Genomic DNA, 144,179 nt, shown 5'->3' with positions numbered 1-144,179 from the left:
TGGCCTACTCCTGCTCCTACTTCTTATGTTCTTATTACTTGCCTTTCTCCATGTGTTGCTGTGCAAGGGTGTGGCTACAGCTGTTGCTAAGCTACAGAGACGCTTGCAACTTGTGGCCATTGTTTTGAACCTGTAGGGTTTGTTGCTTTATACAGAGCTCTCAGCTCCGTATCTTTTACTATAGCTTTCGGTTATCCGGAATTTTTGATGAACCGGCACCACGCCGGTCCCGTCCGTGCCGGATAAAAGAAAGTTTCCTGTATCTTGTTTGCAAATGAGCTAGCACTGTTACAAGTAAAAGAGCTGTTTGGAAATTGGCTATAAATTCCCCAGCAAGGGAATGTGTGGGAAGGGGACTAAAAGAAATAAGGTTAGTTGAAGTGTACTGTTTGAACCATAGATTACTATGAACGTCCCAATTCATGTTGCTTGGAGATTTAATCGAAGAATGTTTTTGTGTATCTCTTGCAAGTTCAGCGTTGACATTTGTAGGGATAAATTGTCTGACTAACAGAACCATTCTCACCGGTGGAAATGATGCAATTGTAATTTCGATAACTGCCTGCCAGAGTTTGAGGCCATAAAGTGCTTTTGCACAAACTCTGTAAGAGCTTCATTAACAAGGTCAATTCTATCTAAGTTGAATATAAAGTGCTCTTTGTGTGATTTATCATCCTTTACAATGGGATTGTGCAATGCACTCAACACATCACATGGAGTGGACATGAAGGGAAACTCTGGGGGAGATTTTCAACTCACTGCCCAGACATAGAAACAGCGTTGTGGGTTGGTGCTGCCCGATTTTCATCTCCATTAAAAGGAGCTCTTAAAGGGACAGGAAGCTCTTTTGTGGGATTTTTATGCTAACTTTGTATTTTTTGGGGGTTTGGAGCGAAGCATATAGAAAATATTAGTATTAACACAAAATCACCAAAAAGCCAACTGTACAAGAGTTCAGCAAAATTGTCAAAGAGGGGATCAGAAAACCGTTCTTCTAATACAAACTTTCACTTCAGCTCAAGAAGTGACAAGACATCTAACTGCAATTTGCAGCGCTCATACCAGTTGGCAACTTAATTTAAAATTAATGATGGAAGATGGCTTATAAAGTGCTCCAATCATCATATTTAATGACTGAGGTACTACACAATGAAGGATGGCATGTCAGAGAGAAAATTAGCAGAAGAGCCAACAACTGTACCTGGCAATGACCATGAAGAACTGCCTCGACAATTTCTGGTCAGCTGGAAAGCAGTTACTAAGCTGTGTGATTTGCTGCAAGGACAACTGCAGCCTACCTGCAACATACGAATGCCACTGGCAGCCAAGGTCACTACCAGTCTCAGCTCTACAGTTTTCTAGCTCTTTCTAGGGTAGCCTAGGGATCATTTACAGTATCAGCCAAGTTGCTGCTCACAGATGTATTGAACAAGTGACTGATGCATTGGTGAGCACGACAAAACACTTTCAGCTTCTTTCCCACTTTGATGGAGACCTGGAAGAGCAGTCTGACAACGCTGCCAATGGCCCAGAAGAAGCCAGCACCTCACAGCATTCTGCGTCCCTCTCACCAATATTTGCAAGTATGAGCACAGTTATACTCACGAGCACAGTTGGTGAGCTTGAGGAGGTAGCACCAGGTGAATCACAGTGTACAGGTGAGGAGAAGCAAATGGTGGTTCCAGAGAGAGAGCAAAAATCTGCTGGTCAGATGGCCATATGGATGCCATCAATGTCCCCCTGTACTTCGGGAAATGCAGCAGTGCTTTGAAATTGATCATTGATGTCCCGCTGCTGTTGTTATTTAGAAAAATAAGCAATGTTTGAATGTTGATTCATAGACATACCTTCAGAAAGAGTTTACTTTTTAAGCTACTGTATGTGATGTTTTCATGGTTTTGTGTATGCTGATGGGTCCAGACAGATGGGTCCAGACAGAACAGGAGCAGGATAGTCCTAGCCTTGAGCTTGTTGGAGGCATCCAGCTTCACCTTCCTCTACTCACTCAATGCTCTTGTAGGCAGGATGTCCAAGGTGGTCTCCTCTAAAGAAGTCAAGGGATTGTTATTTCAAGTCCTTTCTCCAGTTTGGGTCTATTCCCTTCTACAGTATTAGGTACCAAATGTTCTGCCAGTGGAGAAGTAGTCTTGGGCTGTTGGGACTTAAAGAGCAAATACAGTACCAAATCTGTGCCCAACCTGCAGCCCATCATGAGAGTCAGTAACTGATTATGCAGCTAGGTTGTGTTATAATAATTTACAGTTAAGACTTTTTAATCTATCAGTGTGGTAAGTGTTTTAGTTAAAGTTCCAGCTTAAGGTTGTGCCCTGTTGGGCTATGGCATACATGGTAAGCAATGAAAGAGCTGTAAGGCTGTGTGAGGGCTTTGCATGAGCCATCAGTAAATGTATAGCAGGTTGACAGGCAACACATTGTGGCATACATACTTGGGCCAACATACTTGGTCCATCCAGCTGCTAATAGTACTGTTGGGTGGCTGTACCTTGGCGACTTTGTTAAGGCCTGCTACCTTCTTTAGCATCTATTCCCAGCACCTGCAGGTACGGTACACAGTGCTGACCCTGGCCACCACCTGCTTTCAGGAGATGAAGAGGGTGCCTTGGACTACTCCTTTGTACCCACTTTGTACAGCAGCACTTCCAATTCACTATCCATCAAATAGCCTTGCTCCAAATTTTTTTCTACCAGCTGCTTCTTTTTCTGTTGACTTTTCCCAGCTGACAATGTTTTGGCCGCCACCACCATTTTGCTGCCTTTCATTTTTGCCCCACAGTGACTTTGGGCAGCTTGAAAAGTTTTAGCTATTAAGTGGCCGTATCCCTTCACTGGCTGCAGCAACCCTGGATCTGTTGTCCCCCCGCCCGCCCCCCCCCCCCGGTTGTGCAAGTTGTCAGCAGGGTGCCTTGAATGTGTAATTAAGGCTGGCCCTAGACGTTGAAGTGGGGCCAGTCGAGTGCAGGACGTGACGATGCAAAGCTCCTACCACAACACTTACTCAAAAGGGGCATCAACTTTGGAAAATTAGCCCCATAAATTGCAGCCATTTGTTTCAAAGAACTAAACAAAAATAGCATTCCACAGATTTAAAATTGAGTCGAGTGGGATGGTATTTTCAGGCACTGCACACGGAGTTCTTTTCAACAGTTTTTTTAAAAATGTCAGTGCTAGATTTCGTGATAGAGAGAAAATTGAAGGGTGAGTAAACTTAAATTACTGTTGTGTGTCTCCCAGCAGCTGGTTATTAATCACCATTGGCAGAAGCCTGGAAATTGTTCCTGAGCCTCTCCCCACTCACCCACCGTGCCCGTGGTGTGCGTTGTGGGGTAAGGAGGAATTTAAAAAAGCAACGCATTGAAAAAAAATTAAAAATATATTAAAAGTGCAAACAGTTCAAATAAATCCTGAAAGAAAAAACATTCAAATTATTCAACAAAAATTAATATATAAAAAAGATTTGTATCTTTTAAAAGTTCTACAATATAACAGCAGAACACTTGTGCAGTGGGAGTGACATCCTACACCACAGGATGGCGCTATTGTACACTCCAACACTATTATCCCCCATTCTTTTGATATTCTTGTTTGCAATTTATTTTTATATAAGAACAGCAGCATTGCTCTATATTCATGGTGTTGTTGTATAGCAGCCACAGTGGAATCAAAGATGTGTTCTTGATGACTTGAAGACCCCCATCTGCTAAATTCTAATCTCAACTGTGTCACCATAAAGAGACAACAAGCATAAGGCAATAGGCACATTTCAAAAGACTGATTGAACCAGAGGGAATATTAAACTGAGCATTGGCAAAGGCATTAGTCATGACCAGTGGTTAAATAAAAAGATCTTTCTACACCGGATGCAGCTTTTTGAAGTCAGCATTTAAAAACATTTTTTTTTTAATTCATTTTTTATGGGATGTGGGCGTCGCTGGCAATGCCAGCATTTATTGCCCATCCCTAGTTGCCCTTGAGAATGGTGATGGTGAGTCGCCTTCTTGAACCGCTGCAGTCTGTGTGGTGAAGGTACTCCCACAGTGCTGTTAGGGAGGGAGTTTCAGGATTTTGACCCAGCGACGATGAAGGATTGGCGACATACTTCTAAGTCAGGATGGTGTGTGACTTGGAGGTGGTGGTGTTCCCATGCGCCTGCGGCCCTTGTCCTTCTAGGTGGAAGAGGTTACGGGTTTGGGAGGTCCTGCCGAAGAAGCCTTGGCGAGTTGCTGCAGTGCATCTTGTAGATGGTACACGCTGCATAAATAGTGTAAATCAAATATGCTATATAAGGTATTACCAAACTCAAGACAACCGAAGACCATCATGGGAACAGTCATATTTAAAATGTGAAAAAAAATGTGTGACCACGTGGTTTTGCCCAGAAAATTGTCTAATGACCTCCCCCCACTTGCGTACTCACTTTACCCCTGACATGCAGAAAATGAATGAAGGAAACATGAGCTGGGAATTTCCTCGGAGCAACTCCTGCTCAGCTGTCGTAACTTTGCCAGATGCTTGTAAATGGGCACCTCGATATTAACCCTCCACACCGATGGGCAGGAGAGTGTTGGGGGTTAAAATATTGGAAACAGGTCAGGCAGCATCTGTGGAGAGAACAGATGAGTTCATTTGGTGAGCGTGGGCACTTCAGCAAAACACAACTTTACTTTGGTGTGGATGCGAGCTGTATAAGACCCATGTGTCAGGAGGCACTAGCCTTTTCATAGCACAAGAGCAAAATCTAAAAATATAATGATTTCCCTCCTCCCAACCCCTCCCACATGGCAAGTTTTTATTTTCAGTCATGCTGACTGGAGGTGGTAACAAATGGGAACTGAGGCTGCGATTTTGCCGGCGCTCAGAGGACGGGTTTGGAGGCGGACCGTGAGTAAAAATCCAAATGATTGATGGCAGGTTGGCAACCCGCCGCCATCCCACCCCCACACAACTTTGCAAAGTGTCGGGTCTGCGAGTCCTGATCAGACCTGACACTGAACGGCGGGAGAGGCACTTAAGGCAGTTAACAGCTTGTTAACTGTCGAGATAATCCTATTTTAACTGGCTCGTCCCATTTTAAGAAATTTTCAGCTGATTGTGTCGGGTTCAGCAACTCGCTGAATTATTGACAGCTGCTCCTGCAGCATAAAAGCGGACGTGCTACATGGCTGACTTTCAGATGACTGAACTTTGTGCTTTGAGGTTTTGGAACACATTTTGCAGATCTATTGAGCTTGTGTTTAAGCTGAGCTCCATATGCACTGTGACCTCCTTGGAATACCTTCTGGTCACATTGACTGAGCACTTATAACATCTCTTCCTCAACTGAGATATATACCAGCGGGATGGGAATAATTTATACCCTCTCATCCTGGTCCTCAGAATCGGAGGAAGAGCAGTCGCAGCAGCAGCAGCAGCAGAACCAGGTACAACAGCAGCACCAACAACCTCCTGCTCAGCCACCTGATGCTGCACAGGGCAGAGGGCGTCAGCGCAGGGCTGCACCTCGCAGCAGGAGATACCCCCAACACAGGGTTTACAGGCAGAGGATGAGCTTCCTCAACATGACTGAGCAGCAGTGCTAAAGGAGGCTGAGACTTTCACGAGAGATAGTCGCTGACATCTGCACAATGCTGAACCCAAGACCTGGAGCCCAGCGGAGTGGGTGGACATTCCATACCAGTGGCTGTTAAAGTCATCACCGCCCTCAACTTCTTTGCTTCGGGCTCCTTCCAGGGATCAGCAGCAGACATCAGCGGCATCTCCCAGTCAGCCGCACACACTTGCATCACGCAGGTAACCGATGCCCTCTTTGCAAAGGCGCACAATTACATGCACTTCTCCACGGATGAAGCAAGTGTAACCACGCGTGCGGTTGGCTTTTTGAATATGGCAGGCTTGCCAAAGGTGCAGGGCGTCGTAGACTGCACACATGTGGCCATTAGGGCACCTCATCACAACCCAGCTGTATTTGTCAACCGCAAGGCCTTCCATTCCCTTAACGTCCAGCCGGTGTGTAACCACAGGAAGATCATCATGCATGTTTGCGCCAAGTTCCCTGGCAGTTGCCATGACTCGTTCATCCTGCGCCAGTCTGCTGTGCCTCAGCTCTTCAATCCGCCAACCCAACTTTCCGGATGGCTACTTGGCGACAAGGGCTATCCCCTGAAAAAGTGGCTAATGACACCGATGAGGAGGCCATCAAACGAAGCTGAGGAGTGCTACAATGTGAGTCACATTTCCACCAGAAGCATAAAGGAGCAAGCCATCGGCGATTCAGATGCCTCGACAGATCTGGTGGAGCCCTGCAGTACGTACCTGCCAGGGTCTCCAGAATCATCGTGGTCTGCTGTGCCCTGCACAACATCGCACAGTGGCGTGGTTTAGCGATGCCTGAGGAACAAGTGGTTCAGCGCACAGCCTCTTCGGAAGAGGAGGAGGAGGAGGTGGAGGAGGCAGCAGATGAGGGACGCCCTGCGGAGGCAGATGTGCCAATTCCACCAGCACGCGAGCACATTGCTGGCCGTGAGGCAAGGGATGCACTTATCCATGCCAGATTCACGTAATTTTACGCATCAACCACATAGAGTCAAAGGGCAGGATTTTCATTGGGCCGTGGAGGCGGGATTGGAGGTGTGTGGGGGGTTAAAATCTCGAAATCGGGGGGGGCACAAACCCATCCTGCCCCCAACCCGCCTCCATGCCAGTTTCAAAGGAGGCGGATACCCGACCTGTGCTGGGACCCGCCTCCCCGAGGCGGGAAGGGGATTAGTGCCAATTCATTGCCTGTTAACAGGTGGTTAACAGGCAGTTTTTAGCCTAATCCCTATTTTTATTGCTGAAGTGTGGGATTCCCGACGGCTCCAAACCACGCCAAGTTAGCGAGGCCGGCCGTCGGGCTGAAGCGCTTGGAGGGTTCGAGATGTCCGGTGTTCAGGTGAGTGATGGGTGCATGAGTGCAGAGGTAAGTGTGTTTGGTATGTGTAAAGTGTTTAAAGAAGTTTTACTTACATTTACTTACCTCTACAGCCTTCCTTCCTTCAGGTCTTGGAAGTCCCTCACCTCACCGGCACAGAAAGCAGAATGGCCGCGAGCTGTCAAAAGTTGCAGCATTCAGCTTTCTGTTCTGGAGAGATCTCTAAATCAGCCTGAGAGGAAGCAATTAACTTGGAGTACAGATTGTCAGTGTTTGACAGCTTCAAACAGCTGTCAAACGTTGATATTTCATCTGTCAAAAGTTTTTGACAGATGAAATGTCAATCTGTGATGTCACCTGTTGCCGGGTGGCCCTTAATTGGCCTGCTGAGCCCGCTGGGCGGGCTCAACAAGGTCAATCAAGTGAAAATCGCGTGGGTTAGCCACAACTCGATGGAGATGGACTACAACCCCGAAAGTTGTAGTCCTGACTCCTACACGCCTCCTCAATGAAAATCCAGCCCATAGAGTCATAGGCCTAGAAATTCGGCGGGCTACGCCACCAGTTAGCACCTAAAGAGGGCACTCAGTGGCTTTAGCGCCACTGGCCACGCCTCCCGTGATATTTAGCGGGGCGCTAATGGCGGCGTTAGCCTGTAGCGCTGCACCCCACCGATGACGTCATCGGTGTGCACAGTGCCCCGCTACCGCCCCGATCGCGATATTTGGTCGCGCCTGCCTCTGTAACGCCGGTCGCAAATCGCGCCCGGTTCATAGGGCCTACCTGTGGCGGTAGTAGCGCAAATTAAGGTGGAGGTGCGGGGCGGCCATTTTTTTCGGTGGTCGTCTGCCAGCACCTCCGTCCCCGGCCTCCTGATTTCCCCCCCCCAGGCAGTGCCGGCTGTGTCCCGAGAGCCCGGCACTTCTCCTCGGTGCCGGGCTCTTTTGCCGGCACTCGCGATCGGTCATCGCGCTGGTGCAGGCCCCTCCCCCTTAAGAAGGGGAGGAAAGCCTGCAGTACCGCAGCACGCCGTGCCGCAGCGTGTGGCGCTGCAGCACGTTGCGCTGTGATATTCAGTTTCAGCGCCCCAAGAGGGACGCGGGGCGCCTTGAGCAGCGCCTTGCGTCCCTCTTGGGGCGCTCAAACTGAATTTCTGGTGGGCGCAACGGCTCCAATCGCAGTGGTAATTCCAGCGCCCAGGCGAGCGGGGCGCCACCGAATTTCTAGGCCATAGAGTTATACAGCACAGAAAGAGGCCCATCGGCCCATCGTGTCCGCGCCGGCCATCAAGCCCTGTCTATTCTAACCCAATGTTCCAGCACTTGGTCCGTAGCCTTGTATGCTATGGCGTTTCAAGTGCTCATCGAAATGCTTCTTGAATGTTGTGAGGGTTCCTGCCTCTACCACCCTTTCAGGCAGTGAGTTCCAGATTCCAACCACCCTCCTGGGTGAAAAAGTTTTTCCTCAAATCCCCTCTAAACTTCCTGACCCTTACCTTGAAACTGTGCCTCCTGGTTATTGACCCCTCTACTAAGGGGAAAAGTTCCTTTCTATCTACCCTATCTATGCCCCTCATAATTTTGTACACCTCCATCAGGTCCCCCCTCAGCCTTCTCTGCTCCAAGGAAAACAACCCCAGCCTGTCCAGTCTCTCCTCATAGATGAAGCGCTCCAGCCCAGGTAACATCCTGGTGAATCTCCTCTGCACCCTCTCCAATGCAATCACATCCTTCCTATAGTGTGGTGACCAGTGCTGCACACAGTATTCCAGCTGTGGCCTAACTAGCATTTTGTACAGCTCCATCATAACCTCCCTACTCTTATATTCTATGCCTTGGCTAATGAAGGCAAGTATCCCATATGCCTTTTTAGCCACCTTATCTACCTGTCCTGCTGCCTTCAGGGATCTATGTGCATGCACACCAAGGTTCCTCTGATCCTCTGTCCTTTCTAGGGTCCTACCATTCATTGTGTATTCCCTTGCCTTGTTAGTCCTCCCAAAATGCATCACCTCACACTTTTCAGGGTTAAATTCATTTGCCACTGTTCTGCCCATCTGACCAACCCGTCTATATTGTCCTGTAGCCTGAGGCTTCCCTCCTCGCTATTTACCACTCCACCAATTTTCGTGTCATCTGCGAACTTACTGATCATACCTCCTACATTCATATTTAAATCATTAATGTACACTACAAACAGCAAAGGACCCAGCACCGATCCCTGCGGTACACCACTGGACACAGGCTTCCAGTCACAAAAACAACCTTCAACCATATAGCTGGCACATGGAAATGAATGTCTGGCCGACCTTATTAACACACCATACAGCATCTGTACAATAAACTGTGGTTTTCTATCAGTCTCACCACCATCATTACAGATGAAAGGCACCCTGACCCCTCACTGTGCAACTTCCATTTCTGAGCACACATAGGCCAACTCTTTGAATCTTTGCCATCGCTTTTCTTTAATACATTTATAATCACGATGACAAACGTTTGTATCAGATGAAAGCACCCAAGTGACTACCCTTGTGACTATTTGTGTGTTAACTTTCTCTTACGTGTGCTTCTACGTGGTGCATCCCCTGTGGCTTCAGCAGATGTAGAGGCACCTTGCTCACTTCTATGCTGCGTCTGCTTTGACGCCTTTGGTGGGTGTCCTCTGGGTTTGGGAGCCTGGGAGGGCTCTGCATCAGTCTGCTCCTCCTGCGGCTGTGCAGGGGCTGAGACGGCCATTTCAGTTGGGTGAGGAATCTGGGGCTCTGACCGAGGGCTCCGCTGTGGCATGGTAGTGTGAATGCTTGGAGAGGAGCCCACACTTCCTTCTTGTTGACCACCAACATCCCTCTCATGGATCACCCACACTTCACTGCTAGCAAGTGGCTGGAGAGCACCTTGCTGCACATCAGTGGGGCCATGAGGACCCGTCTCTGTACTGACAGTCCTCATAATGGGGATGTCCATGTACCTCTAGTTCCTCTCCTCAATAGATGCCCTTCTATCCTCCATATCAGACCATCTATTTAGAAGAGTCACCATGCTCATTTGAGTCTGGCGATTTATGTCCTCCATGGAGGTTGCCATCCTTTCCATGGCGGCACCTACATTCACCATTGAGTGCACCACGGCATTGCTCATGTTTGAGATGGACTCCTCCATTCTCTGCACACTCGCAGTTACTGTGGATGCAAACCCAGTCAGAGTCTCCTGCACTTGTTCCTGGAGTTCCAGCACCACTCTCTTTCAGGCATAGCATCTACAGGCAGCAGAGCCAAGCTGGGAGAGTCCTGCGACCTCCAACAAAGACTCTCCACTGCTGTCCCTGTCTCCACTATCTGCTGATGCTCACTTGTGAGTTGTGATACACCAGGTGACAACACTACTCTATCTCGCGAAGGTCCCATGGAGGTGTGCGTTTCTGCGTTGGTGCTGGGTGCGCTGATTTCTGGTGACGCTGCTCCCTCAGAGGCTGCAGGTTCCTCTGAGGAGTCATCTGGCTCTTCCTCCTGGACAATGGGGAAGGGGGCTCTTGATGGTCCTGTGGGGGAGTAAAGGCATGAGTTAGACATGTGATATTTAAGTAGCAGACACATCCTATTGTGCAGATGATCAGAAGTCAATCTGTATGAGCATCAGATGCCATATCAGTCACTCATGAAATTGAAATAAGAGGGTTGCAAATCTATTCTGTCACCAGCTTGCTCTACTGCGCCCGTCTCTCCACTTCCAGCTCCTCTGAACCTCCGACCCTGTCGAGAGCAGCCTCCTCAGCATTTGTTAATGTCGCCAGGGATGGTGGGCCTCCTCCTGTCCTCCCTCTCTCCGTCTTATTGAGGGCTCTCTTTTCCTGCAATGAGGTACACAAGTGGAGTTTCAGCGAGATTGATGGAGTGAGTGTAAAGATTCCATAACGTAGAAGCTTAGAGCGAGACAAAGTTGGAGTGAGGTGCCAATCAAGCTGCCTCCCTGTGCATTGTTAGCTGTTGTCATTGCATAATAAGCGGCGGCAGCGGCGGACCTGCAAGGAACCAGGCGGTGGCGAGTTTAAGAGGCAGCGGCAGAGACCAGGTAGGCTTACCAATCTCCGAGCTCAGAGGGAGGGAGAGAAGTAAAAAGTAATCGAAGTGTGACATCACCAGAAAGCAGGTAAGTGATTGGTTGGTGAGTATTTCTCTCTTTTTAAACTTAAACTCTGTGGTTTATAGTTTCTAAGCTCTCTGTGGTGTAGCAGGGACTGTTGGTAAACCAAGGCCCTTAAGTATATCATTTAACTGTAGTGTAATTGGTGGGATTGATTTGAATTAATTTAATTTCGACTAATTAAAGGGTAAGTCATGGCAGGAGAGTTCGGCCCCGTGGTATGCTCCTCCTGCGCTATGTGGGAACTCGGGGACACTTCCTGTGTCCCTGACAACCATGTGTGCAGGAAGTGTGTCCAGCTGCAGCTACTGGCAGACCGCATTGCGGCGCTGGAGCTGCAATTGGATACATACTGGACCATTTGCGATGCTGAGGACGTCGTGGATATCACGTTTAAGCAGTTGGTCACACCGCAGGCAAAGGTTGCACAGGCAGAAAGGGAAGGGGTGACCAACAGACAGAGTAGTAGGCGCAGGCAGGTACTGCAGGAGTCACCTGTGGACATCCCCCTCTCAAACAGATATACCACTTTGAATACTGTTGAGGGGGATGGCTTATCAGAGGAAGGCAGCAGCAGCCAACTTCCTGGCACCAGGAGTGGCTCTGCTGCACAGGATGGGAGGAAAAAGAGGGGTAGAGCTATAGCAATAGGGGATTCTATTGTAAGGGGAACAGATAGGCGTTTCTGCGGCCGCAAACGGAACTCCAGGATGGTGTGTTGCCTCCCTGGCGCAAGGGTCAAGGATGTCTCAGAGCGGCTGCAGAACATTTTGGAAGGGGAGGGTGAACAGCCAGTTGTCGTGGTGCATATAGGTACCAACAATATAGGTAAAAAATGGGATGAGGTCCTAAAAGCTGAATATAGGGAGTTAGGAGGTAAATTAAAAATAGGACCTCAAAGGTAGTAATCTCAGGATTGCTACCAGTGCCACGTGCTAGTCAGAGTAGAAATAGAAGGATATTTCAGATGAATACGTGGCTAGAGGAATGGTGCAAGGGGGAGGGATTCAAATTCTTGGGACATTGGAACCGGTTCTGGGGGAGGTGGGACCAGTACAAACCGGACGGTCTGCACCTGGGCAGGGCTGGAACCGATGTCCTAGGGGAAGTGTTTGCTAGTGCTCTGGGGGAGGGTTTAAACTAAAATGGCAGGGGGTTGGGAACCTGAGCAGGGAGACAGAGGAAAGGGAAACAAGGATAAAAGCAAAAGATAGGAAGGAGAAAAGCAAAAGTGGCAGTCAGAGAAATCAACGGTTTAAATCAAACATGCCCACAGTAAATAATAATCCTTTGGGTCGGAGCGATCATAATATGATAGAATTCTTCATTAAGATGGAGAGTGAAGTAGTTGACTCAGAGACTAGGGTCCTGAATTTAGATAAAGGAAACTACGATGGTATGAGGCGCGAGTTGGGTAGGATTGATTGGGGAATGTCACTCAAAGGGTTGACAGTGGATAGGCAATGGCAAACATTCAAAGACCGCATGGATGAACTACAGAAGTTCTTCATCCCAGTTTGGCATAAAAATAAAACAAAAAAGGTGACCCAACCGTGGCTAACAAGGGAAATTAGGGATAGCATAAGATCCAAGGAGAGGACATATAAATTGGCCAGAAAAAGCAGTAAACCTGAGGATTGGGAGCAGTTTAGGATTCAACAAAGGAGGACAAAGAGATTAATTAAGAAGGGGAAAATAGAATATGAGAGTAAGCTTTCAGGGAACATAAAAACTGACTGTAAAAGCTTTTATAGATATGTGAAGAGAAAAAGATTGGTGAAGTCAAGCGTAGGTCCCTTGCAATCAGAATCAGGGGGATTTATAATGGGGAACAAAGAAATGGCTGACCAATTAAATACATATTTTGGTTCTGTCTTCACAAAGGAGGACACAAATAACCTCCCAGAGATGTCGGGGAACATAGGGTCTGATGAAAGGGAGGAACTGAATGAAATCAGTATTTGTAATGAAATGGTGTTAAGGAAATTGACAGGATTGAAAGCCGATAAATCCCCAGGGCCTGATAATCTACATCCTAGGGTACTTAAGGAAGTGGCCCTAGAAATAGTAGATGCATTGCTGATCATCTTCCAACATTCGATGGAATCTGGAACAGTACCCATGGATTGGAGGGTAGCTAATGTTACCACACTATTCAAAAAAGGTGGTAGAGAGAAAACGGGGAATTACAGACCGGTAAGCCTGATATCGGTAGTGGGGAAAATGCTAGAGTCCATTATCAAAGATGTAATAGCAGAGCACTTGGAAAACAGTGACAGGATCGGACAAAGTCAACATGGCTTTACAAAAGGTAAATCGTGCTTGATTAATCTACTGGAATTTTTTGAGGATGTAACTGGTAAAATAGATAAGGGAGAACCAGTGGATGTGGTGTATTTGGACTTTCAAAAGGCTTTCGATAAGGTCCCGCATAAGAGATTAGCATGTAAAGTTAAGGCACATGGGATTGGGGGCAAGGTATTGACTTGGATAGAGAATTGGTTGGCAGACAGAAAGCAAAGAGTTGGAATAAACGGGTCTTTTTCCGAGTGGCAGGCAGTGACTAGTGGGGTACCGCAGGAATTGGACCTTGGATCCCAGCTATTCACAATATATATTAATGATCTAGACAAGGGAACTAGATGTAATATCTCCAAGTTTGCAGATGACACAAAGCTGGGTGATCGTGTGTGCTGTGAGCAGGATGCCGAGAAACTCCAGTATGATTTGGATAGGTTGGGTGATTGGGCAGAAGCATGGCAGATGCAATATAACATGGATAAATGCGAGGTTATCCACTTTGGTGTCAAAAACAGGATGTAGGGGGGCATCCTTTACCTGGTTTACGGTAATTTACCTGGTCAGGCAGCCTTTTGCCACTGCACTGTGACCAATTCCAATCAGCGGTTTCGAATCGCTAAACCCGCCCTTTAGTTCTGACTGGGGGAACTTATAATTGATGATATATTAAAACGGACAAATGGTCTGGATGCAAGAAAGTCAAACTTTATTAACTAAAGAAACTACACCACACGATTAAAGTAACCACGGTAAAATTGCTTAAATAGGGGAGGAAAAATGGACACAACGAGGGAAATTGACTAAAACCACAATTCTAACGAAATTTCCACTTTACTCTCACCCCTATGCCTATCCTAAGTTGCCTTGTGGAAGGCCAGAAAAATATATGCTCACCACTGCAATGCCAGCTCCATTCCCTGTGAACTTAGATCTTCATTGCCCCGAAGTAAAGAAACACCTCAGTGTTTTAAAAGTAAACTGCTGGTGTTTTACTTCTTCAGACAGACTCCCACGCTGTAGAGGCACACAGAGGCAAGGCCAGAGAGAGAGATGCTTCTGAGAAGCTATCTCTTATACCCCAATTTTGGGGCCGAAATGTTCCCGCCCAGATCCGGAGGTTTCTGGGCTAAAACAAAAGGGATCCAACTGTCACCATTGTCCAGTAATGGGTGATTCATCCAAACCCATTCATTTTAAACTGTTCCTTCCCTCAGTCCAAATGTCTCCTTTCAAATGTCTGTGCTGAGCTTTGAATGTAAAGCTGCAGTTTAAATGTGTCTTCATTCATCCTGATGGGTTTTGAATGGAGCTGTATTACTATGTAAACAGCTTGGGAGAAGTGTAAACAGAAACCCATTGTCTTGTGGTCGGCTGAAACCGCAGTCAAGTGGTTTAATCCCTTGTGCAAACATCCTTGTAGCAGTTTCTGTAAACAAATCGATTATCTCTGCAGGAAGGGAACTTCCCGAACTGCCTTTGATTGGCAGATTCAAACGGGCTACTCCCCAGTGTAAACAAGCAGCTTGTAGGTTACCGGACCCGCCCAATACCACAGGGTGACTGACAGCTCGGGCTCCATTCATATGCTAACAGCCTGTCTGTCCTTTTCTGCTGCCTTTTAACATTCTGTTTCCATGAGGTCTGTTCAGCCATTTTTATGCCCTGGGCAATTTAAACAGTCCAAAACTCAAGAGTACATCTTTTAATAAAATGTACAATCTTAAAGTGTGCGATTTTCACAAAGTTCTTTGATTCCAGTGTCCAAGTGCTGCCTAGCTTACGAGCTTTTTAACGCAGCCTTTTGCGGTTCTGACAATGTTTTAAAACATTGTCCAACCCAGAGACAATTTAAATCACACAAGTCTTCGTCCACGATGTGGATTAATATTTCCCAATCTTCAGGGGCTGAGGGGATTTTGCGACCCCCTACAAGGAAGGCAGATTATTATCTGAATGTCAATAGATTGGGAGAAGGGGAAGTGCAACGAGACTTGGGTGTCCTTGTGCACCAGTCGCTGAAGGTAAGCATGCAGGTGCAGCAGGTAGTTAAGAAGGCAAATGGTATGTTGGCCTTCGTAGTGAGAGGGTTTGAGTACAGGAACAAGGATGTCTTGCTGCAGTTGTACAGGGCCTTGGTGAGACCACACCTTGAGTATTGTGTGCAGTTTTGGTCGCCTTATCTGAGGAAGGATGTTCTTGTCATGGAAGGAGTTCAGCGAATATTCACCAGGCTGATACCTGGGATGGCAGGAATGGCGTATGAGGAGAGATTGGGTCGATTGGGCTTATACTCACTGGAGTTTAGAAGAATGAGAGGGGATCTCATTGAAACTTATAAAATTCTGACACGACTGGATAGACTAGATGCAGGAAGGATGTTCCCGATGGCGGGGGAGTCCAGAACCAGGGGTCACAGTCTAAAGATCAGGGGTAAGCCATTTAGGAAAGAAATGAGGAGGAATTTCTTCACCCAGAGAGTGGTGAACCTGTGGAATTTTCTACCACAGAAGACAGTGGAGGCCAATTCATTAAATATATTCAAGAAGGAGTTGGATATATTTCTCAAGGCTAAAGGGATCAAGGGATATCGGGAGAAGGCAGGGACAGGGTACTGAATTTGGATGATCAGCCATGATCGCATTGAATAGCGGAGCAGGCTCGAGGGGCCGAATGGCCTACTCCTGCTCCTATCTTCTATGTTTCTATGTAACAGTGAGAGCAAGTGCGAGGGGTGCATAATAGGATGGTGAAGTGATTCTGTACATAGAGAGAGAGGGATGGTTAAGGGTGCAAGGGATGTAAGGGTAATTCAGGATGTGGAGGAATAGGTTGACCATGCAGAGTGCTGGTGATGAGAGGAGATGGGAAGCAGATTGAAGGTAAGTGTGATGTGATACTCACTTTTGCTGAGCTTGGCAGATCATTGAACCTTTTTTGGCACTGCACCCAGGTGCAGCCAGGCTGCCTTTGTCTGCTGCGGAGGCTTCCTCCAGTCATCAGGAGGGAACAGAACATCCCTGCGCCCTCTTATTTCCTCCACAAGAGCTTGGAGGGAGTCATCATCAAATCAAGGCGTGGCCTTCGATCTTGCAGCAGTCATGTTCAAAAGACTCATTTTCAGGAGCAGCATAAAGCAAATGAAATCCAAAGCCTACATGGGCCCCTTAACAGCTCTTGAATGGAAGACGTCAGCAGAGGCGAGCAGCACACCCGAACCCACTGATTGGACCGGGTAGCGCGCATGGCGGGCTTAATAAGCTCAGTTAAACTAAAATTGTGATTTCGGAGCGGCTGAAACCGGCAGCGAGACCGGAATCCGCCGACCAGTCAACCCGACTCCAACCCGCCGCCGCTGGGAAAATTACGGCCTGATAGCTTCCCACACAGTGGAAAGAATGGAGAGAAGATCTGAGGTAAGTAACCTGGACTACTCTCACATGCCTTTGAGCAGCCAATTAAATACTAGAATTAGCAGATGTCTGGGAGTAGATTATCTGGTACTTCCCTCCTCCTAGGCAGTCCCTCGGAACCGAGGATGACTTGCTTCCACATTAAAAATGAGTTCTCAGGTGACTGTTGAGTCAAATGCACGACCGACAGTCTCTGTCACAGGTGGGGCAGACAGTGGTTGAGGGGATGGGAGGGTGAGGGGATGGGAGGGTGGGGTGCTTGGGTTGACGTGCGCTCCTTGTGCTGCCTGTGCTTGGCTGCCGCTTGCTCCTGGCGAAGAGACTCGAGGTGTTCGGCGCCTTCCCGGATGCCTCCACTTTGTGCGGTCTTGGGCCAGGGATTCCCAGGTGTCGGTGGGGATGTTACACTTTTTCAAGGAGGCTTTGAGGCTGTCCTTGAAGTGTTTCCTCTGCCCACCTGTGGCTCTCTTGCCGTGCCGGAGCTCCGAGTAGAGCGCTTGTTTTGGGAGTCCCGTATCGGGCATGCGGACAACGTGACCCGTCCATCAGAGCTGATCGAGCGTGGTCAAAGCTTCGATACTGAGGATGTTGGCCTGAGCGAGAACACTGACGTTGGTGCGTCTATTCTGCCAATGGATTTGCAGGATCTTGCGGAGGCAGCGTTGGTGGTACCTCTCCAGTGCTTTGAGGTGCCTGATGTACATGGTCCATGTCTCTGAGGCATACAACAGGGTGGGTATCACTGCTGCTCTGTAGACCATGAGCTTAGTGCCGGGTTTGACGTTCTGGTCTTCAAACACTCTCTTCCTCAGGCGACCGAAGGCTGCACTGGCACACTGAAGGCGGTGTTGGACTTCGTCATCGACGTCTGCCCTTGTTGACAGTAGGCTCCCGAGTTATGGAAAGTGGTCTACGTTGTCCAAGGCCTTGTCGTGGATTTTGATAATCACGGGGCAGTACTGTGTGGCGGGGCAGGTTGGTAGAGGACCTTTGTCTTACGGATGTTTAGTGTAAGGCCCATGCTCTCGTATGCTTCGGTGAAAGTGTTGACGATAGTTTGGAGTTCGACCTCCGAGTGAGCGCAGACGCCAGCATCGTCTGCATACTGTAATTCGACGACAGAGGATTGGACGACCTTGGATCTGGACTGGAGGTGATGCAGGTTGAACAGTTTCCTGTTTGTTCTGTAAATTAGCTCCACTCCAGTGGGGAGCTTACTGAGGGTGAGATGGAGCATTGCAGCAAGGAAGATCGAGAAGAGCGTTGGTGCGATAACACAGCCTTGCTTGACCCCGGTTCGTACATGAATTGGGTCTGTAGTGGAACCGTTGGTCAGGATCACGGCTTGCATGTCATCATGAAGTAGGTGGAGGATGGTGACAAACTTTTGAGGGCAGCCGAATTTGAGGAGGATACTCTATAATCCGTCGCAGTTGACAGTGTCGAAGGCCTTTGTGAGATCAAAGAACGCCATATACAGCGGTTGGTGCTGTTCCCTGCATTTCTCTTGTAATTGATGTGCGCTGAAGATCATGTCCATTGTGCCCCTTAGTGGGCGGAATCCGCATTGCGACTCTGGGAGGAGCTCTTCAGCCACTGGGAGAAGGTGATTGAGGAGGATTCTTGCGAAGACTTTCCCTGTGACAGACAGCAGGGAAACTCCTCTGTAATTACTGCAATCGGACTTGTCACCTTTCTTGAAGATGGTCACAATTACGGCGTCTCTGAGATCCCCTGGCATGCTCTCCTCCTTCCAGATAAGAGAAAAGAGAAACTTCCCTCAGGGAAATGATCGAGTGTAGGAATGGAGGGGGAGGGATTCTTGAGGAGAAAAAAACAGAGAAAATAAAAATTGGAGAAGACAAAAGTTTAAATGTTACCTATTAGGCAGATCCTATTTGAGGCAGTGTGCTTGCAGTGTATATGGTTGTCACAGTGATATCCTGGGGGCATTCCCAACAGCAGGAATTGCTGTCAGCACTGTCAAAATAATCTTATGCCTGGAATTAAAAGGATGGTGTAATACATCTTTTAGCACAAAATGCTTTGCTGACTGTAATAGCCTAACAGTAATTAAACCTTTCTGTAAATCACAAAGGTTTATTGTGATGGTAATAGGGTGTATTTTGCTCGCAGGCAAATGTTAATTGTTACTGGTGATGCTTGAAGGTATTTGAATAGATTTATTAAGTCTGGAGAAACCTGTTTTCATGTCCTGGGTATCTTTAATCTGCAATACAAGCAAGAGAATCCATTTAATAGTTTTATCTTCATAGGGGGATTTACAATTTGTTGTCTATGGTCTGTCACCGAGAAACACATTTCTATTACAAAAATGTCTCCTATGTTTGACAAGATGTTTATTATTGTCCACATATTCATTGTTTATATGCAGAATTAGTGTTACTGTACATTGGAAATGGAACATTTCACTCTACATCTAGCCCTAGGGATGAGCTGAGAAGCAATGCAATTATCCAGATTTGTGTAACATCATTAAGCTTATCCCTGCATCTCCAATCTTCTACCTAGTAATTCTGTCTCTGCTGCTCTGCTGTATCTGATTGTTTGCACTCTGCTACCACTCTCACCGTTACCAAGAATTGGTTTCTCCTCTGGGCTAAGATATCTTTTATTGGTTTTTTTTTTAACATTGATTTTGTCTGGTTAAAGTTAAAGAAACTATTTTTGGCTAGTTAAAAAGTTAATTCAGGAAAGTTAAATAAAATTTATGATCAGCAAGTGGCAAACAACATTAAAAAAAATCAGAAATAACAACAGAAAATGCTGGAAACACTCAGCAGGGCAGGCAGCATCTGTGGAGAGATAAATAATCAGTATTGGTGAATTGGCAAGGAAGTAATTTTGGGGTGAAATGTAAATGATTTATTTGTAGGTGGGATGTGATGATGCTGCCAACGCTGCATTTATGACCGTCCCAAAGCCCTGAGAAAGTGGTGGTGGTCCTTCTCCTTCGACTGCTGCAGTCCCTCTACTGAAGGTGCTCCCCATGAGGATGGTAGGTAGGGAATTCCAGGATTGTGGCCTAGCAACAATCAGTGAATGGCAGTATGTGTGCGAGTCAGGATAATGTGTGACTTGAAGAGGAACCTGGAGGTGATATGTTCCCACGACATTGCTGCTCTTGTCCTTCTTGGTGGCAGAGGTGATGGGGCTGCGAGGTGCTGTCAAAGTAAGTTTGCTGAGTTGCTGTCGTACAGATATAAAGGGCGAACTTCACCCAGGCTGCTAGCAGCAGTGCCTGGGAAATTCATGTCCCATTCCAGGAGACGGCTGGGCAATCCGGTAGGGTTGGCAACCCTAATAATGCAGCTTCTGGCACGCACTTGTACACTTCCCATTGAACAAGGGTTGGTTGCTCAGTTTGATGGTAATGGAGGAGTAACGAATGTGCTGGGCCATGAGGTTACAGATTGTGGTGGTGTAGAGTCCTGCTGCTACCAATGGCCTACAACGTCTCATGGATACCAATGTTTGGGCTGCTGGATCCATCACACAATACAATGGAGAGTATCCTCATTGGTGTAATTATGATGCACCTAATCATACATTGAGGAACATTTTTATACAGTATAGGGGCATGTAGATTCACAGATTTTGGTTCAGTGTCTCCCCCTCTTGCCATTCCTTCAAAGGTTTTAATAAGATTTTGCTTGAACCATGTGATAGAAACCTTATTTCATACTTAATATCAAAAATTATTCACATCAATATTTTCATTGCTGGACTTAGCATTGCATTGTGTTTAAGGACCCTATTAATGGGATGTTGCCATAATGTAACTATAAGATGTAGCTGAACACCTCCAATATACTTTCTCTGAGCTTACTGCCTATTTTGACATTGTCATGGATGAGCCAAAACTTTCACTAGTTGAATGCTGGGAAACCAAAACCACCACTTTCAGCTTACAACAATATTTGCATAGCTTTGCTCCTGTCTCTTTTGTTCTTCCTGAGTACTCACTCAGGCTAAACCAGGCTGTGTGCAACCTCTATGTCCCATTTGACCCTGAGCTGAGTTTTAAACCCATTTCCTATCTACCACCAAGACAGTATACTTCCATTTCTGGAGCATTGTCTATCTTCACCCCCTTTTATCCCTCTGCTGCTAAAACCCTTAGTCATCTTTTTGTTACCTCAAAACTTGACTTCTTGAATGCTTCCTCGTCAGCCTCCTGAACTCCTCAATATATAAACTCCAATTTATCTAAAGCTTTGCAGACTGCATTCTATCCTGCACTAGATCTTGGTCATCTGTCATCCCGCTGCTCGCTGACCTCCACTAACTCCTTGTCCCTCAGTGTGCCAAATTCAAATTCTATGTTCTCATTTGCAAATCCCTCCATGGCCTTGCCCGATCCTACCAGCCAATGCCATCATCTCCACCATGGTCTTCTGGCTCTGAGGTCCTGTGCATTTCTCACTTGGTGGTAGAGCTTTTGTCAGTCATCTTGGCCCTGCCCTCTGGAACTCCCTCCCTAAAGCTCTTCACCTTGCTACTCCCCTCCCATCCTTTAAAAGCCTTCTCAAAACCTATTATTTCAACTGTGCCTTTGGCCAATTCTCTTAAAACCTCCATTGCTTGATCCGTCTTTCTTCTACATGAAATGTCATTGGCTATTGTTATTGCATTAAAGGCAATATACAAATGCAAATTGTTTTCTGGTAGCATAAAGGATCTGAGGCACATAGAATTGTGCCTCTCTGTTCTTCTGAATTCTTTAAAGTACAAGTTTTATCCCAGCATATAAATCTTGCACATCGTATAAATCCTGCAGCCTGGAGTTATACCAATACTGAAGCTCATCTGTGAAGACTGGGTTTCATAGCTGTATGACTTTGTGCTGGAAAAATGTCTATGAGGGCATGAGTTCCATTTGAATTCTCCTTCAAACTACATTGTGTGTTCTTGGACAACACTGGATGCCACCATTCTGCCATCTGTTCTGTGCACTTGCATGAGTCGATTCTATTGATGCATCACCAATTTCAGTAATCCCTCTTGTAGCAATAGTCCTGTGATAACACGCATGGCGAACCAGGTCATTGGAGGGAGGTGTCCAATAGAGGGACAGATACTACCCCCCCCCCCCCCCCGGCCCTGGGAGGGAGTAATATTCAAAGATACCTGTCCATGGACCACCCTTGTGGTAGTCACCCTGAAAGTGCTATTTAGAGGCCTGAGTGAAAATTGTATGCTCTCTGTCTCAGTCAAAGAATGACGCATCTTATGGAGAAGACTTAAAAGATAGGAGACGGGAATTAAGGAGGGGAGAAGTGGAAGCGATTGGAATTTTCTTTTATTTTTGTTTTTTTTATCTTTAAGAAATATGTCCATGAATGATCTGTGCTTGTCGTTGGCAATTGCTTTCACCCAGACCAATGGCTTCTATCTTGCAACTGAGAAGGAGACTTTCCCAGAAAGTAGAAAAATAGTTCTTCAGAATAAGAAGACTAAGAGATTTACTGAAGATTTTTCAGGGTCTTATCCTAATGGTAAGTAATAGTCACAAGTCAACATTTGCCTATAGAAAGAAAAGAAAGACTTGCATTTATATAGCACCTTTCACGACCATCGGATGTCTCAAATCGCTTTACAGCCAATGAAGTACTTTTTGGAGTGTAGTCACTGTTGTAATGTGGAAAACGCGGCAGGCAATTTATGCACAGCAAGCTCCCACAAACAGCAATGTGATAATGATCAGATACACTGTTTTTGTTGTGTTGTACAGTATATTGTATATAGTACACTTGTGCCTGGGGAGAAAAATGAAACCTGCACCTTAAAGGAGTTGCAGGATAACATGGAATATGCTTAATTTCATTATTTTCCACTTCTCATTCAGACAGTAACATATTATTGTATCATGATGTGTACATAATTTAGTTTCCGCCTGGAAAGTGCTTCATTTATTCTTTCTGTATTTCCTAATCGGACAGATTAAAAAGGGCTCCAACTTATACTTGCAACGAATGCAGATTTCTAAGTTAGCCAGTCACTTTTCAAAAGGGAGCATGTTATACTATTACGTAGGTACAGTGCAGTGACTTGTACAATACTTTCGTGGAAGATTTCTTTTGACAGTTTCACTTAGCAACATATACGTAACATATTGTCTGGAAGTGTACAGCGGACCTCACCGTAAACTTTGAAAGTCAGACACTGATATCTGCTCACTCTCACTGGATGGAAGATCAAGGGAATTGCCAAGGGCTCAATGGCCTGTGCCATTTTCCAATATTCACTCCCAGTGGACGAAGTACTATACCAGGAGTGCAGAATCAGAAAGGTTACCCTTATGTCCTTTTAATTGAGATTTGCATCTTAACCTTCACCCCCAGGGTGCTGATCATGTTTACCTGGAACCACAGCAAATAAAGTACTTGGGATTTTTATTCTACAGGCATAGCTTGCGAGCATCCTGAGAGCGGACAGCATGTGCCTTTCCAATGGCACTACTGCGATTCGCACGGGGCTATGCCTCAGCACTCCCGCTGCTCTGTGCGAGAGATCAGAATGTACTAGTCATGTTTGGAAGCCCCTATCCATGCTTTCCTTTCCTTCACACTTAGCAAGTTGGAGGAGATGGTGGGACCCAAAGCTTGAATGGCAGCAGCCTGAACCTGTACTGATAGCTCTAATGAATCATAGAATCATAGAAATTTATGGCACAGAAGGAGACCATTCGGCCCCCGGCACAGACACGATGGGTCGAATGGCCTCCTTCTGTGCCATAAATTTCTATGATTCTATGATTCATTAAAGCTGTCAGTACAAGCTCCATGAATGAGGACCCGCTGTAGTGTACGTAGAGGTGAATTCATGCTCCATAGTTCACTGGATTGATTCAATGCTATGCGCAATGACCCCACACAAGTTGGAGGTGAACTCCTCCACACTGTCCGACACTATGTACAGAATCCCTGGCAGGCAGTCCAATGCATCGAGCAGTTGGCGGTGCACAGATACCAATCTTCTTTTATAGGCTGGGCCCTGGAAGTCTTCATCTGTGCCCTCTGCAGCAGAGCTAGGATGTGAGTACACCCCTCTGTCGAGCTCGTTCCTGGGCCATCCTTTCCACCTGTCCTTACTCCTGCTTACCTGTGTTGTGATGAATAGCCCAGTACAGACTCCTCAAACTGACTCTCTGAAGTACGCATGGTGCCAATTCCTGAACTGGTGCTTACAAGGGTAAGACTGAGTTACGGTGCATCTTCAAAAGGACTGTCCCCCTCTTCCTCCTCTTCTACTGGGCCCATGATTTGCGCTGAAACTGTAAAGAGAAGAGAGGCATAAGGGTTAGGACTTAGTGACAAGGGTTAGCAGAAACAGATGAGTTGCAGCTCAAAGCAGCATCATGTTGTCATACAAAGTGTGTGGGGGAGAGAATTCAGTCAGAAGAGCAAAGGGGGGCAATGTGGCCATAAACCCTGTGGAATTTATCCTCCGACCTTGCCACTTGCTGTGCATCTTGCCCACCATCTGCCCACTACATGAATGATGGCTTCCTCTATTGAGGACACTACTTGAAATGATGATGGTCCTCATCCTGTTCACATCTGCTCCCTCTTGTGGCCAGCTTGTCTTGCAGAAAGAAAGGGAATGTGTTAGTGTACAGCCTGCAGAATTATTGTGAGGATGTACATGTTAGGGTAAAATAGTTTGGATGGTGTGTGAAACATGCCATGGGTGTGAAGGAATAATTGTAAGGACAGTAGCAGGTGCAGAATGTGCAATTAACAGCAGCAGGAGGTACAGTGAAATGTGCTGCTTTGATTGGAGGACATTGACGGGAAGTGAGGGAAGGTAGGCTTGTGAGTGCTGGGGCCACAGGTGGTGCAAGGTTGCTTTGTCATTGGGCCGCAATTTACTGAAAAAATGATGGTATGCGAACGACATACACCATTATTAATGTGCAAATCAGCCAGCAACTTGTGGCGAGGATGAGATACTCCATGAACAACAACAACTTGTATTTATATAGCACCTTTATCATAGTAAAATGTCCCAATGCGTTTCACTGGAGTGTTATAAAACAAAGTTTGACACTGAGCCACATAAGAAGAAATATGGGCAGATGCTTGGTCAAAGAGGTAGGTTTTAAGGAGCGTCTTAAAGGAGGAAAGAGAGATAGAGTGGTGGAGAGGTTTAGGGAGGGAATTTCAGAGCTTAGGGCCTAGGCAGCTGAAGGCACGGCCACCAATGGTTGAGCAATTAAAATCAGGGATGCTCAAGAGGCCAGAATTAGAGGAGAGTGTATATCTTGGGGGGCTGTGGGGCTGAAGGAGATTACAGAGATAGGGAGGGGTGAGGCCATGGAGGGATTTGAAAACAAGGATGAGAATTTTAAAATAGAGGAGTTGCTTAATCGGGCGCCAATGCAAGTCAGCGAGCACAGGGGTGATGGGTGAATGGAACTTAGTGCGAGTTAGCACATGGGAGCATTGGATGACCTCAAGTTTGCGTAGGGTAGAACATGAGAGGCCAGCCAAGAGTGCATTGGAATAGTCAAGTCTAGAGGTATTAACGTCATGGATGAGGGTTTCAGCAGGAGATAAGCTGAGGCGGGGCGGAAATGGGTGATGGTTATGGAGGTGGAAATAGGCAGTCTTAGTTATGGCGTGGATATATGGTCGGAAGCTCATTTCAGGGTCAGTGGCTAGGGAACGGAGTTTGTGGCGGGGACCGAAGACAATGGCTTCGGTCTTCCCAATATTTAATTAGAGAAAATTTCTGCTCATCCAGAACTGGATGTTGGACAAGCAGTCTGACAATTTAGAGACCGTGGAGGGGTCGAGAGAAGTGGTGGTGATGTAGAGCTGGGTGTCGTCAGTGTACATGTGGAAACCGACGCTGTGATTTCGAATGATGTCGCCAAGGGGCAGCATGTAGATGAGAAATAGGAGGGGGCCAAGGATAGATCCTTAGGGGACACCAGAGGTAATGATGCGGGAGCATGAAGAGAAGCCATTGCAGTTGATTCTCTGGCTATGATTAGATAGATAAGAGTGGAACCAGGCGAGTGCAATCCCACCCAGCTGGACGACGCTGGAGAGGCTTTGAAGGAGGATGGAGTGGTCGACCATGTCAAAGGCTGCAGACAGGTTGAGAAGGACGAGGAGGGATAGTTTACCTTTGTACAGTCACAAAGAATTGCGAATCACCACAAGTTGTTGGATGATTTGCGCCACTCCACTGTTAGCTTCACAAAAACGGCATTCTGCCCTCAATCTCTCCGTGATCTTCATGAAGTTGCTGCATTTGTGCATTAATTGTCTATTAAACTCACCACGGAAAGTTACGTCTAGTAATTAATAAGTTAAGTATCCTTTTAACAACATCAAAATTGTTAATGACAGCCAATCAACCTCTCTGACCCAGAAAGGGAACAATTAAAAGAGTGGCGTCTCATTCCTTTAGGGAGTGAATTGTTGTTGGAGATTTAAAATTCCCTTTCTGCCGTTTTTGTTTCTCTCTCTAAATCCAATCTGTCTTTCCTTCTCTTTATTTCTCCGGTATCTGATTTGACATTGAATTAACCCACTCTAATTCACCCTCCTTCTCAGTTTTTCCTCTGTTTATTTCTCAATCCTTAAATCTCATTGGTCAAGGAGATGCACTGTTGCTCCCGTCATTCACCAAGGTCCCAGATTCCCCATTGCCCTCGCCGTGCCGTCAACAGCTCACACTTCTAGCAACTTACAGGGCAAAAACATTTTGAACCGATGGGTGCAGGAAAAAGTCGCCATGAGATGCTCTGCTGCAGCAAATTCATATTATTTATTGTTTTTCATGTATTTAGAAAAGTTAAAAATATATTTGTTTTGAAATTGTGTAAGAATTCTATGAAAAGAATAGATATATACAGTGGCTTACTTTCATTGTGTTTTTGTACTCAGTATCAGTTCGAAAGATCTTGAAACTTTCATTAACTGGTGTAGTTGAGATTGACCCAAATGCTTATCCAGAATATCATGTAAGTACTGTATTGAGTTAAATTCCTCATTTTTTTGTTGAGTATTAATTTTGTCATACTACATGGACTAAAGTGCATTTTGTTTTGCTGACAGTTATTTTTTGAAATTAAAGCAAGAAATAAGAAACTGAAGATGAACATGTGGTAAGTGCAGTAACAATGCTGGCAGTCATTTGTATCCCAATCTTGTATTACAATTGAGATAAAACTTTCAAAGTGTGTTCTTACATCAATATTATTTTCTTTAAAACATAGGATAATAGATGTTATGTAGTTACTAACCACTTTAATCAAAGTAAAGGATGTTGGTGCTGAGGAGTGATATAGTTTTTCCACTTTTGTCATTATGTCTTACCTCCAGCCTCCGACTGTAGCACTCTAAATCCTCCACTTTGCAAACCAGCAATCCTTATGTCTTCACTGGGTTAGATTCCTAATTTTGTCAAATTTTTGTGCTGTGCCCGTATTGACTAGGAATTGGGTTGAGATTTCCTAAATTACTTTCACATGGAGCCTTCACAACAAACAGAGAGAAGAGACTTCTATCCCCTCATTCTAGGCTGGATTTAATCCTAAAAGGCAAAAGCCCAGTGTCTCACCTACTGCACCACCCATGTTGTTTCTAATGATGCATATATGAGGCTTCTCCAGTTTAATATAGTGCAGAGCGCACCTGACCTCCTATCTTGGAATGTGATACATAGGGAATGGTAATTATTACAAGATGGGGAAAGCCAGGGACATTTGCCTCCATAAATAACAACAGAAAATGCTGTAAACACTCAGCAGGTCGGGCAGCATCCATGGAGAGAGGAAAAACAGTTAACGTTTTAGGTCGATGACCCTTTTGCTATTACATTTTCCTCCATGTTCTTTGGCAGTGATTGAAAAATTCTCCCTTTTGGGGAGTTTATGGCCACCATTTTATATACAACAAAAATATAAGTTGCTCTGAACTAAAATTTGTTTATTGGCATTGGATCAGGCATAATGACTCTGAATGCTGCGTGGAATATTATATTATCTACCATTACTTAATGACTTACTGCCCTTTGACTATGAATGAGTGGTAGAAGAGTGGTGAGTCCCTGAAAATAACACATGAATTGCAGGGTCTGCAGGGGTTGGGATTACATCATAAAGTTTCAAAAAGATTAATAGTGTTGAATTCCTGTAATGAGAGAAAGATAGGCTGAATGGCCATTTTCTGTGCTGTAAAAATGTATGAAAACATTTCCCAAGGTTACCAGATAATTATAAATAGAAGGCCATTCAGCCCATCTTTGTTTATCCAGCCAGAAAGATGCTGTAGTCCTCTCATTGTGGCATCTAATCATTTCTTAAGTAATTTCAGGGTTTTCATTTCCTCAACTTTCCTTTGAAATCATTTAGAAACATAGAAGATAGGAGCAGGAGTAGGCCATTCGGCCCCTCGAGCCTGCTCCGCCATTCAATGCGATCATGGCTGATCATCCAAATTCAGTACCTGGTCCCTGCTTTCTCCTCATACCCCTTGATCCCTTTAGCCTTGAGAGATATATCCAACTCCTTCTTGAATATATTTAATGAATTGGCCTCTACTGCCTTCTGTGGTAGAGAATTCCACAGGTTCACCACTCTCTGGGTGAAGAAATTCCTCCTCATCTCTGTCCTAAATGGCCTACCCCTTATCCTTAGACTGCGACCCCTGGTTCTGGACTCCCCGACCGTCGGGAACATCCTTCCAGCATCTAGTCTGTCTAGTCCTGTTAGAATTTTCTAAGTTTCGATGAGATCACCTCTCATCCTTCTAAACTCCAGCAAATACAAGCCCAATCGATCCAATCTCTCATATGTCATTCCTGCCATCTCAGGTATCAGCCTGGTGAATCTTCGCTGAACTCCTTCCATGGCAAGAACATCCTTCCTCAGATAAGGCGACCAAAACTGCACACAATACTCAAGATGTAGTCTCACCAAGGCCCTGTACAACTGCAGCAAGACATACTTGTTCCTGTACTCAAACCCTCTAGCTACGAAGGCCAACATACCATTTGCCTTCTTAACCACCTGCTGCACCTGCATGCTTACCTTCAGCGATTGGTGCACAAGGACACCCAGGTCTCGTTGCACTTCCCCTTCTCCCAATCTATTGCCATTCAGATAATAATCTGCCTTCCTGCTTTTGCTACCAAAGTGGATAACCTCACATTTATCCACGTTATATTGCATCTGCCATGCTTCTGCCCAATCATCCAACCTGTCCAAATCATCCTGGAGTTTCTCGGCATCCTCCTCACAGCACACACGCCCACCCAGCTTTGTGTCATCTGCAAATTTGGAGATATTACATCTAGTTCCCTTGTCTAGATCATTAATATATATTGTGTATAGCTGGGGTCCAAGGACCGATCCCTGCTTTACCCCACTAGTTACTGCCTGCCACTCGGAAAAATACCCGTTTATTCCAACTCTTTGCTTTCTGTCTGCCAACCAGTTCTCTATCCAAATCAGTACCTTGCCCCCAATCCCATGTGCCTTAACTTTACATGCTAATCTCTTATGCGGGACCTTAACGAAAGCCTTCTGAAAGTCCAAATACACCACATTCACTGGTTCTCCCTTATCTATTTTACCAGTTACATCCTCAAAAAATTCCAGTAGATTAGTCGAGCACGATTTACCCTTTGTAAATCCATGTTGACTTTGTCCGATCCTGTCACTGTTTTCCAAGTGCTCTGCTATTACATCTTTTATAATGGACTCTAGCATTTTCCCCACTACCGATGTCAGGCTTACCGGTCTGTAATTCCCCGTTTTCTCTCTACCACCTTTTTTTAATAGTGGGGTAACATTAGCTACCCTCCAATCCATGGGTACTGTTCCAGATTCCATTGAATGTTGGAAGATGATCAGCAATGCATCTACTATTTCTAGGGCCACTTCCTTAAGTACTCTAGGATGTAGATTATCAGGCCCTGGGGATTTATTGGCCTTCAATCCCATCAATTTCCTTAACACCATTTCCCTACAAATACTGATTTCTTTCAGTTCCTCCCTTTCATCAGACCCTATGTTCCCCGACATCTCTGGGAGGTTATTTGTGTCCTCCTTTGTGAAGACAGAACCAAAATATATATTTAATTGGTCTTCCATTTCTTTGTTCCCCATTATAAATTCCCCTGATTCTGACTGCAAGGGACCTACGCTTGACTTCACCAATCTTTTTCTCTTCACATATCTATAAAAGCTTTTACAGTCAGTTTTTATGTTCCCTGAAAGCTTACTCTCATATTCTATTTTCCCCTTCTTAATTAATCCCTTTGTCCTCCTTTGTTGAATCCTAAACTGCTCCCAATCCTCAGGTTTACTGCTTTTTCTGGCCAATTTATATGTCCTCTCCTTGGATCTTATGCTATCCCTAATTTCCCTTGTTAGCCACGGTTGAGTCACCTTTTTTGTTTTATTTTTATGCCAAACTGGGATGAACAAATTCTGTAGTTCATCCAGGCGGTCTTTGAATGTTTGCCATTGCCTATCCACCGTCAACCCTTTGAGTGCCATTCCCCAATCAATCCTACCCAATGCGCGCCTCAGACCATCGTAGTTTCCTTTATTTAAATTCAGGACCCTAGTCTCTGCGTCAACAACTTCATTCTCCATCTTAATGAAGAATTCTATCATATTATGATCGCTCTGACACAAGGGGCCTCGTACAACAAGATTGTTAATTAACCCTTTTGTCGTTACATAACACCCAGCCTAAGATGGCCTGATCTGTGGTTGGTTCCTCGACATATTGGTCCAGGAAACCATCCCGTAAACACTCCAGGAATTCCTCCTCCACAATATTATTACTAATTTGGTTAGCCCAATTTATATGTAGATTAAAGTCACCCATGATGACTGCTGTGCCCTTATTGCACACTTCTCTAATTTCCCTTTTAATGCCATCCCCAACCTCCGCATTACTGTTTGGAGGTCTATATACCACTCCCACTAATGTTTTCTGCCCCTTGGCATTTCTCAGTTCTACCCATACAGATTCCACATCATCAGAGCTAATATCCTTCCTTACAATTGTGTTAATCCCTTCTTTAGCCAGCAATGCTATCCCACCTCCCTTTCCTTTTTGCCTGTCTTTCCTGAATATTGAATACCCCTGGATGTTGAGTTCCCAGCCTTGGCCACCCTGGAGCCATTTTTCCGTAATCCCAATCAAATCATAATCGTTTACCTCTATTTGCACAGCTAATTCATCCACCTTATTGTGAATGCTCCTCGCATTAAGACACAAAGCCTTCAGGCTTGTTTTTTTAATGCTCTTAGACCTATTCGAATTATTATTTACTGTGGCCATGTTTGATTTAAACTGTTGATTTCTCTGACTGCCACTTTTGTTTTTCTCCTTCCTATCTTTTTCTTTTATCCTTGTTTCCCTTTCCCCTGTCCCTCTGCTCATGTTCCCAACCCCCTGCCATTTTAGTTTAAACCCTCCCCCAGAGCACTAGCAAACACTCCCCCTAGGACATCAGTCCCGGCCCTGACCAGGTGCAAACTGTCCGGTTTGAACTGGTCCCACCTCCCCCAGAACCGGTTCCAATGTCCCAGGAATTTGAATCCCTCCCCCTCACACCATTCCTCTAGCCACGTATTCATCTGAAATATCCTTCTATTTCTACTCTGACTAGCACATGGCACTGGTAGCAATCCAGAGATTACTACCTTTGAGGTCCTATTTTTTAATTTACCTCCTAACTCCCTATATTCAGCTTTTAGGACCTCATCCCGTTTTTTACCTATATCGTTGGTACCTATATGCACCACGACAACTGGCTGTTCACCCTCCCCTTCCAAAATGTTCTGCAGCCGCTCTGAGACATCCTTGACCCTTGCACCAGGGAGGCAACACACCATCCTGGAGTCTCGTTTGCGGACGCAGAAACGCCTATCTATTCCCCTTACAATAGAATCCCCTATTACTATAGCTCTACCCCTCTTTTTCCTCCCGTCCTGTGCAGCAGAACCACCCCTGGTGCCAGGAAGTTGGCTGCTGCTGCCTTCCCCCCCAACAGTACTCAAAGTGGTGTATTTGTTTGAGAGGGGGATGTCTACAGAGAACCCCTGCACTACCTGCCTGTGCCGAGTACTCTGTCTGTTGGTCACCCATTCCCTTTCTGCCTGTCCAACCTTTGCCTGCGGTGTGACCAACTGATCAAACGTGCTATTCACGACGTCCTCAGCATTGCGAATGGTCCAGTGTGAATCCAATCGTAGCTCCAGCGCCGCAATGTGGTCTGCCAGTAGCTGCAGCTGGACACACTTTCTGCACACATAGTGGTCAGGGACACAGGAAGTGTCCCTGAGTTCCCACATATCGCAGGAGGAGCATACCACAGCACCGGGCTGTCCTGCCATGACTTACCCTTTAGTTAATTGCAATTAAATTAAATCAAATCAATCCCACCAATTTCACAACAGTTAAATGTTATATTTAAGGGTCCTGGTTTACAAACAGTTCCCGCTACACCACAGAGAGCTTAGAAACTATAAACCACAGAGTTAAAGTTTAAAAAGAGAGAAATACTCAGCAACCAATCACTTACCTGCTTTCTGGTGACCTCACACTTCGATTACTTTTCCCTGTGTTGATCACTCTTTGTGTGAAGACAGGCTTCCTAAAATCAGTTCTAAAATTGTTGGCCCTGAAATTCCACAGGGCTTTTCCCAAAGTAACAACGGGAGATTGGCAGAACCCCTAGAGAAATAGCGTCAGTGGCTGTTTTTGGCCGTTTCTGCTATTTCTCTGTTTCTGTTTCTCTGTGGATTCACTAATCTCTCGCGTATGTTATGGTGGGAAGCCAGGAGAACCCCTGTGAAATTTTTGGACTGTCTTTCACTAGTTTGAATATGTATTCTCTTGCCCTACTCCTGCAATTTAGTTTGAAATAATTTTACATTTTCCTTGCTGTTTACTATCTTTATACCTCTAAAAGACCACCTCATATTCATCTTCGATCAAGGCTGAAAATTCCAGGTTCCTCCAGCCTTTCCTCATACCTCAGAACTCTGGAACTCACAATCAGCTTAGTCAAGCACACTCAATTGGATTTATTTTTGTTTCTCTCCCTTTGATTTTCTTTTCTTACCCCTCCACTCCTGAAGATAATGATTTCTATAAGGGCTGGTTTAACAGGGCATGTGAGAACCTGGAGAGAGATTGGCTATTTTACTGTGGGACCATTGCAACCTAGCCCAGCCCTGCCCTCATCCAGCATTATACATATTCAACTTACTGGGTAGTGCCTAGGAGTAGGAAACCTGGCTAGTTCATCCACCCCATCCTTAATCTGAAGATATTAAAGAGAATGGAAGTGCTCCTCAGATTGAATAGGGGACCTTTCTGTTTTTATGGCTCAGCGCCATACTATGAGTGCATTTTTTCAATGAGTTATTGGGAATCCTGGCTGGATTTTTCTATCTATTCTTTGAAAGGACTGGAAATATATTAACTGGGTAGGGATAGATGAATATGTTACTACGTGGATCTGTGCATCAGATGCATAATTTATGTACACTCTATGGTATTGAGATGGATTTGAAGTTCATCCAATACCTTTATTAAAAAATTGTGTCCTTATGAAAAAATTAAAGGACATTCTTTAATAACATTTTTCTAACAGCTTTTTGTACCAAGTGTTTCCTGGTAACCCTGGCCACTGGCAGCGAACTTTCTTCCAAGCTGTGAAAAATGGTGACTTCCACGTTGTGAAAAATATGGTTCAGTTTTTCAAGGAGTCATGTCTTGATGTTATCCATTCAAAAGAATCAGCCTCTGGCAATGGATCTCTGCACTTAGCATGTCGGAAGGGCTATTTTGTAAGTATTGGTATAATGTTTCCATTCATCTACATTTTATATCCATTTAAAAAATAACTTTTTAAATAGTTTTTTCCATGGTGTCTTTCCACCAGTATTTTTTTATTTTTTATTCATTGATGGGATGTTGGCGTCGCTGGCTGGCGAGGCCTGCATTTAGTGCCCATCCCTAATTGCCCTTGAGAAGATGGTGGTGAGCCACCTTCTTGAACCGCTGCAGTCCATATGGTGTAGGTACACCCACAATGCTGTTAGGAAGGGAGTTCCAGGAATTTGGCCCAGCGACAGTGAAGGAACGGCGATACAGGTCCAAGTCAGGATGGTGTGTGGCTTGGAGGGGAACTTATAGGTGGTGATGTTCCCATGCGTCTGCTGCCCTTGTCCTTCTAAGTGGTAGAGGTCGCGGGTTTGGAAAGTGCTGTTGAAGGAGCTTTGGCGAGTTGCTGCAGTGCATCTTGTAGATGGTACACACTGCAGCCACAGTGCGCCGGTGGTGGAGGGAGTGAATGTTGAAGGTGGTGGATGGAGTGCCAATCAAGCGGGCTGCTTTATCCTGAATGGTGTCGAGCTTCTTGAGTGTTGTTGGAGCTGCACTCATCCAGGCAAGTGGAGAGTATTCCATCACACTCCTGACTTGTGCCTTGTAGATGGTGGAAAGGCTTTGGGGAGTCAGGAGGTGAGACACTCGCCGCAGAATTCCCAGCCTCTGGCCTGCTCTTGTAGCCACAGTATTTATATGGCTGGTCCAGTTCAGTTTCTGATCAATGGTAACCCCCAGGATGTTGATAGTGGGGGATTCAGCGATGGTAATGCCATTGAATGTCAAGGGGAGATGGTTAGAGTCTCGCTTGTTGGAGATGGTCATTGCCTGGCACTTGTGTGGTGCGAATGTTACTTGCCACTTGTCAGCCCAAGTCTGAATGTTGTCCAGGTCTTGTTGCATATGGACACGGACTGCGTCAGTATCTGACGAGTCTCGAATGGTGCTGAACAGTGTGCAATCATCAGCGAACATCCCCACTTCTGACCTTATGATGGAGGGAAGGTCATTGATGAAACAGCTGAAGATGGTTGGGCCTAGGACACTGCCCTGAGGAACTCCTGCAGTGATGTCATGTGATTGAGATGAATGACCTCCAACAACCACAGCCAACTTCCTTTGTGCTAGGTATGATTTCAACCAATGGAGAGTTTTCCCCTTGATTCCCATTGACTTCAGTTTTGCTGGGGCTCCTTGATGCCACACTCGATCAAATGCTGCCTTGATGTCAAGGGCAGTCACTCTCACCTCACCTCTTGAGTTCAGCTCTTTTGTCCATGTTTGGACCAAGGCTGTAATGAGGTCAGGAGCTGAGTGGCCCTGGCGGAACCCAAACTGGGCGTCAGTTAGCAGGTTATTGCTGAGTAAGTGCCGCTTGATAGCACTGTCGACGACACCTTCCATCACTTTGCTGATGATTGAGAGTAGACTGATGGGACGGTAACTGGCCGGGTCGGATTTGTCCTGCCTTTTGTAGACAGGACATACTTGGGCAATTTTCCACATTGCTGGGTAGATGCCAGTGTTGTAGCTGTACTGGAACAGCTTGGCTAGGGGCGCAGCCAGTTCTGGAGCACAAGTCTTCAGTACTATTGCCGGAATGTTGTCGGGGCCCATAGCCTTTGCAGTATCCAGTGTCTTCAGCCATTTCTTGACATCACGTGGAGTGAATTGAATGGCTGAAGACTGGCATCTGTGATGCTGGGGACCTCAGGAGGAGGCCGAGATGGATCATCCACTCGGCACTTCTGGCTGAAGATAGTTGCAAATGCTTCAGCCTTGTCTTTTGCACTCACGTGCTGGGCTCCACCATCATTGAGGATGGGGATATTTTTGGAGCCTCCTCCTCCTGTTAACTGTTTAATTGTCCACCACCACTCACGACTGGATGTGGCAGGACTGCAGAGTTTTGATTTGATCCGATGGTTGTGAGATCGCTTAGCTCTGTCTATCGCATGTTGCTTCCGTTGTTTGGCATGCAAGTAGTCCTGTGTTGTAGCCGCACCAGGTTGACACCTCATTTTTCGGTATGCCTGGTGCTGTTCCTGGCATGCTCTCCTGCACTCTTCGTTAAACCAGGGTTGATCTCCCGGCTTGGTGGTAATGGTAGAGTGAGGGATATGCCGGGCCATGAGGTTACAGATTGTGGTTGAATACAATTCTGCTGCTGCTGTTGGCCCACAGCGCCTCATGGATGCCCAGTTTTGAGTTGCCAGATCTGTTCGAAATCTGTCCCATTTAGCACAGTGGTAGTGCCACACAACACGGTATATTTCCATTTATGCCCAGCACAGACAGTTTGTTAAGAGGAGCAAACAGGTTGTGCATTCCTCCTTTGTTTTTGAAAGCTATGATCTTCTGCAATTGGCTAGCGGAAGATATATAATGGCCCAGTAATTCCGGTCCCAACGCGTGAGTACGGACGGGGTACTCACGCGTGGGCCCGTTGGAAGTGCCGGATTTCAGCATGCACAGCGCATGCGCAGGAAACCGGCATTTCCTCCAAGGGGTTTAGAGGTCCAACGCGTGCGCGCAGGACTCTGCGCGCATGCGTTGAACTTCCTTCTTTTTGACAGGTTTGCCCGTGTGTAAGGGCCTCAACTTTTTAGAAATGTAAAAAGGAGACGTAAGGACTTGATTCTTTAAGGTAAGTGGTCTATTATTTAAAATTATAACATTTTTCCCACAGCTTTATTGTTTTTAAGGACTTTACAGTAAGGTAAGTGTATTTTTAGACCCGATTTCTTAAAAAATTATTTTTTTCAAAAATTTGATTAATTGTTTAAAATAGTTTTTTAAAGTTATTTATAGTTCATTTAATTAGTGGGATGTTTTTTTATAATTTTATTTAAAGTTTAAGTAGTGTTTTGGGCGCCCGTAGTTTTCATGAATTTGACAGTTCTTACTATCAAACTCATGAATGAAGTTTTCCCTCCCCTGATTGGCTGCCCAGTGCTCACCTGGTCCCAGCCGGCACATCAAACTAACTACGCCGCTGGATCAGGCAAGCACAGCGCGCCGACAGCTGAACCGGGCCAGTGACAGGAATTCCAAGCAGGCCCAGGCTTCAGCTGTCGGCGCGCCGGGTAAGTGCACATCGGGGGCTTGCACGCGCGGCAAGCCCCCGAACCTAATTTCTGGGCCATTGTACTTTAGAGACATAGTATTATTACTATCTCTACATAGTGGGAGTATCTTTCTATTTACCAGTTGACTGGTAACTAAGCCCATCAAATGTCATAAGGATTGAACTTTATTAATGTATTTATAATGTTACCACACATGACAACCAGAGGAATTCTTTCATATCATGGAAATGTGTAAGGGCTGCATTCAGCCACCTCTCTACCCTCCCAATCACCCCTTTCCTTCCTCCTATCACCCCCTCCATCTTGATCGCTTCCCCCTGCCCAGGAACTATCTGAGGACCTGAAATTTACATTTGCTTCAACAGTGAGCTGCCTGGGACATGCAAAATGATTCCGTCAATATCGAGTGTGCCATTGGCCTACCCGTTCCAGGGCAGGAAGTGTTCTCTGTCCACTTTGTGTCGGTATACTAATAACAAACTAAAAATATGTAAATATTAAAAAGTAAAAGCAGTGTTTGAGACTGTGCTACATAACATAAAGACTGTGATTGTGATCTTTTATTCATGGGAACAAATTTTACTACCTTGTTTTGAGTTGCCATTCTGTAGCAAACCCCTAGTGCTATTTTGGCTCCCCTTTTATTGGAAACATCCAGGGATCTACTTGTTTTACCTCCGAATTGTCGCTGACATATAAAGCTACACCATCTCCCTTCCTAATTGTTGTAATGGTCCTGAACACTCTCCTCTGACTGCCGGAAAGTGTACTTGCTTTGACATTGAGTGAAAACCTACCATCACCAACCAAATAAAATAGCTTAGGGTGTGATTGCTGAGAAAAATCAGAGTCAAAAATACAATAATGATTTCTATTTTGTATTTAAATGTTTTGAGGGATAATGTTTGTCATTTTTAAACGATTTCTTCAGTAGATTTATGTGCATGTCATGTTTGGCTGACAGGACATAGCTCAGGAGCTGTTGGAGAATGGAGTGTCTCTCGATGCAAGGAATTCCAATGGCTTAACTCCATTCTTCTTTGCAGCGGAGAGACAGCATCGTAAAATATGCCAGGTGGGTTACATTTTATAACTGTACAACATGGTTCTGATAACATATATTACAGAAAGTGGTGCTTATAAAAAGGAAATATAATTCTCTTCAATTAAAAGTATTATAAATTTAATAACTGTTTTTATTGATTCTTGTAAGCTAAGAAAGCATTCTATTTGACCAATATGCCAGTCATGAGCATTAGATTTACCCCTCTCAAAAGAAATAGCCTCATTTTCAGTGAGATCTGCTATTCTATAAAGCACCAATCATGACTTCTGAAAATACACGCCGCAGTGACAAGAACAGAGTGTGCCAATGTTAAAGAACTAAATATTAATATATAGATCTAAAATTAATTTTTGGTTAAGCGTGATGAGACACTTGAAGACTGAGATGCAGTGGCTAGTGCTTAGAGTACAATAATATGCTTTTACATTTGATTATAATTATCTGTCATACTAAGATGCCTAACTTTAAGGTTGACAAGATAACTATACAGGAAGGACAATAATTCCTATGTTGTCTGCTTAAGGTTGACTTTTATAGATATGGGAGAGGTTGTTCAATTTTATTAAGAAAGAAGCATAATTGGTTAACATTGCATAATAGGTCAACATCCAAAAATGTGGGTCGACTGAGATTATAAAATATTTCTGTTACAAGTGGCATGCTCAGAGGATATTGATGTGCATAGAATGATATAAAACTTACCATGGCTTGTTTAAAATGGGGCCTTAGTTCACATAAACTAAAGAACCATTACATTTTTAATTGCTAATTTAAAATCTGCAGTCTAAAAATAAACCCAGTGACAGCTTGCTGAGAGAATACAATTAAAAATATCACTGAGAAAAAACCCCACAGTAATTAGAGAAATGCTCTCATCACATGCTTCATGTTTTGCCATTAATTTAAATGGAATAAATGCATCTAATTTCATACAAGTAAAATGACTTTAAAAAACGAATACCTTGAAATTACACTATGAGATCAAAGTATACAACACCTGCTACTTCAGTGGAGATGCCATTACAATTATTTTACATTTAGACCAATGCATCAAGCTTTTGTATGTTGTTATCCCACAACCTAAGGATTGTGTCCAATATAATAAATTCTAGGGCGAGAAATTGGGCTTGATAGTGCCAGTTTTGTGGGCACTATGAGTGCCATTAGGGATCCAAAATGGCGTCCGTGGCACACACGCACACTTCTGTGAAGTGTACCGGACGCCACCTTGGTAAAGGCGTTAGCGCATACACAATTAACGTCTGACGGAAGAATGCAGAGCAGGCGGATCATGATATCAATCAGCGTGCAACGTTGATTTGATGCCAGCGCTGCCCCTTTGGAGCACCATGCTCTAGCCGATGCCCTCTCTTAAAATTGCATAGCTGAACATGTGTTAAGCAGCAGGAAGAACCCCCCACCAGAGCTATATAAAGGGATCATCAAGTACTTATAGGTTAGTTGCTGGTTGATTTCTCTGGTTGTTGCTACAATTCTACATGTTGTTGGTGCTTTTGATAGTTGTTTCAAGTTTCAAAAGTCTACAGAGGGTGGTGTGGCAGGTGCTGAAGTACTTTTTGCTGACTTCAAGGCTTCTGCACAAACCAATTGCTCCCAGACATGGGTACACTAGTAGGCCTTCCTCTTGGAATCGAGCATGACTGGAAGAATGAGCAGAGGCCACACAGAGCAGGACAAGATGCTAGAAGAGGGAGGGGGAGAAGGGCTCTCAGCAGGAGGCCATATCTGCCCAGTGTGTTCAGGGAGTAATTCTCCTACCTGAACATCAGCGACGATCAATGTTTGCGATGTCTGAGCTTCACTAAGGAGGTCATTACTGAAATCTGCCAACTACTGCAGCCACAACTCCAACCTCTGAGCAGGGCAAGGATCGTGTTGCTAGTGGTTGTGTCGGTGACCGTGGCTATGAACTTTTATGCGTTTGGCTCCTTCCAGACTGGTGCTGGAGATATTAGCAACATCTCAGTTTGCCGTCCACTGTTGCATAAGGGAAATCACTGAGGCTTTCTATCCAAAGAGAGAGAACTTTATTTCATTCCCTTTTCTTGAGACAAGCAGACGGAGCAAGCACAAGGGTTTGCAAGGTTTGCAGGCTCCTCTATGGTGCAGGGTGCCATTGACTGTATGCATATCACTTTGCGGATGCCACGTGTCAACTCTGCCATGTACCAGAACCAAAAGGGATTCCACATTCCACTCCCTCAACATCCAGCTGGTGTGTGACCATAGTCAACGCATCATGCCTGGTATCCTGGCAGCAGTAATGATGTCTTCCTTCTGCGGCAGTCCGCTGTGCCAGCTGTATCTCAACCACCACGGCAAACCAAAGCATGGCTACTGGGTGACAAAACCTATCCACTGATGACATGGCTCATGCCTCCCGTTCGCAACCCATGTACACATGCACAGCCTGCATACACATGAAATGTGACAGAGCTGACCATTGGCATGCTGAAGCAATGATTCCGCAGCTTGGACTGCTCTGGAGGAGCCCTGCAGTGCTCGGCTGAGCAGGTCTCAAAATTTGTGGTGGTATGCTGCACAACCTTGTCATCATGAGGGGACAGCCCTTGCCACCACCTATCAGGTAAGAAGCTGGGGAGCAGGATCATGAGGATGTGGAAGAGGAGGATGTGGAAGAGGAGGAGGCGGAAGAGGAGGAGGCGGAAGAGGAGGAAGAGAAAGGGAGACTGCAGCCTTGTCAGCCCCTTTCTGCCCAGGCTGTACGTGAAGAACTAATTCTGCAATACCAGTAACCTCAACCCCAATTCCCCAGTCACCGACCATCACATTGTCCTATTTGTCTTATGCAAAAATAAAAGCTAACACAATATAAACATTCCAAACCAAATTTATCAATAAAATCATGCCATATTGCATACAAACTAAAACTAATTACCCTTGTGCATTCCCTTAGTGCCTGTCTTCCGTGTGCCTTTGCCTGTCCTAATGCTCCTACGCAGTGCTAGCCCAGTGGCTGCAGCATGGCTGGTGGAAGGCTGCTGACTTGCAGTAGAGAAGACTGTAGATTGGCTTGGAGGATGAACTTGAGCAGCTCTGGGCTTAGAAGGCCCAGCTTCAGACTGCACCATCTCGGCATGGTTGGCAGCAGTCTAGGCTGGCTCACTGACAGGCAACAGCAAGGGCACAGGTGGAGTGGTGGGGTGTGAGCATGAATGCTGTCATCCTGAGAAGACAGCAGGCTCGTGCTTCACGGAGCCACTGCTACTCCCCTGGGGTGTTGCCTCAGCCCGGGGTGGGGGGGGGGGAAAAAGCGCCTCCCGTGAAATTCAGCGGGGCGTTGCTGAGGTGCTACCCGATAGTGCTGCAGCCCCAGTGGTAGCACCGCGTGCTGCTGCACCTCTGGCGATGATGTCATCACCATACGCGGTGACCCCTTCGCGCCCTACCGCATCCCCTTAGCGTCCCGCAGCAGAAAATCGGCTGCGCCCCTTGAGGCAGCCGCGGGCGGTGTCGGCGCCAGCCTCACGGGTCACAAGCTGGGCCAACCTTCATTTGTGGGGCGGGGTAGTTAAAGTGGAGGTGCGGCCGTGACCGACGCCGCCATTTTCTATTTTGGCCGACCTCCAGGTCGGCCCTCCATGGTGTACCGTGGCGTGATCCTGGCTGTCATTGCACAGCCCGGCACAGGGTCTTGGCACCAGGCTGCTGCCACGGCACCACGCCGCCCTGGTGGCTTAGTTGGGGCCATTGGAGGCCCTGCATAGTACGCAGTGGCCCTCCCCTTGAACTGAAGGGGCTTTATTTAAGTTTAAGACTCTAATTTCGAACTTAGGCAAGTCACTCTCAAAATTAATGTGAAATTCTATCATATTATGATCACTCAGCCCCAGAAGATCCTTTACTATGAGATTGCTAATTAACCCTGTCATAAGAACATAAGAAATAGAAGCAGGCATAGGCTCCTCGAGCCTGCTCCGCTATTCAATAAGATCATGGCTGATCTTGGGCTCAAAGCCACTTCCCTGCCCACTCCCTATAACCCTTCACTCCCTTATCTTGCAAAAATGTGTCTATCTCCACTTTAAATGTATTTAATGACCCAGCCTCCACAGCTCTCTGGGGCAGAGAATTCCACAGATTTACAACCCTCTGTGAGAAGAAATTCCTCCTCACTTCAGTTCTAAAAGGGCGACCCTTTATTCTGAGACTGTGCCCCCGAGTTCTAGATTTCCCCATGAGGGGAAACATCCTCTCTGTATCTACCCTGTTGAGCCCCCTCAGTGTCTTATATGTTTAGATAATATCACCTCTCATTCTTCTAAATTCCAATGAGTATAGGCCCAGCCTGCTCAACTTTTCCTCATAAGTCATAATTCATCTCTGGAATTAACCTAGTGAATCGTCTCTGAACTGCCTCCAATGCAAGTATATCCTTCCTTAAATAAGGAGACCAAAACTGTACGCAGTGCTCAAGGTGTGGTCTCACCAGTACCCTGTACAGTTGTAGCAGGACTTCCCTGCTTTTATACTCCAACCCCATTGAAGTAAAGGCCAACATTCCATTTGCCTTTTTGATTACTTGCTGTACCTACATGCTAACTTTTTGTATTTCATGCACAAGGACCCCCAGGTCCCTCTGAACTGTAGCATTTTGTAATCTCTCTCCATTTAAATAATAGTTTGCTTTTTTACTTTTCCTGCCAAAGTGGATAACCTCGCACTTATACTCCATCTGCCAAATGTTTGCCCACTCACCTAGCCTGTCTATATCCCTTTGCAGATTCTTTGAGTCCACTGCACAACTTGCTTTCCCACCCATCTTTGTATCATCTGCAAACTTGGCTACATTACACTCGATCCCTTCATCCAAGTCATTAATGTAGATGTAAATAGTTGGGGCCCCAGCACCAATCCTTGTGGCACCCCACTAGTTACCGTTTGCCAACCAGAAAATTACCCATTTATCCTGACTCTGCTTTCTGTTAGTTAGCCAATTCTCTATCCATGCTAATATATTACCCCCAACTCCATGAGCACTTATCTGATGCAGTAACCTTTTATGTGGCACCTTATCGAATGCCTTCTGGAAATCCAAATACACCACATCCACTGGCAACCATGCTGACTCTGTTTGACTGCAGTATGTTTTTCTAAATGCCCTGCTACTGCTTCCTTAATGAAGGGCTCCAGCATTTTCCCAACGACAAATGTTAGGCTAACTGGTCTATAGTTTCCTGCTTTCTGTCTTCCCCCTTTCTTAAATAGGGATGTTACATTAGCGGTTTTCCAATCCGCTGGGACCTGTCCAGAGTCCAGGGAATTTTGGTATATTGCAACCAATGCATCCACTATCTCTGCAGCCACTTCTTTTAAGACCCTGGGATGCAGGCCATCTGGTCCAGGGGGCTTGTCGTCTTTTAGTCTCATTATTTTACCGAGTACTATTTCCTTAGTGATAGTGATTGTCTTTAGTTCCCCACTCCCTGTGGCCCCTTGATTATCCAGTGAAGACAGATGCAAAATATTTGTTCAGAGTCTCTGCCATTTCCCCGTTCCCCATGATTAATTCCCCAGTCTCATCCTCTAAGGGACCAACATTTACTTTCACTACCCTCTTCCTTTTTATATACCTGTAGAAGCTCTTACTATCTGTTTTAATGTTTCTTGCCAGCTTACTCTCATAATTCATCTTCTCTCTCCTTATTTTTTTTTAGTCATCCTTTGCTGGTTTTTAAAAATTTCCCAATCCTCTGGTCTCCCACCAATCTTGGCAACATTGTATGCCTTCGTTTTCAATTTGATACCATCCGTTACTTCCTTAGTTAGCCACGGATGGTGCTCCCTTCTCTTAAAATCTTTCTTTCTCACTGAAATATATTTTTGTTGCAAGTTATGAAATATCTCCTTAAATGTCCGCCACTGCATTTCAACTTTCCTACCCTTTAATTTGCTTTTCCAGCCCACTTTAGCCAGTTCTGCCCTCATGCCATTATAATTGTTTTTCTTTAAGATCAGGACACTGGTTTGGGATACAACTTTCTCACCCTCCAACTGAATTTGAAATTCAACCATGCTATGATAACTCTTTCCTAGAGGATCCTTTACTATAAGATCATTTATTAATTATGTCTCATTACACAGTACCAGATCCAAGATAGCCTGCTCCCTGGTTGGTTCCATTACATACTGTTGTAAGAAAAAATCCCGGATGCACTCTATGAACTCCTCTTCCAGGCTACCATGGCCAATTTGATTTGTCGAATCAATATGGAAATTAAAATCACCCATGATTATTACCGTACCTTTTTTACAGGCCTCCATTATTTGTTGATTTATACTCTGTCTAACAGCATTGCTACTGTTCAGGGATCTGTAGACTACGCCCACCAGAGACTTTTTCCCCTTATTATTTTTTATCTCCACCCAAACCGATTCTACATCTTGATCTTCTGAGCAATATCACTTCTCACCACTGCACTGATCCCATCTTTTACCAACAAAGCCACCCCACCTCCCTTTCCTTTTTTTCTATCCTTCCGAATTATCATATACCCTGGAATATTCAGTTCCCAGCCCCGGTCGCCTTGCAAACACACCTCTGTAATGGCGATCAGATCATACCCATTGTATCTATTTGTGCCGTCAACTCATTTATCTTGTTATGAATGCTGTGTGCATTCAGATATAAAGCTTTTAACTTTGTCTTTTTACCATTTTTCCTTGTTTTGGCCTTTTTTCTGTTACACTCTTATTTTTAAACTTTCTGTCCCTTCCTGTCACACTCTGGTTATTATTTCCCCCATCTCTAGCCTGCTCTATTGCTTTCTCATTTCTCATTGACTTTTTATTTTCCCACTCACCTGGATCCTCCCCCCCACTATTTAGTTTAAAGTCCTCTCTACAGCCCTAGTTATTCGATTTGCCAGGACTCTAGCCCCAGCATGGTTCAAGTGAAGCCCGTCCAAACAGAACAGCTCCCTCTTATCCCAGTACTGGTGCCAGTGCCCCACAAATCGAAACCCATTTCTCCCACACCAGTCTTTGAGCCATTCGTTCATTTCTCCGATCTTATTTACCCTATGCAAATTCGCTCATGGCTCAGGTGGTAATCCAGAGATTATTACCTTTGTGCTTCTGCTTTTTAATTTAGCCCCTAGCTGCTCATACTCTCTCAGCAGAACCGCTTTCTATGTCCTACCTATGTCATTGGTACCTACGTAGACCATGACCCTCCCACTCCAAGTTTCTCTCCAGCCCAGAGGAGATGTCCTTAACCCTGGCAGGCAACACAGCCTTTGGGACTCACGCTCTCAGCTGCAGAGAACAGTATCTATCCCCATCACTATACTGCCCCCAATCACTACAACATTTCTTTTTGCTCCCCCACTTGAATGGCTCCATGTACCACGGTGCTGTGGTCAGTTTGCTCATCCTCCCTGCAGTCCCTGGCCTCGTCCACACAGGGAGGAAGAATCTCGTATCTGTTGGACAAGGCCAAGGGCTGAGGCTCCTGACCATGGGCCAAATTGAAAGTAATTATTCTTGTGGGTGTGACTGCCTCTTGGAACATAGTGTCCAGGTAACGCTCCCCCTCCCGAATGTGTCGCAGTGTCTGAAGCTCGGACTCCAGCTCATCAACTCTGAGCTGAAGTTCCTCGAGCAGCCAACATTTGCTGCAGATGTGGTCGCCCTGGACCTCAATGGTGTCCACGAGCTCCCGCATGCAACAACAACAACACATTGCCTGGTCTCCCATCTCAATTAATTAATTAGTTTTAAAATTTGGAACACTTATTGTGATAAAAATGCTAACTTCCGGGAAGTTATGTCATCACTTCCTGTGAACTATGAACTGTGAACTATGAACTGTGTACATACCTCACTTCCTGTCATATGTCACTTCCTGTTGGACTGGTATAAATACTGGTCTGTTCAGTATTGTAAGAGGCTTCTACCAGAGGCATGGTAAAGACCTCTCTTGTATATAGTGTGTTTATAAGTTACTTAAAGCTTACTTTAAAGTTACTTGATGGTAAGTCTCCTTTTTCTTACATCAATTTAAGTAACTTAGTATTTACACTGACAAATACTAGACCTTCAGACAAACTCGGAAGTTAAGGATCCAGGGAACCACCCATCATGGAGAAAATCCTTAGACCTATTCGTCTGGACTTGGACCCGAATACACCAGCAGCTGGCAGGGTATGGAAGCATTGGTATCGTACTTTTGAGAATTTTCTGGATGAATGTAAAGTGGATGCTCCTGCTAAATTGAAGATACTTGTCAATTATGTGACCCCAAAAGTGTTCGAATATGTTGATGACTGGGATAATTACGAAGAGGTGATTCGGGCACTTAAGAAACTGTATGCGAAGACCCCAAATGAGGTCTATGCTAGACATCTACTGGCCACAGCCCGACAAGGGCCAGGGGAATCAATTGACGAATTCCTGCAAGAACTTCGCAGGCTCAGCGTAGATTGTAACTTTCAGGCAGCCTCAGCTGAGCTGTACCGCCAAGAAATGATTCGTGATGCTTTCATCTGCGGGATTGCCTCTCCATTTATACGCCAGCGTCTACTAGAAAGTGAAACACTTGAGCTACAAAAAGCTTTTGACCTAGCTTGTTCACTGGATTTGGCAAAGAGAAATGCAGACCTCTATCAGCTGCCCAGATCTCGATCTGCTGCTGTAGCTGCAACCAGACAATTCAAGCGGTCTCAGGTGAACCCTATCATGGGGGAATCTAATTCTGATAATTCTGATGAAGAAGAGGAGGACGACCCCACTTTAGCAGCCTCTTGGCAATCTAGGAAGGAATGCTTCTTTTGTGGAGGTGCTTTTCACCCTAGGAAAACCTGCCCTGCTCGCAATGCAATCTGCAGTTATTGCGGGAAAAAAGGACACTTTGCTAAAGTTTGCCTATCAAGGGCCTCTACGAGGGCCAATCCAGCTAAGACCTACCGAACTGCCCCAATTAGGGCCTATCAAGATGCTCCAGCTAGGACCTATCAAGCTTCCTCTCGAGCTCTCTCCCGAAGAAGCACACCGAGAGTTTTAGCCACTCTCTGTGCAACGACACCAATTACAGCTGCTTGCCCACAGAACCTGTCTCAGGCAGCCACAAAAATTTCAATTAAAGGGCATACCTTAGATGCCTTAATTGACTCAGGAAGTACTGATAGTTTCATTAAGGAACAGATTGTTGCGAAATTGAAACTACATGTCTTCCCATCGGACCAGGCAATTGCGATGGCCCAGTCATCACTTAATACCAGAATCTCCGGCTTTTGTGTTGTTGATATGACACTTCATGGTCGTATGTATCCCTCCACCCGACTTTCGGTGCTCAAAGACTTATGTAGTGATCTCCTCTTAGGGCTGGACTTCCAAAAACAGCATAAGAAACTCACCATTGAGTTTGGTGGATCCAAACCCGGACTTACTATTTCTAATATACCATCTAAATTACCTTTTTGTGCATTATCAGCAGCTTCACTTGATGAACCCTCATTATTTGCCAGTATTCCGCCTCAATGCCAACCGATAATAACGAAATCGCGGCGCTTTAATCAGGAAGACCAATCTTTTATTGCGGCTGAAATCTCTCGACTTCTAGCAGAGGATATCATTGAACCATGTTCGTCGCCCTGGCGGGCTCAAGTCGTCATTGTCAAGAACCCTCTAAAACCTCACAAACAGCGACTATGCATCGATTATTCGCAAACCATCAATCAATATACCGACTTGGACGCCTACCCATTGCCACGCATTGATGATATGGTTAATAAACTGGCCGAATACAAAGTGTTCTCAACTTACGATTTAAAAAGTGCCTATCATCAGTTACCCTTGAAGGTCTCAGATAAGCAGTACACAGCCTTTGAGGCTAATGGACGGCTGTACCAATTTCGTCGCCTCCCATTCGGGGTTACTAATGGAGTGGCTGCCTTTCAACGGGCAATGGATGGCCTGGTTAAGCAGGAAAACCTAAGGGACACTTTTCCCTATCTTGATAACATTACCATTGCAGGTCACGATCAACAGGAACACGACTCCAACCTCCAAAAATTTCGGGATGCCCTCCATCGCCGTAATTTGACCCTGAATGAATCCAAATCTGTTGAGTCGCAACCGACCATCAACATCCTTGGCTACTGCGTAGGCAATGGTATCATTAAGCCAGACCCAGAAAGACTTCGCCCGCTCCAAGAGCTCCCGTCACCTAAGAATCCGGCTTCTTTACGTCGGGCTCTCGGTCTGTTTGCATACTACGCTAAATGGATTCCTAATTTTTCGGACAAAATCCAACCCTTGTTGCATGCTAGATCATTTCCACTGGGAACAGCGGCTGTTGCAGCCTTTAACCTTCTCAAAAAACAGTTGGAGAAAGCGGCTCTTCACTCCATCGATGAGAATCTCCCTTTCGTGGTTGAATGTGATGCCTCGGAGGTGGCGATCTCGGCTACTCTGAATCAGGAAGGTCGTCCTGTAGCATTTATGTCCAGGACCTTACAAGGTGCCGAGCTACATTATCCTCCGGTTGAGAAAGAAGCCACAGCCATCATAGAGGCAGTACGGAAGTGGAACCATTTTCTAGCTCGCCAGCACTTTACATTGATCACGGACCAACGATCAGTCGCCTTCATGCTCGATAATCGAAAACGAACCAAAATTAAGAATAATAAAATACAACTTTGGAGGATGGAACTGGCCTCTTTTGGTTATACCATTCTCTATCGGCCTGGCAAGGAGAATGTGGCCCCGGACACCCTCACACGGGCATTCTGCTCCACTATGTCATCCTCCACTCTCATGGATGTCCACAATGGTTTGTGTCATCCTGGCGTTACGCGCATGCTACATTTCGTACGATCACGGAATCTCCCTTTTTCCACTGGAGATGTAAAGAAAATATGCTCAGAATGCCGGCTTTGTGCGGAATTAAAACCTCAGTTCTTCCGCCCCTCAGCTGGTATACTCATACATGCAACCCAACCGATGCAACGACTTAGCATCGATTTTAAGGGCCCAGTGCCCTCTTCAACTCGGAACACATATTTGCTCACCATGATCGACGAATATTCACGTTTTCCGTTTGCCTTCCCCTGCTCCAATATGCTGGCGTCCACAGTAATCTGCTGCCTTGAGCAGGTATTTTCTCTCTGTGGCATGCCGGCTTATATTCACTCAGATCGGGGTCCATCCTTTATGTCAAGGGAACTCAAGGACTACCTCTCAGAACGGGGAATTGCTACAAGCAAAACAACACCATACCATCCCATCGGAAATGGGCAGGTAGAGAGGTATAACGGTATCATCTGGAATTCCGTACGTCTCGCTTTAAGATCTCGGGGCCTACCAGACCAGCAATGGGAAACAGTGCTTCCGGATGCATTGCACTCTATACGGTCCCTGCTTTCTACAGCCACAAATACTACACCTCATGAGCGGTTCTTTGGATTCCAGCGTCGCTCATCTCATGGGACATCACTCCCGTCATGGCTAACTACTCCTGGACCTGTATTACTCCGAAGATACGTTCGGACGTCTAAAAATGACCCTCTCGTAGACGAGGTTGAACTAACCGATGCCAACCCCACCTATGCAAACATACGATATTCCGACGGCCGAGAATCTACCGTATCATTACGGGATCTGGCTCCCTGCCCACCAGGACCTAGTGGGACATCGGGTGATGGCATTTCACCAGGAAACTCTTGGGACCTATCGGGTACCCCTCTCCAGGATCCTGATCGGACACCAACTAGCTTGGTGCCGGTAGAACCCCGTGCTCAAGGTTGCGACCCTCCCAGTACCGCGCATGAAAGTACTGATCCGCCACAGACCAGCTCTGCACCTCCCTCTGAACAGAGGCAGTCCGACTTTGAACCTATTGGGGCTCGTACTCGAAGCCATGATCTCCCCGACCCTTCACAGGGCAATCCAGGCCACACAGACTCTGACCAATGGCCAACCGCATGTAAGCGGACCAGCGACCCTCTACGACGGGAATCCAAACGGGTGCGACTCTTCCTTGTTCGGCGGCTGCGGACCAAAAGGTAGACCACAGCCTTCTAATCCTGCAGGAGGGAAGAATGTGATAAAAATGCTAACTTCCGGGAAGTTATGTCATCACTTCCTGTGAACTATGAACTGTGAACTATGAACTGTGTACATACCTCACTTCCTGTCATATGTCACTTCCTGTTGGACTGGTATAAATACTGGTCTGTTCAGTATTGTAAGAGGCTTCTACCAGAGGCATGGTAAAGACCTCTCTTGTATATAGTGTGTTTATAAGTTACTTAAAGCTTACTTTAAAGTTACTTGATGGTAAGTCTCCTTTTTCTTACATCACTTATATCTTTTAATCTACACCAAGGCACTTAAATTTAGACCTTCAAGTTTGGAAAAAAAGCGAGAAAGAGAAATACTCACCAGCAATCACTTACCTGCTTTCTGCTGACGTCACACTTCGATTACTTTTTACTTCTTTACACTCACCGGTCCTTTGTATCTCAGCGCCTCCCGCTGCTCCCGATGCTTCTGAACTCTCCTGGGTTTTGGCGCTCTCGCTCTGCTCCCGATGCGTTTGAACTCTCCCGGGTTTTGGTGCTCCCGCTCTGCTCTCACTCTGCTCCCGCTGCTTTTGAACTCTCCCGGGTTTTGGTGTTCTCGCTCTGCTCCCGCTGCTTTTGAACTCTCCCAGATTTTGGCGCTCTCGCTCTGCTCCCGCTGCTTCTGAACTCTCCCGGGTTTTGGTGCTCTCGCTCTGCTCCTGCTGCTTTTGAACTCTCCCGGGTTTTGGCGCTCTCGCACTGCTCCCACTGCTTTTGAACTGTCCCACATGCATTCCATGAACTTGTCCTCCAGACTACCTTTGCCAATTTGATTTGTCCAGCCTATATGAAGATTAAAGTCACCCAAGATTATTGCATTACCTTTGTTGCAAGCTCCTACTATTTCTAGATTAATATTCTGTCCAACGGCCCCCTAATCTTTTTAAAGTGTTCCAAAAGCCACTATCTGAACTGTAATAAAAGTTTTTAAAAAATATTTCAACTTGCAATGCCTGGTAAATTAAAAAGCTTCAGGAACAGAATCACCAATTTAGCTGATATATGAGTATGCTCATTGTATTTATGATAAATGTTATAGCTTGGATATCATGAAGCCTTAATTATTTGCTACGCCTGCACATAATGAAGCCATTACAAAATGCCTAAATGTTCTCCCTCAATGTATATGTTCTACATTGATGGACAGTTTGTTTTTCAGTTGCATTTTATTTATTGAATGCCCTTGCATTTCAATAGTAAATTTGATTTTCTTTATGGTTCGACTTAACAGCTTTTAATTGAATGGGGATGTGATGTGCATGCAAAGGACTTGAAAAATCACATAGCATTTGATGGCATTCGAAGTGAAGAATTCAGAAAGTTCTTGCTGAGTAAGGTGACATACTTTTATGTAGTTAGTCATTGTTTTTCTTTCACACAGGACCTTTGTCTTGGTGCATATGTCTGGAATATGTATTCATTTTAGGAAGGAAATGCATAATTTCCAAAATGACTTCCAAGGTCAAAGATACATTCAGGGAAATGTTTAAATTGTCTAGAATTTCTTCTGAAAAATAATATCTGAAACAGTCACTTCATTTTGTCTGCTTATTTTCAAATGCTTGGGGTCATTATTTTGCAACTGTACAAAAAGCCATTGTACAAAAAGCAGAACAAATCTAACCCAGTCAATTACCACCCTATCAGCCTCCCCACTCCCCCACCAATGATCAGAAAAGTGATGGAAGGAGTCATCAATAATCTGCTCTGCTCATGCTCAGTTTGGGTTCTGCCAGAATTACTCGGCTCCAGACCTCGTTACAGCCTTGATCTGGACGTGGACACAAGAGCTGAATGCCAGAGAAGATATGAACATAACTGCTCTTGACATCAAGGCAGCATTCGATCATGTATGACACCAAGGAACCCTAGCAAAACTGAGGTCAAGGGAAAATCCCTTCAGTGGCTGGAGTCATGCATGACACAAAGGGCAATGGTCGTGGTTGTCCAAAACCAGTCCCAGGACATCGCTGCCACAGTTCTTCCAGATAGTGTTCTTGGCCCAGCCATTTACAACTCTTCTGGTAATGAAGTTGCCCAAGTCAGCTTACAGTAGGACCTGGACAACATCCAGGCTTGGACAGACAAGTGACAGGTAGCATTCGCAGTGAGGCCAGGCCTCTGGAATATTTTTAAAAGAGAAGCCATTGTTGGACCTTTTGTTAAGTTTTCTTTTGTCCTTATAACTTGAAAGTCTGCAGATAGTGTAAATATACAATTCTACACAAGGCATTTTATATTTCTGCGCAACAGGTTAACGCCGCCATTAGCGCCCCAGCTAAATATGAGTGCCCTCTTTAGGCGCTAACTGGTGGCGCAGCCCACCGAATTTCTAGGCCAAAGCCATTATCTATCATAATTGTCTCATCAGTGAGTGTCCTGTTAAGAAAAGTAGTCTCAACCTGTGACATGAAAGGCTATTTTTGGTAGAAAGACCTGAAAATTGCTGCTGATCTTAAATTCACCATTCTAAACCTCATATCCAAGTCACTGTAGCAAGACAGAATTCCTTGAAACTTGAAGCTCTTTTAAGACAATTATGAGAACGGTGGATAATGTTTTATTATCTCCGAAAATGGTTTAAAGTATCAGCAAAAATCAATGGTTTCAATACAAATTTAGTCTTACCCTAAATTTTAATTCAGTTTTAGCATGAGCTAACATGGACTGCCAGTGTGCTGCTTTTTAATTTCTGCTGGCTCTGTGTAAGTTTGTGGAAATGTTTGCAGCTTTCTAAAGTTGTTTAAAATTGGTGAGGTGACAGGGAGTGATGCTGCAAGTGGAGAAGGCCTTGCTTCTGATTTCAAGGGTTCTGGTCAGACCACTTGCTCCCAGTCATGGGTGCTCTAGTTGTCATCCCCTTTGGCCTGCAGAATGACAGGGAGATGGAGCAGAGGCAGCAAAGAAGAGGACAAACTGCTCGCAGAGGGAGGAGGAGGGGGAGAGGGGCTCTCAGCGGGAGGCCTTACCCACCTAGGGTCTTCCGAGAGCAATTCTTTTACATCAACCTGAGGTGCCTGCACTTTATGAAGGAGGTGCTCACAGAACTCTGCCACCTCTTGCGACCAGATCTGCAGCCTCACTCCAGGGCAAGGGCAGTGCTGTGAAGGTGACTGTGGCCCTGAATTTCTTCACGTCGGGATCCTTCCAGTCTGTAACATCTCCCAGTTCGCCATCCACTGCTGAATAAGAGAGGTGACAGAAGCTCTTTATGCCAGGACAGGGAACATCATTGTCTTCTCTTTGACTAGCGAGAAGGAGGTGGAGCATGCACATGGCTTTGCCAGGATGGCGGACTTCCCCATGGTGGAGGGCGCCATCGACTGCACCCATGTGGCTTTACAGGCACTGTGTCTAAATGCTGAGATGTACCGCAACTGCAAAGATTACACTCGCTGAATGCGACCATGCTTAGCACATCATGGTGGTGAATGCCCAGTATCCTGGCAGCAGTCATGATGTTATTATTCTACGCCAGTCCGTTGTTTCCTCAGACTTTGAGTCACCAGAGGGTGGCTACTGGGCGGCAAGGGCTATCCGTTAACCACCTGGCTCATGAATCCGCTCCGCAACCCAACCACACATGGCCAGCATTTGTACAATGAGAGTCATGCTGCCACACAAAACATCACAGAGCAGACCATTGGGGTGCTGAAGCAATGGTTCCGCTGCCTGGAGCGCTCTGGAGGAGCCCTACAGTACTTACCGGAGCATGTGCCCAACTTGTGGTTGTCTGCTGTATCTTCCACAACCTGGCCATCATGACGGTACAGCCCTTGCCACCAGGGATACGGCCACCATCTCAGAAGCAAGAGGAAGAGGAGGAAGCGGAAGAGGAAGAGGAGGAGGGAGAAGCGGAAGGAAGGAGGCAACCCTATCTGGCTGGGATATCCGGGTTCAAATCATTCGCCTGCGATACCAGTGACCACAACCCCAATTCCCCATTCAACATTAGTCCCACACCTTACCGTCCCTCCGTTACTGAACATCACAGCATCAGCCACAATGCTGAATTAAAAGCCACACAAAGCAAACATTCCAAACCAACTTTATACATCTATCCTTCCAATATTACAGCAAAAAAACCAATTAATCACCCTTGTGCATTCCTATAGTAATCTGGGATGTAATGTTTAAGTTATCCACCAGATGGAGCCAAATATTAAGGGTTCACATTCACCAGTATTTAAGGTAATGGGTCATGTATTCAATGTCCTGGTACACCAGTTAATACGGTAATGTGGCATTGCATTATGGGTATGACTCAGAGGTGAATCCTCCATCTTGGTGCTCGTGCAGTAAGAATTGTGTGCCTTGCCTCCAGCTGTTAAGAGATGTTTCTCTGGTACACCGTGTAAATAAACAGTTGGGTTTTGTTCCTAATATCTCGCTTCGATCAGTTTCTGACCTTACCACTCGGATATCACATATTGGCGACGAGGATCAAACGGTCACATCGTAACGGAGAAAAAAAATAAAAGAGCACTGAATAATGGATCATGGCCGCTACGGTAGGAAAGATATCTGCTTTTGATGTTCAGACGCAGACCTGGGATGAATACTGCGAGGTGTTGATGCATTTCTTTGAAGCAAATGGATTTAATGATGTCGGAAAACGGAGAGCAATTTTGCTCACTTCTGTGGGAAGTCAGACGTATAGTTTAATGAGAAACTTATACAGTCCTGCAAAGCCTGGAGACAGATCATTTGCTGACTTAGTGGCCTTGCTAAAGGACCATTTCAATCCCAGACCGAGTGAGATTGTACAGCATTTCAAGTTTAATTCACGGAATAGAAAACCGGGAGAGACTGTATTGGATTATGTAGCGGTGTTGAGAAAATTGGCACATGATTGCAATTACGGCAACAACCTGAAAGACATGCTGAGAGATAGGCTAGTTTGCGGGATAATGGATGATCGAATGCAGCGGCGATTATTGTCCGAGACTGGGCTTACATATGAAAAAGCGTTGGAACTTGCTCAAGCCATAGAGACAGCGAACTGAGATGTAAAAGAAATACAAGGTTCAGACTGGACTACTACAAAGCAAGTTGGAGGTCAGGTTATTGTGCACAAGTTAAACATGCGTCAGAAACCACAAAGGGAGCAGGTAAAGGCTTGTTATAGATGCAATGGTGATCACCTGGCGAGTGAATGCAGGTTTCTGGAGGAAAAGTGCCACAAGTGTGGGAAACAAGGACATATAAAACATGCATGCAGGGCAAAAGCAACCGTGGAGGAATACAAACCAAAAGGGGGAGGAAAGCAAAACCTAGGAAGAGAAGTGAAAAAACAGGGAGCACATCACATCAGCGGAGAAGCTGAGAAAGAAGACGACATGTTCATAATGCATAGTATGGTAGAGAACATTCCAAAAGTCGATCCTATCACTTTGCAACTGACAGTAAATGACTATAAGGTCAACTTTGAAGTGGATACAGGATGCGGTGTAACCATAATGAACAGGGAGGAGTACTCAAAATTGTGGAACCGTGCAAAAGTTCCAGAGTTAAAGTCTTGCTCTATGCAGCTTAAAACATATACCGGTGAACGAGTGGCGACATTGGGTACAGCTACTGTAACTGTGCAACACAGGGACACCGTGGAACAGCTACCTGTAGTTGTAGTGTCGGGTTCCGGACCAAACCTGTTAGGTCGGGGCTGGATACAAGAACTTAAATTAGATTAGGGAGCAATAAATCAAATAGAGGGAGGCAAACAGTTGTCTTTGCAAGAAGTGTTGATTGAACAAGAGAACGTGTTCAAGGAAGAACTTGGCACATTTAATGGCCCCCCAGCTAAGATTTATGTAGACAAGGAGGCACTGCCAAGGTTTTTTAAACAACGACCTGTGCTGTATGCCATGAAACCGAAGATAGAGGTTGAGCTTGATCGTCTTTTGAGAGAGAACATACTGGAACCCGTGAAATGTTCAGAATGGGCAGCTCCCATTGTACCTGTTTTAAAACCGAACAATTCGGTAAGACTCTGGAGATTATAAATTGACAGTAAATAGGGTGTCTAAACTAGAACAGTATCCTATTCCCAAAACAGAGGATCTCTTTGCAAACCTGGCTGGAGGGAAGAAATTCACGAAGCTGGATATGAGTCATGCATACTTGCAGATTACACTAGATGAGGAATCCAAGAAGTATGTAACCATAAATACACACAAGGGTTTGTTTACCTATAACTGCTTACCATTCGGTGTCTCATCTAGTCCAGCTATTTTCCAGAGGACTATCGAGGGTGTACTGCAAGGGATCCCACATGTTTCAATCTATCTGGATGACATTCTGGTGACGGGAAGAACCGACCAGGAGCATCTGAGCACTCTGAGAGAGGTACTACAAAGATTGGATAAGGCTGGGTTACGGCTCAAGAGGAGTAAGTGCACTTTCCTGGGGAATGAGGCCGTGTTCCTGGGACACAGAGTGGACGCCACCGGGCTCCATCCAATCAAGGAGAAGGTACAAGCACTGCAGGAGGCCCCAGCTCCTACCAATGTGACTGAGTTAAAAGCTTACCTGGGACTGCTAAACTATTATAACAGATTTTTACCAAACTTGGCAACAGTGTTAGCACCTCTTCACAAACTTCTGCGCAAGGAGACACAGTGGCAGTGGGAAGAGGAACAGAGGGTTTCATTTGAACAGTCCAAGAAACTGATGCTGTCCTCAGATGTGCTGGTTCACTACAATGCAGAGAAAGACATCATTCTCTCTTGTGATGCTTCACCTTACGGGGTGGGGCGGTTCTTTCACACAGCTTGGAAGATGGAACAGAAAGACTAATAGGGTTTATGTCTCGAACTCTGACACCAGCGGAAAAAAACTATTCCCAGTTAGATAAAGAGGGGTTAGCAGTAATGTTTGGGTTACAGAGGTTTCACAAGTACATATATGGCAGGAAATTCACCATATGCACCGATCATAAACCTCTTCTATCTCTTTTTAATGAGCTGAAAGCAGTACCACAGATGGTGTCACCCCGGATCCAGAGGTGGGCAGTGACGTTGAGGGCATATGAGTATGTCATCGTTTACAAGGTGGGCAAGTACCATGGGAACGCAGATGCCTTGAGCCGTCTTCCACTGCCAGGTACACCTATCCGTGCAGCTCCAGAGGACAGAGTTTTGATGTTGGAGGACACGGACACGGCAATTGTGACCGCAGAACAAGTAAGGACATGGACCAGTAAAGATCCAGTACTGTCTAGAGTCCGAGCATATGTGATGAGGGGTTGGCCACAGCATCCGGAAGGGACTGATTTCACACCTTAGTGTCAGGCAGACAGAGCTGGGTGTGCAGGATGGTTGCGTGTTGTGGGGAGCACGAGTGATTATTCCACAGCCAGCATGACAGTCTATCCTAGGGCAACTACATCAGTGTCATCCTGGAGTTTCGTGTATGAAAGCCTTGGCAAGGAGTTACTTGTGGTGGCCAAAGCTAGATGAGGAGATAGAAAATCTAGTCAAGACATGCAGCACTTGTCAAGTACACAGGAAGGCACCAGCAGCGGCTCCTCTCCACCCCTGGGAGTGGCCGGATAAACCATGGAGAAGATTACATGTAGATTATGCGGGTCCATTCATGGGAAAGATGTTCCTCATAATCATTGATGCCCATTCCAAATGGATGGATGTTTATCCTGTAAATTCTGCTTCATCTACTGTTACTATAGACTGCCTGCGTAGGAGTTTTAGTAATCAAGGGCTACCGGAGATCATAGTAAGTGACAATGCCACGTGTTTTGTGAGTGCAGAAACAAAAGAGTTCATTAGAAACAGTGCATGTGACCTCAGCTCCATATCGTCCGTCTTCAAATGGACTTGCGGAGAGAGCCGTACAAACATTTAAGGAGATGATGAAAAAAAGTGCGGAAGGGAGTTTGGCAGCCAAGGTGTCACGAGTTCTGTTCAGCTACAGAATAACACCTCAATCTACCACAGGACTCTCTTCTGCTGAGCTGTTGTTAGGACGTCGACTACGCTCCACTCTTGACCTGGTTCACCCAGACCTAAAAAGGAAGGTGGAAAACCGACAAATCAAACAAAAGGAGAACCATGACAGAAGGACAAAGAGCCGCAGTTTTGGAGAAGGAGATGCGGTCCTTACCAGGAATTTCAGTTATGGTCCAAATTGGATTCCAGGCATCATAGACTCAATGACCGGTCCAGTATCATATACGGTCATGGTGGGAACTGGTCAGGTAGTACGCAGACATGTAGATCAGATACTGACCAGACAAGGGGAAATCAAAATGGAGGTTCCAGAGGAGATGTCAGAGGACAAGTTGGCCCCCAGTTATCCAAATGCATCGGTAGTACCACCACCACGAACAGAGCCAGTTCTACCTGGACCCCTTCATCAAGAGGAAACCATCGTAGCAGAGTCAGATACTCTGAGTACTGCTCAGGAGCAGCAGGTGGCTCTACCACAACCAAGCAGGGACTTGACTATAAGACATTCACCAAGGACTCACAAGCCGCCAGAGAGATTGATAACGACCTGCTAGATTCGTTCAGTATGGACTATCGTTAAAGGAGTTTCCTTATGGGACTTTTTAAGAATGTTGTTAAGAAATTAATGTTCAACTTAAGAGGGGAGGGATATAGTAATCTGGGATGTAATGTTTAAGTTATCCACCAGATAGAGCCAAATATTAAGGGTTCACATTCACCAGTATTTAAGATAATGGGTCATGTATTCAATGTCCTGGTACACCAGTTAATACGGTAATGTGGCATTGCATTATGGGTATGACTCAGAGGTGAATCCTCCATCTTGGTGCTTGTGCAGTAAGAATTGTGTGCCTTGCCTCTAGCTGGTAAGAGATGTTTCTCTGCTACACCGTGTAAATAAACAGTTGGGTTTTGTTCCTAATATCTCGCTTCTCTCAGTTTCTGACCTTACCACTCGGATATCACAATTCCCTTGGTGACTGTCTTGCGTGTGCCTTGGCCTATCCTAGTGCTCTTACGCAGTGTTATTCCAGTGGCTGCAGCATGGCTGGTGGACGGCTGCTGACTTTCAGTGGGGGAGACTGTAGATGGCCTTGCAGGGTGACCTCGAAGAGCTCTGGGCCTTGTAGGCCTGGCTTTAGATTGCACCACCTTGGCATGGGTGGCAGCAGTCTGGGCTGGCTGGCTGGCTGGTAAGCGGGTGAGGTAAAGCTATGAATGTGAGGTGTGAGTCGTGATTGCTAGCAATTGTTGTTAGGTGAGTGATGGGGGTGTAGTGCATTGAGCATTGTGTGAGGCTAGTGGTGCAGATGATGGGATATGGCATTTGAAGATGAATTCACTGACCTTGACCACTCGTGTGAGGTCATTAAACTTCTTCCCACACTGAATCCAGGTCCTCGGGGCAGCACTACTGGCATTTATCACAGTGGGTATCTGCTCCCACTGCACTCTGGTCTGTTGCCTGGAAGATCTTCTGGCTCCCTATGGAAAGAGGACCTCTCTCCTGGAGTTGACCTCCCTGGACCAAGGTCTTCAGTGCTGCATCAGAGAACCTAGGTGCATGCTCTCTCCCCTTTTGTGCCAGCATTAGAACTTTCTTCTCAGCCACTTCAATCACTTGTTGCAGACAGAAGGCACCTCCCCTTTAAGAGGTGCAGACTGCCTTTAAGTAGTGCAGGCTAGATTTAATTGGAGCTAGCCTCATATGAACATGGGCCCCCTGCTGAGCATTCAGCCACTCAGCAGTGCACTCAGCACTGGGCTGAATGCTACAATCATGCTAATCCAACAGAAAGTTTGCATACTGCCTGCAATCCTCTGAACAGGTGCGAGTTTATCGCGCAGCACGATCCCCACGCCCATTTCTGGGCTTCATCCAAGTTCTAGGTCTTTATGTTTTAAGGCTTTCTTTTCAGAACATGTTTTTATCTGTACCCAGATTACTATGCATATTGGTCATCAGCAATCCCGATTATCATCCATGGTGATACAGACGTTCTTCAAGATATAGTTCACAATCGCTTAAACAAGATGAGCTTCATGAGCAGTCCAAGAAGCAGGTAGATTTTCTTGCACATTTATTATGGACATCTTGTACATTATGCACATTGTGAAATTTGAGTGATTGAATGCAAACATGCCCAGGACCCTTAGACAAACAACAACTTGCATCCATATTGGAACCTTCATAGAAACATAGAAACATAGAAGTTGGGGGCAGGAGTAGGCCATTCGGCCCCTCGAGCCTGTTCCACCATTTAATGAGATCATGGCTGATCATCCAAACTCAGTACCCTGTCCCTGCTTTCTCCCCATATCCCTTGATCCCTTTAGCCTTAAGAAATATATCTAACTCCTTCTTGAATATATTTAATGAATTGGCCTCTACTGCCTTGTGTGGTAGAGAATCCCACAGGTTCACCACTCTCTGGGTGAAGAAATTCCTCCTCATCTCAGTCCTAAATGGCTTACCCCTTATCCTTAGACTGTGACCCCTGGTTCTGGACTCCCCCGCCATCGGGAACATCCTTCCTGCATCTAGTCTGTCCAGTCCTGTTAGTCCTGTTTCAATGTTGAAAATGTCGCAAAGAGTTTCTCAGAGGAGAAACAAATCATAAGCATTAGTGTGTGATTTAGGAGAGCTGACTGAAATCTCAGCTGAAAGGATGGCTCCCAGATGGCTGCAGGAACCTCCAGCACTGACCCCGGCAGAGTATGTCGGGTAAGGGGGAAGGCTCCCTCATTTAAATAACCTTTCGTGACACCTGTGCCACTGGGGCCACAGTTTGGGCACCCACCAGTCAGCAAAATCAGCTCCAGGAAACATGACCTCGGTGATCCACCTTAATAGGGTGGGCGGGGCTGAAAATTGCTCCTAAAATGGTAAAAATCTTCAGAAGTTCACGCCACAGCTCAGCACCACATATGCCAGCTGGAAGCAAGTATGCCTACTTGCATTGGCTGCACCAGCCTGCAATATATACATAGTCCAGGGACAAAAGACATTTGTGGACTGGAAATCCCCTTCCCCCAGCCACACCCCTTCGGACATTTAGGGTTCCCAACTCTGGTTGGACATATTCTTGTAGGTTTCATCACATGACCTCCCACCTCCAACCCGCCCTGGCCCATGCCCCCATCACCCCACACATCCATCCTCACAGGGCACCGTATTCCTGCACCAATTGTGAAACAAACAGGCTTCATTACTCCAAAAGCAAAATACTGCAGATGCTGGAAATCTGAAACAAAAACAGAAAATGCTGGAAATACTCAGCAGGTCAGGCAGCATCTGTGGAGAGAGAAACAGAGTTAACGTTTCAGGTTGATGACCTTTCATCAGAACTGGAAAAAGTTAGAGATGTAACAGATTTTAAGCAAGTGCAGGGGCAGGGAAAGGGGGGAGGGGAGGAAAGAACAAAAGGGAACGTCTGTGATAGGGTGAAAGGCAGGAGAGATTAAATGACAAAAGGGATGATGGTGCAAGGCAAAAGGAGATGGTAATGAGACAAGTAAAGAAACAAAAGATGGGTCTATAGGAGGTGAAAATGGAAATAGCAGAATTATTACTAACAGCTGCTGCCTAAAAATATAGGAGCAGTGTTTATGGTCTGAAATTGTTGAACTCAATGTTGAGTCCGGTAGGCTGTAAAGTGCCTAATGGAAAGATCAGGTGCTGTTCCTCAAGCTTACGTTGAGCTTCATTAGAACAGTGTAGCAGGCCGAGGACAGAGAGGTCAGAGTGGGATTGGTCCGAAGGATTAAAATGACAGCCGACCGGAAGCTTGGGGTCATGCTTGCGAACTGAACGTAGGTGTTCCTTAATACGATCACCTAAAAATATGTTTGGTCTCCCCAGTGGAGAGGAGACCACATCATGAGCAGCGAATACAGTATACTAAATTGCAAGAAGTACAAGTAAATTGCTGTTTCACCTGGAAAGAGTGTTTTGGGCCTTGGACGGTTAGAAGGGAGGAGGTAAAGGGCGGGTGTTGTATCTCCTGTGCATGAAAGGTGAGGACAAGGGGAATCCTATTGTGGTTCTGGGAGGGAGTGGAAGGGGTGAGAGCAGAAGTGCGGGAAATGAGACGGACATGGTCGAGGGCCGTGTCAACCATGGTGGAGGGGAATCCTCGGTGGAGAAAAAAGGAAGACATATCGGAAGCACTAGTATGGAAGCTGGCATCGTCAGAACAGATGCGACGGAGACGGAGAAACTGGGAGAATGGAATAGAGTCCTTATAGGGAGCAGGGTGGGAGGAACTGTAGTCCAGGTAGCTGTGGAAGTCAGTGGATGTTTGTCGATAGCCTAACCCCAGAACTGGAGATAAAGAAGTTGAGGAAGGGAAGGGAAGAGTTAGTGATGGACCATGTGAAGGCAAGGTGAGGGTGGAAATTGGAAGCAAAGTTGATGAAATGTTCCAGTTGGGGTGAGAACAGGAAATGGCACTGTACCAGAAAAAGAGGTGGGGGAGGGGACCCAAGTAGGACTGGAACAAAGAATGTTCCACATATCCCACGAAAAGGCAGGCATAGCTAGGACCCATACGAGTTCCCATAGCAACACTTCATTACTCGATTGGATGATGTTTGACTGTTAGTCAAGCAGCCTTTTTATCCATCCCCAATATTTTTATAACTAATAAACAAAAGTGTTGCATGAAAATGAAAAAAATCCCACAGGTTTTAATGGCCCCTATGATTTTTAACGTGGGTTGCTTGCGACAGGGTCCTGGAGATTAATCTTTAATTCCTGGAGACTCCAGGACAATCCTGAAGTGTTGCCAACCCTATTGACATTAGTGACCTTGTTCGGGGCGTGCAGAGGCTCTACCCCGAACCAAGGCCCTGCAGAGATTGGTGGAGAAGGCTAACACCCAGCATATTCTGGTCCTGACTTAATTTCCAGCCCTTCAACCAAAGTCTTGTCAGATTTACGGCACAAGCACATCCAAATGGCTGTGAAGTTTGGCCCCGATATGCTTTGAGCAGGCTTTTAAAGCCAGCGTGAAAGGTAATGGATGCTGAGGGACTTAGAGAGGGGTGAAGTAGCTGAAGACTGTGCTGCCAAAGGTGAAACGGAGGGCAGGCAGTTTCAGCAGAAGACCCCTTTGGAGGGAGAAGGTCGAGTAGTGAACACCATTCCCTCCCCTCAGGCCTGCAAAATTAACCTGGTTTTAGGCCTCGGCCCAGCAAGTGACCCACATTTTCCTGTTGGCATCCACCTTGATGGTGGGATCCTGCTGGGAGCACACCCGGCATACTTAATGACCCCCAACCCAGGAAACTGGGCCAGGGTTGGGGTGGTGGGCTGCAGCGGATAGGGAGAAATCCAGCCCAAGCAATCGGACAAACAAGAGGTGGTCATGGGGTTGAGGGAGGTGCTGGAGAGATCAAGAGGTGGTCATGGGGTTGAGGGAGGTGCTGGAGAGATATAACTGGATGTCATCAGCATACATATGGAAACTGACCTGCTGTCAATAGACAATGTTGCCGAGGGGCAACTTTTCTTTAAGGAAAAGCAGGTGCTTTTGGATGAAACCAAGAGGTACACAAAAAGTGACTGTGTGGGGGCAGGTCAAGAGGTGAAACCATTGCTGGAGTTGTGCTTGCTACTCTGGGACAAGTAGGAACAGAATTATGTGAGGACGGTCCTGTGGTGTTGTACTATGGAAGCGAGATGGTGGATAGAATGGGGCACAGCTCGGGAGAGGATGGTGCCCCTCAGTCATGGTCGGAATTGTTTTAGGTAGGGAAAAGGGATGGTGAATTTATTGCTAGTTTTTCTAATATTTTCTGTTTTTTAGATTAGCGAGATTGTGACCTGGACAGGATGGTCCCAGGGAATGGGGAATAGAGCAGGCAGGAAGCGTACTTCAGGAGAGCCAGCAACAGGTGCTGCAGTGGGAGTGGTGAAATAAGGGAGGAGCAGAGTGAAACTGTTGGCTTGTCTAGGAGGGACACATGCTTGGAATGGTCACAGGGGATCATGTCAGTTGAGAAGTAACATTGATTAAGAAGGGGAATGTAGAAGAGCATTTTGTTGGAAAGGGAGGGGTTGGAAGCGGTATGGGAGTCTGAAGCTAGGAGAGCTGGAAGAGGCAAAGATAACAAAGCCAGAAGTTGGCTGAAATGGGGGATCTGGGGAGCTCAGGTCTGAAGCAGCAACTAATATGTGTACACAAATGGACACGGAGGGAGACCTTGAATGCCTGTGCCCCGAACAGGGAGCTAGACATAGTAAAGAAGCTCTTGCAATGGGGGCTAGAAGAGAGCAGGGGAGGTTACCAATCTAGTGGTCAAAGAATCCAGTTTGTCTTGAGAGTAGAGTATCAGGGTTAGAGTGGTAATCAGAGGCCAGGTTTATTTAATGCCTGAGGGTTAAAAGACAGTCTGGAACCTGTGATGTGAGGCTGTTTACTGGTTGGAATTGCAGGTTGTTAGTCAGCCATCAGGCCAGAGGGATGGCGCATGCAAGCCAACTGGTTTAAAGCCAGAAAGGTCGATAATCCGGTGTTATCAGGCACTGGTGTTAGAGGTTCAGAAGGGAGCGATGATCAGAATAGATTGGTGGTTACCAGGATCCTGGGGTAGCTTGGTCCATCCAGTCAGCATCATCTGTCTTGAGCTTGCAGAATCTTTTGTTTCTTGTAGAGTTTGGGGTGCTCTCCTTGGCACCAGGACTATCAACCCCTGGTGTCCTTGTTACATGATGTGGAGCCTACCTGTTTCCTTTGTGGGTTGGTTTCCCTGCTCAGCCAGTATATTGATGATCATGGTGCTACCTAGGCACTTGCTGGTTAGGGAGTGGACCATTGTATCACGCACAGATGGCAGGTGCCTGGATTTGAGCAATGGTACCAATTTTGGGAGGTTGGCACATGAGGTTGCACCATTTAACAGATGGGGGTGTATTTTCCAGCTGCCAGCATTCCTATGTGAGCATATCTTTGGTACATTTGTTGATTTGTTTACTTTCAGCAGGTTGGTGCCCACATTGAGAGTATGTTGGAGGTTTGGAGCAAGTGTGTTTGTCATTCATATGGTGGTGATGCTGGTTGAAAAATATAACCCAGGGCGGGACTTGAAGCACCTGATGGTCTTTTCTTGAATGCTTTCATGTTTGTCTGTTTAAGATTCATTCAATAGGTGATTTTAAGTTTAAGGCTGTATTTCAGTCTAGGAGGTTCTGTGAACATTTATAATTCCCACCAAAGTGAAGTTCTTAAGAATTACACACTTCTAACTTGCTGCCAGCTAAGGCCAAAGGATTGAGGAGGGGGTTCAAAGTCCAGATTTGGCACAATGCCGCATTGCCATTCGTGTCGGACTCAAAACCACGACATGATCGTGATTGGGAATTTAAAAGTTGTGAGTAAATTATTTGCAGTCAGTATTGGCTGAGTCCTGACATATAAAATAGGCCAACCTCGAAGCGATTTGAGAGGATCATGACCCCGCCCCCCGCCATCCTCCTTCCTGCCCCCCACTGGCCATCTGTAATCCTATGAGTAATGTTGAAGAGCTTTAAGAAGGCAGTGTTAGTATCCCTGCTCAATTAAGTGTTTAGTGGCTTTATTAACAAATCCAGGCAATCACATGGAATGTTCAGGCTTTCCCTAACTTAAAAGTTTGTTCATTTTATGTTTTAACAACCCCATAGTTGATTTTTCAAATGGTTAAAAGCACAGGATGGAAAAGGGAAAAAAATGGTCAAACATGTTTTTTTGAGCAAAAAGGGACCTTTAAATACCAGCACATAAAAAAAATCCCTGAGGCACCCTGGGTGTAATAAAACAAGGGGGTTAGTTTGGTGTAAGGGTGAAAACAGGCACTAAATGGGTGCTGTGCTAATAAGATACGCCTGTTTGAAAGTCTGGTTTTAGCCTGCAATTTTGGGTCTAATTGATCATTACCATGATTTAAACTTGCCTGGAGGTGCTAAAACTGACACCTGCCGGTTTCGCACTCAAGCGCTGATTAGAAGGTGTGGAGTGGGCTGGCTGACACACAATGGAACATTTCAAGATGGCTCAGGGACTGAGGGAGAAGGCAGGTCAGAGGACGCGGCACTGGAGGTCCAGGCTCTGCCTGGCCTCATGTCCTCTTCCTCCCCCCATTCATCCTCCAGACCAAGTGGACCCCTAGTAAGACGTCAATGACCAAGCACTCCCTTTCTCCTTGTGACTCCTGTAAGGTAGAGTAGCACAGCGCTCACTCGCTATGAGTGAAGTCCTCAGAGAATTTCTGGAATAAATGTTGATAGTGTTGGTGAAGTCTCCCGATGTGTTTCAAAAGTCCTCTTCAAATCTCCAGCAGCAAGTGAACAGTGAAAGCTGAGTATAGCTTTGATTAGCGCTTGAAATCCTCAGCAATCACTTCTTTACTCCTGTTCAGCTGGTCGCTGTTAGGAGAGGTCGTTAATATTTAAGCATTTGCTTCTGGGTCAGATGTGTTACCTCTAGTTTGGCTATAGGCATTACAGTGTTGGTTAACTGGACCCTGAAAATCTTTGATTGACTGTGTGCAAGTAGTGTATAAATTGTTCACCAGCTGCCACCTATTCTACTTATATTGAATTTTGCATCAAAATGTTGCAGTTAATTAGTGTGTAGGTTTTGAATCAATGAAGGGTCACAGACCTGAAACGTTAACTCTGTTTCTTTCTCCACGGATGCTGCCTGGCCTGCTGAGTGTTTCCAGCATTTTCTGTTTGTTATTTCAGATTTCCAACATCCACAGTATTTTGCTAATTTATTTGTGTAGCTTTTATTTAGTTAGATTGTGACTATTTCCCTACGATGTACGTGGATTCTTTAGTGCAGTCAAGACCATCTGCAGCCCAAGCACCCAAGGTCCTACCCCACTGTGGGACAAGAACGGAGAGATACTCATCAAGGACAGAGAGGCAGTCAGTGCTCGCTGAAAGGAGCACTTCGAAGATCTCCTTAACCGAGACTCTGTCTTCAATGCGAGTGTCCTCAACTCCATCCCGCAGCACGCTACCCGCCACCCGCCACCATCTCAGCACAACACCAGCCAGGCATGAGGATGAAAAGGCCATCCGACAACTGAAGAACAACAAGGCCATGATCTTATTGAATGGCGGAGCAGGCTCAAAGGGCCGAGTGGCCTACCGTTGCTCCTAATTAGTATGTTCGTATGTAAGGCCTCAGGAGCAGATGGAATCCCTGCCGAGGCACTAAAGCATGGTGAAGAAGCACTACTAGCGCGAATTCATGAACTCATTTCTCTTATCTGTAAGGAGGACAGCATGCCAGGGGATCTCAGAGATGCCGTAATTGTGACTATCTTCAAGAAAGGTGACAAGTCTGATTGCGGTAATTACAGAAGAGTTTCCCTGCTGTCTGCCACAGGGAAAGTCATCGCAAGAATCCTCCTCAATCGCCTTCTCCCAGTGGCCGAAGAGCTCCTCCCAGAGTTGCAATGTGGATTCCGCCCACTAAGGGGCACAATGGACATGATCTTCTCTGCACGTCAATTACAAGAGAAATGCAGGGAACAGCACCAACCGCTGTACATGGCCTTCTTTGATCTCACAAAGGCCTTCGACACTGTCAACCATGAGGGATTATGGAGTATCCTCCTCAAATTCAGCTGTCCTCAAAAGTTTGTCACCATCCTCCGCCTGGTTCACGATGACATGCAAGCCATAACCCTGACCAATGGTTCCATCACAGACCCAATTCACGTATGGACCGGGGTCAAGCAAGGCTGTGTCATCGCACCAACGCTCTTCTCGATCTTCCTTGCTGCAATGCTCCATCTCACCCTCAGTAAGCTCCCTGCTGGAGTGGAGCTAATTTACAGAACAAATGGGAAACTGTTCAACCTCCATCGCCTCCAGTCCAGATCCAAGGTCGTCCCATCCTCTGTCGTCGATGACGCTTGCGTCTGCGCTCACTCGGAGGTTGAACTCCAAACCATCGTCAACACCTTCACCGGAGCGTACGAGAGCATGAGCCTTACACTAAAGATCCATAAGACAAAGGTCCACTACCAACCTGCCCCCACCACACAGCACTGCCCCCCGATTATCAAAATCCACGACAAGGCCTTGGACAACGTGGACCACTTTCCATACCTTGGGAGCCTACTGTCAACAAGGGCAGACATCGATGACGCAGTCCAACACCACCTTCAGTTTGCCAGTGCAGCCTTTGGTCGCTTGAGGAAGAGAGTGTTTGAAGACCAGGCCATCAAACCCGGCACTAAGCTCATGGTCTACAGAGCAGTAGTGATACCCGCCCTGTTGTATGCCTCAGAGGCATGGACCATGTACAGCATGCACCTCAAAGCACTGGAGTGGTACCACCAACACTGCCTCCACAAGATCCTGCAAATCCATTGGCAGGATAGGCGCACCAACATCGGTGTTCTCGCTCAGGCCAACATCCCCAGCATTGAAGCTTTGACCACGCTCGATCAGCTCCGACGGATGGGTCACATCGTCCGCATGCCCGATACGAGATTCCCAAAACAAGCGCTCTACTTGGAGCTCCGGCACGGCAAGAGAGCCCCAGGTGGGCAGAGGGAAAGCTTCAAGGACATCATCAAAGCCTCCTTGAAAAAGTGCAACATCCCCACTGACACCTGGGAATCCCTGGCCCAAGACCGCAGAAAGTGGAGGAGAAGCATCCGGGAAGGCACTGAACACCTCGAGTCTCTTCGCCAGGAGCAAGCGGAAGCCAAGCGCAGACAGCGCAAGGAGCGCACGTCAACCCAAGCACCCCACCCACTCGTCCCTTCAACCACCATCTGCCCCACCTGTGACAGAGACTGTAGGTCCCGCATTGGACTCAACAGTCATCTGAGAACTCATTTTTAATGTGGAAGCAAGTCATCCTCGGTTCTGAGGGACTGCCTAAGAAGAAGACGACTAATGTAATGGTGGGTGAATGGTCATAACTTTCAGAATTTGTTTTGCACAAAAGTTATGAGACTTTTTGAATTTGTCTTTTTGTGCTGTAACAACTTGGTGTAAGCATACTTTAAGTTTAGATCCACATATTGGGTAACTCCACCTTTTTATATAAAGGGAATTTTGTATAAATTGGAGCCAGACAAAACTATTCTAATTGTAACTTCTCCATTTTACATAGGTGCATTAATGGCAGCACTCTGTTACATACAACTGCATACTTTGGGAAAACAAATGACATCGAAGTAAGAGTTATTATTTATCACTACTAATATATGATGAATTAAGAGTATGTTTTTCATTTTTATAATTTAACGTAGATTTTCTCTTTCATGTGATTTATGTCAGGGTGCTTATTTGACCAATTGCAAAAATATTGATACATTTTGAAAGGTTACACACCAACAACATTATCGGGGATGCTGGTTTGCTGTGTATTGGTCGGTTGCAGAGAAATTTTGTTTATAATATTCAAGTTTCCAATCACAAGATCAAGGGTATTTTTCTTTTCATCGCACTCGCAGATGTTGCAAATAATAAGTTGGATGATGCACTATTTTAAAAGGACCGGAGTGTTATACCATGCAACCCTCAATGTATTATTATGCTAAGGTGCATCTGTATCTTTAAGGCCATAATATCTGACTATTGTTATGTACATAAATCCCCAAGCCATTGAGTTCAGTTGTTTGGTGAAGGAACTATGCAGATTGGGAAATGTGTGATTCAGGCTACAGGTGTAAGATTCGCAAAATTTCCACATTTCCCCCAAAGGTTATTATTAATAAAAGGGACCCTGCATGGACATTTTTAAAAAAGGGTACCCAAAGATGGTGTCCGCACCTCGTGACCAAAAGCCTACAAGATTTTAAAAGCTTGGACTCTGTGGCACAAGCAGCTTTTGGGGAAATTGAAACCTAAAATGCAGTTTCTGTGGAAAAGGACTTTGTATTTTGAAAAGCAGACACAGAACATTGAATATGCATTAAGCCAAATCGTAGACAGATCGAAACCAGTTAGGCCTATACTTGAGGACATCAAGTTGTTTGCATAAATAATCAGAAACAGCTTAAGGAAGCCATCGAGGCTGGACAGGCCGATCAAAATGCATTAATAACAATACAGCTCAGACATCAGGCCATTAGGTGCGATAAACGGCCATCTAAAAACAGTTAGTTTAGATTGCTACAATTATTTAAACTAACCCGCCAGAATTGGAACAATGAACTAACCTGATTTGGCGCGCAGATAAGGGGCTATCGTAAGGAGTATAACTGCAGGCCCCGGGTAGCAATCTCTCTCTTGCTCTGCTCTCTTGCTCGCTTGCTCTTGTCCCTGCTCTCGTGGCTCCGGCCTCTTGGGCTGCCGCTTGTATTCGTGCCCTGGCCTCGTGGTGGGTTCTCTCCCCGTAGCAGATTTTCAGTAACCAGTTACACCATACCAACAGCAGGCGAGGGGAACGAGACCCAAGTCCATAGCCATCCAGGATGCCCAGGCCGCAGAAAGGGGCGAGACGAAGTTGAGCAGGTAGCCCAGGACTTGTACAGTAGTCCACCGAGACAAGACGAGTAGAGATGAAGAAGACGATAACAACTCGATAAGGGCAGAGCAGGGTAGCGAAAAACGTATCGATAAAAACCAAGCGTCTAGTTACAAGCTGGCACTTGGGAAGACGAACATCTTGTTAAACACTGTGAAAACGCAGGTGGCCACACCACGACGAATAGACTGGCATTCTTAAGCTTGGGTAGGAAAATCTAGACAGTTAAAACTGCCAACTGCCCTGTAGGCACAACGTTACCGCCGCCGACCGCCCGAGGGAGAAGAAGAGGAGAACCCATCGCGACGAGACGACGACGGCAGCGGAGGGGAGAAGGTGTGTCGCAGCAGCAGGTCCAGCACCGCGCCCCTGAAGACCACGTGGCGACGGGGTACCTAGAAAGACCAAAGACCAGACCTCAAAACTCGCACTCATTAACAGTTGGCTTTATTTCGGATTGGTGAGCATGAATTCTGGCCCCTCATAGCTTAATCTAGTTAGGTATAGGGGGTGGGATAAGGATAAGGGGATTGTTAAGATAGTTTGTTTTCGCTCGATGTGCCGTGTGTTCCCCATTCCTTGTATAAGTATAGTTATTGGTATTTGCCTGTAATTTTATACTAGTAACTTCTCGTAAGACTGTGTTAATTTCTATTTTAATAAAATCTTGGTTTTCTTACATCCAAACCACCTGTCTACTTGAGTCTTTTCTGTATTGCTGCCTGTACCTAAGTCCGGTGTCTGAACCCAGGGGCGTGGGAGCGATTCGAACCGCTCACAAACAGTCAGGGGCATAACTGACTGGGCGCACGCGCCACCCAACCACACCACCCCCTACACAGGTTAGATCCACCCAGCGTTAACTGGTTTTCTTTCTCTTTTTATGAAGATTGTTCTGCATTTGTAACAAACCTGTGATGTCTGGAACAGGATGCACATTAGATTTTTGTGCAGATAAATAGATATGCTGCAGAGCCAACAGAAGAATTTTAAAAACATTTTTTCCTATATTATTTTTTGATATATTCTTGATTTTTATTTTCAAGTGTTATCCTCTCCTTTGCTGAAGATGCTGACATTTTTGGGGGCACGGTTCAATTGACACCATTATCACTCTGGTACCTTGCCCAAGATTCACATAGGAGACTAAACTATGATCGGCAATTCAAGCCTGTGGAGCATCATAGACAAGCCTGACCCAGTCCTCATCCAGCATCCACAGTCACACGCTTTCCAACATATGTCACTGGATAGCAATTAGGAGCAGAGAATCTGGCTAATTGCTTTCCCTTTCCTCGTCCAGATGCACTGAGATCAATTATAGCATTCCTGCCTCGAATGAGATCAGCTGACTAAGCACAGACCTTTTGTTCTTTATGGCTTAGTAATACATCCGGCGGTGCCTTTACCCAGTAGGCTGTCGAGAGAACTATTTGAAATGTATGAGAACAGTCATGTGCAGTCTTTTATGGAATCAGTTATGATAGTTTTCATGTTTCAGGTCCTTTGTAGCTACAACTGCCTAGCCCTGAATTTTTAGCTTATTTCACATCATTCTTACTAATCATTATTGTACAGCAGAAGCCCCTTAATGGTGAGCAAATGCTTCCTTTATCCACTTCTTCTAAGATTGTATGGGGAATGAATTAATGCCTGAGGAAACATTCCTATGAAAAAAGTGACTTCTGCAAAGACTTCTGCTTGGATTGTACTATGTGGGATAATTCATGTTGAATGTAAGAAGAAACGGAACAGCCTCCTGTGAGCTGGCTCTTTGGAGGATCCTGGAATAGAGGTTTCATCTCAGTGGGATTCTGTCCTTTGGAAGTTGAAACTCTGATGTTGGCAAATTACAGGAAACGATAGACCAGTTAGCCTAACATCTGTCGTTTGGAGAATGCTGGAGTCTTTCATGAAGGAAGCAGTAGCAGGACATTTGGAAAATCGTAATGCAGTCAAGCAGAGTCAGCATTGTTTTATGAAAGGGAAATCATGTTTAACAAATTTGCTGGAGTTCTTTGAGGATGTAATGAGCAGGGTGGACAAAGGGGAGCCAGTGGATGTGGTGTATTTGGATTTCCAGAAGGCATTCAATAAGGTGCCACATAAAAGGTTACTGCATAAGATAAGAGCTCACGGATTTCGGGGTAATATATTAGCATGGATAGAGAATTGGCTAACTAACAGAAAGCAGAGAGTTGGGATAAATGGGTCATTTTCCAGTTGGCAAACGTTAACCAGTGGGGTGCCACAGGGATCAGTGCTCGGGCCTCAATTATTTACAATCTACATTAATGACTTGGATGAAGGGACCGAGTGCAATGTAGCCAAGTTTGCGGATGATACAAAGATGGGTGGGAAAGCAAGTTGTACAGAGGACTCAAATAATCTGCAAAGGGATATAGACAGGCTAAGTGAGTGGGCAAACATTTGGCAGATGGAGTATAATGTGGGAAAGTGTGAGGTTATTCACTTTGGCAGGAAAAATAAAAAAGCAAACTATTATTTAAATGGAGAGAGATTACAAAATGCTACAGTTCAGAGGGACCTGGTGGTCATTGTGCATGAAACACAAAAAGTTAGCATGCAGGTACAGCAAGTAATCAAAAAGGCAAATGGAATGTTGGCCTTTATTGCAAGGGGGTTGGAGTATAAAAGCAGGGAAGTCCTGCTACAACTGTACAAGGTATTGGTGAGACCACACCTTGAGTACTGCATACAGTTTTGGTCTCCTTATTTAAGGAAGGATATACTTGCATTGGAGGCAGTTCAGAGATGATTCACACGGTTGATTCATGAGATGAGGGGGTTGACTTATGAGGAAAGGTTGAGCAGGTTGAGCCTATACTCATTGGAATTTAGAAGAATGAGAGGTGATCTTATTGAAACATATAAGATACTGAGGGGGCTCGACAGGGTAAATGCAGAGAGGATGTTTCCCCTCGTGGGGAAATCTAGAACTCGGGGGCATAGTCTCAGAATAAAGGGTCGCCCTTTTAGAACTGAGATGAGGAGGAATTTCTTCTCTCAGAAGGTCGTAAATCTGTGGAATTCTCTGCCCCAGAGAGCCGTGGAGGCTGGGTCATTAAATACATTTAAAGTGGAGATAGACACATTTTTGCAAGATAAGGGAGTGAAGGGTTTTGGGGAGCGGGCGGGGAAGTGGCTTTGAGCCCAAGATCAGCCATGATCTTATTGAATGGCGGAGCAGGCTCGAGGGACCAAGTGGCCTATTCCTGCTCCTATTTCTTATGTTCTTATGTAATCGAATGATTCAACCATTGATTGGGATGCGGATGAAATTTGTATGAATATCGACTTCATACTGTGGAACATCTGAGGCAGATTTTATTTTTAAAGAATAGAAATAACTTGCATTTATATAATGCCTTTCATGTCCTCAGTATGTTCCCAAAGCACTTCTCAGTCAATGAATTGCTTTTGGAATGTCGTCCCTGTTTTCCAGATGAATGTAGCAGGCAATTTGTACATAGCAAGTTCCCACAGACAACAGTGAGAAAAATTGCCACTTAATCTGTTAATGGTGGTGTTGGTTGAGGGATAAATGTCGGTCATGGAATCCCTGCTCTTCTTCATCTAGTAGCACGGGTTCTTTTACATCCATCTCAACAGGCATGTGGAGCTCAGTTTAATGTCTCATCTCAAAGACAGCATTTCCAATAATTCAGCATTCTCAGCGCTGCACTGAAGTATCAGCTGCAGTCATGTGCTGCTCTGGAACTTGAACCCATGACCTCTGACTCAAGCAAGAGTGCTACCACTGAGCTAAGGCTGATACTGCAGGAGGCATTAAATTACTAAAGCAAAACACTGTGGATGCTGGAAATCCAAAATAAAAACAGGAAATGCTGGAACTATTCAGAAGGTCAGGCAGCATCTGTCGAGAGAGAAACTGAGTTAACATTTTGGGTCAATTACCTTTCGTCAGAAGTCGAAAAAGTTAGAGAAGTAATCGTTTTTAAGCAAGTACAGAGGCAGGGAAAGGTGGGGGGAGTGGAGGAAAGAACAAAAGGAAAGGTCTGTGATAGGGTGGAAGACAGGAGAGATTAAATGACAAATTAAAAGTAAATTAGGTATACGTTAAAACTTTCAGAAATGCATAGATGTTATGTGCAATATAAATTGCTACTGGTACCCATAGTAAGTTAGTCCACATTATATGTGGCCATTATTTATAAACAGTGAATGCTATTATGTGATATAAAATAATTTCCCAGAACAACGGATTCGTCATCTCCTCACAATGTGAAAGATTGTTGCTACATTTTTTTGGAGGAGCTATTTTTTATACAAATTATTACAAGTTTTTTTAATTCTCAAAATGTGGGCAAGGCTATACTTTGAGAAGGTGTTGTGGGCATTCTCTAGCATTTGTTTTTACAATGGAGTGGTTTGCAAGAATATTAAGAGTCAGCCACATGGCGTGGGGCTGGAGACGGGTGTAGGCTAGACAAAGTAGAGTGGCAAATTCCCTTCCTGAAGAACATTATTGAAATCAGTGGGTTTTTGCATCCATACAAATGTAAGTTTTTCTTTTCTTTCATTTCTCATGGTCCACAAATGACTCCATTTATTGGTTTCATTTGTACAACTTGTTGGGATTATGAACTCACAGGGAGGCGAGGAGGGAGCACAGAAATGTAGGTAAAACCCGGCAAGACCGGGGACGTGGAGGCCCTGCCAATCTTAATGGAAGAGCCTCATTTAAATAACCTGCTGTTACGGGAGTCTGTCCACAATTGGGGGTGGGAGGGGACACTGCTTGAAGGAATTAAACTCCACACTTTTAATTGTTCACTTTTTGGGCAAGAGAGGTTGATTGGCAGTCCTTAACAATGATCACATCATTAAAATGGTACTTACACTGTAAATTACTAGTCTTAACTTTCTGTGGTGAGTTTAATGGGCAATTAATGTGCAAAGACAACAACTTCATGGGGATGTAGAGCTCGCGATGCCATTTTCACAAAGCTAATGGCGGAGCGGCGCAAATCAGTCAGCAACTTGCGGCGATTCACAGTTCATGGGGTTTCTCTTCCTCACCACAAGTTGCTGGTCGGTTTGCACATTGACAACGGCGTACGGCGTTCACATGCTGTTATTTTTTTTTCAGCAAAATCTGGCCCAATATCTGTAGAGCAGAATTTGCAGTTGAAAGACCCAAACTGCACTGTGGCTTGCTGTACATTTAGTGACAAAGAACCAATGTGCATCTATGCTTGGATGCATGCATAGACCTCTGTGCCCAGCAGCTAATTTTTAAGGTTTTGTGAGTGCAGACTCATTTGTCTCATTCAAAATGTTAGATCCGTGTATCTTGATGTTGTGTGTCCTTCAATAACGAGACAAGAGACTGCAGGGAACAATCAACAGGTGTTTACTGGATGAGGGTTACTCTAAAACGAACTATACAGATCCCTACTCAGGGTTTATATACAGGTGTGGTCACTGCCGGTACTACAGTATACAGGAGCTGTAAAAAGTAGTTCTCCCCTTAAAGGTACATACACTACAATTCCTCCCCTTTTAGATTAACAGTACCATAACATTCATTTAACAATTAACACTTTTGACATGCAACATTAACTGAAAATAGTCCATTTATAAATTCAGTCTTTGGGGCGGCTTCCTGATCCTTTCTGGATAGCGCCTTTCCTGAGTGTCTTGCTCTTGGTGCGGAGGCGATTCTGGCCCCCTGTCGTCGGTTAGTTCATCAGCTTCCGATGCTACTGTTTCTGGGGTAGATGCTACCTGTATGTCGGGTTCATCACCAGGTATGCGAGACATGGGGTTGACTCGTTCCTGTGACTCTAGGATCTGGTCGACATGGCGTCTCACAATGTTCTCCCCAACATCCACTGTGTACATTAGTGGCCCCTGCCATGTGCATATCATTCCTGGTTGCCATTTCTCTGTTCGGTAGTCGCGGGCCAAGACTGGTTGCCCTACATTGAAGCTCCTTGTCGGCTTCTCATTGATGGGCTGGAATTGCTTATTCTCAACATTTCTTCGTTCATTTGGTCTGAGCAAATCCAGACGAGATCTCAACCTTCAGTTAAAGAACATCATGGCCGGGGTCTGGTTGGTGACTGCATGTGTCGCATTTCTGTAGGCTAACAGGAAATTGTCCACCTTATGCTGCAGTGGAATGTCGTCATCGCACATGGCCCTTACTGCTTTTTTAAAGGTTTGTACGAACCTCTCAGCCAATCCATTTGTGGCTGGATGATACGGGGCGGATGTGTAATGCCTTACCCGATTCCTTTTCATAAATTTCCGAAACTCTTCGGACACAAACTGTGGTCCGTTATCAGAGCAAATCTGCTCTGGCAAGCCGTTCCTGGCAAATATGGTCCGTAGGATTGCAATAGTTTTCTCCGTGGTGGTGGAGGACATCTTGATCACCTCAGGCCATTTCGAGTGCACATCCACGGCTAGTCCATGAATGGACCAGCAAAATCAATATGCACCCGTTGCCATGGAGAGGAGGGCCACTCCCATGGGTGTAGAGGGGCATGTGGTGGTGCATTTTGGACCTTCTGGCATTCTGAGCAGCTCTTGGTTAGGTCCTCGATTTGTTGATCGATCCCCAGCCACCACAAATAAGCCCTAGCAAGGCTTTTCATTTTCACCCCTCCCAGATGGCCTTCGTGAAGCTCATTGAGCACTCTCTCCCTTAACTTGGGTGGAATTACCACTCGGGATCCACAAATCAAGGTCCCCTGGCATACTGACAGCTGTTCTCTTCTGGATGAGAATGCTGGCAACAGTGAGTCGCCATGTGTTGGCCATCCCTTCACCGTCAAGTCATATACCCGAGACAGTGTCGGGTCATTTCGGGTCTCCTTCTCTATATCTGCGTTAGTTACTGGCAAGCGTTCAATTATAGTCGAATAAAATATTTCGACAGGGTCCACTGCTGGTGCTTCCTCCGCAGTAGGCAGTGTCAGGCGTGATAGCCCATTAACGTTTCCATGCTGTTTCGTGCCCTTATACTCGATTTCATATTGGTTCGCCCCTAGAAAAAGGGACCATCTTTGTAGCCGTTGCGCAGTCATCACCGGAACGCCCTTCTTTGGATTAAAGATGGAGACAAGTGGTTGGTGGTCAGTCAGCAAGGTGAACTTCTGCCCGTGCAGATAGTGGTTGAACTTTTTCACTCCCCACACTAGGCTGAGGGCCTCCCTGTCAATCTGGGCGTAGTTACGCTCGGCTGAGGTTAGTGACCGAGACGCAAAGGCTACTGGCCTCTCCGAGCCGTCCAGGAATTTGTGCGACAGCACCGCTCCAATACCATAGGGTGATGCATCACACGCCAACCGAATTGGTAGTGCTGGGTTGAAATGAGCCAACACCTCTTTTGATGTGATCAATTATTTGCACTCCTGGAAAGCTCGTTTACATTCGTCATTCCACTTCCATGGTACCCCCGTTTGCAGTAGGGTGTTCAGTGGGTGTCGTACTGTAGACAAATTCGGGAAGAACTTATGGTAGTAGTTCACCAGCCCGAGGAACGACCTCAGTTGTGACACATTTTCCGGTGCTGGAGTCTTGACTACTGCCTCAAGTTTTTTCAGGGGACTTATGTAACCCCTCTTCATCAATAACGTGGCCACAATACGAGATCTGCTTCTGGGAAAACTCGCATTTGTGGCGATTAGCTCGGAGCCCATATTCCTTCAATCTAGTGAGCACCTGCTCCAGGTTGGCGAGGTGATCACTGTCATTTTCGCCCGTGACCAGGATGTCGTCCAAATAACACTGGGTCCCTGGAATCCCTTGCAGGACTTGATCCATTGCCCTTTGCCAAATAGCCGGAGCTGATGCTACCCCGAACACCAGCCGGTTGTATTGGTAGAGACCTTTGAGTGTTGATCGTGAGGTACTGTTTCGAGGCTTCTTCTACCTCCATTTGCAGGTACACCTGGGCCAGATCAATCTTAGTGAAGTGTTTCCCTCCCGATAGCGAGGCGAAAATATCTTCAATCCGCAGAAGCGGATATTGTACAGTGTGAAGGACTGGGTTCACTGTCACCTTAAAGTCCCCACAGATGTGAACCTTCTTTGGTTCCCCAGGCGTATTACTCAACGACCTCTTCATTACAGGAACGATGGGTGTAGCCCACTCGCTCCAGTCCACTTTGGACAGTACTCCTGAACGTTCCAAACCTTCCAGCTCTGCTTCGACGGCTGGGCGGATCACATAAGGCACCGGTCTGGCCTTAAAAAAAAAACTTTGCGCTTGCATTTTCCTCTATTTTGATTGTCGCTGTTATGCCTTTTAGTGTTCCGAGTCCCTCCTGGAATACTTCTTGTGCGTCGGTTAGCATTTTTGACAGTTGTCCAGGTGTGGCGTCGTCATCCATTTCGGCATCTACAGTCAGTACTTGTATGGAATGCCAATCTAGCTGTATCTTCCGGATCCATTCACATCCTAGTAGTGGTGGTCCTCCATCTGGCAATACATATAGGTCCATTTTTGGTGTTTCCTTGCCGTTATATATAAAATTCACCCTTATTTTTCCTTTGGGGTAGACTTTTTGCCCCGTGTACGTCTTCAAGACAATCTCTGTATCTCTGAAGGGTATATGTGAGAATAGCCGCTTGTAGTCCCTTCGGTTTATGACTGTTAGGGCTGATCCTGTGTCCAATTCCATTTTCACTTGGACTCCGGCAATCTTGAGTGTGACCCAGATAGTTTGGTGATCCTCCGTTTTGATCACATTATGTAGTTTCAGACAACCCAGCTCCTTGCTTCCGGAGTCTGTATCACTTTTCTGTTCGTCTGAACTACTCTCCGTCACCTTATGTACCTTCTTGTACTTCTCCTGTGGAGATTTCTTGCTGCTGGTTTTCTTTCCCGACCTGCAGACTCTTGCTATGTGTCCTACTTTTCCACACTGTCTGCACACTTTGTCCTTGAACCAGCAATCATTATGGTCGTGTGTTGTTCTGCCGCAGCGATAGCACTTCTCTATTCCGTATGACATTTCATTTGTGCCATATTCTTGCGGTCTCCATTGTATCTCTGCAGCGCCCCGTGCGGCTGCTTCGTGTGATACTGCCATGCTGAAAGCCTTGTCCAGCATAAGATCCTTTTCTGATAGAAGCCGTTTCTGGGTTCCTTCACTTTGAAGCCCACACACAAACTTGTCCCTTAACGTATCTGCTAGTCCCGTTCCAAACTGATAGTGTTTCGATAGCTTGTGCAGTTCCGTTAAATACTCAGCATTACTTTCATCTTTATGCTGGTTCCTTTTGTGAAACTTAAATCTTTCTGCTATCAGCAGCGGTGTGGGGTTTAACTGGTCCTGTAGGATTGACACTATGTTTTCAAAATCCTTTTCCACTGGCTTCTCTGGGGTTACTAGGTTTCGCAGTAAGCCATACATTTTTGCACCCATGGAATTCAACCATACCAGCGCTTTCCTGTCATCTGGCACTTTATTCGCCTTGCAGTACACTTCTATGCGTTCAACATATGTCACCCAATCTTCGACTTCATTGTTGAACGCTGTGACACTGCCACTCTTCGGCATCCCTGGGTGTGGTTAGACTGGATCAAAATGGCGTCTCCCGCGCTCTCCCTTCTTCTCTGCTGTAGCTCAAAATGGCGTCTCCCGCGCTCTCCCTTCTTCTCCGCTGTGGCTCAAATGGCGTCTCCCGCGCTTTCCTTTCTTCCCGCGCTCTCCCTTCTTCTCTGCGGACGCTGCTCGACCCTTGAACCCCGGCTGCACTCTGCGCGTTTTCCTGCGCGCGCCTCTCGTTGACGCCGCTCGGTCCTGAACACCGGCTGCGCCCTGTGCGCTTTACCCTCTCTCTCTTTTCCCGTCGACGCTGCTAGGTCTTGAACACCGGCTACGCCCTGTGCACTCTACCCTCTCTCTTATCCCGTCGACGCTGCTCGGCATTTTTCTGTGCCATCGGTCGGCTCTAGCCGCCGCTGTCCGGGAAGGATCTGTGCCGTACCTGTTGCCAGCCCGCTGGACCACCGCCTGGAGAACCAAGCCCAGCTCTCAACAGTCTAATCTGCGATGCTCAAGTCTCCGCTGGATGGTCGACGCCCGTACTTCTGGACTCGGCCTTCTTTCACTGTTCTCCAGGAGCGAATCCCTGGGAGGTGATGCAGAGTTGCAGGTAGGTTTGAATCTGCTCGTCGCCAATGTTAGATCCAGGTATCTTAATGTTGTGTCCTTCAATAACGAGACAAGAGACTGCAGGGAACGATCAACAGGTGTTTACTGGATGAGGGTTACTCTAAAACTAATTGTACAGATCCCTACTCAGGGTTTATATACAGGTGTGATCACTGCCGGTACTACAGTATACAGGAGCTGTAAAAAGTAGTTCTCCCCTTAAAGGTACGTACACTACACAAAAGTACATTTATAAAGTTCCCAGGTGGTCCTGTGGACTGCCTAGGCACTGTTAAATACAGCCTCACGAGCTTAACGGAATGAATCTTCTTACTGGAGGTGGTCTTGCAGTTCTTGGTTTAGTCAGATCACCAACCTAATTCCCAAATTATGCTGCCACTTGCATGTCAAGACGCATCATAAATCCCTTTGCATCCTTTACAAAAATCATAGTCAGTTGTCAGCCTAAATCACAGAATCGCTAAATGTAATGGGGCAAAATAAAAATAGTGGCACTTTGTATTTTATCAGATTTGTTTTTGCTTAATGAAAAGAACAAGGCAGCCCATCAAACTAGCTGGTGATAATAAAAACAGAAAATGCTGGAAATACTCAGCAGGTCAGGCAGCATCTGTGGAAAGAGAAACAAAGTAAACGTTTCAGGTCGATGACCTTTCAGCAGAACTGGAAAAAGTTAGAGATGTAATAGCTCTTAAGCAAGTACAGAGGCAGGGGAGGAAAGAACAAAAGGGAATGTCTCGTGATGGGGTGGAAGAAAGAAGTGATTAAATGACAAAAGGGATGATGGTACAAGGCAAAAGAGAGTGGGAATGGGACAAGTAAAGAAACGAGAGATGGGCTTAGAGGAGCTGTAAATGGCAACAGCGGAATCATTACCAGCACCAGTTGTCCAAAAAAAATGGGAGTAGTGGTTATGATCTGAAATTGTTGAACTCAATGTTGAGTCCGGAAGGCTGTAGAGTGCCTAATCGAAAGATGAAGTGCTGTTCCTTGAGCTTCCATTGAGCTTCATTGGAACAGTGTAGGAGGCCGAGGAGTGGGACGGAGAATTAAAATGGCAAGCAACCAAAAGCTCAGGGGCACGCTTGTGGACGCTAGCTGGTGAATTCTACAGTGGATCAACGATTCTATAGCATTTCTCATGATCACAGAGATAGAAAGTTCAGGGTAAGTGCTTGAAAGAGTAAATTACTTCATAGCACACTAAAGGTTAAAATGATTATAGTTATTAAATGCTAGATTAAAAGTGCAATATTGTTCACTTTGCTTTTAAGTGAGGCTATTGTGTCTAATGGTTCCAGAGAATAAGACAATTAGAAAGTGTCCCATCTCTACAATTCATGGCCAAATATAGGTAGAAAATGGGTTATTATTTCCACATCTATATTATCATCAGTTGTATTTTAAATGTATTATTTTTTGGCTACAGAACAATATTTCCACAGTTGCTTCACCTAAATTATGGCATTAAAATACTTTTGAAAGTACTCTGAATATTTAAATACCATTTATTTACTAATTTGTTAAAAATGGAAGCATTTAAACCTAACATTTTTCATTTTGCTGTAGGTAGGCTACTGCAGAACTGAGAAAGTAAATGCAATTGTTAGATGCTAAACCTTGGTATTTGGAAATAAGATTTCCTGCACATGTATTAAGAATGTGTTCAAGAAGTGAGAAATTAAGGAATGGGAAAAGAAAATGTTACCAATTGTATTGAGTTTATTTGGCATTTACATGTAGAGTAACAGCTCACTAAGAATAAAATAATGAAACTCATAAATTTAATGTCATTTTGAACTTCTCGGGGGAAAAGTGAGCTTTTAAAAATGGAAAATTTATTTGAGTTTTGGAGATATATCCTTAAAGTAAAACCTCCAATGTCTTCTCGTCCCACTCCCACACCATTACCTCTTGTATCCCCCAAGGATCATCTACATGCTGCACCTCAGTGACATCATCCGAAAATACAGCATCAGTTTCCACATGTATGCTGACGCCACCCAGCTCTACCTCACGCCCACCTCTCTCGACCCCTCCACGGTATCTAAATTGTCAGACCTCTTGTCTGACATCCAGTCCGATGAGCAGAAATTTCCTCCAACTAAATATTGGGAAGACCAAAGCCATTGTCTTTGGTCTCCACCACAAACTCCATTCCTTAACCACTGACTCCATCCCTCTCCCTGGCAACTGTCTGCTGCTGAACCAGACTGTTCGCAACCTTGGTGTTATATTTGACCCCAAATGAGCTTCCAATCACATATCCACGCCATCACTAAGACTGCCTATTTCCACCCCCGGAACATCGCCCGACTCCATCCCTGCCTCAGCTCATCTTCTGCTGAAACCCTCATCCATGCCTTTGTTACCTCTAGACTTGACTATTCCAAATCACTCCTGGCCGGTCACCCACGTTCTAGCCTCCGTAAACTTGAGGTCATCGAAAACTCCGCTGCCTGTGTTCTAACTCGCACCAAGTCCCATTCACCCATCACCCTTGTGCTTGCTGACCTACATTGGCTCCTGGTTAAGCAAAGCTTCGATTTTAAAATTCTCATCCTTGTTTTCAAATCCCTTCATGGCCTCGCACCCCCATCTCTGTAATCTCCTCCAGCCCCGCAACCCTCCGAGATATTTGCCCTTCTCTAATTCTGGTCTCTTGACCATCCCCGATTTCAGTAGCTCCACCATTGGTGACCATGCATTCAGCTGCGAAGACCCTAAGTTCTGCAATTCCTCCCTAAATCTCTCCGCCTCACTACCTCCCTTTCCTCCTTTAAGACGCTTCTTAAAATCCATCTCTCTGACCAAGCTTTTGGTTATCTGGCCTAATATCTCCTTATGTGGCTTGGTGTCAAATTTTGTTTTATAACGCTCCTGTGAAGTGCCATGGGATGTTTTACTACGTAAAGGCACTATATAAATACAAGTTGTTATAGAAAGAAGTAGAAGTGGGGTTTTACAATAAACAGATCATGACAGAAGGGTTTATAACAAGGGTAAGAAAACAACTCATCCTAGTGTGACCAGACTATAGAATCTTCTGACAAATTGAATCCCTTCCTACTTGGACTGATCAGGTGGGGTCCTGATGTATAGCTCATCATAGGGTCCATGAAATTATTAGCATTTGCTGCAAATTGCATAATTTTGCTGTTCTAAAAGGAGGCTCAAAATAGCCTGCAGTTTGTGACAATATTTAACTCATCCATTTCCTTTTAATTATAAAGTGCATGGTTTTTATACTGAAATCTGAACACTATAAAAATATTTGTATCACGTGATGGTTTACAACAGATATGGGGAGGGGGCACGGGGTGGGTAACATTTCCATGAGGGTTCTCCCGATCATTCACCGTAACTTCGGCAGAAACCGGAGAAACGACGTAAGCAGCTGTTCTGGTGAGAGATTGGGAGAACCCCTGCAGAAATTCCAGGCAAAGGAGCATTCTGACTACTTTTCAGGAAGAGCTATTTAGTGTCCAAAGAACATAGAACCTTACAGCACAGAAGGGGGCCATTTGGCCCACCGTGCCTGTGCTGGCTCTTTGAACTAGCTCTCCAATTTAGTCCCACATCCCAGCATTTTTCCCATAACCCTGCAAATTAGTTCTCTTCAAATACTTGTCCAATTTCCTTTTGAAAGTTTCTATGGAATCTGATTCCACCACCCTTTCAGGTACTGCATTCCAGATCTTAACAACCCTCTGTGTAAAATAAATTCTCCTCATTTCCCCTCTAGTTCTTTTGCCAATTGTTTTAAATTTATGACATCTGGTTACCAACCCACTTGCCAGAGGAAATAATTTCTCCCTACTTGCTCTATCAAAACCCCATATAATTTTGAACACCTCTATTAGATCTCCCTTTAACCTTCACTGCTCTAAGGAGAACAATCGCAGCTTCTCCAATCTCTCCACATAATTGAAGTCCCTCATCCCTGGTCTCATCCTGGTAAAGCTCCTCTGTACCCTCTCCAAGGCCTTGACATCCTGCCTAAAGTGGTGTCCAGAATTGTACACAATACTCCTGCTGAGGCCTAACCAGTGATTTGTAACGGTTTAGCATGACTTCCTTGTTTTTGTATTCAATGCCTCTATTTACAGCCAAGTATCCCATACACTTTCTTAACCGCCTCATCAACTTGCCCTGCTACCTTCAAGGATTTGTGAATATGCACCCCCCAGGTCCCTCTGCTCTTGCACCCCCCTCAAAATAGTACCATTAAGATTATACTGTTGTTTGATTAATATGTCTCCTTTCTGTATATAAGTTGCAAACTAAAATTTTTGTTTCTTAAAAGCAATTAGAATTTCCAATTTCTCCCAGTTTACCTTTCAGTGGTGCTTCTGGTTTGATCTCTTTCTCTGAACATTTCAGATTGCGCTGGTCCAACAGTTTACAGTTAAGAACTGCAAATTCTACACAATATTCTGAAATTGCAGTGTCTGAAAGAGAGAGTAGTGTGAATTAGTGCAGTAAAACAATAAGAAAGGGGTTGATGATCTGACAGTTTTCTGCATCTTAATTTAAAAAAATATTTGACTGAAAACATGAGACTTTTCTAACATTGAAAAATGAATATAGCTTCTAATTATGGATTTCTACTACATAATCATATGCACTTTAAGATTTTCAGTAAGGTTTGAACTGTCTGTTCAGCTTCTTAAAATGTATGTTGATCAAACATAAAGAATTGGGCCACTAGAGGGTGTTGCGTAATTATTTGACACCTAAAAATAGAAATAAAATAGAAATCTCTTAGCACAACGTTTCATAGAATAGAAAACCCTGGGGATGGGGGAAACAGGCAAAGGTGGTAGGATTGAGTGGTGATTGGGGAAGGTGGGGGGTGATTGGGACAGGGATTTTAGTGGAAAAGTGAGAAGAGGTGAAGTAGGTGGGGTTGAAGAATGACAGCAGGAGATAGGAAAGAGGGAAAGGGATGGGAAGAGGGGAGGTAGATGTTGAGGTAAAGGGTAGAGTAATGGGGACAGGATGTGAGGGGTGATGGGAAAGAAAGAGACAGGATGGGAAGAGTGGGAATGCATGTAAATGAGATAAACGCAAAGAGTGGCTGCAACAAATCAGTAGATGTCCTCCACACAACATTGTACCCAGCAAGAGAGAAAAACAGAAAAAGAAGCATGGGACAGAAAAGCAAAAAAGAAAGATTAAAGCAGCAACACCAGGTAAGGGAGACACCATACCCTCTGATTTAACCATGTGCAACACCATTGGAGATCTGCTAGTATAAAATAATGCTAAGGCCAACATTCAACTGGGGGCACAGTGGTGGTACAAATGTCGTTGCCTTGATACATTCTGCATTTCTGGTGCAGAGAGGGAATCTGAGGGCCCCTAATTTGCATCTGCTGGTGTGCTCCTAGCCCAATTTATTGCACATGCTTGGAGTATGGAAAGGAGAGGTTGGTTAAGGGTTCTGGATTTACTAGGAAGGAACAAACATTCGCAGGTGCAGCTCCTAAAGGATACCTACATTTCATGTTTGGTGGAAAAGGCTGAATAGTGTGTAAGATGAGCCAAGAACCTGTGAGTTTCCAAAAGGAATAGCTCCATTTTCTGAGAAAGCACTGAAGGTTATGTTGAGGGAGATGATGACAAAACGAATTGACATTTTTGGTGGTGGGGGTATCCTCAGAAACCTTAGTCAGTGCTCCCTGAGTGTCCGCTGTGGCTCAGTGGGGAATCTCTCCCCTCTGAGTCAAGGTTGTGGGTACATATCCCACTCCAAAGACTTGAGCACAAAATCTAGGCTGACACTTCAGCACAGTACTGCGGGAGTGCTGCACTGTCGGTGGCGCCATCTTTCAGATAAGAAGCCGAGGCCCCATCTGCCCTCTCAGGTGGACATAAAAGATCCCATGGCACTATTTTAAAGAAGAGCAGAGGCGTTCTGCCCAGTGTCCTGGCCAATAGTTATTCCTCAGTCAGCATCACTAAAACAGATTATCTGGTCATTAGAACATTTCTGTTTGTTGGGCCTTGCTGTGTGCAAATTGGCAGTCACGATTCCTACATTATAACAGTGACTACACTTCAAAAAAAAGTACTTAATTGGCTGAAAAGCAGCAATAGGGCATCCTGAGGTCTTGACAGGCACAAGTCCTTTTCGTTCTTTGAGAGGAAGAGTCAGAGCAGGTGAATGCAGTTTCTGCAGTAAAAAACTATCTTGAATTTTAAATGGGTAAAAATGAAATCCCGACAAAAAAAGCAAAACTTGAATATTAAAAACACACAGTAATACTACAATATTAGTAAGCTAAGGGCTAGAAATTCGGCTGGTTACTGCCTCTGGGGGGCCGATAACAGGGTGCTAACCTCTTACCACCTGGGCGCAGCGAGAATATCGCCTCCCGCTAAATTCGGCGGGAGGTTTGCGGCAGCGGTATGGCGTTGCACCCCGATCTCCTTTGCCCGGAGATTGTGACATCATCGCCATGCGCATCGCCCCGGTTGCGCCCCGGACCCAAACCTTAGTTCCACCCCCTGCAACATAGCCGGGCGAAAACACCGACAGCTGCAGGAGGTGTTCATCGGGAGGCCAGGCGCTTCGGGGGCGATACTTAAAGGCGAGGTGGCCGAGGTAGGGAAAAAAATGCTCAAATGTTCATTCTCTGTTTTATTTGCTTTCCCCCCCCCACCCCGCACTCGATCAGCCCGGCGCTCTGCTGCACTTGATCAGGCCGGATCGCGGCTGCTGTCAGGGACCAGGTAAGTTGCTTTCCATTGCAGAGCCTGTAGCAATCGCCCTTCCCTTTAAGGGAGGAAGGAGCCTTCCAACGGGGCAGCGCTGCACGGCCCATTGTGCAGTGCTGCACACCTACCGCTCCGCCTGCTGCCTGTTGTGCTCCAGGAAGGAAGTGGAGCGCTTGTTTTAGCACACCACTTCATTCCTGGAACGCAAACCACAAAGGGGAGAAATTCAGTATCGCCCCATTTGGGGCGTAATTATTGCCACCTACTGCTAAATCGACCTGCTTTGCCCCAGGAGGTGCTTGCAGCGCTAAAACAGACGCTGCACGACTGTCTTAAGGCGCTAAGCCGGAGAAGCGAGGCGCTACCACCGAGGGCGGGCGCAGCGCAGGTGCGGCCAGTTAGCGATTGCACGCAGACACGCTGGCGCCGGTCAGCTCTTAAAGGGGAGGTTCGATCTTGGATTACAGCCACACCCTGCGCATCGGAGCCCTGATTCTCGGCCTGGACAGACCTGCTGCCACATTCTTACGCCTAGGACCATGGAGAGGGCCAGGGAGCGAGCGCAGCGGTTCAGCGAGGGGGCCTTGCAGGTTCTGGTTGGCGCGGTGGAGTGCAGGCAACCTATCTTGTTCCCGGACAGTGGCAGGAGGCCGCTGCCCAACGACTGTCGCAAAGCTTGGAGGGAGGTGGCTCACCGAGTGACCTCCAGCAGCATGGTGCCTAGGCCCCCTGTGCAATGCAGGAAGAAGTTCAACGACCTCACTCGAGTCGTTAGGGTGAGTACCCTTTTCAGAATCCTCTTCATCCCTGCATGTCGACCTCACTTTATGGCCAAAGGGTCCTGAAAGCCCCAATGCCCAACCCTCATCCAACATCTATGGGCCTTTCATGAAACTCACACGCACATTCAGCACTTTACACACTGTAAGGGCTAATCGACCATGGGAGGCAGTGCAGCCAAGATCAGGGCTTCACACTGTACTCAGAGCCTGTCCTTTCTCTTGCAGGGCAAGCTGGCGCATAACGGGAGGCAGCAGCAACGGACCGGGGGAGGCCGGCCTCACCTTCAAGCCCTCACCGATCTGGAGCAGCGAGTCCAGCGGATTATGGCAGGCCGGATGATTGGCCCCGTCGCCACTGGAGATGCCGACCCTGTTCTGGACAGCAATGGTAAGGTCATCACCTTTTTGACCTTTCTCCTTCCACTTGTGCCTCACACCAGCATCCTTTGCCACTATCGAACCAATACAGTACATTGCAGCACTCATACCTCCCTCACTGCCACCCTGTCCTCACGCTAAAGCCACTCTTGTACCTCCCTGCTTTCAGATGCTGATTCACCAGGTGAGGAGGCGGGCCCTCAAGCTGCCACTGTGAGTGACTCTGAAGGCGACGACGAGGAGGAAGCCGGACCATCAGTGCCACCCTCAGCCGAGGCAGCCCATGGCCATAATGGGGACACGTCTTCCCTGGAGGGGAGCAGGGAGGAATGGTCTGAGGAGGGTGAAGCTCCGGGGCCCAGCGGGCTGCAGCAACGCGGGGTGGGTATGGAAGCTCGGCGGCCTTCTCCCCGGAGGGAGAGTCTGGCCTCGAGTCCTGCTATAGTGAGCGCAGAAGAGGTGCGACTCCTCGCTGAAATGAGCGCCCAGGCGGAGCACAGGCACACTGAGCTCATGGGTGCAGTGGCAAGGATGCCCGAATCCATTGAGTCACTGGCAAGGAGTGTCCAGGACGTCGGCGCAGCACAGGCAAGGAGTCTCCAGGATTTTGGCGCAGCACAGGCGGCTGCCACGCAAGTGCTTATTGCTGCAATGCAGTCTGTGCTTCAGCAGATTGCTCCGCATGCTGCAGTGCTGCCCCATGGGAGTGCCAGTGTGTCGTCCGACCAGGGAGTTGCTGTCCTCTGTCAGGATGACAGCATTCCTGCTGCCAACACTGTCACTTCTCCACTGCAGCTGCGACCACCTGTAGGACAGACTGCTGCCGCCCATGCAGAGTTGGAGCAGTCAGCAGCTGGGCCCTCCAGGCCCAGGGCTGGTCCAGGCTGTCCCTCAAGGGCATCTGCAGTCTCAGTTTCTGACACTCAGCAGCCTTCCCTCAGCCTTGCTGCAGCCACTGGGGTCCCATTGCGGAGGAGCTGCAAGGTGGGAAGGGGCGAATCTCGCAAGCGAAGCAGATCACCCTCGAAGGGCAAAAAGTAGGAGGTGTGGCAAAATGCTGTTAAATGTTTTATTGAAGGCCGAGGATCGTGGTCATTTTTTGGTTACTGTTTTGTTCATTGTCTCCAGGTTGTGAGAGCCAGTTATGTGACTGACTGCTTTTTTTTGGGTTTCTCTCTTACTTTGTCATGCAAGAAGGGCACACAGTTTGTTAAATAAAGAAGTGTCTTTATTCAGAATGTGCATGTTTGCTCTTTGAACTATTTGTTGCCTTGACCGGCTTAGGGGTTGCGGCACGGTTCCATTCATGTTCTTTGAATGGCAGAAGCCATTCCCTCAGAGGGGGCCTAGAACCGACTTGCTATAAGCCGCTGACGGACGGCCCTTGCACTTTGTGCCTCCCTCCCGTCTTGGTGCTCCTCCTCCTCCTCCTCTGCTGGTGCTCCAATGTCTGGTGGCAGTGGCTGAGTCCTGAGGATTGCCAGGTTATGCAGCACACAACAAAATGGGAGACTCGCTCAGGTGAGTACTGAAGGGCTCCTCCGGAATGGCCCAGACAGCGGAACCATTGCTTGAGCACGCCGATTGTGTGCTCAGTGGTGGTCATGGTCACTTGATGGCTCTCATTGTATCGTTCTTCAGCAGGGGTGCTGGGCAAACGGAGCGGGGTCATCAGCCAGGTGCACAGAGGATAGCCCTTGTCCCCGAGAAGCCAACCTCCTGGGTGAGCTGGGGCCTCAAAGGTCTGCCACAGAAGTCTGGTGCAGGATGAAGGCATTGTGGCTGCTGCCTGGAAAGCGGGCATTGACAGTGACTATCAGCTGTCTGTGGTCACAGACCAACTGGATATTCAATGAATGGAACACCTTCCGGTTGCGGTAATCCTCAGCATTCTCTTGCGGCGCCCGCAAAGCCACATGCATGCAGTCAATGGCGCCCTGGACCATGGGGAAGCCCGCTATTCTTGCAAATCCCATTGCGCGCTCTTGCTGCTTGTCCGGGGTCATGGGGAAGGAAATGTACTGACGTCTCCTTTTAAAGAGGGCATTCGTGACTTGACGGATGCAGCAATGCACCGCGAACTGGGAGATATTGGCAATGTCCCCAGTAGCGGATTGGAAGGAGCCGGTGGTATAGAAGTTGAGAGCCACTGTGACCTTCACTGCCACTGACAGACGTCCTCCTCCTCCAGTTGAGGCTGCAGATCTGGCTGAAGCAGGTGGCAGAGCTCAGTGACCACCTCCCTGCTGAATTGCAGCCTCCGAAAACACTGCTCCTCAGACATGTTGAGGTATGAGAACTGTTGGCGGAAAACCCTGGGACGGTAAGGCCTCGTGTGCCGACACCTGTTGGCCCGCCTCCGTCTGGCCATGATTGGCACTCTCTCTCTGCGTCTCTGTGCGCTCTCAATGTAATGGAGAAGCCCAACGTTCCCACCCATTGCAGCCCCTATAGTATGTGGCCACTCAAGGTTATGCCGGTGAAAAAGCAAAGCAACTACAAAGTTCTGGTCAGAAGCCAAAAGTACCTCTGCGAGCGCTGACTCAATGCAGAAAGCTCTCTCCCTTTGTCTCTCTGCAAATCTCTCTCTCACAGAAGGAGTGGTCCAAAAATGGCTACCACAAAGAAGCCAGGAAGAGCCCCCTTTAAATAGCACCCCCCCCAGCCCCACAGCGACTGGGAACCGCTCCAGTCAACCAGTCGCTGGGAGCGACAGGCGGAAAGGAGTGGGGCGCCACTGAAGTTCCGGTTCGGGGTGCCCCAAGGGCGTTGCACCATGAAATGACGTCAGGATCTGCGCGCGCAGCTGAGCGGGCGTTGCGGTTTAGCGCCGCCGCTAAATGTCCGCTCAATTTCACAAGAGGTGCAGGTCTCGCCACGCCCGGGCGCTAGCAGGCTCGCGCCCCACTTATCGCCCTCTTAAGGCACTAACGGGTGGCGCAACCAACTGAATTTCCACCCCCAAATCTTTTAAATGTTGGAAAGCATTAGCTCCTGGCGCTAATTTTTACAACTTTTAAAAGTTAGCGCCCCAAACGGGCACTCCCGAATTTCTCCCCCTAAGAAACCAAAATTGGGCCAAATCTGAGGTCTAGGAAGGACGGATCACAGCTTTAACCTGGTCAAAGGTTTCACTCCGGCTGAACACCTGCAGAGTGTACTGTGTACTTGCTGTGCACAGCAATAACATTATATCATTGCCACGACATGAGACTTGCTACATGGAGTAACAAGAGCCTTCTGCACCCTAATTCCGGCCCAGTGCTAAATTTGTAGCAGTGAGTTTGAAATGCAAATTGAGCACGTGGGTCTGGAGTTTCCACTAGTTTGCTCTGGTTCACCGAAAATCAGCGCAAAAGATCAAGGAACCTCGTGCGCAAATTACCTCCAGCACAAATTGAGTTTCCGCGATCTTTTGCGCTAGTTTAAAAAACATTGTGCTGGAAGCCGGCCCCACCCACTAAACTGGCCACACCCCCAGATCAAATTAATCGCCATGGCGAGTTTTCGCTAATTGCGCCCTTTTGCGGGCCTTAGAAGAGGCTCTTAAAATTAAGCTTTGTTTTAGGCGCAACGGCACTAATAGGCACCTTTAAAAGTTTTTAAAAAAATTAAAATTTACTAAAGAACTGACTTCTGTACACCAATGTAACTAGTAAATGGTTCTGTATAGTTTTTTTTAAGTCATTTTCAGTTATTTTTAAATCGGGTTACTCACAAGTGAAGGTCTAGACACTGATTAAAAATGCTCATTTTTTGTGATTAAACCCATTGCCAGCTGTATTAATAAAACTGCACCAGGTTAACACTTTTAAATATATAAAAATATTTTAAAATGCCACTTTTTATTACATTTTAAAACGCTGCCTGATTGCGCTGGTTCATGGAAGATTTTGCGTTTAGTGATATGCAAATAAATTTGAGCGGAAACCTGAGCAAAAATCCCATTTTTGCAAACTAGTGCAATTTTGAGCACTAATAGGTACCTTTTAAAAGCTTTTAATTTTTTTTTCATTTACTAAGGAACTGACTACTGTACACCAAGGGACTTTTTAAACATTTCTGATTGCATTTGTATGTTCTTTGTTTTTATTTCTTGATTTCAGACACTTCTACGATTGAAGATTGACGTCAACCTGTTGGATTACAAAGGAGCAACCGCACTACATAGATCTCGAGATACAGAGACAATGCAGGTCCGTTTATTTTAACAAGAGAAGCATTTGAACTAGGACATTTGAAACTGGTGTTTCTTTTCTTAATTAATTAGTTTAAATGTGCTGTTGCACAAAAGGGCTTTGTTCTGATTTTTTTAATTTAAAAAAAAGAAAAAATACTGTTCTGGTCTAGCTTATTGGTTTTGTGAGTACTGTTGATTTCGACAAAACGCTGGGTGATGGAGCTTTCATTTTAATGGGCGATTTTGAGTTTTTATTTTAACGAATGATTAGGGAAAATCTGTATTTCGCTTTGAGTCTTGTCATTTCAGTTGCTGATAGATCACGGCGCTGATGTAAACTGGCCAGATGTGGATGGCAATACGCCGTTGCACGTAATGTGCTTTGGTGAAATGAAGAAACCGGCTAGACTAGACTGTTTAAAACTTTTGGTAAGAACTCCGTGCCATTTCAAAGTCAAAATGTTCATTAACTACACACTAAAGCAGAGGTGCACAATATAAAGACAAGGTAATCTAGAATCATAGAATAGTACAGCACAGAAGGAGGCCATTTGGCCCATCGAGTCTGCACCGGGCACCCTATCACTAAAACAAATTAAGAATGCATTAGCGTTACCACTAGTCAGTTTTGTACTGAAGAGTCCAATTTTTAAAATGTAAACCGCACATCAAGGGGTTGATTTTCATGTGAACCATTTCATCCAGCAGGTGCATGTGGGATAAAATGAGATTTGCATGTGGTATAGTGAAAAAAGTATACTGTTATGTTATTAAAACTAGCTACTGGTAGGGAATATTTGACTGGAAATAAATAGTGCAATAATGGATGCAGTACTTGGGCTGAATATCCTAACACTTACCTTTCTCTCGCTAGTATCCCGCATTAATGTTTACAAATAAATACTTTCAAGCATATACATCATTAGTCAACAAAATGAAGATGTCAGTTTGAGAAACCAACTGCAGAATAGTTGGGATGCCCGTCAAATCAATTTTATAACTGGATCTGTCCAAAACAGAGCAAATGCTGGCTTTGTATCTGGTGCTACTCTGTTATTGTGTCCCACTAAAATAACTCCAGTCAAGATTCTGCCAGCGACTGTTACTAACTAATTACAATGAATTATTCCATGTACGTAGCTGTCTCATAAGGCTGCAATAGAAAGATGGAACAATAAAGAGCTGCTGCCAATCCACTGTGCCGCCATGCAAGGTAGAGTAGATGTTATTCAGCTTCTGCAGCAGTTTGACTCAGAAGAACAAATGATCACAAAATTAATGAAGGGAAAAGCTCCAAGCCTCCTCTACCTGTCTGTGGCCAATAATCACATTGAATGTGCTGAATGGTAAGATTACATAATCACATTTATTTGTAATTGTAATGAGATTTTTGAAAACTAGAAGGTCGTTTATTAAACTGATTGTAGCCAGTTACTTTTAGGACTGTTGGGAGCACTGGCCTGGTGTTGCTGCCCACCTGATTTTGTGATGCCAAATGTACAATTGTGCAACCCATTATGTCCTTCAATCACTTAGCAACCATGGATTGTTGAGGCTGTAATTATAAATAACACTATATTATTTATATCAGTTATAATAGAAATATTTATTTTATTCTTGTTGCCCATCTAAGAACTTTGAAAATTACAGTAGAAACCTCTCAGTGGAAAAACCCTAGCTGCAAGCGAATAGTTCCCTTTATCCAGTTACTCTTAAGAAAACGTTTCTATTGACTGTTTCGTACTGTAATATCTCCGATGTCAGAAAGTCTCCAACCGTTCTCTTCAATTTCTTTGGGCTGGACTTTCCAAGCCCAGAGGAGGCGGGCATGGAGGCGGGACAGCCGGTAAACTCGAAGAAAGTGGGGGCGGACGGCAAACCCGCCCCCATCCTCCCTCCATGCCCTTTTGCCAGGAGGCGGGAAGATGTGCAGCTTCAGGTCCCATCTCCTGGAGGCGGGAAAGGCATTTAATCCTTTTAACTGCCTGTCAAAAGGCAGTTAACAGGCAGAAAAAAGGATTAGTGCCATTTTATGTATGTAAGGTGAGTGATAAGTTTTAAAAAAGTGTTCACTTACCTTGTTTTCTTCCTACAGCCTTTAGCCATGGTGGATCGGGAGAGCCAACATCCTGCTTGTCAATTTCACACTATGGCTGTTGGAACCTCCGTTCCAACAACCATGTGAAATTTACAAATTTGAAAGGTTTGATGAGTCCTGAACACACAGGGCTCGATTTTCATTGGGCCGTTGAGGCGGGATTAGAGGCGTGTGGGGGGTTAAAATCACGAAATCGGGGGGCACGAACCCATCCCACCCCCAACCCACCTCCATGCCAGTTTCAAAGGAGGCAGATGCCCGACCTGTGCTAGGACCTGCCTCCCTGAGGCAGGAAGGGGATTGGTGCCAAATAACTGCCAGGTAACAGGCAGTTTTTAGCCTAATCCCTATTTTTATCCCTGAAGTGTGGGATTCCCGACGGCTCCAAACCACGCCAAGTTAGCGAGGCGGACTGTCGGGCTGAAGGGCTTGGAGGGTTCGAGATGTCCGGTGTTCAGGTGAGTGATGTGTGCATGAGTGCAGAGGTAAGTGTGTTTGGTGTGTATAAAGTGTTTAAATAAGTTTTACTTACCTTTACAGCCTTCCTTCCTTCAGGTCTCGGGAGTCCCTCATCTCACCGGCACAGAAAGCAGAATGGCCGCGAGCTGTCAAAAGTTGCAGCATTCAGCTTTCTGTTCTGGAGAGATCTCTAAATCAGCCTGAGAGGAAGGAATTAACTTAGAGTACAGATTGTCAGTGTTTGACAGCTTCAAAGAGCTGTCAAATGCTGATATTTCATCTGTCAAAAGCTCGTGACAGATGAAATGTCAATCTGTGACTTCACCTGTTGCCGGGTGGCCCTTAATTGGCCTGCTGAGCCTGCTGGGTGGGCTCAACAAGGTCAACCAAGTGAAAATCGCGTGGGTTGGCCACAACTCGATGGAGGCGGGACTACAACCCCAAAAGTTGTAGTCCCGCCTCCTACATGCCTCCAGTATCAAAATCCAGCCCAAGGTCTTATCAAAATTAAGAGAATGCCAGTGTTTGACAGCTTCACAGAGCTGTCAAACGCTGACATTTCTTCTTTCAAGAAGTCTTGACAGATAGCACATCTGACATTGATGTGATCTGTCAGTGACTTCCTCCCTAATCAGCCTGCTGAGCCCGCAGGGTGGGCTTAACAAGGTCAATCAGGGCATAATCCCTCTGGTTGGTCAGGTGAGGATGGAGGCGGGACATTGACATGACACACAGCTGTCCCGCCTCCAACTCACCTCCATTCACAAAATCCAGCCCTTTATGTCTGTGAAAAAGCCCAAAACAAGTATTGTTCTTCATTTGCTAAACTGTTCTTGTTATGTGTATGGTAGCCTGCCAAATTAGGAAAATTAGAGAGAGATCTATCCCTTCAATGCCCTTTTTATGTGGCAGGTATCCATCTGACCTTCCATTGAAAGATCTCCAAAGGTGACAGTCTTCGTCTCTTTCTTTACTGCTTTATCAGAGGTAGTTTGATTTGTTCCACTGTGAAAAGTTTTTGTCCATCGTTTATACCAAACCACGCTTTCAGTTTGTTGATCTGAAACTTTATTTTATTTTCAAAAGTATCTGCACTTCGTTTGGAAGCTTTGTGATGGCCTTCATTCATTTTAATGCTACATTCTGCAATTTGTCTCCAAAGGACACAGTCAGGGGCCGGAATTTTCCCAAAAATGGGTGGGTTTGGAGGGCGGGGGCTGTTAAGTTGTTAAAAATGGGATTCCTGACCTGATCCCGCCTCCAACCCGTCCACTTCCAGTTTTAACAGAGGCGGGATGGGGGGCGGGCGACCGACCCGCTCCCAGGGGGTGGGACATCAATTTAAATATTATAATGATGCTGGAAGTCTCTCTTTCACCTCCATTTTGTTTTTAACTGCCTGTGGACGGGTTTCACACAAATCGTGAAACCCAGCAGTTAAACTGAAGCGGGGACTGCTGTATCCAGGAGGTAAGTGGCTTTATACCGACCTCCTGGATCCAGGGTCCCTACCCAGCCCCCCTGCACCCCCCCCGATCAGAGACCCCCTCACTGGCTTCCGATCGCCTCCCCAGGCCTCTGATCCCCACCATGAGGCCTCCCCCACCCCCCACCCCACTGATGATGCTGAGGCTGGCCACAATCCCCTCTCCCATTCGCTGATGCTCCGGCTGACACCCTCCCCCCACCCCCATCCTCTACATCCCCTGATCCCTGGCCGATTCCGATCCCCGGCTGACCCCCCCCAATCCCCGACTGAGCCCGTGACAATCCCTGATCCCCCCCCCATCCCCTGCCGATCCCCCCCTATCCCCTGCCGATCCCCGACCGAGCCCGTGCCGTCTCCGATCCCCGACCGAGCCCCTGCCGTCTCCGATCCCCGACCCCCGACCGAGCCCCTGCCAATCCCCAATCCCCGATCGAGCCCCTGCCCATCTCCGATCCCCGACCGAGCCCTGCCGATCCACGAATCGCCCCCCCAGCAATCCCCAATCGGGCCCCCCACGATCCCTCCTCTGGACCAATCCCTCGCTCCGCCTCTGCATCTGCAGGCTTACCTGCCCGCAGCCACCCCGCCTCTCAATCTGGCTGGCTGTGGGTGGTAAACCGAGGCCTCACATGCAAATCAAACCCTGCCTTTAAAGTTGGCAGATCCTGTGGGAAACCCAGCCTTGGAGGCCCTCGCCCCCAACCCGCCTACCTGGAGAAAATTCCGGACAGTGTCTTCATTCCCATCAACCCCAACTCAATGGATAGAAAAAGTGGAAGTTGCGGCACAGGGATTAGTTGCAACACAAGGGCCTAGAAATTGGATTGCACCCAAATTGGGGTGCGATCCCAGTGCAACGCAAGCTGCATATGCCTAATGAGGCTGGTGGCAGGACCACGGGAAATTGGTCCACGTTTTAATTCTGTCCATGTAAACAAGGATGCATTTTACACTTAGATTTGACCAAATAAGGTTAAATGGTAATGTTTTAAAAGAAGCTCGACATATTCCAGGAGTCCGCTTAATCGGTACCTGATCCACTAGCCTAAACATCCACCCCCCTCCATTATTGGTGTACCTTGACTGTAGGGTGTACTGCAACAACTCCCAAACATTGGACCATTACCACCTAGAAGGACAAGGGCAGCAGATGCATCACCTTCAAGCTCCCCTCCAAGTCACACACCAACCTGATTTGGACATATATCATTGTTCTTTCATAGCTGGGTCAAAATCCTGGAACTCCCTGCCTCGCTGCATTGTTGGAGCACGTCCACCATATGGATTGCAGTGGTTCCAGAAAAAGATCCACCACCAACTTCTCAGATCAACTAGGGATGGGCAATAAATGCTGGCCTTGCCAACGACACCCACATCCTGAGAATGAATTGTTAAAAATCTGAATTGGATTTTAGTTTTAATTACATCAAAATGACTTGGTTTGTTTCTTTTACTTAAGGAAATGTTTTGTGTCACCTACAAGTACAAAAAATATATAAAAATTGTTAGATCCGTGATTCTGAGAGTATGTTTTCAAATAACTACACGGATGCTGTAACTTAACAATCAACAGGTGTTTACTGGAGTAGGGTAGTCTCAAGACTGGCAGTATAGAGGCATGCTCAAGGCTTATATACAGGGGTGGTCACTGCCGGTACTACAGTATACAGGAGCTGTAAAAGTAGTTCTCTATTAAAGGTACATACACTACAATTCCTCCCCTTTTAGATTAGCAGTACCCATAATATTCAAATAACAATTAACACTTTAACATGCACATTAAACAGAAATAGTCCATTTATAGATTCAGTCTTTGGGGCGGCTTCCTGATCCTTTCTGGATAGCGCCTTTCCTGAGGTACTTGTTCTTGGTGCGGAGGCGATTCTGGCCCCCTTTCGTCGGTTAGTTCATCAGTTTCCACTGCTACTGTTTCTGAGGTAAATGCTACCGGTATGTCGGGTTCATCCCCAGGTACGCGAGACATGGGGTTGACTCATTCCTGTGACGCTAAGATCTGATCGACGTGGCGTCTCACAATGTTCTCCCCGACATCCACTGTATACATTAATGGCCCCTGCCATGTGCATATCGTTCCGGGTTGCCATTTCTCTGTTCGGTAGTCACGGGCCAAGACTGGTTGTCCTATATTGAAGCTCCTTGTCGGCTTCTCATTGATGTGCTGGAATTGTTTATCCTCAACATTTCTTCGCACATTTGGCCTGAGCAAATCCAGACGAGATCTCAACCTTCGGTTAAAGAACATCATGGCCGGGGTCTGGTTGGTAACTGCATGTGTCGCATTTCTGTAGGCTAACAGGAAATTGTCCAGCTTATGCTGTAGTGGAATTTCATCGTCGCACATGGCCTTTATCGCCTTTTTAAAGGTTTGTACGAACCTCTCAGCCAATCCATTTGTGGCTGGATGATACGGGGCGGATGTGTAATGCCTTACCCCATTCCTTCTCATAAATTTCCGAAACTCTTCGGACACAAACTGTGGTCCATTATTAGAGCAAATCTGCTCTGGCAAGTCGTTCCTGGCAAATATGGTCCGTAGGACTGCAATCGTTTTCTCTGCAGTGGTTGAGGACATTTTTATCATCTCAGGCCATTTCGAGTGAGCATCCACTGCTATTAAGAACATTGAGTCCATGAATGGACCAGCAAAATCAATATGCACCCGTTGCCATGGAGAGGAGGGCAACTCCCATGGGTGTAGAGGGGCATGTGGTGGTGCATTTTGGACCTTGCATTCTGAGCAGCTCTTGATTAGGTCCTCGATTTGTTGATCGATCCCCGGCCACCACACATAAGCCCTAGCAAGGCTTTTCATTTTCACCCCTCCAGATGACCTTCGTGAATCTCATTTTACACTCTCTCCCTTAACTTGGGTGGAATTACCACTCGGGATCCACACATCACTGTCCCCTGGCATACTGACAGCTGTTCTCTTCTGGATGAGAATGCTGGCAACAGTGAGTCGCCATGTGTTGGCCATCCCCTCACCGTCAAATCATATACCCGAGACAGTGTCAGATCATTGCGGGTCTCCTTCTCTATATCAGCGTTAGTTACTGGCAATCGTTCAATTATCGATGAATAAAATATCTCGATGGGGTCCACTGCTGGTGCTTCCTCCACAGTAGGCAGTGGCAGGCGTGATAGCCCATCAGCGTTTCCATGCTGTTTCATGCCTTTATATTCTATTTCATATTGGTTTGCCCCTAGAAAAAGGGACCATCTTTGTAACCGTTGTGCAGTCATCACTGGAACGCCCTTCTTTGGATTAAAGATGGAGACAAGTGGTTGGTAGTCAGTCAGCAAGGTGAACTTCTGCCCAGGCAGATAGTGGTTGAATTTTTTTACTCCACATACTAGGCTGAGGGCCTCCCTGTCAATCTGGGCGTAGTTGCGCTTGGCTGAGGTTAGTGACCGAGACGCAAAGGCTACTGGCCTCTCCAACCCGTCTGGGAATTTGTGCGACAGCACCGCTCCAATACCATAGGGTGATGCATCACATGCCAAATGAATTGGTAGTGCTGGGTTGAAATGGGCCAACACCTCTTTTGATGTGATCAATTCTTTGCACTTCTGGAAAGCTCGTTTACGTTCGTCATTCCACTTCCATGGTACCCCCGTTTGCAGTAGGGTGTTCAGTGGGTGTCGTACTGTAGACAAATTCGGCAAGAACTTATGGTAGTAGTTCACCAGCCCGAGGAACAACCTCAGTTGTGACACATTTTCCGGTGCTGGAGTATTGACTACTGCCTCAATCTTTTCAGGGGACTTATGTAACCCCTCTTCATCAATAACGTGGCCACAATGCTAGATCTGCTTCTGGAAAAACTCGCACTTGTGGCGATTAGCTCGTAGCCCATATTCCTTTAATCCAGTGAGCACCTTCTCCAGGTTGGTGAGGTGATCACTGTCATTTTCGCCCGTGACCAGGATGTCGTCCAAATAACACTGGGTCCCTGGAATCCCTTGCAGGACTTGATCCATCGCCCTTTGCCAAATAGCCAGAGCCGATGCTACCTCGAACACCAGCCGGTTGTATTGGTAGAGACCTTTATGAGTGTTGATCTTGAGGTATTGTTTCGAGGCTTCTTCTACCTCCATTTGCAAGTACACCTGGGCTAGATCAATTTTGGTGAAGCATTTACCTCCAGATAGCGAGGCGAAAATATCCTCAATCCGTGGAAGCGGATATTGTACCGTGTGAAGGACTGGGTTCACTGTCACCTTAAAATCCCCACAGATACGGACCTTCTTTGGTTCCCCAGGCGTATTACTCAATGACCTCTTCATTACAGGAACGATGGGTGTAGCCCACTCGCTCCTGTCTACTTTGGACAGTACTCCTGAACGTTCCAACCCTTCCAGCTCTGCTTCGACGGCTGGTCAGATCGCATAAGACACTGGTCTGGCCTTAAGAAACTTTGGGCTTGCACTTTCCTCTATTTTAATCGTTGCTGTTATGCCTTTTAGTGTTCCGAGTCCCTCCTGGAACACTTCTTGTGCATCAGTTAGCATTTTTGACAGTTGTCCAGGTGTGACGTCGTCATCCTTTTTGGCCTCAACCTTCAGTGCCTGTATGGAATGCCAATCTAATTGTATCTTCCGGATCCATTCACGCCCTAGTAGTGGTGGTCCTCCATCTGGCAATACATATAGGTCCATTTTAGGTATTTCCTGGCCTTTGTATATCACTTTCACCCTTATTTTTCCTTTGGGGTAGACTTTTTGCCCCGTGTACGTCTTCAAGACAATCTCTAGCTTTCAAGGGTATGTGTGAAAATAGCCGCTTGTAGTCCCTTTGGTTTATGACTGTTAGGGCTGATCCTGTGTCCAATTCCATTTTCACTTGGACTCCGTCTATCTTGAGTGTGACCCAGATCGTCTGGTGATCCTCCATTTTGGTTACCTTATGTAGTTTCAGACAACCCAGCTCCTTGCTTCTGGAGTCTATCACTTTTCTGTTCGTCTGAACTACTGTCCATCACCTTGTGTACCTTTTTGTACTTCTCCTGTGGAGATTTCTTGCTGTTGGTTTTCTTCCCTGACCTGCAGACTCTTGCTATGTGTCCTGCTTTTCCACACTGTCTGCACACTTGGTCCTTGAACCAACAATCCTTCTGGTCGTGTGTTGTTCTGCCACAGCGATAACACTTCCCTGCTCCATATGACATTTCATTGGTGCCATATTCTTGCGGTCTCCGTTGTATCTCTGCAGCGCCCTGTGCGGCTGCTTCGTGTGATACTGCCACGCTGAAAGCCTTGTCCAGCGTAAGATCCTTTTCTGATAGAAGCCGTTTCTGGGTTCCTTCACTTTGAAGCCCACACGCAAATTTGTCCCTTAACGTATCTGCTAGTCCCACTCCAAACTGGCAGTGTTTCGATAGCTTGCGCAGTTCCGTTAAGTACTCAGCATTACTTTCACCCTTATGCTGGTTCCGTTTGTGGAACTTAAATCTTTCTGCTATCGGCAGCGGTGTGGGGTTTAAGTGGTCCTGTAGGATTTCTACTATGCTTCTGAAATTCTTATCCACGGGCTTCTCTGGGGTTATTAGGTTTCGCAGTAAGCCATAAGTTTTTGCACCCATGGAATTTAACAAAACCAGTGCTTTCCTAGCATCTGGCACTTCATTCGCCCTGCAGCACACCTCAATGCATTCCACATGTGTCGCCCAATCTTCGACTTCATTGTTGAACGCAGAGATACTGCCACTCTTCGGCATCCCTGGGTGTGATTTAACTGTCAAAAATGGCGTGTCCCGCGCTCTCCCTTCTTCTCCGCTGGCACAAAATGGCGTCTCCCGCGCTTTCCTTTCTTCCTGCGCTCGCCCTTCTTCTCCGCTGCGGCTTCTAAAAATGGCGTCTCCCGCGCTCTCCCTTCTTCTCCGCGGCTCAATGGCATCTCCCGCGCTCTCCCTTCTTCTCCCCGCGGACGCTGTTCAGCGCTTGAGCCCTGGCTGTGTTCTGCGCCTTCTCCTGTGCACCTTTCCCGTTTCCGTCGCTTGGTCCTGAACCCGGCTGCTGCTTTACCCTCTTTATCTCCGTTTTGTTTTTCCTCGACGCCGCTCGGTTTTTAACCCCCGGCTGCATCCTGTGTGCTTCACCCTCTCTCTTACCCCGTCGACGCTGCTCGGCTTTTTGTCTGCCGTCGGTCGGCTCCAGCCGCCGCTGTCCGGGAAGGGCCTGCGCTGTACCTGTTGTCAGTCTGTTGCTGGATCGTCGTGGCTGGGGAACCAAGCCCGGCTCTCAACAGCCTCCCCTGCGATGTTCACTCTCTGCCGGATGACTGGGCGGTTGCTCGTGGTCGACGCCCGTGCTTCTGGCCTCGACTTTCTTCCACCGCCCTCCCGGAGCGAATCCTTGAAGGGAAATGCAGAGTTGCAGGTAGATTCGAATCGACACTCGTCGCCACTGTTAGATCCGTGATTTTGAGAGTATGATGTTTTCAAATAACTACACGGATGCTGTAACTTAACAATCAACAGGTGTTTACTGGAGTAGGGTAGTCTGAAGACTGGCAGTACAGAGGCATGCTCAAGGCTTATATACAGGGGTGGTCACTGCCGGTACTACAGTATACAGGAGCTGTAAAAGTAGTTCTCTTAAAGGTACATACACTACAAAAATAACAGGAGAGTTTGCATCCAGGAGTAGTCCATTAGCTCCCTGATCGCATAACAGATGCTTATATTTAAGATGAAAAGAGTTGAAGTGCAGATGGCGAGATATTCAAACATAGCACATTTATATTTTAAATTTACCTTTTATTCTTTAATGTTGGTTTGATTTAATTTGCAGGCTCACTGAAAAGGGCTTCAATTTTAAAGGTGAAGAGCAAGAAGAACTGCTGTTTGGATTACTACATGATGAAATAGAAGTGTATGTTGCCACTATCAGTTTATGACGGTCATTTTAGTTTGCACCTGAAGCGATAGGTATGGAGCAGAAATGCAATATGTGTTTAAAAAAAATAACTTGTTTTGTTACAGGCAAGGAAAAGCTCAGTGTCTGGAATTTCTTATAAGGAATGGAGTCAATATTAATTCAGTTGACCAACATGGAGATAGGTAAGAAAAATGAACTGTTACTTGAGTACACAGAAGCACATTGTTGTGAGGAAGTTCAGTTTAATTTGCATTATATTTAAAATGCTAATATTTTAAATCCAAGTTTATGTAGTGAAGAAAAAAGGTAATGGGCCTGAATTTGCGGTCGGAGACTTCCCGCGGGCGGATGCCTCCGACCGGCAAAAAATCTATGAACTTGGCTGCTGCCTCGGGATCCACGGAGACTTGCGCTCCGGGGCCTCTATGCGTAGACATGTGTAGAGGCACACGTATCCCCCGGGGGGGGGGTGCACGCGGTTCGCCAGCGCCCCTGGGATCATGTGGGCTGGCCCAATGAATGACAGAAGGAGGATCCCCATTCATTCTTATCGGGATTCCGTATGTACGGAAACCCCATAAGTATGAATGGGAATACCCCCAAAAAATACCTATACACTTTAAATAAATTTAAAAAAAATCACATTTAAAATTAATTAAAATGCCATTTAATTAAATATTTAATTTGTTTAATTACATGTTTTAAAGGGGCTAAAAATAAACTCACCTTATTTCACAGGTTTTTAAATGTATAAATTTATCGCTAAAATTTTAATTTTCTGTTTTTTAAAACTCTTACGCTGGTAAAAGCAGGCCTTACGTAAGAATTTCACGGGCATTTGCTGGGCAGGAGTTGGGCAAATAGCCCAGCTCTCTGCCCGCGGATGCCCTTTTCCTGGGGATGTGGATGATCTGTCATGCCTAAGCGTGGCACTTGCGCGGCCCCTACACCTCGTACACACCCATAGGGGCTGCAAATTACAGCCCAATGTAATAAAGTAACAGATAAGACCTCTAGATATAGCTCAGTTATCCAGACAATAGGTTATGGGCGGTGTGGGGGGGTGGTGAAATTCGTTATAGCCCCGTTTAAGGCGCTAATGTTTCTCAACTTTTAAAAACTTCGGTTTTGCACTCCAGGAAGGAAGTGGAGCACTTGACTTAGCACTCCACTTCCTTCCTGGAGCGCAACAGGCAGCAGGCAAGGCGGTAGGTGAGCAGCGCTGAACAATGGGCTGGGCAGCGCTGCCCTGTTGGAAGGCTCCTTCCCTCCCTTAAAGGGCCATCGCTGCAGGCTCTGCAAGGGGAAAAACTTACCTGGTCCCCGATGGCACCGGGATCTGGCCCGATCAGCCCGATGCACTGCAGCAGAGTGCTGGGCTGATCGAGCGTTGGGGAAAAAAGCAAATAAAACAGAGAATGAGCATTTGAGTATTTTCTCCCCTACCTCGGCCACCTCACCTTTAAGTATCGCCCCCGAAACGCCCGGCCTCCCGATGAACGCCTCCTGCAGCTGCCGCTGTTTTCGCCTGGCGATGTTACGGGGGGCGAAACCAAAGTTCGGGTCTGGGGCGCTACCGGGGCGATGCGCACGGCGATGACGTCATGATCTCCGGGCGAAGGGAGATCGGGGCGTAACGCCATACCGCCGCCACAAACCTCCTGCTGAATTTAGCGGGAGGTGATATTCTCCGCACCCGAGGGCGGTGAGTGGTTCGTGCCCTGTTATCGCCCCCCAGAGGTGATGACGGGAGACGAAACGGTACCCAATTTCTCCCCCTATGCACCTTTAGTGTAATTTTAAACAAATTTGCATCCCTATTTGGGTTGAAAAGTTTCCTATTCTAATCAAGCAGTTGGAGGTCATGCAGTAAGGAGCAAATTCAATTTCTTTCACAAATGTAATTAGCGCTTTCTGTACTATTTTTACTTTGTTATTGATGATCCACACAGTCAACTGCTTGAGTCTATTGTGATATAATTAGAATTTGCAAAAATATTTGAGATCACTATTAAGCTAGAATGTTCTAATAATGCCTACCACTTGTACCAACCCTTTCTTGAAGATAACAATAGGATTAACTTTTTCATTCAGAAAAATTTTAGATCCTACCCCAAGGTCCAGCTGCCCCTCCCCCCACCTCCCACTATCCCCCTCAGAAACCACCCCTCTTCCCACCCCCTCCCCCTCCCCCTACCCCCCACCTTCCACCCCCCCCCCCCCCGTTCCCCGATTCACTGTGTCACTGGCAGAGTTGTCTGGCATAGTTGGAGTTAATTTCTCTCTCCTGTGGTGGCTCCAAATCATGTCACGTAGAGCTGTTGTGCCAAAACTTCATCCACTTTTACTTTGATTCCATGTTAAAAATTACATAAAATATAGAAAGCATTGATAAAACTAGGAGTTTTGATGCAATACTAAAATGGCAAAAATCAACATCAAAACATGTTGCTGTTGTGACACGCCATCACAATCCCCCTACTTTGTCTTTGACATTAAGGGTTGTTATTTTCCCTCTAAATAGATCCACCTCTATTATTCCTCATATCCACCCCTGCTAGGCCTCAGACAGATTTTCAGTCTTTCTCAGCCTATTTATTTCAGCTCAACCTAATCACGCCTACAGTAATTCCCTGACCTTCCAGGAATGGATATGGTCTTTTCTGGGGCACATGATCTTTTTATTTAGTCAGTGATCTATTCCCATCTCCAAAGCCCCTTAATTATAAAATTATGTATTTTTTACCAGTTGAGTTTCATTGATTTTATTTTCATGGAAGTAACTAATCTATTAGCTTAATTTTATTAAATTTAGCTTTAATATCCTATTGCTTTGTGATTTGTACCTTTTATGATACTTAAAATAAGTGATTTCTTCTGTTTCCTACACACAGTGCTTTGCACCTTGCTGCTCTTAAAGATAGTTGCAATGACCTGCTGATATTACTGCTATCAAACAATGCCAAGGTCGATGTACTGAACTGTGACCACTGCACCCCTCTGTTCTATACAGTTCAGGCATCAAACTATTATGGGACAAGCCTTCTAATGCAATATGGTAATGAAGGCATTTTTTCCTTTATTGACAGTACAGTTAATCTTCTGTGGCATTACTTCTGGATAATTGTAAAAGGAATGTCTTTCATTCTCTTCCTGTTACTCTTTGCTTACCTCGCACTCTTATTCATTCTCTACCACTGTTTCCCACTTCTTTTATTTCCTGTTTATCTCTCACACACTTTCTCTCATTGTCTTCTCTGTACCTCTTGGCTTGTCTCCAACTGTTTCTCATCGTATAGGCCCGAATTTTCCTGAAAACTTGCGCCATTGTAAAGAAAGACTTGCATTTATACAGCGCCTTTCACGACCACCGGACGTCTCAAAGCGCTTTACAGCCAATGAAGTACTTTTGAAGTGTAGTCACTGTTGTAATGTGGGAAACGCGGCAGCGAATTTGCGCACAGCAAGCTCCCACAAACAGCAATGTGACAACGACCAGATCATCTGTTTTTGTTATGTCGGTTGAGGGATAAGTATTGGCCAGGACACCAGCATCTACTGCGTACACCATTACTCTTGCAGAGTTGTTCCAGGACATTATGACATGAGTGACTTACACCATTACTTTCGCCACACCATACCTTCCTGCGACTTCTGTGCCGTGTCATCATTACCCTCACTGAAATAGTTGAAAGTTAGTTTCTGAAATGACGATACTTTGATCGTCACTGCCACTTAAACCGTTACAGAATGCCGCTGGTGGGCTCTGTATCAATCAAATGATATTCAATAAACATTAAAAAGAGGTTAAAACAACAGCAAAATGCTGCGGATGCTGGAAATCTGAAATAGAAACAGAAAATGCTGGAAACACTCAGCAAGTCAGGCAGCATGTGTGGAGAGAGAAACAGAGGGAAAGGTCTGTGATAGGGTGGGGGCAGTAATGACTAAATGACAAAAGTGATGAAGGTGCAAGACAAAAGGAGGTGAGAATAAAACAAGTATAAAAACAAAAGATGGGTCCAGAGCAATGTTCCCTCTAATTTTTAGGTTTGGTGCGCGATCCCTTTAAATTTTCTGCACAGCCGCTGCACACATGCACTATATCTTTTCCACCATAACAGCTGGTGAGTGGCCTGCGCTGGACCTCTTGGGGGAACATTGCCTGTGCAGCTTAGGAGAAACGTTGGTCCAGAGGAGGTGTAAATGGTTACAGCAGGATAGCAGAGGGGGAGGGAATCGTGGACAATCTGGCAAAGAGAAGGCCAGGGCCCAGGAAAGGGAAGAAAGGCAGGTAGATCCCTGGAGTGCATACAACCTCACTGACCATGTACCGATAAGGGATCTCCTGCCCAAGCAATAGCCTACATCTCCTCCACTCCCAGTGACTCTGGTGCAGCCATCCTCCATTACCAGCCCCAGCTGTCCGAGAGAAAATGAGAAAGGAGGTCAAGCCAGGAGGCTGTAAAATGCCTAGTAGGAAGATGAGGTACTGTTCCTCGAGCTTGCATTGAGCTTCATTGGAACAGTGTAGTAGGCCAAGGGCAGTGAGGTAAGAGTGGGAGTGGGCTGGAGAATTAAAGTAGCAAGCAACCGGAAGCTCAGGCTTGCGGACTGAACAGGAAAGCAATCACCCAATCTGCATTTGGTCTCCCCAATGTAGAGAAGATTGCATCATGAGCAGTGAATATACTATAAGTTTGAAGAAGTACAAGTAAATCACTGTTTCACCTGGAAGGAGTGTTTGGGGGCGGTGGATGGAGGTATAGGAAGAGCATCTGCTGCACTTGCATGGGAAGGGCCCAGCAGAAGGGAAGCAGGCATTGGGGCTGATGGACCAGGGTGTCATGGAGCGAATGGTCCCTTTGGAATGCTGAAAGGGGAGGGGAAGATGTGTTTGGCGATGGCATCAGCGGTGGCTCAGTTGGTAGCACACTCGCCTCTGAGTCAGGAAGTTATGGGTTCAAGTCCCGCTTCAGGGACTTGAGCACATAAAGTTAGGCTGACACTCCATTGTAGTGCTGAGGGAGTGCTACACTGTCAGAGGTGCCGTCTTTCGGATGAGATGTTAAACCGAGGCCCCGTCTGCTCTCTCAGGTGGATGTAAAAGATCCCATGGCACTATTTTGAAGAGGAGCAGGGGAGTTATCCCCGGTGTCCTGGCCAATATTTATCCCTCAACCAACATAACAAAATCTGGGGGGTATGGGGAGAAAGCAGGGACCGGGTACTGAATTTGGATGATCAGCCATGATCACATTGAATGGCGGAGCAGGCTCGAGGGGCCGAATGGCCTACTCCTGCTCCTATCTTCTATGTTTCTATCATGGTGAAAATGGTGGAGGATGATCCATTGAATGCAAAGGCTGTTGAAGTGGAAGGTGAGGACAAGGGGTACCCTATCATGGTTCTGGGAGGGAGTAGAATGGGTGTGGGTGGAAGTGCAGAAAATGGGAAGGGCACAGTCGAGAACCTGTCAATCACAGTGGAGGGGAACCCTCAGCCAAGGAATAATGAAGACATTTCGGAGACTCTGCGGGGAACTTTTACTTCCCGACGCCCTGGGAGGGGGAGGGTCCGGTAGTGCGTGGGAAACCCAGAAGTCTAGCTTTCTCCGCAGGCTTTAGAGATTTAGCTCCACACCGTGTGTCTTTCGTCATTGACAGGTATCCCCCCCCACCCCGGGGTTCAAATCCCGGTTGTGGGGTTCAATCCCCAACCCCAGGGGTCCTATCCCGGGGGGTCAATCCCCAATCTGGGAGTGGGGGGGTGTCTGATTCATGACCCCGGGGGGAGGTCTGAACCCAGGGGAGCGTTTTGTATGGGGAGTGGGGTGGGTGGGGGGCGAGCTTGGGGGGCCAGGAGAAAGCACTCCTGCTCCTCCTAGCCCAGAAGGAGTGATCCCTGAGGCTGTCCTTGCCTCACTGCAGCTGCCAGCTTTCTGGAAACCTGGCAACAGTTAAACCTGCAACGCAGGTTAAATCCGAGGCTTCCAGCCTTCTTAACATATTTTAAATGCCAATCCACCTCCTGGGAGCCCATTAAACAGCCCCCTCCCACCTGAACCGATTCCCACCTGCTCACTGATGTTAAAATTCCCTCCTGTTATGTAAGATGGCATCGTCAGAACAGATATGATAGAGACCAAAAAACTGGGAGAATGGCATAGAGTCCTAACAGGAAGCAGGGTGTGAGGAAGTATAATCAAGGTAGCTGAGGGAGTCGGTGGGATTGCAGTAGACATTGGTGGACAGCCTATCCCCAGTAATGGTGATAGAGAAGCCGAGCAAGGGAAGGGAAGAGTCAGAAATGGACTAGGTGAAGGTAAGGGAGGGGGTGGAAGTTAGAGGGAAAATTGGTGAAATATTCCAGTTTAGGGTGAGAGCAGGATGTGGAACCGACACAGTCATCAATGAACAGGAAAAAGAAGGCCGAGAGGGAACTTAAGTAGGACTGGAACAAAGAATGTTCCACGTATCCCACGAAAAGGCAGGCATGGAAAAAAAAGGTTCTTTCACCGGCTATTAAATAAATGAATATATTAAAATTGCATGGAATCTAGTGACGAGGAAGCTGACCACCATTGCATGTCCTCCCTTTACCCATGTGCTTCTTTGGATTTACGTTAGTTAGAGCTTGGTGAAATCCTCAGCCATGATCTAATTGAATGGTGGAACAGGCTCGAGGGGCTGAATGGCCTACTCCTGTTCCTATGTTGTCAACAATGCCATTGCAGCAAATTCCTGGCCATGATGTCTTTTTTCTGCAAGAATATTAAGCAGATTTTCCCTTTTAAATAAATCTGTATGTGAATCAGTTAGTTGTTATGGGAACACCTGCGAGTGTTGCTGCAATGATAGTTTCAACAAATATGTAACATGTCTAAAAATGTTACCTGACTTGATCTCACTTTTGTGATGAAAGGTCCAGATGCAGGGGTTAAAGGATCATGCTCACTCATGTCACTAGGTGAGATACACTATCTGATTGAATCATTGCTACCTCCACCATCTACTGACGCCTGTCTAAGGGACTGCCCATTCTCTCAAAGCTAATGACTTTTTTCTTTTTATTTCTTTGTATTTTCCATTTGCTATTTTACCTTAAAATATTTAAGCTACTTCTCAACTCATTAATGTATCTAGGGCACCCTACACCATGCTGCTATCATAATGGGAGGGGGACTTTGGAAACCATGAGGACTTACTCCTGGCAAACTACTCCTATAATATAGATTTGAGAGATCCAGAAACTGGAAACAGGAACTTAGAAATACTGGTGATCTAATTAGTTTTATCCATATCAGTCCTTGCAGATAGCCTTGAGAGTAACCATCCTTATATTGGTCCATGAGTGCACAAACTGAATAAAGTACAGTTTTCCCTGGTGATATCTACCTTTTGCAGAGCAACTTGATCCAATTTTCTCTGCTCCTCACCTGAGGGCACTGACATTTTCTTGGAGTATGATTCCACAGACTGGTAGGTTCCTGGTTCTCAGTCAATTGGACACTGTTCAGGTTAGCTTGCACAGTAAGGGTTGTGAGGTTTTTTGACTGTGAGCAATATCATAGCTGATGTTGACGTCCACACGCACAGGCCCCAATATTTGATATTTACTTGGGGCTCTGAAGAGAGCGGGGGATTGATTTCTGGATGAGAATTCCGGGAGTATGGATTTCCCAGACATCCTGCTGAATTTAAATGCAGGATGTCTTTTACGTTTTCTCAACAGGTTTCCCACCCGACAGCCAGCCTGCTGAAATTTGGGTTTCAGAATTTAAAAACTTTTACCTCCAATCTGCCCCACTGGTCCTTGAGGGTTAAAATTCCCCCCATAGTTTTCAATAGAGCTAACTAGATAGTGATCGGAATTGAGAATACTGGTTCATTTACAAAAATAGATTATCCCTTCCCTAGTCCAGGGACATTGCTGCCTGGCTAAGATCAATCAACTCAGCACAGAACCACAGATTAAACTTATGGGGGGAGAAATTCAGTATCGTCCCATTTGGGGCGCAATTATCGGCCGGGCACAAAGATTAGCACCTGGCGCTAATTATCGTCTCCGACTGCAAACTTGAATTTTATCGCCCCGGAGGTGATTGGAGAGCTAAATCAGGTGCTACACACCAGTCTTAAGGCGCAAAGGCCGAGGAGCGAGGCGCTACCTCAGAGCGCTGGCGAAGCTCATGTGATGTCAATCAGCAATGGAACAGAGACACACTGGCGCCGGCCAGTTCTTAAAGGGGAGGGTTGATCTTGCTCTCCATCCACATCCTGCTCATTGCAGCCTTGAATCTTGGCCTGGAGAGACCTGTACATCAAATCTGCTGGAAAGAACAATGGAGAGGCCATGGGAAAGAGCTCAGAGTACAGCCCCCACAGTCTCTTCTAAATCGATACAAGGGCAAATCAAAATGAACCTGCAAAGTGCTGCTCAGTGCCCAAATCTTCTTCACACAGTGTTGAATCTCTCCAGGAGTCTCTCTCTCTCTCTCAGAATGTGTGGTGCAAAAATGTCACCAACAATAAAAGGCAGGAAGCGGTCGCCTTTAAATAGTGCTCCCCCAGTCCCTTCCTGACTGCAAAATGCTCCCCTCAACCTGTCGTTGCTAGCGGCAGGTGGTAAGGCAGGGGGCGCCACTCAATATCCGGTCCAGGGCACTACCGGGGCGTTGCACACTCGACTGACGTCACGATCTGCCGGTGCAGGAGATCGTGGCGGTAGTGTTTAGCACCGCCGCAAAATGTCTAGTTAATTTTGCAAGCGGCACAAACATCGCCGCGCCCGGGCGCTAGTTGCTTTACGCCACATTAGCGCCCTCTTAAGGTGCTAACGGGAGGCGCAAACCAACTGAATTTTTCCCCCATGACCTTCCTGGCCTAAAAGGTCCAACAACACAAATATGGTTCATTTACCTATGGAGCTGTCAGAACTTGTTTTTAGTGGTTTGTTTTATTTGTTAATGTTAAAATGAATGCATCCCAACAGAACATCCCAGACATCAGTTTGCAATAAATGCCAACAAACAAATTTTAATATGGTTTAGCTCAATCTAACCTCAAAACCTTGAAATCAGAGGTAAAATTGATAGTGCAGGAGAAAATTTCCCAAGTTATTAATCAGGCTGGGGATTGGATTTATAAATTATCAACATAGAAATCAATTTTTTGTTAAATAGACTCTGGGTTTTTTGTTTAAAATGCAGTTATGGTCTGTCCATAAAATCAGTAAAATTTGATTTTTTTCCTGTACGATGGTACACCTACTGGAATTGTGTGAGGTAATGGTTGCATCTGCTGCTACAACATACACAGAGAAGCCATCATTTGCAAAGGCTGGGCAGAGCGTATTTTAGAGAGTCAAGTCAAAGATGTGATACTTCCAGCTTGCATAGATGTTTTATTTTTCTCTAGGGGCAAATATAAAGCAGAAGAACAATCAAGGTGTTAGTGCATTTGATTTAATTCAAGATTATCGTGAATGGATTGAGAGTGGATTCTTTACAGAGGAGATAATTGCTTTATTAAAGGGTAAGTAGCATTTACGACAGTATATCATCAACTTTTTATTTACATTTCCCTGAAGAGTTTCTTCAGTTTCATTTGCATTTACTTCTGTGATATTTTGTGGGGAAATAATTCTTTACAGTATTGCATTATACTCCTTCATTAATACATATTTCTCAAGGGAAAGTAAAGCAGAGTATATTAATTACAATGTTCTGGAACGTTCTTTGTTTAATTTTTTTCTGATTTACTATTTATATAAAACAAGAGAACTGGGTGATATAGCGGGTTAGAATACTGTTATTTCACCTGGCATCAAATTTAGCACAGTCTGCTTGGTGTATAATGTCCTGCTCTTTGAAATTCAGATTAAAATGGATTGTTGCAGCACAATAAAGAGAATTTTATTTCTCCAGGGTGTACAGTAGCATAATGGTTATGTTACTGGACTAGTAATCCAGAGGCCTGGAGACAGGAGTTCAAATCCCACCACGGTAGCTGGGAATTTAAATTCAGTTAATTAATTAAATCTGGAATATAAAGCTAGTGACCATGAAACTACCGATTGTCATAAAAACCCATCTGGTTCACTAATGTCCTTTAGAGAAGGAAATCTGCTGTCCTTACCCGGCCTATATGTGACTCCAGACCCTCTGAAATGGCCTAGCAAGCCATTCAGTTGTGTCAAACCGCTACGAAAAATGGTCAAAAGAATAAAACTGGACGGACCACCCAGCATCGACCGGACATGACAAAGGCACACCCAACCCAGTCAAACTTGCAAAGTCCTCCTCACTAATATTGGGCGAGCCAACTGGGAGTACCACAGACTAGTCATACTCACAGAATCATACCTTTCAGCCAACGTCCCAGACCGAGACTCTTCCATCACCAACCCTGGGTATGTCCTGTCCCACCAGCTGGACAGACACACCAGAGGTGGTGGCATAGTGGTATACAGTGGCCCTGGGAGTCCTACATTAACTCCAAGCAAGGAAACCTTCTGCTGCTTACCTCCCTCAACTGATGCACTCCTCCATGAAGAAATGCTGAGGGTATCAAGAGCACCAAATGTACTCTGGGTGGGGGACTTCAATGTCCATCACCAAGAATGGCTCTGAAGCACCAATACTGAATGAGCTGGCCGAGTCCTAAAGGACATCGCTGCCACACTGGGTCTGCGGCAGGTGGTGACAGTCCATGACAGTATCAGTAGGAGTGACCAGCGCACAGTCCTTGCGGAGGCAAAGTCCTGCCGTCACACTGAGGACACTCTCCATCATGTTGTGTGGCGCTACCACCGTGCTAAATGGGATAGTTTCAGAACAGATTTAACAGCCCAACCTGGGCATCCATGAGGTGCTGTGGGCCATCAGCAGCAGCAGAATTGTATTCCACCACAATCTGTAACCTCAGGGCCCAGCATATTCTTCACTCTATCATTACCATCAAACCAGGGGACCAACCCTAGTTCAATGAGGAGTGTAGAAGAGCATGCCAGGAGTAGCACCAGGTGTGCCAAAAAATGAGGTGCCAACCTGGTGAAGCTACAACACATGCATGCTAAAAAGTGGAAGCAGCATGCTATAGACAGAGCTAAGTGATCCCACAATCAACGGATCAGATCAAAACTCTGCAGTCCTGCCACATCCAGTCGTGAATGATGATGGACAACTAAACATCTAACGGAAGGAGGAGAATCCAGGAACCATCCCCATCCTCAATGATGGCAGAGCCCAGCATGTGAGTGCAAAAAACAAGGCTGATGCATTTGCAACCATTTTCAGCCAGAAGTGCCAAGTGGTTGATCCATATCAGCCTCCTCCTGAGGTCCCCACCATCACAGAAACCAGTCTTCAGCCAATTCAATTCACTTCACGTGATATCAAGAAATGGCTGAACGCACTGAATATAGCAAAGGCTATGGGCACTGGACAACATCCCAGCTGTAGTGCTGAAGACTTGTGCTCCAGAACTAGCCGTGCATTTAGCCAAGCTGTTCCAGTACAGCTACAACACTGGCATCTACCCGACAAAGTGGAAAATTACCCAGGTATGAACTGTCCACAAAAAGCAGGAAAAATCCAATCCGGCCAATTACCGCCCCATCAGTCTACTCAGTCATCAGCAAAGTGATGGAAGGTGTCATCGACACTGCTATCAGGCAGCACTTGCTCACTGATGCTCAGTTTGGTATCTGCCAGGACCACTCAGCTCCAGACCTCATTACAGCCTTGGTCCAAACATGCACAATAGAGCTGAATTCCAGAGGTGAGGTGACATCAGGGCAGCATTTGACTGAGTGTTGCATCAAAGAGCCCAAGTCAAATTAAAGTCAATAGGAATCAGGGGGAAAACTCTCCACTGGCTGGAGTCCTACCTAGCACAAAGAAAGATGGTTGTGGTTGTTGGAGGCCAGTCATCTCAGCCCCAGAAAAGCACTGCAGGAGTTCCTCAGCACAGTGTCCTAGGGCCAACCATCTTCAGCTGCTTCATCAATGGCCTTCATCATAAGTTCAGAAACAGGGATGTTCGCTGATGATTGCACAGTGTTCAGCTCCATTTGCAACTCCTCAGATAATGAAGCAGTCAGTGCCTGCATGCAACAAGACCTGGACAACATTCCAGCTTGAGCTGATGTGTGGCACAAATGTTTCTTGCCACTTAAGTGTCAGGCAATGACCATCTTCAACAAAAGAAAGTCTAACCACCACCCCTTGACATTCAACGGCATTACCATCATCAAGTCACTATTGACCAGAAATTAAACTGAGCCAACCACATAAATATTGTTGCCACAATAGCAGGTCAGAGGCTGGGTATTCTATGGCGAGTGACTCACCTCCTGACTCCCCAAAGCCTTTCCACCATCTACAAGGCACAGGTCAGGAGTGTGATGGAATACTCTCCACTTGCCTGGATGAGAGCAGCTCCAACAATGCTCAAGATGCTTGACACCATCCAGGACAATGCTTGATTGGCACCACATCCACCACCTTAAACATTCACTCCCTTCACCACCAGCGCACCATGTCTACAATGTGTACCATCTACAAGATGCACTGCAGCAACTCCCCAAGACTTCTTTGACAGCATCTCCCAAACCCACGACCTCTACCACCTAGAAGGACAAGGATAGCAGGCGCATGGGAACACCACCACCTCCAAGTTCCCCTCCAAGTCACACACCATCCCGACTTGGAAATATATCGCCATTTCTTCATCATCGCTGGGTCAAAATCCTGGAACTCCCTACCTAACAGCACTATGGGAGTACCTTCACCTCACGGACTACAGCGGTTCAAGAAGGCGGCTCACCAACACATTCTCAAGGGCAGTTAGGGATGGGCAATAAATGCTGTCCTTGCCAGCGTCAGCCACATCCTGAGAATGAATTATATTTTTTAAGTATTGTGGCTACTGCTGTACCCAACTCAGGAATGTTTAATGCTAAGACTGAGTATTAAAAATGGAATAAATTCCATTCCTGAGCACTGATGCCTGCTATCCAAATATATTATGAAAATTCAGAGAAAAATCTAAATGGAACAAACGAGTTAATGCTATTGTAATTTACAATATAGCTATTTGTACTCTCAGCTGATTGAGTAAACATGTCAGGCTCGATTTTGCCAGGCCCGAGGAGGCGGGATTGGAGCCATGTGAAGTGTTAAAATCACAAAAAATGGCGTGCGGGCCCGAATCCCGCCTCCGAGCAATTTTCTCAGAATTGGGGTTTCAGACCCCATTTCCATCCCGCCTCCTCCAAGAGGCGGGATAGGCCCTTAAGGCCCTTAACAACCACTTAATTGCCTCTATAATCCAATTTTGAGAGGCCTTTCTGATTTTTAGACATTTCCCCCATCCTACATGCCTCCCCTGGAACACGCCAGGTAATCCTGGCGGCCTCACAAGTGGATTGCTTAGTAACAGCTGCAGCTCCACCATTAAAAAGGAGTTTTCACCAATCATCATTTGCAGGTGGCAGAACTTTGTTGTCTGAGGTCTGGGGGAACTTTTAGCAGGCCTACTCATTGTTGTGGAAGTTTGGAGCCTGACACCCATCTCCAGTGTGACCTCTTGGGAAACCCCTCTCCCCACCAGATGCCTTGACCGATCTCGAGGAGGCCTTCAGTACGCACCAGCCAGGGTCTCCAGAATCGTTGCAGTCTGCTACGCCCTGCACAATACAGCGCAGCAGCGAGGATTAGCGCTGCATGAGGAGCAAGGCACTGAGCGCACAGCCTCTTCAGAGGAGGAGGAGCAGGAGGAGCATCAGCTGGAAGACAAGGAGGAATATTTGCTGGAGGAACCTGCGGTGCAGATGGCACCAACACTCGAGCACATTGCTGCCCAGGAGGCCAGGGATGGCCTCATCATGGCCAGATTTACTTAACTTTACACTGTTCACCCATATGGCTGCCACACGCTTCGCCAGGTTGGCAACACCCCACAGCCACACCATAAAGCATCCTTACAATAACCATGGTGTGGAGATGCCGGAGTTGGACTGGGGTGGACAAATGTAAGAAGTCGCACAGCACCAGGTTATAGTCCAACAGTTTTATTTGAAATCACAAGCTTTCGGAGCGCTGCTCCTTCGTCAGGTGAAGTGGAGAGATGCATAAAGACACAGCTTATATAGTCAGAGAATAATGGCAGATGATTACAGGTAATCTTTCTAACTGCCATTTATCACACCTTGGCAGAGAGATAATCACAGCAATCAAAGGTGTGAATGGTGTCCAAACAGGTCACAGATGTAATGTTTTCCTGACTAACCTGTTTGGACACCATTCACACCTTTGATTGCTGTGATTATCTCTCTGCCGAGGTGTGATAAATGGCAGTTAGAAGATTACCTGTAATCATCTGGCATTATTCTCCGACTATATAAGCTGTGTCTTTATGCATCTCTCCACTTCACCTGACGAAGGAGCAGCGCTCCGAAAGCTTGTGATTTCAAATAAAACTGTTGGACTATAACCTGGTGTTGTGTGACAACTTACTACAATGACCAATCCATTCCTTTCACAGTCACCACCATTGCTGGAGGTAGAGTTATGTCTGACCTTCACTCCAACTAACGAAACCACTCCCAATGGTGCACACAAATTTGTCCAAGTGCGGAAAATTTTGAAAAGAAAGAAATTTATGGTTCACATTAAATTAACTGAAACATTAAAATTGAATAAAACACCCAAGTGGCTACCTTTGTGAATCTGTTTGTGTGGCATTTTCCTCTTACACGTGCTTCTACGTGGTGCCATCCCTGTGGCTTCAGCAGAAGTAGAGGCAGCCTCCTCACTTCCTTGCTGCGACTGCTTAGACACTTCTGGCGGTCGTCCTCTGGGTTTTGGAGCCTGTGATGGCCCCGCCAAAGTCTGCTCCTCCTGCGACTGTGCAGGGGCAGACTTGGCCATCGCTGTCTGCGGGGACATCTGAGGCTCTGACTGAGGGGGTGGCAACGAGGTAGAAGTGTGAGCGCTTTGAGAGGAGACCCACTTCCATGTGCCCTCTCACCAACATCCTTCTCATGGGCCACTCGCACTTCCCTGTTAGCAAGGAGCTGGAGAGTAACTTGCTGCACATCAGTGTCCATAGATAGCCATCTATCCTCCATAGATAGCCATCTGTCCTCCATAGATTGCCATCTGTTCTGCATAGAGACCATGCGCTCCTCTGAGTGGCGCATTAGCTGCTCTATGTAGGTGGTCATCCTATCCATGGTGGAGCCTACAGTCGCCATCGCCTGTGACACATTGATGCTTATGTTGGAGATGGACTCCTCCATTCTCTGAACACTGGCAGTCATCGCGTTTACAAAACCTGTCAGAGCCGCCTGCACTTGTTCCTGCAGATCCAGGATTGCCCTCTTTCTGGATTGCCCCCGAGGCTCAGCATCTGCATGCAGCTGAACAGAGCTGGGAGAGTCCCGCGCCCTCTGACGAGGAGTCTCCACTGCTGTCCCTGTCTCCACCATTTGCTCTTGCTTGGTTGTGATTTGTGAGACATCAGGTGACAACACTACTCTGTCTCGCGAGGGAGCCACCGAGGTGTGCGTTTCTGCACTGGTGCTGGGTGCGCTTCTGTCTGGTGATGGTGCGCCCTCAGAGGCTGGAGGCTCCTCTGATGAGTCATCTTCCTCTTGCTCCTGGACAGTGGTGGGGGTTCTTGATGGACCTGTGGGAGAGTAAAGAGATGAGTTAGATATGTCATATGTAGATTGGGTACAGATACCATTATGCACATAATGACCATTCAATGGCTGTTGACGTCAGTCCCCATATGAGTGACTGACGTATGCCATGTAGCTGTGTGATATGTAATTCTGTCACCAGGGCTGCGATTTTGCTAACCTTAGCAGGTCCGTGGCGGAGACCTCGGTGATGGGTCCCACCCCTGCTGCTGGCTCCAGCCCGCTGCTGAAATTAATTTCCCTTGATTGGGCTTCTTAAGCCCACCCAGCGCGTTTCCCAGCCAATTAGAGGTGATGCCATTTGATGATGCATCATCAGCCGGTTTCCTTAAAGGGACCATGCGCTAATTGATTTTGACATTTGTGCTGTCAGTGTTCTACAGCTTTAAGGTGCTGCAATCACTGACAATCACTGCACAGAGGTGCAGGGCTGCACCCAGACTCTCCCATGACTCCCTCCATATGCTTATAGAGGGAGTCACAACACGCAGGGAGGTTCTCTTCCCTTTCCATGGGCGGAAGAGACCTCCCCAGGAGACCAAAACAGCCTGGTTGCACATTGCAGAGGAGGACACAAGCAGGGATGTGGTCAGGAGGACATGGGTGCAGTGCCGCAAACATTTCAAAAATTTCAGTAGATCACGAAATGTTAGTACAAAGCCACACTCGACCTCATCCTGCTGTGCCACTCATCAAATCCCCATCACTCTGCCTTCCCTACCCTAATCCTGCACATCCTTACACCAACTTACCTTTGTAGGGGGTGGCGTGTGGTGGTGTTTGGCACGTACGCCCAGTCAGTTATGCCTCTGACTCTTTTGTGAGTGGTTCGAATCGCTCCCACGCCCCTGGGTTCTAGACACCGGACTTAGGTACAAGGCGGCGGTACAGAGAAGACTCGAGTAGACAGGTGGTTGGATGTAAACAAAAACCAAGATTTTACTGAAGAGGAAAAACTGATACAACCTTATGAAAAATTACTAGTGTACACTTCTACAGGCGAAAATACAAAAGAAGAATAACTATATACTTATACAGGGAATGGGGAACACACGGCACATCGAGGGAAAACAACTATCTTAACAATCCCCTTATCTTTAGCCCACCCCCTATACCTAACTAGGTTAAGCTATGAGGGGTCAGAACTTCATGCTCACCAATCAAAAGGGTTTGTTGGACTCAAAACAGCGGTTGGGTTCGGGGTTCGCTCTTGGTGCTCTCTGGAGCCTGCCGTCGTCACGTGGCCTCCGAGTGCTGCAAGGGCGCTGTCCAGGTTCGAGTACCCCAAAGTTAAAGTTTCTGTTTGGGTACTTTACCTTGCAGGGATGATTCTTCGTCGCCAGCCGACAGTTTGAGTTGGTGTGCAGATATTCGAAGGTCGGCTGAGGCTGAAGGCCCGATAATTCGAAGCCTCCCCTCAGGTTGTCTCCTCAGTTGTTCTTCTTCAGCCGGTCTTCCTCAGGTGGCCTTCCCTCCGGTGGTCTTCCCTCCTCCCCTCGTCGCGTCCCGCCTCGCCTGGCCTGAATTGTCCGTGTCCGCCTGACCCGGTGCCGGGGCAATTCCAGATGGAGTGGGGAAAGGCACGGGCAAAGACCAGGGGGTAAGCGCGGGACGGGGAAAGAGCGGCAGCCACGAGGGCGAGGGGCTGAAGAGCAGAGAGAGAGCAGCAGCACCAGGACAGCACAGCACACCGATTGCTACCCAGGGGCCTTCAATTATACCCTTCTCGAAAACCCTTATCTGTGTGCCAAATCAGGTTAGTGCTTTGTCTTAATTTTGGCGGGCTATTTTAAATAATGGTAGCAATCCATACTAACTGTTTTTAGATGGCCAGTAATCGCATCTACCGGCCCGATAATTGACTTGTATTGTCATGAAAGTTCCTTGATGGGCCTGTCCAGCCTCGATGGCTCTGTTAATCTGTTTCCGATAATATATGTGGACTGCTTGATGGCCTTAACTATAGGCCTAAACTGAATTTAGATTTGTCTCCAGTTCGGTCTAATGCATAATTCAGAGTCCTGTCTGGTTCCAAAATACAAAGTCTCTCTTCACAGAAACCTGTAGCTTGGGTTTCGATCCACAAGCTGTCTGCGTTGCAGAGTCCATTTTAAAATCCCACAGGCTTTCTGCCACGAGGCACGGACGCCATCTTGGGTACCCCTTTTTGATTTAAAATGTCCACGCGGGGTCCCGTTTATTAATAACAGCCTTCGGGGAAATGTAGAAATTTTGCAAATCTTACACCTTAGACCTCCACCCATCCCTCTCACTCTATCTATATTATCACATCCCCATCTCACTAGCCACCCCTCACACACACCCTCATCCTAGTGCAATCATACCAACTAACAACACAAGGGTAGGCACTTGGGTATTTTATGCAATAGCCATGTAAAGTTTCTGTTAATGTGGTGTCAAACATTGAAACCTTTATTTTCAACACTGCATTCTTGGACAGATTTGTGTGCAGCTTTGGAAGTGGCTTAGTGAGTTGCAGTGAATGGCAAGACATAATGGTACCCCCTGCAATGGTGGTGAGTGTGAAAGGAATTGCCTGGGCAGCAATGTGGTTGGATGCTGATGCCCTCTGTCTTGTGCAACATCAGTTGATTGTGGAGAAGATTGGTGTTGTTATTGGTGCTGCAGGTGTGCCTGGTGCAACTGGTGTTGGGGCTGATCGTGGTCGGATTCTGAGGACCATGGTGAGAGAGTATAAAGAGCACCCTTGCTGGTGGAATAGCTGGCAGGTGAAGTAGAGATGACAGAAGCGATCTGTCAATGGTGAGAGAGGTAATGAGGTCAGATTAGATGGAGACTTGTGTAAACACTTGCAGCATGGTGAATCTGTTGTGGAAATGCAGTGAGGAAGAGCTTGTGGCTGAGGGAAGATAATTCTGTAAGGTGGGAGCTTTTACTTGACATTTGAAGCTGTCAACTCATCAGCTGATTCAATGGCAATTGAACTCCCGCCTCAGCTTCACAGACATAGTCTAGCAACAGTGTGAAAGCCATGGGCGAGCTGTCAAATTCAAAATGTCAGTTTAAAACCATTAAGTGGCTGTAAACAAGCCACTAATAATTTAAATTGCCCCCTCGCCGCTGCGTGTCGGGTTTGCTCAGTGTTGACAGACCCGACATTTGGTAAAGGCATGTGGCGGCAGGTTCACAACGGGGTCCCGACTCGCTGGGGAAAAAAAACACTTTCCCACCCGACCCGCCACCGATTGTGCCCGCTGACCCCCCTAGAAAATCTCGGACCAGGTTGATGAGATGTCGCTCTCTCTCCGTCTCCTACCTCCAGCTGCTCGGCGACCCCCACCAGCTCTAAGGCAGCCTCCTCTGCTGTGGTCAGGGTGGCCATTGATGCCGTTCCACCGCCAGTTCCCTGCCTCTCCCTCTTATTGTGGGCTCTCTTTTCCTGCAAGGAGAGAAAGAAATGAAGATTGAGTTGGAGTGATGGAGTGAATGTAAGGAATGGATGGGTTACATCTGTAGAAGGTGACTATGATGGAGTGGGGTGGCAATTCCAAGTGGCGTCCTTGTGTGTTATTGGTATGATTGCATTAGGATGAGGGTGAGTGTGAGGGGTGGCTAGTAAGATGGGGTTGTGATAATGTAGATAGAGAGGGATGGGTGGAGGTCCAAGGTAAGTTGGTGTGAGTAAGGATGTGCAGGAGTAGGGTTGGGAAGGCAGAGTGATGGGGATGTGATGAGAGGCACAGCAGGATGAAGTTGAGTGTGGCTTTGTACTCACATTTCCTGATACAGTATAACAAGATTGTTAAAGCGTTTGCGGCACTGCACCCAAGTCCTCCTGATGACATCCCTGCTATTCACCTCCTCTGCTATTTGGAGCCAGGTACCTTTGCTCTGCTGGGGTGGTCTCTTCCTCCCATCAGCAGGGAAGAGGACCTCCCTGCGTGCTCTGACACCCTCCACAAACATTTGGAGGGAGTTATCAGAGAACCTGGGTGCAGCCCTCTGCCTCTGTGCAGTCATCTCTGGTGTGCAGCAGTGGAATTGTGAAGTGTACTGACTGCACACTCCTAAATGAACCTTCAAACGCAATGTGGCTATGGCTCCTTTAAATATCCTGGCTGAAAACGCATCAAGGATGACGTCACCAGACCCGCACCATTTAATTGGGCTGGGTAATGCGCAGGGCAGGCTTAATAGGCCCCATTAACGTAAAGTCGTTCTGTGGAGTGGGATGGAGCCAGCGACGAGTTCGTGACCCACCCTGGTGGCCGCCTGCACCGGACCCCCCAGTTAGGGAAAAGTCCGGCCAAATCTGCACACACTTCCTGTCTCTGCCACTTGCCATCCCATTGTCACATTTTTGTCATACTTTTTGTGTCAACTTTTTCCCATTATAATTTCCTATGTCCATATTTAATATGGGTTTTGCCTATGTAAACTTATCATAATGCAATGCACTGGGTGGCTTGTACACAGCTTATTAATGTTTTCAGAACCTCACATTCTGAAATACTTCAGAGGCTCTGTTGGCCATCTTGTCTTCTGTTCAGCTAAGTTTTTCTTTCAAATTTTACCTTTTTGGATGAAGTATTTTTTTAACCAGCAAAATGTTATTTTTTTCCCCTTTTTTAGGCTCTTGGCACATTTCAACCTCCTGGCCTCTAAAATCTAAAATAAAATTGGGTTACTGCCTGCTCATGCTGCCCTCTTCTTCACCCATTGCTGGCTATGTAGGTTTTGTACCTCTAAAATGACTGTAATTATAAATTTTCTTTTACTTTTAATATAAATATTTGCAACTAAAATGGCACTTGACTACCTCTGGTACCTCACGCACTACCTGACATTTGCCACTTACTGTACACGGGGCTTGCAGTGTGGGTCCCCTTGGCTGATGTTTTACCTCCTGCTCCGCTAGCTGCGCTTTATGTGGCCACTTGCCCATTGTCAGCACTACTTGTCTCTGCGCCAACTGGTCGAACCGTTCTTGGCCGTCGATGATGTCCATGCCAGCCATCAGCTTCTGATTTCTTCTCGGCCTGCCAGTCCCAGCCCCAGACGTCTCTTTCTGCCCCTGCCCTGGCTTCATATATTGCCAATTTTAAAAATAAGTCTAACGCTCATTTCATCACTAGCTGTATCAGATCCTGACTCCCAGTCTGGTTGTTGACTTGTAGTTCTCACTGGCAAACACTTAAGTCATCTGGTGCACCTCCCACTGACTATGTCAGGGACTCAGCTTACACAACACTTTCTGCCCACTCATCATTTCTCTGGCCTATATTGGTTGCCCCCTTCCCCCAATTGTATAGAATTAAAATATCTTTTATCACCTATATAGTATATAATTTTGGAACATTAAATTCCCCATCTTCCCTCCCTTTGGATCCTTGCCTGCTGACTCACGCCTCACACCCCCGCAAGCCATGGCTTCCATGGATATCTGGCACCCTGCTGGCTATGTCTACCCTGACTCCCAAGTGTGGCTGCCCTGGTCCATATTTGTCCCTCCTCCCCTTCCTACTCCCACCTCCCTTCGCGCAACTCAGCCCTCTTCCTTCCCTCTCCTCCCTGCCCCTTTCTTTTTTGTACCTCTTCCTCTTCCTCTTCCCCTTCACCCCCTCCTCTCCACGCCTCTCCTTCCCTTTTTCCCTCCCCTATCTCTCTTCCACCTTTCTCTACCCCTCTTGCTCTTCGCTCCACCTCCCTTATCTTTCCCTTCTCTCTTATTTCCCCCTCCCGTCTCTCTTCCCCTTTCCCATTCACCTGTCTCTCTTTTCCCTTCCCCTGTCTTTCTCCCCCTTTCTCTTCCCTATTCATCTTTCTCCTCCTGCTGCCCCTTCCTCCTCCTCCTCCCTTATTTCCTTCCTATTTCTCCTCCTCTTACTTATCCTTCCCTCTCCTGCAGTGTCTCTACTGGCAGGAAGGTATACTTATAGTGTGACATATTTACATAGCCAGCTTCCATTATAAATGTGGACATAAGAACTTATAATGAAAATATAAAATAAGGGCAGCATGTATGACTTGAAAATGGGGACTGAATTATACCTGCACTCCCTGGTGTACTTGTCCTCACCAGAAGATTACAGTTGGTCTTGACTTCACATCTGCAATGCCACAAGAGATCAACTAGTACTGATAATGATTCTTAGGGCTGGATTTTGCCAGCCGAGACGAGTTGGGGGTGGGACTGCTGCCTTCCGGGTTCTAGTGCCGCTCCCAGTGACATCTGACGAACCCACGCTATTTTCCTTTGATTGGCCTTGTTAAGCCTGCTCTTACTGGCCAATTAAGGGAAAGCCGGTGACAGATGACGTCAGCGTCTGAGGCTTCATCTGTCGAAAATCTTTTGACAGATGAATTGTCAGCATTTGACAGCTTTGAGAAGCTGTCAAAACACTGACAATCTCTGTTCAAAGGTGAGCCCTTGCACAAAGGTTCATCAAGACCACTCTCCTCAGCAGAAAGCAGATGGCTGCAGTATCTGAGAATGCAGCAGCCATTCTGTCATCACTGCCGTTGAGATGAGGCACCTCCGGTTGAAGCCTGCAGAAAGAAGAAAAGGTAAGGAAACTTTTTCCAACACTACACTTTACTCTTTACACTCACCTCTCATACTTAACTGTCCACACTTGCACCCATCACTCACCTCCATCTGTCATTTCGACCCCGCTCACCCCCGCAGACCCACTGCTCGTCTCACTGACCCTGGCGAGGTTCGCAGTCGTCGGGAAGCCCACAATTGCAGACGTAAAATGGGGAAAAGCCTCAAAACTGCCTGTTAACAGGCAGTAGTTAATTGGCTCTAATCCCCTTCCCGCCTCGAGGAGACGGGTCCCTGTACGACTTGGGGACCCACCTTCCGGGAAGATAGCATGGAGGCGGGTTGGGAGCGGGGTCAGTACCCACTCCCAGTTTCTGCCATTTTCCCGGCAGTCCTGCCTCCAAACCCGCCTCCTCACTTGTCAGAGATTATAAACATGGGACAAAGCCATAAACATGAATCTTTTTATACAAATAGAGCCAAGTGCCAACAACCAGTGTTTTGTTGCTTGATGTAAAGCTGTTTAAGACCACAACAGCTGAATGTGACATCACAATGGATTCCCTTTCCGGCTACTTTGCCACAACCAGTAAGAATAATGCACATATCAGCAGAGGTATGCCCAATGATAAATAGGCTGAGAGAAGGCACTTGCGGTCTTAGCCACTATCCATCACTGTTACAGGTTAGGACACTCATCTGCATGGCAGAAAGGTCCAAAGCATTACAGATAGCTGATATATCGGCAGGCTGGAACCCAGAGATGACTGGTTGGCACTGCTAGACTTCCAGCTGCACGGTGGCATAGTGGTTAGCACTGTTGCCTCACAGCGCCAGGGACCCGGGTTCGAATCCGGCCTCGGGCGACTGTCTGTGTGGAGTTTGCACATTCTCCCTGTGTTTGCGTGGGTTTCCTCCGGGTGCTCCGGTTTCCTCCCACAGTCCAAAGATGTGCAGGTTAGGTTGATTGGCTATGATAAATTGACCCTTAGTGTTAGGGGGATTAAATACATGGGGTTACGGGGATAGGGTGGGATATGTGTTGGTGTAGGGGTTACGGGGATAGGGTGGGATATGTGTCGGTGCAGGCTCGATGGGCCAAAATGGCCTCTATCTGCACTGTGGGGTTTCTGTGTGATTTCTGTGTGATACAGAATCACTTTGCTCAGGTGCGTTTACTGATCAAAGGAACTGAAATGACTTGACAAAGTATGATTGTACCAATGCAATGAGAAGGTTGCATGGTTGGTGGATGGAACAACTTTAAAGCCAAATTATACTTACCAATTGCTTGTGGACTCAAACCTTCATCCACCCAAAGGTGCTTAATTCATTTTTAATTATCAATATTGAATCATAATACTTCAATACTTTCACATCTGTTTCATCAGTGGCCAATAGCCAAATCAATTTAAAGTTTTATTCTGCAAATGACCTTTGCCTAAAAGGATAACACACTGGGACATCATTTGCTGTCAAAATAACGGTGAGGTTAATGATGCTTACCATTATTTATGTGCAAATGGTACAGCAACTTCAGGTGAAGGGCAGATGCACAGTTAAACTAAAATATCCAAAAGTTGCTGTCTGAGTTTGTCCACTCCGCTGTTAGCTACACGAAAACGGCATCTCACTGTCTAGCCCACCATTGAAATGTATTGAATGGCGTGAAGTTGCTGTATTTGCACAGTAGATACGAACTAAACTCGCCACAGAAAGTTAACCCTTGTCCATTCCAGTCTAAGTACCCTTTTAATGACATGATAAGTGTTAATTACTGACAAACAACCTCTCTGGCAATGAAAATTAACTGTGTTTCATTCCTTCAGGTTTTAATTGTTGGAGATTTTAAAAATGTAAAATGTAATTTATTTTTTAACTTTTCCTTTCTGTTGCTTTTTCCACTCTCTCTTAACCCAATCTTTCTTTGTCTCTCTTTATTTCTCTTTCTGTACCTGATTTGGCATTGAATTCACCCACTGTAATTTACACTTCCTTTTCAGTCCTTGCGTTATTTTCACAATCCTTCAATCTGATTGCTTGCCCTATTCACTCAGATCCATGATGCCCGGTTTCCCTCGCTGTCCTGTTATCAGCATGCAGTTTCAGCAACTTGCCATGCAAAAAGTTTAAAAACCTAAATGTACAAGGGTGTCCAACTAACAGCAGACACCGTTAGATGAACTCTTACAGCAAATTATGGCCCATTTTGTAATTTTTTTACAGCCATTTTTGGCAAGGTTTTGGATTCGCTCTTGGTTTGCCAGCTTGAATTTTCTGCCTATCTGAATTCATTTTGCTGAATGTTTTCCGATTCACCTCTCCCCCCACAAAAAAAAGTATTAATGTAGTAATGTACTTTTTATTTTGGCAGAATGTCAAGATTTCAAAGGGCAGCTTTCATGCACTTTGGCTAATAGTTGTACTGATCTGTGGCATTTGTAGTGTTTGTGTTTATTTGTAAGTAACCTCTGATCAATGTGATATAAGTCAAAATAAGTTGCCTTTTAATTGTCCATTGCAATGGAGTAAATGCTCCATTTAGATCATTAAGAACTTCTGCAAAACATGTGACTTCTCATTTTGAACACCATGTAATATCTAGCACTACCAACTATGAGTTTATTGTGTAAGCTTCATGTTTCTTAGAATAAAATACAAGCACTGTTCACATGACAATCTCCTGCTCTCAAGATGCTCAATTAATTTAACATTTGCTTCTGATGCAGTCAAAACCGCACAGTCTGTGTCTCTTTGTCTTCCAGCTTATGAACTCAAGCAGTCTTGCAGCCTTGTTCGAAATATTAACAGGAAACTGAAGATAGAGGAAGCAAGTCAGCAACTACCTATCGCCAATACCCAGCTGAAACAGGCTACTTTAAGTCAGCCTTGCTTTTGGGACCAGTCCTAATCAAAGATATCTCCTTAAAAAAAATGTTATTTAGAGCATAAGAAACTTCTGCTAGTGACAGAAGCAAATGATAACAGATATTCATGGATATTAAGGAAAATGTTTGCAATGCTATTCAATCCGTAAGTTGAGAAATTTCTGTTTTTTCACACAATTTTGTCAATCTTACTAACTATGTTCAAACAATAAGTTTGGCTTATACTTAAAAGTTATTATTTTAGTGAAATTAGGATAATGAAATTATTCAACTCTTTCATACAATTAAACTATTACAAAATCACAAGTCCTGGCAACAAAGTTCTCATTGGAGTTTCATTTTATTGAGATTTGATTTTTTTTTTGGTCCTAGCTTTACACCATAAGAAACTGCTAAAATAATTCATGGCCTGTAAATTGCAGTCGGAGGCTTGCCACCCACGTACGCCTCAGAACCGAAAGAAAACTACGTATTTACCTTGTGTCTCCAGAGCTTCAGACTGTTCCGGTCCTATGTCTGTGTAATGGCCCACAGATCCCAGGAGCGTATGTGGTTCGCAAGCGTCCCTGGGATCACGCGGGGCGGGCCAGGCCAACCAATGACAAAAGGGGATTCCCATTAAGCTTATAGGGATTCCATTTACGTATGGAACCCCCATAAGCATATTAGAAATCCCCAAATAAATAAAATTTCACACCACTTAAATAAAAATAAATGATCACAGGTTCAATATTAATTAAAATATCCTTTAAACATTTATAATAAAAATTTAATTAAAAGAAAAAAGTAAACATTTTTAAACAGTGCAAAATTTACCTAAACTAATTTTAAATGTAAGTGAATGTTAAAATAATTTTTTTTAATGATTTAAACATTTATTTTAACCCTTACGCTAGTAAAAGGTCTTATGCCTGCCTTTACCAGGCATAAGGGTTTCTTGGGTATTCGCTGGGCAGTAGTTGGGCAAATAGCCCACCTCTGCGGCAGAGAAAGTGAATTTACAGCGGATGCAGTGGATCTGTCCAAGTGAAACTTGACTGATCGCAAGTTCCGGGTTTTCGCACATATGCATCACATGCGGAAACCCCAAATTTGCGGGGCCATTCATAACACTTACGATGGCGTATGCTGTGTGTACACCATCATAGGCCCTGTCAATTCTGGGCCCATGTGTCACTTTTTTAATTTTAATTTTTTGGCTGTGTTGGCCATCAAGTTACTTTTAGAAAGTGTTGAACTATTTGCATGCTATATTTATAAAGTATTACCATTTTGCCCTTTCCTTGCCTGTCAGCAGATTGAGTAGGTTAGGTGGAGTTCATGATAAAGCAGATTCTAGATGGTTTGCGGAAGACATGGCCTCAATGGTTCAATGGTCCTTTTCCTGTTCTTTCACAGAGAGGCTTCCCAAAGCTCATGGCTAGTAATGTATTGTGTATATAGTACGACGTTTAAAATAAAATTCTGATAAAGATATTTGCTGATTAGATAACTGGAATCAGATTTAGGACTATACTCAACTCCAGACACTAGTATAGAATTCCAAGATACCAAGCATATTTCTATTTGCTGTGATTGTAGTAAATTTCTTATCCAGCTCCCAGTTATCTTCTCTTGATCAGCAGACTAAATGTAGTTAATATGCCAACGTTTTCCTACAAATACAGCTTAATTAAAAAAATTATTCTTTTGTGTCTAAAAGTGCTTCTGTTTTTATTTAGAATGGATATCTAAAAAGATTTGAAAATTGGCTATTTTTATCTGTGGTTTATAGAAATCGTGATTTGAGAGAACCCTGCAATGCCAGAAGCAGCTGTGTTTTTTTCCTTTTCCTCTGAACTCCACGCTCTTGTAAGATCCTCAAACACTGATGTCATTTGCCATCAATCAAAATCTAAAAATAGAGTAATAGTGAATTGTGTAGCAGCAAAGGATCTGCAGTATAATTTCAATACTCAAATCACAAGAGTGAATAAAAGTGGGGCTTAGCTGTCACATCTGTAAAGTTAAAGCACATGGGATTGGGGGCAAGGTACTGACTTGGATAAAGAACTGGTTGGCAGACAGGAAGCAAAGAGTTGGAATAAACGGGTCTTTTTCCGAGTGGCAGGCAGTGACTAGTGGGGTACCGCAGGAATCGGTGCTAGGACCCCAGCTATTCACAATATATATATATTAGTGATCTAGACGAGGGAACTAGATGTAATATCTCCAAGTTTGCAGATGACACAAAGCTGGGTGAGCATGTGTGCTGTGAGGAGGATGCCGAGAAACTCCAGTATGATTTGGACAGGTTGGGTGATTGGGCAGATGCTTGGCAGATGCAGTATAATGTGGATAAATGCAAGGTTATCCACTTTGGTGGCAAAAACAGGAAGGCAGATTATTATCTGAACGGCAATAGATTGGGAGAAGGGGAAGTGCAACGAGACCTGGGTGTCCTTGTGCACCAGTCGCTGAAGGTAAGCATGCAGGTGCAGCAGGCGGTTAAGAAGGCAAATGGTATGTTGGCCTTCATAGCGAGAGGATTTGAGTACAGGAGCAAGGATGTCTTGCTGCAGTTGTACAGGGCCTTGGCGAGACCACACCTTGAGTATTGTGTGCAGTTTTGGTCACCTTATCTGAGGAAGGATGTTCTTGCCATGGAGGGAGTGCAGCGAAGATTCACCAGACTGATACCGGGGATGGCAGGAATGACGTGTGAAGAGAGATTGGGTCGATTGGGCTTATATTTGCTGAAGATTAGAAGAATGAGAGGGGATCGCATTGAAACTTATAAAATTCTAACAGGACTAGACAGACTAGATGCAGGAAGGATGTTCCCGATGGCGGGGGAGTCCAGAATCAGGGGTCACAGTCTAAAGATAAGGGGTAAGGCATTTATGACAGAGATGAGGAGGAATTTCTTCACCCAGAGAGTGGTGAACCTGTGGAATTCTCTACCACAGAAGGCAGTTGAGGCCAATTCATTAAATATATTCAAGAAGGAGTTAGGTATATTTCTTAAGGCTAAAGGGATCAAGGGATATGGAGAGAAGGCAGGGACAGGGTACTGAATTTGGACGATCAGCCATGATCTCATTAAATGGCGGAGCAGGCTCGAGGGGCCGAATGGCCTACTCCTGCTCCTATCTTCTATATTTCTATGTTTCTATATCTACAACGGGATGGTGCCAAGGTCTCAACTTCAAATTTTGATGGCATCCTGAACTACTACTTTCTGTAATAACCTAGACTATGGATACATTAGAGGGACTGATTATATTATATAGTGTGATCTGGGTGGAGGAAAAGAATATTTTTCAGTTCAAAAGGACAGACAGGTATTTAAAAAAATTAGGAGATGATTCAGAAGTTGAAAAATATACAATTAAGTGTGCCTCTGATCACTCTTTGCGTCATCGTAAATGCATTCAAAAAGATTTTCTTTGTTCAGTATTAAATATTACATATAGTAATGAGAGGATCTTTTATCCCACGGTGAGTGGATAGCACAGTGGATTACAGGACTATCTTCATCTCTAGAATATGGATTCCACTGTAGAAGACTGGTGCACAGAAAGTCACTGCTTTTTGATTGTTGTAATGGTAACTGAAATGTGTTTGTGCAGTCTTACCACAGTTCCCCGTGGATATTGATCCCTGGAGAAATAAGTTTGGGAATCTCAACATTATTCCTATTCGATTTACATTTCTGGGGCAAAACACCTTAGTTTGCAAGTAGCAGACTCACTCCAAGTCCAAATGAAGAGTTGGAGAGGGAATAGAAAATATGATATTGGTGACTTAAGGGGTTCCCATTTCAAGGTCAGAATAGTGCTCGAGGTGTTTGGCGTCTTCCCGGATGCTTCTCCTCCGCTTTGTGCGGTCTTGGGCCAGGGATTCCCAGGTGTCGGTGGGGATGTTACACTTTTTCAAGGAGGCTTTGAGGGTGTCCTTGAAGCGTTTCCTCTGCCCACCTGGGGCTCCGAGTAGAGCGCTCGTTTTGGGAGTCTCATATCGGGCATGCGGACAATGTGACCCGTCCATCAGGGCTGATGCTGGGGATGTTGGCCTGAGCAAGAACACTGCCGTTGGTGCGCCTATCCTGCCAATGGATTGACAGGATCTTGCAGAGGCAGCGTTGGTGGTACCTCTCCAGCGCTTTGAGGTGCCTGCTGTACATGGTCCATGTCTCTGAGGCATACAGCAGGGCAGGTATCATTGCTGCCCTGTAGACCATGAGCTTAGTGCCGGGTTTGAGGTCCTGGTCTTCAAACACTCTCTTCCTCAGGCGAGCACCTCGAGTCTCTTCACCAGGAGCAAGCGGAAGCCAAGCGCAGGCAGCGCAAGGAGTGCACGTCAACCCAAGCACCCCACCCACCCGCCCCTTCAACCACCATCTGCCCCACCTGTGACAGAGAATGTAGGTCCCGCATTGGACTAATCAGTCACCTGCGAACTCATTTTTAATGTGGGAGCAAGTCATCCTCGATTCCGAGGGACTGCCTAAGAAGAAGAGAATAGTGCATTTTGTTGGAACAAAAGCTTTACTTGCATCTGACCCATGCACATGGGGAAGATCATGCAAGTAGCTCAGGATAATTATGCAACTGACCTGAATTTGAAAAATAGCAGGCAGTCAGCACACTGCACTTCTGACTCGTCTTATGCTAGCACCTAACCATTTCTGGCTACACTTAGCAAAGACTGGAAAATCTAACCCAGGAAAAGTTGAGTCTACTATCACTCCCAGGTTTCTTTCAACCTTTTTCCTAGCTAGTTAAACACCATTCATTAAATAAATTTTACATTTTTCTTGCAATGTGCAACATCTTGCAATTAAAGGCCAGAATTTTCTGTCAAAGTAATGATGAGTTTAATGGTGCTTGCCTTTATTAATGCATCAATCATCCAGCAACTTGTGGCAAGGAAGAGATATCCTGTTATTTATGAATCGCCACAAGTTGCTGGACAATTTGCGCCATTTCGCCATTAGCTTCGCACAAGCAGCATCTCGCTCTTAGCTTTCCCGTTATTTTTAAGAACTTGCTGGATTTGCACGTTAATTGCCCATTAAACTCGCCACAGAAAGTTGGGGGAGAAATTCGGTATCGCCCCGTTTGGGGCATTAAATTTTGAAATCTTGAAAAATTAGTGCCAGGTGCTAATGAATCTGAGGTTCCCCTAAATTTGCTGTCAGCACTCCAGGAGAGAGCTGGAATGCTAAATCAAGCGCTAATGACCTCAGTAGGGTGCTGCAGGGGTGCTACCAGCAGATCGATAATGAATTTCAGGTGCAATGCAATCGGGAATGATCCTTCACACTGGCTCTTTCCAGCTCTTAAAGGGGAGGTTGCATCATTGTGCAAATCCTCATTATCAGCAGTGCTTGCTGTGAAGGTGACCTGCAACCAACTCAATCCCCTGATTGTGATGGCTGATCCTACTCCCAGGGAGAGAGCTCACCATTTCACGGACGAGGCATTGGTCATGGAAGTGGAGCAAAGGAGGGCAGTGCTGTTCCTGGACACTGGAAGGAGGCCATTGCCCCAGGTCTTCAGGGCAACGTGGAGGGAAGTGGCCCAGCAGCTCTCGGCCAGTAGTGTGGGCGAACGCAGCCTGACACAGTGCTGGAAGAAATTCAGTGACCTCACTCGGGTGGTCAAGGTGAGTACATGCTTCAACAGGTCCTGCATACCACCAACAGAACCTCACTCTGTACACACTGCACAAACCACCACACCCACACCACTCACCCACCAAGCATCTGCACCTACTTAAACTCACATTCACACCTCATGCCTTGCCTACAATCACAGCTATTCAACTACTGCAGGCATATCTACCAAACACATAGCTGGAACGTGACTCACACACATTTGTTACTCAAGATGGCCCACAATAGGAGGGAGCAGCAGAGAACAGGCAGGGGTGATGCGCAGCTCCAGCAGCTTCCAAACCTGGAGGAGTGAGTGCTGCGATTCATTGGGCAGCAGGTGGTGGGTGCCGTGGCCCTCGGCAACGTTGACCTCCTTGGAGCAACAACGGTATGTTCATCCCCTCTCCTTCTCTGATCCCATTTCCCCCTCACACCACAAGCCTTTCCCACTTTCCAGCTCCTGATACTGTCTGCATTCCTTGCTCCCTTGCTGCCCCCCTGCCCTCACCTTAACGCGAGTCTTGTGCCTTTATGCTTTCAGAAAATCAGCAACCAGATGACCAGCCTGTCCCTCAGCCTCCCACTGAGAATGAGGAAGGAGAAGAGGATGAGGAGCAAAGCACCACGTCACTGCATCTCTCACCCGCAGGCACCACCTCAGATACTGGCACTACGCGATCTTTAGAGGCAAGTTTAGTAGAGGGGTCTGCACAGGGTGAGGCACCGGGGACGAGCGGACTCCAGCAAGGCCAGGGGGAAAGGGTAGCTTGGGAGCCAGCTCCCCGGAGAGTGAGTTCGCGCGTGAGTTCTGCTGTGCAGGACTCAGATTGATGGGGAGACATTCACAAGAAAGGTGATGGGCATGCACACTGAGGTGATAGGTGCAATGGCAAGGGTGCCTGAGAGCCTATTGGCAATGGTAAGGAGCGTGGAGGAGTCCACCTCCAACATTGCACAGAGCTCTGCGCACACCATGGAGCCCATCCTTGGCAGTCTGCAAAGGATGCTGGACTCCCTGAGAGACCTTGGGTCCCAGACCTCATGCCACGTGTCATGGGCGATGTGGCAGCATCCATTGCAGTACAGCCGGAAGCTACGCAATGTCTTAGTGCTGTAATGCAGTCAGTGGTTGCTGCCATTGAGTCTCAGACTGCTCTCATGCAGTCTCAGTTTGATGCCACAAAAGATCTGACTGCTGCCATCGTCGCTGGGACCACAGTCCACCGGGAATCACACGGTGTCGCAGCAGCCCAGCAATCTGTGATGCAGAAAATTGGTGGGGATGCTGAGGTGCTTCCCCGGGGGAGTGGCAGTGGGTCAGTGGAGCAGGAACCTGCCGTCCTCTCTCAGGATGACAACATTCCTGCTCCCACCACTGCCACTCCACCATTGCCCTTGCCGCTGCCTGTCATCCAGTCAGCCCAGACTGCCGCCGCCCATCCTGAGGTGGCGCAGTGTACAGCCGGACCTTTCAGGCCCAGAGCTGGTCAAGGGCGTCCTGCAAGGCCATCTGTAATTTCTGGCACCGACACTCAGCAGTCTTCCACCAGCCCTGCTGCAGCCACTGGGGAGACACTACGTAGGAGCACTAGATTAGGAAAGGGGACTGTAAAGAGGGCAAGTAAGGGTTTGCACAAGGGTCATTAATTAATATTGTATATATGTGGTTACTGATTATGTATAAATTTATTATTGGAATGTTGCAGAAATGGTGCTGTGTCTCATTTCAGCTTTGGGGTGTGGTATGGAATGAGAAATTGATGGAATGATGGGGACTGGATGAACAACTGGGAAATATCCTTGAATTCATTGGAACCGCAGTCTGAAGAGGCGGTCACGTACCGTCCTTCCACAAGGCCGATGGAGTGGCTGGATCCTCTGTCGCTGGTGTTCGTGCTCCTGTTCTTCCTCCTCATCCTCGTCCTCCTCTTCCTCCTCCTCCTCCTGAGGTGGTGTGGCTATGCCAGGTGACAATGGCTGTGCCCTTATGATGGCCAAGTTGTGCAGCATGAAGCAGACGACGACGAAAAGGGACACCCGCTCAGCAGAGTACTGGAGGACTCCTCTTGAATGATCAAGGAAGCAGAACCATTGCTTGAGCACTTCGTTAGTCTGCTCAATAATGTTCCTGGTGGCAGCATGTCTCTCGTTGTATGAGTGTTGGGCACGAGTGCTGGGATTGCGGAGGGGAGTCATGAGCCAGGTGGAGAGCAGATAGCCCTTGTCTCTCAGCAGCCATCTGCTAACTTGATGTGGTGGCTGGGACAGAGCTGGCACACCAGTCTGGTGCAGGATGAAGGCATCGTGGCTGCTGCCAGGATAGCGGGCATTGATGGTGAGGATGCGCTGTGTGTGGTCACACTCCAGCTGCACATTAAGTAAGTGATAGCCTTTGCTCTTATGGAATACCTCAGGATTGTTATGAGGTGCCCGCAAAGTGATGTGGGTGCAGTCAATGGTGCCCTGCACCATTGGGAAGCCCGCTATCCTGTCAAAGCTCGCGCTGCTTCTCTCTAGTCATGGAGAAGGACATTAAAAAAAAAAAAATTATGGGATGTGGGCGTCACTGGCAAGGCCAGCATATATTACCCATCCCTAATTGCCCTTGAGAAGGTGGTGGTGAGCCACCTTCTTGAACCACTGCAGTCCGTGTGGTGAAGGTACTTCCACAGTGCTGTTAGGGAGGGAGTTCCAGGAATTTGAGCAGGTTATTGGTGAGTAAGTGCCATTTGATAGCACTTTCGATGACACCTTCCTTCATTTGCTGATGATTGAGAGTAGACTGATGGGGCGGTAATTGTCCAGGTGGGATTTGTCCTGCTTTTTGTGGACAGGACATACCTGGGCAGTTTTCCACCTTGTCGGATAGATGCCAGTGTTGTAGCTGTACTGGAACAGCTTCGCTAGAGGTGCAGCTAGTTTTGGAGCACAAGTCTTCAGCACGATACCCGGGATGTTGTTGGGGCCCACAGTGCTCAGCCGTTTCTTCATATCACATGGTGTGAATCGAATTGGCTGAAGACTGGCTTCTGTAGAGAGCATCTGCGACCTCACGGATGCAGCAATGGATGGCGAACTGCGATATGTTAGATATGTCTCCTCTTGCACACTGGAAGGATCCACTTGCATAGAAATTGAGGACGACGGTAAACTTGACTGCCACTGAGATATACATGGTGCTCCTGATGTGAGGCTCGAGGTCTGGCTGCAGGAGGTTGCAGAGCTCGGTGACCACGTCCTTGGTGAAGCGGAGCCTTTTAAGACACTGCTCCTCAGTGAGATTGATGTAGGAGAAATGCTGCTGGAATCCCTGGAAGGGTAAGGCCATCTGTTGAGAGCCCTGTTGGCCCTCCTCCCTCTGTGTCAGCTGTGGCTCAGTGGGTAGCACTCTCACCTCTGAGTCAGAGGTTGTGTGTTGAAGTCCCACTCCAGGGACTTGAGCACAAAAATCTAGGCTGACACTCCAGTGCAGTGCTGAGGGTGTGCTGCATTGTCGGTGGTGCTGTCTTTCAGATGAGATCCTAAACCGAGGCCCTGTCTGCTCTCAGGTGGACGTAAAAGATCCCATGGCACTATTTCGAAGAATAACAGGGGAGATATCCCTGGTGTCCTGGCCAATATTTATCCCTCAACTAACATAACAAAAACAGATTATCTGGTCATTATCACATTGCTGTTTGTGAGACCTTGCTGTGCGCAAATTGGCTGCTGCATTTTCCCACATTACAATAGAACCAAAGGGGAAGCGATTCTAACTGCACGGGGCTGGAACAGCTCAGACACACGGCTGACTGACCAGGAAAAAAAACCCCAACCAAAACACCCCCCTTACAAAATGGTGACCGTGGCAGGACCGTCGGCGACAGTATGCGATGTAGCAGACGGTGGTCTGGGTCTGGAGAGAACAGCAGTTATTGGTTTTCTTTTTATCACTATCACACCACTGATCTGTTTGTGGTTAGGTACCCGCAAGCTTAGGGAAGTTAAAGCAGGGAGTTGGGATAAGGAAATGGAGATTAAAGAATACCAGGCCAAGATAGAGTGCCTGGTGGACCAGTTTAGTGAGGGCAAAAACCACATGAGGCACGAGTTAGCATACCTGAAGTGCCTAGTTACAGAGGCCAAGAGTAATGAGATGAGGGTGCGGGAGGAGAACGCCCGCCTCATTCAAGAAGTAAGAAAGCAGGAGGAAAAGGTTAGAGAGGTAAAGGCAGCGTATAAGCTGGCCTGCGACCAAGGGTTCGAGGAAGCAGATCATGGCCCCTGTAGGGAAGAGATAGAAAGCTTGAATATGGCTTTAAAGAGGGCAAAGGGGATGATATGTCTTATCAGCCCGAAGATAGGCCAGTTGGACTTTACCGGCAACCCAAATAGAACCGTCCCACAGGCAACACCCAGAACAAAATTGGTTAGGGAATCAGAGGTCCCACGACCGCCACCCATAGCTCTGAGCTTTCAGGAGCTCTGGCAGCAAGGGGGGTGGAGGATGAGGTGGTAGAGGAAGCACAGCAGGCCCCACTAGATAGGCCGGGACCAGGACCAGTGTACCCACTCCGACAACGGAGGTACGGTCTGCCCGTTGATGATGATGACCCAGGGGCCATCCAGAATCAGTTTGTGGTGCTGTATGGCACCCAACAGCTCAGGGCCATGGTTAGCCATATCCCCAAGCTCACTAAAAAGGGAGACCCCTCTCTGCACTTCAGGGAGATAGAACAAGCAGCTTGTGTTAATGACTGCGATGATGCAGAGCAAGCTAAAATGCTGCTGTTTTCCCTGGGAGGTGATCTCCTCCAGACCCTATCTGGCGAATGCAAAAGGGGGCAGAAAGAATACGAGGATTTGAGGAACAAGATATTGGAGGCCATGGGACTCAATGATGGTAGTCCGTTCGCCCGGGTAGAAAGAACAGTACAGCTCCCAGGGGAGTCCCCGCAGGCATTTGCAGACAGGCTGTGGCCAGTCTACCGGAGCGCATGCCCGGGAATGCCAGGGCGGGCAGCACTGAACCCAGCCCAATTGACTCACTGGCTCCGTTGTGTTATGACAAACAGCCTACCCCAGATCCAAGCCCAGGCCGCGGCTTGGTTTGACCCCCGAAAACCCCAGACCACCGAAGAAGCGGTGATCCGCCAGCTCACAGTAGCATTTAGAAACATGAGGGGTACCGAGATGCACCAACCCAAGGGAAAAGTCCATGAGGTTAAACCTGGGGGCCCGAATAAGAAAGAGTGGCACCAGGAGGGGAACCATCCCTCCCAGACTAAGTTAAACTGTTACTCGTGCGGGAAGGACGGCCACTGGCGCAAGGATTGTAGAAATCCTTGGAAGGACAATAAAGCAAAGAACCCAACAGCCCCAGCCCAAAAGGCAGGGCCAGGTATCCCTCCCGCTGCAATCGAGCCACTCTTGGAGTCGATACGATCTCTCCTCCTGACCAGCCAGGGGAGAATTGCAGCCACCACCAGTGCTTTGACCCCGTCTGCCCCATCCCACTCCCAGCAATGACTAGAGCCAGTGCAGCCTGTCGACCTGTGTCCCCGCGAAAACGCTGAGGGGAGCAGGCCCTATGTTAGGATGGGGGTGAAGACGGTGCAGGGGAGATATTCAGTGGACACTGGAGCTTCCAGCATGGTGGTCCATTCGGAAGACCTGACCAATTCACCCCAGTCTAACAAGGTCCCATTTAGCTTAATGGGACCCACAGGGAACGAGCAGGCTGGGGAAAGGTCAAAACCTTCGGCCATAGGTTTAGGATCCCTCCATACCACGTGGGAGGGTAACCAAAAGACCGATGAGGTGGCCAAGCAGGGGGACAGGGAAGGAGAGTTCTGGGACCCCTGTAGAGCAGGTCCAGTAGCAGCAATCCGGGACAAGGGAGGCACACGGGGGTAGCTTTGGCCCTGGACCAAAAGCAGGTCCAAGCCCAAGATCCCGCCTTTAAGGCCACCCTGGTAAGGAGAAAGAATTTAGAGCAGGGTTACTGGCAGGCTGCTAGTTATATTAAACAAAGTAAGTTGTTTAAACCCGAAAAGAAAGAGCAGCCTGTTGGGAGAAGGTCTGAGGTTAGAAATCCTCAGCCTGCAGCGGGTACACTCACACAGACTGCACACGCTGGTGCAGTCGCATGCGTGAAAGGAGAAGTTCCCCAGCATTTGGCCCGAGCGATTCCCCCTCTCTTATGGGACTCCGGGGAGGAGCCTGAACCAGGTTTTAAACCAGAAGGGGAAGACTATCAGCCACCGGCAGCCGGTGGTGAGGGATTGCCCATCCCCAGCCCAGGTTTGGGAAGGGAGGGACCCGAGGGAGAAGGTCCCCAGCCAGCAAGGACTGTGACCCGAGCTAAGGATCTGCTCGCCAGGGTAGCCCCACCAGCAACACTCCCTAGGAGGTCTCTTCAGGTACCCCAGCCCAGGAAAGTATGGTCACCAACTTTCCAGTTAAAAAGGGCGGGCTCCTGAGTCAGGGAGAAGCCAAAAGACAGAGGTCCCCAACCAGCAGCCATAAGCTGCGAGGGACAAGAAGTTGGGATCAGTCCAGCTTTGCTGCAGGAGATTAGGCTAGCCGCCCGGAGACGGGCGGCACTTGTATATAGCTTTGTTTAAGTTTAATAATGTGTACAAGTAAGTTACAGTGTGTTAATTTTAATTTTATATTGCAATCGGTAGTTTTAAGTATTAAAGTATAAGTTTTAAGTATGGAACCGTTCCAGAGTGTTGTCTATGTGAGCCAAGGTCGCGGGACCCGATCACATTCCCCTGAGCCAGGGAACCTGACTAGATGTTTTTTTAAAGTCTTTTTCAGAGTTTCGAAAGGTGCGGAGGACCATCGTGTCTTTGGGTGCTCGGGGAAGGGAGCACCCCTAGCCCACGACAGGAGGGGTCTGCGGGAGGCAGATGCCCATGAGGGGAGCTGGCCAGGATGACTGGGATCCAATTCAACCCAGTATTCTAGTGAGACTGGCTTCACATATGGGGAGGCCTCCCTCCAGTGCCTGAGGATACGAATCATCACCCCAAGGAAAAGATGTTTCGGAAATTCTGTAAATCTGACTTTTCAGAGGTCAATAAGACTGAATTGTAACTAATCATGAGTGATGGCAGATTCGTTTGTTTTTTTTTCCTCTTTAAAAAAAAAAGGGAAGCTCGTTTTCTTCCGTTTGTATTTTTTAACAAATATGTTTTGGCTTGGTGTTAATCTCATTAAAGATGTTGTATCGTGATAAAGCTCTATGATGTCACAAGTGGTGCAGGGGTATTGGACCCCTCCGTACTTGAATTATTGTAAATAATCATGTTTTTCTATCGATAGATGCCTACCGTGCACTGCAATTCTCTCTGAGTAAGGGGGATGGAGGTGTCGAGGGATCAGAGATAGATATAGATAAGTATAAGGGAAGGTTGTTTGTGGGGTGTCAGAAATTTTTGCTCACCTCTAATAGGATACTGCAAGCAAGTTTTAGTATCCAAGGGAGGACTGTAAGGTTCGCAAAATTTAGGCAGCCCCCGAAGATTATTTGATTAAAGAAAACCTGGTTGGAATGTACTTTAAAAACCCAGGACATCAAAGATGGCTGTAGCCGGCCCCGTGGCAAAAGAAAAGAAAGACAGCCTGTATGAATATGAAAGGAGAATCTCCCAGCACTGGCTGATGAAAGGATTGAAAAGAAACCCAGCTTCTGAGTACTTAAGTACTTGAAGCTGTCAATCAACTGCGGTTAGGAAGTTTCAACACGGAACAAAGGACTCTGTTTACACGAGCCCTCAGCAGTGTTGACTCAAGGGCTTAAGTGGTTGCTGTCAATCAAGTTGCGGTTGGGTTGTAACCACAGGACAAAGGATTGTTTACACCAGCACTCAAGTACTGTTTACCCAGCACTCAAGAAACCAGCGTGACATTTCAAACTGGGACAGCTCCATTCACAAACCAGTTAAACGAATGGGAAATGCATTATAGCCGCATTCAAACCCATTATGGTCAATGGGGCCAGATTGGTCCCTTTTGTGTAACCCAGATGCATCCAGATTTGGGTGTGAAGATAAGGGCTCCCAATGGGGTATAAAGTTAGCCCCTCAGGAAGCCATTCTCTCTCTCTCTACCGCCTCACCTCCGGTGCCCTGCCTTCAAGAAGATCGTCACAGCCCGCCCAAAGAAGTGGAATACCCGCAGTCACTTTTGAATTACTGGGGTATCTCTACTTTGGGCGGTGAAAAATCCAAGACAGACCGCAGGGCATGGAGCAGGTGTTTCAACATTATAGACTGGTGAGCATAAACCTCCTGGCCCATAACAAGGCAACCTAGATAGGTATAAGGGGTGGGAACTAAAGGGGAATTTTGTTAAATTGTCATTTTAGTCAATTTTCCCTCGATGTGTCCATCTTTCCTCCTCCCCGTTAAGTAAAAGTGTGCTGTATTCATAATTATTTTCACTGTATAGCAATTTATTCTTTATTTCAATAAAACATTGGTTTTCTTTGCACTAACCCACTGGTCTCGTTTTGTCTATATCGCTACTGAAATAAGTCCGGCGGTCAGAACCAAAGGGGAAGCGATTCGAACTGCACGGGGCTGGAACAGCTCAGACACACGGTTGACTGACCAGGAAAAAAAAACAACCAAAACACACCCCCCTTACACTTTATATAGCACTCCTCCAGTGCTCAGCCAAATGCATACCACCATCTCTACCTGTCGTTGTGAACGTCAGGTGCTCAGGCAGGGGGAGCAAGTGAATTTCAGAGCCAGGGCGCTGCTGCGGCACTGTGCACCCAGATGACATCACGATCTCTGGGCGCAGGAAATCGTGGTGCTAGTGGTTACCCCCGCCGCAAACCTCCACCTCAATTTTGCGGGTGTCGGTACTATTGCTGCGCCCGGTCGCAAAGCCTGTAGCACCCCATTAGCACCCCCCGGAGGTGCTAATGGGAGGCACTAAGCTGCCTAATTTTGCCCCCATTAAGTCTTGTAATTAATAGTGTAAGTACCCTTTTAACAGTGTGATAATTGTTAATGACAGCCAATCAACCTCTCTGGCCCAGAAAGTGAACTATTTAAACCATGGATTCTCATTCCTTCAGGTGGTGAATTGTTGTTGCAGATTTTTTAAATCTCAAATTTAAATTTGTTTTAACTTCTCACCTTTCCTTTCTCTCTCTTTTCTCTCTCTTAATCCAATCTTTCTTTCCCTCTTTATTTCTCTTTCTGTACCTGATTTGACATGAATTTGCTCACTAATTCACCCTCCATTTCAGTTGTTCCTTTGTTTATTTCTCAATCCTTAAATCTCATTGGTTAAGGAGATACACTGTTGGACTCGTGATTCATTAAGGTCCCAGATGTCCAGTTGCCCTCGCCATGCCATTATCAGCTTGCACTTTCAGCAAGTTAGGCCGCAAAACAATTTTGAGATGAAGGGTGCACGAAAAAGTCTAACTAATGGTGTACGCCGTGAGATGCCCCGTTCCAGCAAATTCTGGCCCATTATTTAATCTACATAGCTCTGCCCATGTGTAAATATGAAATTTTCTAGTTCAGGGCAAAAGCAGTAAACGGCACATTGATGACTGTATTGGTGTAATTTCCTGCTTTTGCCCTGAACTAGAAAATTTCATTCACTTTGCTTCCAATTTCTACCCTTTCCTCACCTTCATATGGCCCATCTCTGACTCTTCCCTTCCCTTCTCTGTCTCCATTTCTGGGGATAGGATATTGACAAACATTCATTATAAGCCCACTGACTCCCACAGTTACCTGGATTACACTTCCTTTCACCCCGCTTCCTGTAAGGACTCTATTCCAGTTTCTCCATCTCCGTCGCATCCGCTCTGATGA

General features: G+C 46.3%; 1 protein-coding gene across 1 annotated transcript; it reads left to right on the top strand.

Annotated features, from left to right (window-relative positions):
• The first annotated feature begins 26,531 nt into the window (after window positions 1–26,531).
• Window positions 26,532–130,400, top strand: LOC147106299 (ankyrin repeat domain-containing protein 61-like). The gene is made up of 15 exons (XM_086009290.1): window positions 26,532–26,781; window positions 26,876–26,925; window positions 33,444–33,639; window positions 37,733–37,843; window positions 51,173–51,272; window positions 59,848–59,968; window positions 69,032–69,095; window positions 92,558–92,647; window positions 92,941–93,060; window positions 93,772–93,977; window positions 103,491–103,571; window positions 103,682–103,759; window positions 106,472–106,635; window positions 112,997–113,113; window positions 128,583–130,400. Exons 2-15 carry the CDS (start codon window positions 26,915–26,917, stop codon window positions 128,726–128,728), a joined length of 1,605 nt encoding a protein of 534 aa, XP_085865416.1. The 5' UTR covers window positions 26,532–26,781; window positions 26,876–26,914; the 3' UTR covers window positions 128,729–130,400.
• The last annotated feature ends 13,779 nt before the right edge of the window (window positions 130,401–144,179 follow it).

Source organism: Somniosus microcephalus, chromosome 16 (assembly GCF_052327205.1).
Source record: "Somniosus microcephalus isolate GS21.2 chromosome 16, FLI_Smic_1.0, whole genome shotgun sequence".
NCBI classification, from domain to species: Eukaryota; Metazoa; Chordata; class Chondrichthyes; order Squaliformes; family Somniosidae; genus Somniosus; species Somniosus microcephalus.
This window is presented reverse-complemented; position numbering and strand designations above follow the sequence as displayed.

Bases quoted from the DNA above. Each gene is read 5' to 3' on its own strand.
- LOC147106299 (XM_086009290.1), top strand. The intron at 103,572-103,681 runs GTATGTTGCCAC...GTTTTGTTACAG, and splicing joins CTACATGATGAAATAGAAGT to GCAAGGAAAAGCTCAGTGTC. The intron at 103,760-106,471 runs GTAAGAAAAATG...TCCTACACACAG, and splicing joins GTTGACCAACATGGAGATAG to TGCTTTGCACCTTGCTGCTC.